This window comes from Acanthochromis polyacanthus, chromosome 3 (genome assembly GCF_021347895.1).
Source record: "Acanthochromis polyacanthus isolate Apoly-LR-REF ecotype Palm Island chromosome 3, KAUST_Apoly_ChrSc, whole genome shotgun sequence".
Lineage (NCBI taxonomy): Eukaryota > Metazoa > Chordata > Actinopteri > Pomacentridae > Acanthochromis > Acanthochromis polyacanthus.
Genome location: NC_067115.1, coordinates 34458394 through 34581327, shown reverse-complemented (window position 1 = coordinate 34581327; position 122934 = coordinate 34458394). Strand labels below are relative to the sequence as shown.

General features: G+C 39.5%; 7 protein-coding genes across 11 annotated transcripts; 5 read left to right on the top strand and 2 right to left on the bottom strand.

Moving 5' to 3' along the window:
- Positions 1 to 10392: 10392 nt before the first annotated feature.
- Positions 10393 to 15105, top strand: LOC127533243 (zinc finger BED domain-containing protein 4-like). The gene is made up of 2 exons (XM_051945827.1): positions 10393 to 11108; positions 12228 to 15105. Exon 2 carries the CDS (start codon positions 12762 to 12764, stop codon positions 13746 to 13748), a length of 987 nt encoding a protein of 328 aa, XP_051801787.1. The 5' UTR covers positions 10393 to 11108; positions 12228 to 12761; the 3' UTR covers positions 13749 to 15105.
- Positions 15106 to 16796: 1691 nt separating this feature from the next.
- On the top strand, positions 16797 to 18880 carry fgfbp1b (fibroblast growth factor binding protein 1b). Its single transcript, XM_022212681.2, has 2 exons — positions 16797 to 16878; positions 17158 to 18880. The coding sequence occupies exon 2, from the start codon at positions 17186 to 17188 to the stop codon at positions 17849 to 17851; it is 666 nt and encodes a 221-aa protein (XP_022068373.1). The 5' UTR covers positions 16797 to 16878; positions 17158 to 17185; the 3' UTR covers positions 17852 to 18880.
- Positions 18881 to 30229: 11349 nt separating this feature from the next.
- On the bottom strand, positions 30230 to 43104 carry anxa5b (annexin A5b). The gene is made up of 13 exons (XM_051946103.1): positions 42968 to 43104; positions 42675 to 42725; positions 37671 to 37755; positions 37219 to 37313; positions 35478 to 35591; positions 35266 to 35356; positions 33618 to 33697; positions 33482 to 33532; positions 33130 to 33223; positions 32514 to 32609; positions 32367 to 32425; positions 30731 to 30853; positions 30230 to 30643 (listed from the first exon to the last, which is right to left on the bottom strand). Exons 2-13 carry the CDS (start codon positions 42675 to 42677, stop codon positions 30581 to 30583), a joined length of 954 nt encoding a protein of 317 aa, XP_051802063.1. The 5' UTR covers positions 42678 to 42725; positions 42968 to 43104; the 3' UTR covers positions 30230 to 30580.
- A 10188-nt stretch (positions 43105 to 53292) lies between these two features.
- On the top strand, positions 53293 to 59274 carry uchl1 (ubiquitin carboxyl-terminal esterase L1 (ubiquitin thiolesterase)). Its single transcript, XM_051945867.1, has 8 exons — positions 53293 to 53420; positions 53503 to 54037; positions 55330 to 55471; positions 56064 to 56149; positions 56647 to 56694; positions 57097 to 57166; positions 57242 to 57300; positions 58241 to 59274. Exons 2-8 carry the CDS (start codon positions 53909 to 53911, stop codon positions 58322 to 58324), a joined length of 618 nt encoding a protein of 205 aa, XP_051801827.1. The 5' UTR covers positions 53293 to 53420; positions 53503 to 53908; the 3' UTR covers positions 58325 to 59274.
- A 3950-nt stretch (positions 59275 to 63224) lies between these two features.
- LOC110967017 (LIM and calponin homology domains-containing protein 1-like) lies at positions 63225 to 99912 on the top strand. 2 transcript variants are annotated; one of them, XM_051945535.1, is made up of 23 exons: positions 63225 to 63623; positions 75163 to 75233; positions 75328 to 75397; positions 75490 to 75596; positions 76710 to 76740; positions 76835 to 76945; positions 77277 to 77404; positions 77596 to 77666; positions 78888 to 79086; positions 87492 to 87530; positions 88303 to 88432; positions 88556 to 88707; positions 88837 to 89467; positions 90324 to 90653; positions 91662 to 91761; positions 92031 to 92056; positions 92509 to 92601; positions 92684 to 92885; positions 92980 to 93079; positions 94568 to 94642; positions 95121 to 95229; positions 95555 to 95657; positions 98539 to 99912. In XM_051945535.1, the coding sequence occupies exons 1-23, from the start codon at positions 63519 to 63521 to the stop codon at positions 98562 to 98564; spliced, it is 3009 nt and encodes a 1002-aa protein (XP_051801495.1). In that variant the 5' UTR covers positions 63225 to 63518; the 3' UTR covers positions 98565 to 99912. The 2 variants fall into 2 exon arrangements, with proteins under 2 accessions (XP_051801495.1, XP_051801496.1); XM_051945536.1 differs by lacking the exon at positions 87492 to 87530.
- A 1041-nt stretch (positions 99913 to 100953) lies between these two features.
- tmem192 (transmembrane protein 192) lies at positions 100954 to 118359 on the top strand. 4 transcript variants are annotated; one of them, XM_051945544.1, is made up of 6 exons: positions 100954 to 101062; positions 102303 to 102458; positions 103103 to 103364; positions 103947 to 104069; positions 112666 to 112771; positions 117685 to 118359. In XM_051945544.1, exons 2-6 carry the CDS (start codon positions 102324 to 102326, stop codon positions 117797 to 117799), a joined length of 741 nt encoding a protein of 246 aa, XP_051801504.1. In that variant the 5' UTR covers positions 100954 to 101062; positions 102303 to 102323; the 3' UTR covers positions 117800 to 118359. The 4 variants fall into 4 exon arrangements, with proteins under 4 accessions (XP_051801504.1, XP_022072224.2, XP_022072222.2 ...); XM_022216532.2 differs by having other exon boundaries at positions 100991 to 101147; positions 102306 to 102458; XM_022216530.2 differs by having other exon boundaries at positions 100991 to 101147.
- A 226-nt stretch (positions 118360 to 118585) lies between these two features.
- On the bottom strand, positions 118586 to 122638 carry apela (apelin receptor early endogenous ligand). Its single transcript, XM_051945991.1, has 2 exons — positions 122202 to 122638; positions 118586 to 119620 (listed from the first exon to the last, which is right to left on the bottom strand). The coding sequence occupies exons 1-2, from the start codon at positions 122321 to 122323 to the stop codon at positions 119521 to 119523; spliced, it is 222 nt and encodes a 73-aa protein (XP_051801951.1). The 5' UTR covers positions 122324 to 122638; the 3' UTR covers positions 118586 to 119520.
- Positions 122639 to 122934: the final 296 nt, after the last annotated feature.

Sequence of the window (122934 nt, the reverse complement as noted above, 5' to 3'; positions counted from 1 at the left end):
ATAAATGTCCTCAGAGCAGGCTGACATTCAGAAAAATCAGAAGCCCGAGCTTGGATGGGCTGATACATTTCTTCTTTCAGTGAATATCTGCTGTGTTTTTGAGAAGATTCTCTCAGATGGAAGAACTTTTCTCTCCTCCATCACCTTCACCAGGTGGGGCAGACTGAGGCCTTGTCCTGCTCCAGCTCAGTGGGTCGTCTGCTGGTTGGATGAGGGCTTCCTCTAGATATGATCCTCCATTACCACATCAGCTGTAGAATTTCTCCTGAATCATCTCCTGTAGCTCTTCCATCAAAGAGCCCCCACACAGCAGAAGTTTGAGGTTCCTCCTCCTCTTGGTCCTCTAATGGTGGAGGTGTCAGACTGCTGCTCTTATTCTCTGAAGTGTCTCATCAACAGCTCTGTTGTCACTGAAGGCAAGCTTCTTTCATCTAGGATCCAGTAACATGTTTTCTGCTAGGACAGTGTTAAACTCCATACTCCATTAAATACGAGTCGGCTCTTCAGATTCACTACAAAGCATCGGCTCTGAGAGTCGTATCTTTTGTGCCTTATACATCTCTAGAGGACAGACTGTGGTCACATGCTGACCATGTTTGGCTCAGCAAACCGCTGTAAGGCAGCTTTCTCAACTATGAACATAATCAAAACTAAATATTGTTCCAGACTCACCAATGAGCTCCTCTAAATATGTTTGAGAACAGCTCTGACACCATTCAGGCCATGATTCAAAATACTGGCAGGACAATCAGCAGCTCTGTTCTCCCATTAAGCTGCAGAGATATTAGGGGAGTGATATGAGACAGACAAAAATGTAAAAGTGTTCAAATGTTTACATTTATGAGATTTAGGTATTGTTAAAGATGTATAGAAGTAGGTTCAGGTTGTTCAGTCATGCTTTTTAAGTTCTACACTTTATTTTAAGATATACAGTTATATATAAGTTATTTATTAATAAATGTCAAAATGTTTTTGAACCGTACTGAATTTATTTGACGGTCAGTTTTTGATTACAGGCAGACTCTAATAAAACTACCAGGTTACATCAGCATATATCACACTAATTCAAGTTAGACATTATGACGTTTTGGATCTTTGCTTTAATCCATTTTCTTTGACTGGACCTCTCTGAATTTAAGCTGAATACCCCTGGCTTAGAAGAAGAAGAGGGGCATAAGTCAACAACTTCTAATAATCCAACACCAGGCAGTGGAGAAAAAATAACAAAAAGAAAGCAAAGCCAAATGAAACTATTTCAGTGTTTTAATAAGCCTGTTGCTTGTCCTGTGAATACTGCCGCTTTAGGAAAGACTTCAGCTGGAGATAAGGTTAACATTTAGGAAAGGGAGCCTGATGAAGAGGAAACATCAGCTCTACCTGATGAAGAGGAAACATCAGCTCTACCTGATGAAGAGGAAACATCAGCTCTACCTGATGAAGAGGAAACATCAGCTCTACCTGATGGCAGGAGGAGGAGCTGCTGATGCTACAATGTCTATAACTAGCTAGTTGGTTTGGTTGAAATAAAGAAGCTGCTGCTGCTGCCGTGTGCGCGTGCACACACACATACATATATGAGAACCTGACCCGGCTTTGGTTTTGAGGCCGGAGTATACCCACTAGAAAAAACTAGACTACACCACTGCTTTGAAATTAGATTTATGGGAACTTGCTTTAAGTCACTGAATGGGAGGCAGGTCCTTTCAATTCGATTGTGCAAACAGATTTATGTCCTCTCAACACACACACAGCTTTCCTGCTACTATTCACTTCCTCCTACTGCTATAAACTGACGTAAGTTGTAGGACAGGCGCCCACAGGATCCCTAGAAGGCTCCTTCCTCGTTCCCATGATGTGTGTGTTCCTACCTGCAGCAGCCGTGTCATTACGGGAATGAAATGTGACGACAGGGTGGGGCGGATTTATTGACTCACGCTCATGGATCAGTGGTCGGTTGTAAGTGATATGAAGGTTAACCCGATGGCAGCAAAACTACAAAATACACCACGATATGTTTCATGTTTTATGATGTTGAACTGGTAAAGGTTGTTAGTATGAACTGTGGATGAATTTTGGTGTTGTCTGATTTACTGGAAGTAAATAAGATTTAGATTGGCAAAAGAACAGACTCCTGTAAGTGATAAACACTCACAAAAAGACAATGACAGACTTAAATCTTTGACACAACAGAAATTTAGACATTTTCATTACAAAGCTCAGGTGTAATTTATAATGTAAATGATGGCTCAGTACCATGAAAGCATCTCAATAAGTGAACTATTTCCTTCACTTTGCTGTTCTATTTTCAGGTCAGAATGATTAACATGCAGAGTTTGAAACGTCTGAACTCAACATGAAACTATTGTTGATGTAAAAACTGTTTATGGCATCACGAATGTTTTGGAAATCAATCTATGCTTAATAAATTACTTAAAGAAGTATGAAATATTCACAACTTCCAACACACATGCAACGGTTTACTTTAAAAATATATATATAATTACACAGAATTTTACAAAAACAGGAAAAACTGTGACATTTTTGACGTTGATTTTAAGTTTTTGGTGGAGTCAGGACTTTTTTTTAGGTAGAGAAATTTTAAATATCTCATTGCGTCTGACATCTTTCATTAGATGAGTTACAACAGATTTTGAGAAGTTAAAAAAAAACCCAGAGGCTGGTAAAGTCAGGGCCATCAATTGAATGTATTTTGAAGAAAACTTTGACATGTAAAAAAAACTGTATTATAGCTTTATTTATTACATTTTTCTAGTCGATTTTTGTGTCTTAAAAGTAAAACAAGATGTTTTAAACTGTTCTAAAACAACTTCTTGAGAGATTACCACTAATGATTGGTGCAGTTTTGTAGGCTCTTCTGTCATTCTGGCCTCTGTGCTTTGTTAAACTGATAAAATGTGAAACTAGCACCCAAATTTTTGCTGGAAAAAAGGTTATCATGCATGTGAAGTGGGGACAGTTTTACAGTGATTGCATAGCAAATTGGTCGAAATTAACAAAAATGAACCTGCACCCTGGAAAGCTGTCAGAGTTTTAGGTTTCTTGGAGAAATCGTCCATGCAGTGAGTATGAAACCAATTCTACCAACACAGTCTGCAAAGCTGAGTCCATAACTGACAGCTCAGAGTTAATGTCAGGTGGAAATCACAGAAGGAAAGACGACCAGTGGAGAGTTTATGGGGAGAGAAGGTGGTGACATCAGGTAAATGTGTTACTGTTGGACAGATGATGGTGCTTAAGATGAAACACAGGTGGTTAGATCTGACAATGTGGTCAATGTCATCAAAAACAAAACCACGACTGTCCCACAGTAGAACCAAGGTGATGTTTTTATGTAGTGTAAATAATAAAATTAATATTTAATACTTATTAATTAATTATATAAAGCACTATATATATATATATATATATATATATATGTATATATATATATATATATATATATATACAGTAACACTTTAATGTAGCTGAGCTTTTCCTACAGTGGCAAGTCAAAATATCTGCAGTAGAGTTTATTTCTATTATTTATTTTGATTATTTATATTTACTATAGACCCATTTACTGTTGGTAAATAAAGAGGGCTGCGCGCACACCCTGGAGCCAGAAGTATGGTGGCTCGCAGTGGCTTGTCAAGCCATGCGGGTGCATTATCAGCAAAAGATCGCGAAAAATATTTTAAAAAACTCACTTTAACAAATGGCAAGAGGCTCCCACATCCCTGTACACCTACCAAATGGGACTATGACATTAGTAAGTGGCCCAATATTCAGTCGCCTGATATTTATTTATATTTAGTTGAAAAACCTAGCATGTACACTAGAGAGAAGCCGCGAGCATACAAATCTATAGAGGCCTATGATTATGCAATTTATACAAGGACACTGTCTAAGAGTTTTGTGTTTTGATGTCTGAAATCCTACCCAGCCAAAGGCAAGGGCAGAAGACTACGATGTATGAGGCATGGGTGATCATCAACAAAGTGAACTACATACACACAGTAAACTGTACCTGTATGGCGACGACTCCAGCCACATTATTGTTTATGTCCCCCTGTCACAACAGTCAACAGGGCTTTTATTAGTGGCTCTAATCGTGCGGGAACCGACAGCTCGTCAGTATATTTTGCACTGATTTCGCTTTATTTGCCACAACAGAGCGCACACGTGCATTGTTGATGTATCCTCCGTCCAATCCACTCGCTTGATAGCCTGGAGCCACAGCCGCCTTCAGTTGCTCTGAAACGGCCGAGAGTAGGGTTGCCAACTGTTCCGTATTAGCCGGGACATCCCGTAAATTGGGCTAAATTGATTTGTCTCATACGGGATCTCAACTGTCCCGTATTTGTGGGCGCCGCCATTACTGTGGTGTAACAGCACGTCCACTCCTAAATGCTGCCTGCTGAGACAGCCACAGATATGCTTGTAATCAAAACGTTACAGAACCACAAGAGTACTGTCAAATATATAGGTCTAGAGCTCACGCTACACTCTGGCAGCTGACCACACTCCAGAATTCAGTCAATAACAACTACCGGGCATAATCAACAGCAACAAAACAGAAACACGAACACTGATCCAGCATCATGTCTCACAAGAACAAGGCTGGAGCCACATATTTTAGTTTACCAGAGTTTAAGACGATAACAAACCAAACCTCAGCCTGAACTGACCGTCCTGTTTCTACAGCCCGTCTGTGAACACAGATCACACACAAACAACTCCAAAATGACTGGAAAAGTCATAATTCCATCTATTTGCTTGGATAGAATAGATCATTCAGCATGACAATCTGCTTCATATCTGTCTTTGGTTTCATTTCACACATGAAGTCACCAGTAGCCTGAGTAAACTCCCAGTTAGCCCATAGCCTTTAAACTCTGATTAGCAGCTCACAGCCACATATCCTCCAAACAAAACACCAACACAAACTCTGCATTTTAAACGAACTGTGTCCCTCACCCATTGACGATCTTATGATCTTCATAAGCCAATGAATTTAGCTGCAGCCGCTGTTCATGTTAAACTTAAACATCCAGCCGTGAAAAATGGCTCCTCCGGTCCAGTAACAGTTAGGTGTTGTCCTCTGGTCCAGTAATAGTTAGGTGTTGTCCTCTGGTCCAGTAATAGTTAGGTGTTGTCCTCCGTTTGTTGGTAGTTTTATGCTGTCCCTTTGTTTTTTATCCCTCCATCAGCTTTACGTCTTCACCTGCTAGCCTGGATAGCCTTTAGAATGCTAACCAGCTCCACCGTGCTTATCTCATGAATATTCAATTAGCCATGTGCTCCTTATGCAGATCAATAACTTTAGCACTGAACAGGAAGGAGTATCGCTACCTGATAGTTACGATAGAGAGTTGAGAGGATGTTTTTTAGTGGCACTGTGCACCTGTCCTTTATTTAGTTGTGAGAAAGTTGGCAACCCTAGCCGAGAGCCCCTTGGTATGCGGGAGAACTTAAGTCCTTCTTGAGTATTTCGGTTCATACAACCAAAAAACACAACAACCTAACATTATAATGCCGATAGTTCAGTGTTAGCTTTTAGTTTTGCTACTTCATGTGGTGCGTGTGAACAATGCCAGGTAAACGATATGAAGCAGTACTTCCGGCTCCATGATGCGCACGCAGCTTGTTGATGAGGTAGGCTCTGATGGGGTCTATATTAGGCACTATTCACCTTACTCAGCTCCGCCCATTTTTCAACGGGTGGGACTTCCTGTTTTGAGTAGCACTTCCGGTAACTCGGTCAGGGCGGTGTTTACAACTGAGAAAGTGATGTGGGAAGAAACGAAAACCTCTTTAAAAAACAGAAAGTCTGCCTCATCCGCGACTTATTACAGAGTGGAAGGATGACATGAAAAAGTGGCCACAAGTCATGTATGGCGATATTTTCAACTATTTCGTGTTGTCTCTTGGCGTTGATCGCTCGGCTATGAGGAATTTATAAGAGCACTGAAGCCTATCAATATTTGCACAGTGGTAAAGTCGGCGCTGTTCTGTTACATCAAGAACGGGAATATACATTTCTTAAAGCTAATGTCAGCCCGAGTCAGGCTAGTACCTCCTCACACATGGTGGGTGTGGGTGACAGCTGATGAAGCGGTGGAGACCACGGGATACTCCTGTATCGCTGGGTTGGGACGGTCCTGCAGTCATGCTGCTGCGATATTATGGAAGGTATGTTGATTTGAATAAAACTTTATTTGATTCATGTTTATACGATGTGGTTGTGCAAACGTAGGTTGTTATTGTCATTTGTGAAACAGCTCCTGCAGTTTACTGCGTTATGGGAGACGCCAGCGTGTCGTCATTTGCTATGGTCACGTGGTACAAGACTGCTACTGGTTGGCAAGAACAGGCAGTAACATAACGGCTTGCTACGAGAACGGTATCGGGTTTGAAACAAATACGTAAAGTTATCGCTTTTCATGAATGAAATTGCTCATGTATTTACCACAGTGGTAATAGCGTGTGTAGTTGTTGGTTGTACGAAGCGTTTTGAGAAGGGATCAGGCTTGAAATTTCACCGAATACCGATGTCAGGAGAGAGAAGATGGCGGTGGCTAAAGCCATCAACAGGAAACATTGTACCCCAGTAAGCAGCAGAGATCGTGTTTGTGGCTCCCACTTTTCTTCAGGTAAACTATTCAACAGTTTAGCATGTTTAGTATGTCTAACTTTGAGCGTATTTACCAAAAGATATTGATTTTGTGTCGCATCCTTCGCGTGAAGCGATCTCTACACTTTTGGTTTGGTTCAGTGTTGTCATGTGTTACCGATCGCTTTTTAGGCGATGAAAGTATACTAAAGTCGAATGAAGCATATTCAATAACATCTCCTTAAGCCAGTAGCCTCCTATTTGTAACCATATGTGTTTCTGTATGTGTCTAGCGATCGTTTTTTAGAATTGTCCTATTTTCGATCACCAATGCTGTGCGTCTGTTACTGTTACATAGAAGCCATACTGGAGACAAAAATACAGCAACTTCTTGACGTTTCTTTGACATCTTGTTGAAGATTAACAGAAGATATATTATTTTTAATTCATAATTATATATTTTTGGGTGGGTGAACTGCCCAGCGGTGTCAATCAATCAAAAATAAATGTCGGTGAAGGAAATGTCCGGCCAGAATGAAGGATCGTCAACCCGCCCAGTCTTCAAATTGTAGGGGTCTGGCAAGGTTTTACTGTTTCCCTGATGTCTCAGCTTACTCACGTATATTTGTCGGGCCTCAGGTGATAAGGATTGAGCATAATCGGACAATTTCACGAAAGGATAGTTCGCATTGCTATCATCAGCCATTGTTCCTCTGGTTCCTCTTGCCAACCAGCGCCGTAATCACGTGACTTCGTGACGTCACTATTTGTAAACACTGGCGTCTCCCATTAGCCCTGTCACAAGCTAATGCTAATTCCCTGGAGCAACAAAAAACTGATTCTGACCAAACCGCAGTCATAACAACATTTCAAAATGGCAGAGAGCATCTTTTTACCTCACTGATGGCACGGCTAGGTCTTTAGTGGAAACTGAACTTTGGTAGAATCGCTGTAGCTGCGCTGACAGTGACCGATGCAAGCTGTGTGTTTACATAGCCATGAGCTGGTCCGCAGCATTCAGATCTAACCTTTCCGTGCTCTAAACAATTCTGAGAGAGAGAAAGCTTCATCGTTCCTCAGTTGTTGTGGCACCCACGGACAGCGCAATTGATGCCAAACATGTTAAAATCACTTAAAAGAACAGTTAAAAGTAGCTACAGTAGCGAGAGGACTCGATGTTGTTGTAGTGCAAAGACGGTCAATCGGAAGTCGAGCTCAAAAATGGCGCCGCCCTGCCTCACTTCCTGAATAAGGTGAATATATACTACCATTCAAAAGTTTTGGGTCACTTAGAAATGTCCTTATTTTTGAAAGAAAAGCAGTTTTTTTTCAATAAAGATGACATTAAATTCATCAGAAATCCAGTCTAGACATTGTTAATGTGGTAAATGATTATTCTAGCTGTAAACAGCTGATTTTTAATGGAATATCTCCATAGAGGTACAGAGGAACATTTCCAGCAACCATCACTCCTGTATTCTAATGCTACATTGTGTTAGCTAATGGTGTAGTGGCTAAAAGGGAGCAGCTTATTGAACATTTGGTTGAATATAATTTGAGTTTCATTTTGGTATGATGACCTAAGATGTGCATACATGTTGATAAAAAGGTGCAGCTGCCCTTTAACGTCTCAAGCGCAGACGCAGATGTTTTGTTTACCCTGCATTTTACGGCAGTCTGTGCTCAATAGAGAGAGAAGCATACAGTTTTCTTACCTGCGTTCAGCAAAGGTACAATAAGTGTATTAGCCAGCCACATTTTCCTGCCTGTGGAATTATATTTTTGGGAACGAAATAAACCGGAGAGTTTATATTTTTTCTTTTATCACGAAGTGTCCGGAGTGGATTTGTTGGATTATGTAGCTGGGCTAACTGCGAACACTGCATGTGGAAGTAGTTTTTGCTAACCGGACTCAGTGTAAGTTATTGCAAATCCTCACAAGACATAAACCTCTACAAATGGTGTTGAAAAGATAATTGATGATTAGAAAACAATTGTGCAATTATATTAGCATATGAATGAAAGTGTGAATTTTCATGGAAAACATGAAATTGTCTGGGTGACCCCAAACTTTTGAATGGTAGTGTACCTACAATAACGGTTTTGCTCACTCAAACAAGATGTAAACACAACATTCACAAGTTATTTTAGCTTCAAAGCTAACATTTTAAACTTCTTAACTAAAAAAAGAGCCTTTTTACAGATCTATTTTTATTACACATTTGTTTTAACAGGTAAAAATGTTTGAGAACCAGTTCTCATTTGCAAACATGACCTGGGGCCTCATTTATAAAGCTTGCGTACGCACAAAACAGGGCTCGAAAGTGGCGTACGCAAAGGTTGTGATATATAAAAACAAACTTGGCGTGAGAATATGCGCACCGGTGCGCCAACCTTGATTCTTGATGCTTGCGTACGCCCGAAACAGGCCTAGAAAGTGGCGTAAATCACAACCTTTGCGTAGAAAGTGGCGTACGCTGTGTACGTTGTGATTTCTAAAAAGTTCTAAAAGATGACTTTTTGCGACTTTCCGAAGGGGAGGAAGACGCGTCCCAGGAGTAAGCGAGCAGTCTACTTCAACTTCAAGCGATGGCGAATTGCTACTCGTTTTAGTTTCAAAAAAGAAAAAGAAGCGCAGCACATGGGTGCACCCAATACTACAAAAAAGAAGAGAACTTGGTGAGTTCCACTGCCTGGTTCAGGAGCTTAAACTATACCACGGTCGCTTCAGAACTTATTTTCAGATGTATGTCGGCCAGTTTGAGGTTCTTCTGAAACAGCTAGCTCCAAGTTTGAAGAAGCAAAGGACTAATTTCAGGTAGCCGATTGATCCGGAGCAGCTACTGGCCGTGTGTCTGGGGTAAGCAACAGTTGTTTATAATGTGCGTATTTAATGAGTGGAAAGTTCTGTTTGATTGTTCACAGTTCTAGCTGCGTGTACAAAAAAACAAAACGAAACACCCCGCCATTCTGACAGTTTCTTTAAAAGCCTACACATGTCTGAATCTCAGAGATCACCGATTGTAAGCAGAAATCCAGTGTCACTGACCTGTCACAGCAGCAGCTGGAGCGGGACGTCGCAACAACACGCAATCTGATTGGTCAGAAGTGGTCACAAAGAATGCGAAACTTTAGAAAAATCGACCGTGATGCGAAAAAGTATATGCCACAAAATCGCTGAGCGAGAAAACGTTGCCGATGTGAACACGTGTATTGACAGGATACAGGTTTGAAAAAAATAATGACGTCCCAAAAAACGCACGTAAAAAACGTGTAAGGACCTTAAAGGTGGTGAGTGGAGGCAAAGTTACAAGTTTGAGGGTGTTTTGGAAGGAGTTCCAGTCATTAGCTGCTGCAAAGCTAAATGAGTTACGGCCAAAATAGTAGAAGTATTGGGAATGATGAGCTTGATGACAGGGCCACCTCCTCCCCCCGTCCAGCCTGACCCCCAACTCCCTTGTGTCCTGTCCCTCTCCCTCTCCCTCTCTCTATCGCTCCCTCTTCTCCTCTCTCTCTCTCTCCTCCGCTGCGCCAGGTGGAGTCAGCCTCACAGCTGGCTCCACTCTGGCAATCAGTCTCTCCACAGTGCCCGGGCAGCTGCGACTTATTCATCTGATTACACCACCAGCAATAAAAGACTGGCTCCCGCATCCAATCCTTGCCAGACTGTAAACTCGACTGCATTGTCAGTTTCTCTCTCGCCCCCCAAACCTTGTGTAGCGTTGGAAGTCGACACTAACGTTTATCTGTACTCTCTTATCCAGAGTAACCCCGCTGCCCAGACCCCTCTCCCTCCTCGCCTCCCCTCTCGTGTTCCCCTTCGGACTCCCTCCTGGTTTACTCTCTTGGACCCTCGGACCTTCGGACCCCCAGACCCTCCTGCCGTGTACCCGGACCTCTGGACCTCCCTGCCGCCTTCCCGGACCCCCGGACCTCTGGACCTTCCTGCCGCCTTGCCTGACCCCCAGACCCTCCTGCCACACTCCCGACCTCTAGACCTTCCTAGACCTTCCTGCCGCCTTCCTGGACCTGGACCCCCGGATCTCCCCAACCGGACTCCCGGACCTTCCTGCCTGGACCCCTGGACCTCCCCGACCGGACCCCCGGACCTTCCTGTCTCCTGACCTGGACTCCCGGACCTTCCTGCCTGGACCCCCGGACCTTCTGGCTGCCTTCTCGGACTCTGGATCTGCCTACTATATTCCCGGATCCCCGGACCCCCCCCCGTCGCCTCGCCGAGATCCCGCATCTGGCTGTCTCCTCTGACGCCCCGACCCGCAGACCGCTTCTCCTACCGCCTCGCCGCCTTGGACCTGCCGCGCCTGGCTCCCGTCTCTGGCGCCTTCGTCTTCACCCCCCTGGACACCTCCTTATTGATCCTGAAAAACCGGTCTGCAAAAAATGCCGTCAGTGAAGCACAGGGAAGGGGAGCAACACGTCCAACTTGGCGAAACATTTAAAAGACAAGCATCCAGACTTGTACACAGAATTCAAGGTGAGTGCATTTGAATTCACGTGTTATCATTGTTGCTCATATCTAATTACGTTACAATGATTAGATGAGCCCAGCCCATAGTAAATGAGCTGCATGGCAAAGTAACAAGCATGTCCAGCCTTGTTTGTCCCGCATAATAGTTTTGTGACGTTTAGGGCTGAAAAGATTCCTCGGATAATCCGAATAATTCGATTACAAAATATCCTCGGGGCAAATTGTGTGCCTTGAAGCCTCGTTTAATATATAAATATATCTAAAATATATATCTGAACTACTATACAGCTCACGGTGTTTGACACGGACGGTCATTTCTGTGGCACAACACGCCTGCTACCTCCGCTGCTGCGCGGCTTGTAAAATCACGAAGGAAGAGAAAAGAGAAGGACAGAACGGAGAGAGTCCACAGAAGAAATGGCAGAGAGAGTGTCCCAAGTGTGTGGTCACTACAAGAAGGGACGAAATGAAAACACAGTACAGTGTGTCTGATGTCAAGTTAGCTTAGCACATAGCGTAGCATGATAGCACGTCGTCAATGCTAAAAACATCCGGTCTGTACAGTGCAGAGACAACAGGATGACACTGACGATACATCAACAGAAGCAGCTAATGTGATCAATAACTGAGATATGAGCTAGTAAATAACCTACTTTGATTATGGCTCCGTGTAAAGGCTGGTTCAGAACGTAAATCAATGCGGAGGCTACTTGCCCAGAATCATGTGTATTTTGTTCACATACTTTTTACATCCAATAACTTTACATTTAATTTGATTGCAGAGAGTAGAACAGGAAACACTGACAGTGAGTAGAGGAAGCAGGTGTAGGGAATGCTTTCATATGTTATAGAAATGTACATTAGCTAGTTAAATTATCTTAGTATCCAAGTATGATATTATTTGGTCCTAGTAATAAAGTAAGCAAAATAAGATCGTCAATGTGGTACAGTAGTAAAGGCAATAGGCACTGTCATACAAAAAGGTTTTTAAAAAGTGTGTGTGTGTGTGTGTGTGTGTGTGTGTGTGTGTGTGTGTGTGTGTGTGTGTGTGTGTGTGTTAGTATTGCCTCTGCTGTTCTCATACAGTCATTAAGCTATACCTAAATCTCAATCTTCTTTTCACAGTATAAGCCAGAGGAGGACAGTGATATGGACAGGCCGGGGCAAAGCCAACATCAGTATACACAACCAACAATAATGGACGCTTTCCTGGCACACAAAAAATATGACCATGACTCACGTGAAGCAAGGACATTGGATAGGGCAGTTACTGAATTCATATGAATGGATCAAGTTCCTGTCTACACTGTAGAAAAGTGTGGATTCCAGAAAATGCTTGAAAAGTTCAACCCTAGATACGAGCTACCAAGTAGAAATTATTTCATGTACACAGAAATACCCAAACTCTACAGTGAAACTAGAGAACTTATCACCCAGCATTTTAGAGAGAAGCCATTTTATGCCTGCACAACCGACCTGTGGACAAGCAGGGCTGCGGACACCTTCATGTCTATCACTCTTCAGTACATAACTAAAACATGGGAGATGCATTCCTGGTGTTTAGGCTGCAGTGGCCTGAATTCAGACCACGATGCTGAGAGTTTGAGAGAGGCCTTTGAAGAGAAGGTTACGTCTGAATGGAGGATGGACCTTTAAAAAATGGCAGGCATCACAACAGACAGTGCCTCCAACAACAAGAGAGCCTTTAAAAATGATGAGTATACCTGGTTCCCATGTTTTGGCCACATTCTGCACAATGCAGTCAACCAAGCCATTGGTATTGATAGGGTATCAGGAGCACTGTCACGGCTTCGTAAAACTATATCTGCATTCACCAGATCACCAAAGCTTACACGTCAATTTGACAAAAAACAGTCAGAAATCAATGATCTCCCGGGCCATAAACTCATACATGATGCAGCTACGAAGTGGAGTTCTACATATGACATGGTGGAAAGGTTCTTGGAGCAGCAGCAAGCTGTGTGTGCAGTGCTGATAGAGGACAGAAAAAAATGGCATCTGATGCCCAAAGAGGCTGACATTACAACTTTAGAGATTGTGAAAAATTTCCTTGAACCGCTGAGCCCCTTTACTGATGCACTCAGTGGTGAGAAGAACACAACTCTCTCCTCTGTCTTACCAGTGATGTGGAAGATATCCACCTACCTCAGTGATGAACAGGATGACTCTGCACTTGCTGGTCAGATGAAGCGCGCAATCAGAGACTATCTAGATGAACATTATCAGGACAAAAAGTTACAACTGCTTTTAAACACTGCCACCTACCTTGACCCTCGGTTTAAAGACAGCTTTGTTTCACTTGAAGATGATGTCAAACAAAATCTTCTGGATCAAGTCAGGGAAGTCAGGGAATCTGCTGCAGCAGATGTGGCACTGCCAGGAGGCCCAGGACAAGCAGAGCCCTCAGCAAGCCAAGCCAGGCCATCAAAAAAGACCAAGACTGATTTGAAACATCTGCTTTCGAATATACAAGGGCAAAAGAATGGCAGTGATGCCAGTGCCACTCAGGAAGTGCTCTTCCTGACCCCGAGTGAAAAGTTAAATGGTGAGTTTCTGATATACAGCAGAATGCCAGAACTTGATGCGGACTCTGAGCAGGACCCACTACTGGTGGAAAACCCTTGAAAACACACTCCCTCAGCTCTCTGATTTTGCGAGGGAGTATTTGTGTATTGCAGCCACAAGCTGTGCTTCTGAGAGAGTATCAGCACCTCAGGGATTATTGTCACTCCAAAGCGATCAAGACTGACCCAAGAAAACATTGACATGTTGGTGTTCCTTGCCAAAAATCTTCAATTGGTAAAGACAAAGTTCAATAAGCCATGAGAAGTGATGCCATTCTTATAGGAATCAGGCATCTCCATAAATGGAAGTAGCAGCAGCACATAATCCTTTGGATTTTTTTGTAAGTAAGCAGTAAGCTGCAGTGTTTTTGAAATAGTTGAATACTACATGACACTTGATGCCTAAGTAAGCACAGTACACCACAGTATTTTTTATACTTGAAGGTTACATGCAGAGTATTTTGTTGTTTTTTATTACTTGAAGACTACATGCACAATATCTTGTTATTGTTAATTATTGAATGCTACATGCAGAGTATTTTATGTTATTGCTTATTACTTGAAAGCTACATGCACAGTATTTTGTTATTGTTTATTACTTGAGGGCTACATGCACATTTTATTTTACCCTTTAATACTTGAAGAGTACATGCCACTGGTAAAGCACAGAATTTTTTATTTTTACACTTGAAGGCAACATGGCATGTTATTATGTTTAATAGTTGAAGGATACATATACAGTTTTATTTTAACGACTAGATAACTGGGTCAGCATATCTCCAAAACATCAGGGGTTGTGGCCTAAGAGCTACTGTAGCACAACTTGCTGAAATTCTTAATGCCTGACATGATAGAAAGATGTCAGTGCATCACAACCGGCTGCATGTGGAGCTGTGGAGCCTCAGAGTGTCCATGTTGATCCCTGAACATAGCTGAAAGCACCTCAAAGGGGGTATGTGCACAGCACAACTGGACTGTGAATGGAAGAAGGTGGCCTGGTATAAAGTCAGGATGTGTTGTTTATCTGGGAAAGACATGACAGCAGTAGACATTATGGGAAGAAGGTATGCTGACAGAAGTAACGTGATGCTCTGCAATGTTCTGCTGGCAAACTCTGGGTTTTGACATTAATGTGGATGCCTAGAGGACATTGCTAGCTGTCGCTATCACAGGAGAGCTAGTAACAAAATCAAAGACTAATGCCATCCCGGACACCGCATGTTTGACCTATTGCCCTGTGGTAGGTGCTACAGGTCACTCAAGACACGCACAAACATGTGGTGTCCGGGCCTCTTTCTGAAAGCTGTCACCACACTGAACAATCACAGAACACATACCACGACTGATCCCCAAAATATATGTGCAACGAACCTCATTAATGTGAAATATCTGAAATATCGAACTTTTGTCAATGTGCAATATCCGTGGGGGGAAAACTTTTCATAAAGTGTGTATATATATATATATACACACACAATTTATGAAAAGTTTATATATATATATATATATTTACATTACCACTCAAAAGTAAAGTTTGAACACACCACCTCATTTAATAGCTTTTTGAAATTTTTTCATACATTGTAGATTAAAACTGTAGACATAAAAACATACATTTTTTTTTAGAAATGTGGCATTTGTTTATTGGTTACTGATGATCAGAAATCATGGCGCCATAAAATGTGGCACTTTAATATAGATGAATTCTACCCACAAACAAAATGACCTCGCGCTGAGCACAGGCGTGTGTTTTGCATGTGTAAGTTATGTACGGGTACTGAATAAATATGTAGCGGGCGGAGGGAATTGATGGGACTTGGAAACAGCCCCAAAATTTAATCAATTGTTCCTTGTATCATAAGTCCCCATAAGTCCGCAACAGTGGATTTGTATTAGGATCCCAATCATGTGATTGTCAGCAGGCAGCTGATGAAACATTCACTTGTCATAGCTACAGTGAAGCCATGCCGCTATCTTGCAATGATAGAGAAATCCACCAATGTTTAATGAGGTGGTCCTTGTGTCATTTCTGAACTTCCCTGAAAGTTTCATCCAAATCCATTTTTGAGTAATGTTGAACACAGACGGAACAACAGACGGAATGACAAACATACACTGATCATCACGTAACTCAGCAGCGTTTCTTGGCGGAGCAATAAAAGAATGTATAGTATACAATGTAGAAAATAATACAAATAAATTAAAATCAGTGAATGAGAAAGTGTATCCAAGATTTTGAATCTGGTCTTTGTTCTGTTTTTGTACTTAGTGTTTACATGCACCAAATGCAGAAACAATAAAGGCCTTCTCATTCTGTGAATCTGACCTTTAACACACACCTAAACATTAAGACCGTGTACACTACATACTGCCAACAGTACTGTGATGGCAGTAACCTCTTTTAGTAGAAGAATGTCTCGTGCCACACCACAAAAACTGATCAGAAGTTGTTTCAGGAAGATGATAAAGAGGTCAAAAGGTCAACTTGACCTCCAAATTCCTCAATCTGCCGTGGGATGTACCAGAAAAACAAGTAAAATCCACAGAAGTCCCACCTCACATCTTCGTGGACATAAAGGATCTGCTGCTGACATCTCGGTTCCCGATATCACATGACACCTTCAGAGGTCTGTGGAGTTCATGTCTCATTGGATCACATCATTTTTTGGCAACATTAAAAGAACCAAACAATATTAAACAGGTGGTTTTAATGTTTGTTTACTGCAGCCAACCAAACTTTCTAAGAACCCTAAAAAATATTGTAATCAAGCCTTCAATATGTTCTTGTGTGCATGGACATGTCAGTGAGGTGGGGTTATAATAATAATAACAACCAGGTTTGTTACAGTTCTTCAGAATAAACCCTCAATCTGTACAGACACGCAGCTCCATCACCAGTCTGAGTCTTCAGTCTCTTTGATCTTAGAATCAGTTCACTGCTGTTAAAGGCCGGAAATTTGGGCTTGTCGGGACATGCCGGAGCAAAACGCATTCCCATCAGCAACTGCTGCCGGATTTTATTTTCTCAATGAATTTACGTGGAGGTGCATGCGTAAGAGAGAGAGTATGTGTGAGAGTACTGTTGGGCGGGAATGGTGGGCGTGCCGCAGCATCTATGCATGAAAACCATGTGCCAGAGCGCAGAGAGTCACAAGAAGCAGTTTTACGCACAGCAACGCTTGTCATTGTTGGTAAGTTACACTGAGTGCGTGTGGCTGTTTAGCATCTACTGGATGTGTAGTATACTGTAGTATGATATCTGAATTAACATACTTTAAATTCCGCGTTATATTTATGTGCGTTATAGTGTTGCCAAAAAGGGACAAAAACCTTTCCAAATGTAACCAAACCCTTATTTGCAGTGAAGGACTAATGTAAACAAGTTTTTTTATTGTGGTGCTGTTTTTACAGAGTTACAGGTTTTCCATAGAACCAATATATTCTCTGTCACTCATCATCTGTCCCCTCAGGCGCATATTTGTCCTGCTGAAAGACGATATGTTGCTGCTGAGGACTCTCGCTCCCTGCCTGCTGCTGGCTTTCCTCGGGCAGCAGGTTTCTCTCTGCTCCGGTGCGCGATCAGCGGACAAGCAGACCGGCAGAGCGCAGCGGAGCGACAAGGGCGCAATATCCGGCCGAGGAAAGTTCTCCACCAAGGAAAAGATGCAGTGCACTTGGAGCACGAGAGTCGTCGGGGACGCGGTGAGGCTGCCGGTCAGTTGTGAGAACCCGGAGGCGCGCATCAAAGGCGGGACCACGGACCTGCAGTGTGAGTACCACGCCAAACCGGCGACGTGTCCCGGTTACCTGTCCGACCCCCGGGGCTTCTGGAAGCAGGTGGCTCGCGCGTTCAAGAAGCTCGAGAGTAAAGTGTGCAGGGACCAGCGCGCGCTGGTGAGGGCTGGTATGTGCAAGCGCGCTCCAAAGGACGCGCACTTCAAGCTGGACATATCAACCTCCGTGGAATCCGCTCAGTCCGGAGAACCGGAGCCGTCCCCGCCGCGGCCACCCCGTCCCACCCTCCTCACCATCACTGGCAACGACACCGGACCCACATCCTGCACGAAGCGCGCGGACCACCACAAAACGGCCGAAGAGTACTGCAGCAGCTGGGCCAGTGTGTGTTCCTTCTTCCTGTCTATGCTACAAAGCGAGGACTGCTAGTTTCAGTGGACATGTGGACACATCAGGCTGAAAGCAGAACTTGGTGTCTGTTAAACTGTTGTGACACAGCAAAGGTCAACACCTCATTTTTAATCAGTAATCAGATATTCTCTCCTCAGTGGGCATTTTCTAGCCGTGAATTGAATGATTTTTAGTTCTCACATTCACAAATATTAGGGTGAGTATTGTTAAAATGGGACACTTGGCAAACTGGGACATTCAACAGACACATAACTGTTTCAGTTAGGTTGTTGTATTTTCATTGTGTGGTCATTCAAAGACAATAAAATGTTGACATGGCTTATTTTCTTGAATTTGTTTTTAATTTTTATGTCGAAATATATGGTGTCCCATTTTGCCATCTGCATTAAAATGGTTTCAGGAAATTGTGTTTCAGATGGTGTCCTCAATTCTGTGTTTGATTTTCTTAACCTTGTCTTCTTGTATATTGTAGTAAGAGTGTTTTTGTTTAGAGAATTGTATTAAGTTGGGAGAAGAAGCTTTGGAATGATTCTGTAAATGTGTCCCATTTTACCAATACTCATGCTACATGTTCAATATTATTCAGGTGTGTTTATTTACCAGGGGTTTGTCTGAATGTGACTCAGCAAATCTGAACTGAAGCTATTGTTAATGTTCTTTTAAACATAGCAACTTATCAGCACTAGAGGGAAGTAACACTTTCTCAAGCACTGTGTTAACAGTTTTTGGCCTGCTTGTGCTTCACTTGAGTATATCGGTTCTATTTCATCTGTTCTTCAACAGTAAATAACAACTTTGAACTGTCTCAGCTAGTTTTTATTCTTGGATCTGGGAAGAGTACTCGCAATAACACTGTAAATAGTACACATGTTGATGCTTTTCCTTGTAAAGGAGTATTTCAATATTACACTACAAGTGTTCTTCCACCGATGTTTATTACACAGAGCTGTTTATCATGCAGAGTGGTATATCCTCTACCTCTAGTCATCTATCAGTCACTAAAAGCACCACTGTATTTATGCATCACAAATAAATGTTTTCTATTTATATTGTGTTCTATTGCCTTGAACAATATGAAATGTCACCGCTTCTACCGGAAGATCCATATGTTTCTGTATGTGAAGATATAGCTAAGCAAAAATCTCCATTTTATTAGATTTTTTCCCCTATTGAGTCTTAAGCTCTGATTTAATTCAAACAACCTGTTTCTAATACAAATCCGCTTGTTACTGGAGACTCCCCGTCTTCTTTCATGTGCAGAACACACATCTGTTGTTTTTGGCTGCTGAGTCCAAACAAACTTTAGGCTTAATTGTGATTTCTGCCTCTTAAAGACTGTTGAATGCTTCTGCTATGTTATTATCCAGACCAAAACACTTTAGACCCCACGTGAGGTTACTTCTTTTTGGGAGATTAAACTTTTTGTGAATTACACTGCAGCTCTCCCAAACACCACTGACGTGCCCTCAGGTTAAAGCACCACAAACTCATAAAAGGCCCGTTCTCAAACACACAAATCGGGCGATTATACATGGCATCCAAATACAAGGCTTGTTCCTCCGGTTTCCTGCAGCAGTCTCTAATTACTTTGTCAGTGACAGCAGTCAGCTGCATTGGCAGGAGCTGTTTCTACATAGGAAGATGGAAAGTAAAGACTGCCGTGATCCAGCTGTGTGTGCTCCTCAAGGGTGTGAGCAATGTGTGTGTTATACATGTAATCCATGAACAAGTGCAACCCCAGATGTGGATTTGCATGTTTTCCTGTCTGTGCTTGACCTCCATCACCTCTGACCTGCTCTTTGCTCCCCCAGACAGATGCTTAAAAAGTCAACTGGAGAGTGATTTTCACCTTTCAACTGAAGTCCGCTCATTTTAATGGCACAAATGGGATGTTTGTAGACATTTTGTTTTACCGACTCCTTCTCGGCAGCTCAAGGACATATTCCAGCAGCACGACACAGCCAGGCAGGAAGCAGTTGGAGGTTGGAGGTCAAGGGTGAAGAAGGAAATGAGGATACCATCTAAATGTCTGTGCTGTGCAGATGAGCCACCTCCTCCCTGCCACTACCTTTACTCATTGTGGCTTCATTGCTTTTTTCTCTGGGGATTAAAAGAAGATCCATCATCAGGAAGATCCACCCAAGGATCAGTTCAGACAAAGAGTAATAGAACTGCAGCACTATGAACTAAATCACATGCAGGATGTGCTTTCAAACAGCGTTCGTCACTAAAATAATATAACTTTTCATGGTTTTCCCTTCTCAAATGTGACAAATGTGGCTTCTGGGTGATGTTTTATATCATTGTAAATAAGATATCTCTAATTTAACAGAGATAATGATGGACATCATGGATTAATAGAAAAATGGTTAATCGATCAACTAAAATAAGATGCCTATCACAGATATTATCACTACCCTGACCATGATTCTTGCTTTTGCTATCAGTAGTAGTGGAAACATTATTGCTGTACATTCACTTTTGGTTTGATCTGTTTGCTTTTTTCACGTTTTTTGCAGTATTAGTGCAGCAGATAAAGTCATTTTTTCACCAAAATACTTCACTTCGGTATGCAAGCATAAAATTTGGTACAGATATTCTCTATAGTCTACTTTTTCATATTTCATTGGTAGCCACACAAAATTTTGAATGGACACCAATAATGTCAGCCATTTTTTAAAGATGGCCGCTGGAATAGATTTTTTTCTTGCACTGACAATGCCAAATGAGTGTAGCATACAATAAAATTAGATTTTAAACACAGAATTATATCTAAAGATCATAGGTAAGTTGTTTTGTTGATGGAAATGTGTAAAAATCAATTAATTTGTTCTGGTTGCCATTTTCCAAGATGGCCGCCAAGAACCTTCTTCACTGCAAAAATATGAGAAAATGTTTTCCTGTTCGATGTATTGTATTAGGGTTCACTACTGTGGATATCCATGAAAAAATGTTTATTGATATGCTCTGTTTTGTGCTAATTACTAAAGGTGGTTGTTTTGATAGTAGGTCAATAATAACAGAGTGAATGTCATAGCACAACCAGGGCACACTGGTGACTTCACTGCTGTGCAACTCAGCATGGGGTTCAGTGTCAGCTAATCTTGCTCTACTAACCATGTAGTACATTGCTTTACAAATTTCATTGCAGTAGACTAGTACTAGTTGTAGTATAGTATAGTATAGTTTAGTGTCCCAAATGCTGTTTAGCAGCCCCATATCAATTAGTTATAGAACATAGTTGGTAGAAGTAGCAAGACAGCCGCACCTGAATTGACAGGATGTGCCAGCGCGGGAGAGCCGAGCCAAGGGTAAGGGGGCTATACATGACATGTTCATGTACTTACCCGGATGGTGTACAGATCACACGGGACTTAAATGGCACTGGATGAATGATCGGGTTAGGTGTAGGGTGACCGAACCTAGTTGAATCCCATACATCAATGTGCGGATATTAAGGTGGTAAAAGGATAGCCCCTCGGCCTTAGTATTAGTGTTATGATGGCAGGTCCAAATCCACTCACTGGCAAAAGAAAGACTGATTGGAGTAAATGTTGTCTTTGCCAGGAGGTCAAGAAAAAGGAAGGTCTCACTTCACCTCACTTAGCCGACACTGAACCCCATGCTGAGTTGCACAGCAGTGAAGTCACCAGTGTGCCCTGGTTGTGCTGACATTCACTCTGTTATTATTGACCTACTATCAAAACAACCACCTATAGCAATTAGCACAAAACAGAGCATATCAATAAACATTTTTTCATGGATATCCACAGTAGTGAACCCTAATACAATACATCGAACAGGAAAACATTTTCTCATATTTTTGCAGTGAAGAAGGTTCTTGGTGGCCATCTTGGAAAATGGCAACCAGAACAAATTAATTCATTTTTACACATTTCCATCAACAAAACAACTTACCTATGATCTTTAGATATAATTCTGTGTTTAAAATCTAATTTTATTGTATGCTACACTCATTTGGCATTGTCAGTGCAAGAAAAAATCTATTCCAGCGGCCATCTTTAAAAAATGGCTGACATTATTGGTGTCCATTCAAAATTTTGTGTGGCTACCAATGAAATATGAAAAAGTAGACTATCTGTACCAAATTTTATGCTTGCATACCGAAGTGAAGTATTTTTCTCCTTATCTGCTGCACTATATGTCAGTCTCATATTTTGCCTGCTTTCAGATATTGTACCACAACTTATTATTGACATAGCTGTGAAACCTTGGTCTACAGTTTAGTCTTCCATGCACCAATAACTAAAACAAACTGTCAGAATAATGAATGCAGTAACTGAATAGTCCCAAAACTGATCTGAACAGATGCTAGTAAAGACTTCAAAATAGTATTTATGTGTGTCTGTGGTTGTTCCTGAGAGAAATACCAACATCAAATTAATGTGTAAAAGTTTTTTTTTCTCTATCTACATACACTTAACAGCTAATCCAGCTCTTGTTGTTGTTTTAAGTCATTAAATTCAGTTCTGTGTGGTTGTGGGGTGATTTCTAGTCTGAAATGCAACACTTTGTTTCATACATTGAAAGGTCAACAGGCCTGATAAAAAAAACGATAAAAAAAATCTTAAACACATATCTGCACTGATACTGGATGGTAGGATTAGAGCATATTTGCTCATAGCAGTTAGGGGTGTGTGCGTAGTTTCCTCCCTCTATCATTAAAAGGTGATTTCAGTGGAATTTGCTTGCAGGAACTGCCAGATGTACTGTATGTACACACATTTGTGCAGACAAACTGCATGCTGATACACAAACACAAGATTAAAAGCCATCTGCATCGATCACCCAGATTCTGCTTTTTGCATGACATAATGATTGTGATTTCTGTCACTGGCAGTTTTTAGAAACTGTTGGTGTTGCAGAAGAACGACTAAAGCCTACAGACCAGATCAACAGTGTATGACTTTTGTTTGTCAACTGTCAGAAATCACCCATATAGATTCAGAATTTTTAGTTTCCTGTTAAAGTACACATGTGGCAATGACATATAGAGTTCATTTGCAAAAACAGGTAACTCCGTTTTCAGAAAATAATTTTTATTGTTTACTTGAGATACTACTACGACTAATAATAATGATAATAATAATGTGTTTTTTTCTATATTTTGTAATGTATTTTTCTACTGAGTCAAATCCACTCAACTTCAGTTTGATTGATATGATCTCAAGTAAACAATAAAAAAAGTTTTCTGAAAATTTATCAAGAGTTATCTGTTTTTGCAAATGAACTCTTCATATATATTAAAATGTGTGTAGAGTAATATAGAATAAAACTACTAAACTTAGCAGTTAGTTACAATTGTCACTTTTTTTGTTTTGCTGTGACTATTACTTCTTAGCGTCTCATTGTAAGATCTCTCAACCATCAATAGTGATACACAAACAGTTAAAGTTTGGGCGCCTGCCAAAGCTCCTTTCAAGTCCATTAGGTACTAAACAAACAGAAGCTTTCTTTCCCAGACTGTGTGCTCTCCTGACAACTCATGAATAGATCTGAAATGTAAAATTGGTGAAGTTCCCCTCTAATGATATGTTGTACAGTTTTCAGTGTTAGATAAGCCTCTACTACACACCAGGAGCCCTGTCAAGACAAATACTCTCAAACTGTCACTATTATGTCTTAATGAGAAGGAGAAGCCCCTGAAGGAAACTGATTATTGTGAATAATCATCAGCTTCTCTGAGTCATATTGAGGTATGTGTGTCCTTTTCCTTTTCGTGGCTTCGTGTCGCGTCTTGTTTCTTTCTCTTACTGAGGCAGGTAGTGGCGATATTTAACAAACTAAACAAACACCTGTGAAAGCATCAACCTTTCACTCAATGACTCAAAGTATTGAATCGTTTTCAAAAAGCATGTTGAGGTTCAACATTACTCTTTCAGTTTCAGTCAAGTGTGCACCTAAAGACACAAAAGCATGAATACACAAGCGAGTCCATCATGAATGAAACAGGTGCAAATCTTTTTCTAAGCCCAAGTTTATCTTTTCAATACTTGCATAACACTCCTAAGCATTTATAGTTCAAGACTTCAGTGTCAAAGCTGGAACTCCTTGTTAGATTCAGGATGCAACAATAGGAAAAAAATCAGATCTGCGACATGTGAAATGAGTTGCTGCAACTAAGGGAGAGAAGAAAAAGTGGCAAAATAATGAAACACAATCTGATGTTTGGACATCATATGATGGCCAAACATATGGCTGTTCGAGCCTCAAGGACACTGAGTTAAAAACAGCTGATCAACTACTTCATGTTTCAATTCCATGTTTTCTCCATTCACTTCAGACCACGCTCTCTTAAACAGGCTTTTCCTACAAAGTAATGTGTTATTGATTTTTCACATTCTGGAAGCCAAAGGAGGTAAAATGGCCAAGTAATTCACAAGAATAACAGAAAACACAATTAACACAGTGTTCTGACTAGAAAACTAAAGTAGGTTAACTTTTGTCTTCCACTTTATTTATAATTTAGAGTAAATCAAAGGAGGATGCCCACACTGGGCCTATTTTCTCTTAAAAAAAAAGCTTTATTTTGCATATCATTTGGCTGTTTTCCTCTTCAGGAACTTACAGGTTGTTTTAGGCCCAAACGTTTGTATGTGTTCATGTATATGTAGGAACCGCCCTCTAGGAACATCTTCCAGGGTCACTTCTTAGAAAGAAAAAGTACCAATTCTTCCTTCTGAATGGTTTGAAAATTTGCTGTGCTGGTCTCTATGCTTATTGGTAAACTCGATTTCTTTCATCTCTAACATCAGCATCCGTAATAGTAACAAACCACTCACCGTTCTATTTCATATGTGCTCATCAAACCAAAGTTACATCCAGTCACTAGTATTTGTTGCTGCTAACTCACAGTTAAAGTTGCAGTTGAAGCTGATTGATCGTACACTGCAATGGAAACAGAAAGGGATAAAGGGCTGATCAGGGAGCTGTTCCTGTAAAATGTTTGCACCACCTCACGCCTCACTTGAGCTTCTGCTTTGGAAAGCCGCCTAATATGATATTCACCAAAAACAAAACAAGTATTTCAACAATGAAATACAAAAAACATGCATTAGTAAGCACGTTTAAAACAACATTGTTAATCATAACACTAAACCAAAGATGAATTTCTTCAAATTTTGCTGCAGATGTTAGTCTCACAGTTAGACTCATGAATTAACTGATTTGGTGATTAAAAGTCAAGGTCATTGTCACCTCACAAAACACATTTTTTGGCCTTAATATAAGAATTCAAAATTTCACAGAACTGTCTATTTAAAAGGTCAAAGGTCAGGTTTGCACGGACACAGATGTAAAATGTGATGGATTGAGTTGATAAAGGCTTTCAGTTGTAAATTGATAGTTCTAGTTTCACTCTTATTTTATGATTTGCTTTTTGTTGATTGTTAAGCATTTTGCAATATCTGTTCAAGAACAGCGGGAGCTACTGGAGTAATAAAAATCCAGTGGAAATATTAATTTATCTGAAGAACTTGAAGCCGATTCAAGGAATGCCAGAGAAAACCTCCAGAAATTCTCCAGCAGATTACTCTAAAATCTACGGATTTATGGTCACGATTTTATGTCAGGTCAGGAAAGCGGCTGAGAAAAATCTGCCTCCTGCTATTTCATAGAAAGCAACACGTGGCAGTGTTAAAAGAAAACTCTCCACTGGGTTACTCGAGATGGAGAGATGTTGCTGTAACTTTTGTAAACACAGATGTATAAATGTAGCGAAAGATTTGAATGGTGTTCTTTGTCATTTTGTGCATTACTAAATCAGGCTGTTACAGACTGAATTTGGGATATTTTTTGGATAAATCATGGATGTATCACCCTTTTCCATGTATAGCAGTCTGTGAGTTTGGCACCATGGAGCTCTCAATGTGCATCAGTGTTGTTTATTTTTGTCATTATGATACAATCTGCATTTTAACACATTTCATAGATCAAGACAGGAGTTTAAATGTTAAATAGCTGCAGGCATCACAATTTCATGGGATTAGGTTTGTTGTTTCTCCACTCTTTCATTCAATTTTTGGTTTTATTCAACCCCCCATAAGTTATAATTATAACAGAATTTCGGATTGTTTATAATAACTCATAGTTTCTGTAATAACTACTCAACAACCTTTAAAGATATCGGCTTTTATGGATTTTCACTGATAAATCATTCTCAATTTCTTCTCAACAGATTTCTACTAAGTAATGTCAGTTAATTCAAAACAGAAAGTAACTGCTTAAGTATTCACTGCGTGAATCAGCACTCCTAACTACGTTATGAAAAGAAAAGATTACTCCATGCAACTCTGTGAAAAACATAAGTCAGAGGGATGGATACAAAAACATTTCCAAGTCCCTGAATGTCCCTTGGAGTCCAGTTAAATTAATTATCAAGAAGTGGAAGGGAAATATATCACATCTGTAAATCTCTCTTAAGCAGAACACTGCACATAATCACAAACACACTATCTTCAGTATGAAGCATGGTGGTGGCAGCATCATGATGTGGGGAAGCTCCTTGTCAGCAGGAAACCTGGAAGGCTGGTAAAGGTGGAGCTTAAAATGAAGCAGCAAGCTATAGGGAAATACTGTAGGACAGCCTGATGTACACTGGAAAAAATGCTCCTCTCAAAACAAGAAAGAAACTTATTTCAAGGAACTTTTACCTTGAAATAAGTGAAAAAAAATCTGCCAATAGAACAAGTGAAAAATGGCTTGGAAAGATTTTTTGAAATAAGATATGATATTTAGAATATTCAGATCTTAAAATTAGCTGGGGAAACTTATTTTAAGCTCTATTTTACCAGGATTGTCAAGCTTAGGTGTCTTAAAATAAGTCAGGCATACTATAAAAAGAAGTAGTTTTTCACTCAAAAATAGATTGCTCCTAATTTAAGATGTATTAACCTTCCTGTTGTCTTCATTTACAGGCACCAAAAAATATTGTTTCCTTGTCTGAAAAAAATCCAAAAATTCAGCAAAAAATTCCCCAAATTTCTGAAAATTTCCAAAACCTTCAGAAAGAAAATTCCAGTAATTCCCTAAAAGTTTCCGTTAAAAGTTTTATTTCAAAAAATACCCAAAATTTGGCAAGAAAATTCTTGTAAATATTTTCAAAAATGAGTAAAAATCTTCCAGAAAATCCTAAAAATATCTGAAGTGATTCCATGTATATCAGTAAAACTTCTAGTATTTTCTTTAGAACATTCACAAAAAAATCAACCAAAATCCAGCAAAAATCGCTGGATTTTGGTTGATTTTTTTTGTGAATGTTCTTAAGAAACATTTTTAACATTTCTTTTTTTCAACCAAAAACTGTTCAAATATTTCCCAAAAATGTAGAAAATGTGGACATCAGAAGTTTTACTGTAAAAATATTTTTTCCACATTTTCAAACTTTAAAACAGGTCAATGTGACCCGCAGCATGACAGGAGGGTTAAACTTATTGAGTTGTCTTATAAAATTTAACTCAAAATGAGATAATTTCTAGATTGTTTGCCTTAACAAGATATTTAAGATGCATTGTCTTAAAACAAGTCCCTCCACCTTGCTGAAATGTCACTTGTTAAGTGAATTTATCTTAAATCAAGTGGGATGAGACATTTTGACTAAAAATAAGACGAACAGACTTGGTAAGATTTAGAGTTTTTTCAGTGTAGTTGGGAACTGATTTGTTTTCCATCAAGACAGTGACCTAAAGCATACAACCAAAGCTTCATAGAAATAGGCAAAAGACAGAACTTGGACCTTCATGCAACTGAGATTTTAAATAATGCTTATGCTGCACCTTATGTGACTGACTTTAATATAATCTTATAAATGTTGAGCTGCAATTTAGGCTTCTTTTCATTGTGGGTTGTGCTGGTGGTGATGATGCAGCTTGTTTTTTGATTATCAGTTATTCATGTAATCCATAAAATGCCAGTTGTTGAGCTTACTATCACATTTGACAATAAAGAAACAGATTGTATATGTGTTAAATTACGAAATTCAATATGAAAATTATTTGACTTTCAAATGTATTCTTTATTAATTATATTTTGACTCATTTTAGCTCCACATTACTGTAACAACACCAGGCGCTACATGCCAGAGGACTGAATCGGCATGAGCTGTATTTGCCTGGTTGCATGTTCAGACAACCACAGTTACTATCATGCATCATAAAGTTTTATTCACTGCTTTTCTTGTCTCACTGAGTCACCGTGAATGGGAACTGCTAGTCGTGGTTCACAGAGCCAATGTGGTGACGGAGAGGAGGGGCCGCATGTCAGGAGGAAAAATAACATCAAAACACAACACAACGCTCCACTAAGTACCCAACATCCGACCTACAAAGCTGACTGAACACATGCCCACCCACAGGCTCGCACACCCAAAAACACGCAAGGCAGCGAGGTGGGAGGAGTCGGACGTATTGTTCTTCCTGTGGCTCGAGGTGGTCTGACCCCACACCCTGCTGTTCGGACCTCGTTATTGGCTGCCGGTTTCTGTGGCAACAATCGACGGCAAACCCTTCCACCAAAAGAATAACAGAAAGTAATGTAACAAGACCTAAGATGACCCCTCCTTTAATCCGACACACACACACACACACACACACACACACACGCACTCATGTACGAAGAAAAACATCCTTTGAAATCATTTTACTGGCAACAGCTACTGGAAGCTGTTGATTTAGTTAAAGGTCATGACAGAGAGATACAATAAGCAACCGTCCAAATCCTTTGGAACAGCCAAAGCAAAGAACACAACAGTGAAGATCGTAACCTTTTCATGAAGCCTCGTCACCAATGAATAACCTGCAAAGCATGCAGTAGTGAAAGCTTCATATGTCAGATTACTAATGTTACAAATAAAAGTAGCCCATTTTATCCCTTTTAGTTTTTATCATTCACCTCTCAGTCTTTTTGTAGTTTGGATGTAAGGGCCCTTAAAACTCTTATAAACTTTAGACTTTTTTCCTACATAGGAAGAAGTAACCAGACTTCATTTTCATGAAAGTGGCAGAATATAATGAACTCTATTTTAGGGAAAAACCACACTGTGAGAATTAAAGCAAAAGTTTTTTTTAAGGCAAAATCTGAATCTGTTAAATAATAAGTAGCTAACTTTCAGATAAGTGCAATGGAGAAAAAGTGGATTTTCTACTGAAATAATAGTATCAAATATTGTTAAAATGAGAGCACCTTAGTAAAGTACAAGTAGCTTGATGTTGTGCTTATGTACATGCACTTTACTTGTTTTTGTTTTACCATTAGTAAAAATGTTTAAGGACATAATTTTAAAAGAGCATCATTTTAAATAGAAGCCCGTTTGCAGCTTTGAAAGAACTCTTCAAGTTTAGGTATTAACAATAAAAGTGCATTAAAAATTGTAATTAAATATCAAAAGTAAAAGGGTTCATGATACATAACTCCTCCTTCCACGTCTGATTTGACTCAGAATGAACCACCCAGACCACTCAGGTCATCTGGATCAGGTCTTCTAGTAATTCCTAGAGTAAAAACCAAACATGGAGAAGCTGCATTCAGCTTCTATGCCCCATATATATGGAACAAACTCCCAGAAAACTGTAGATCAGCTGAAACTCTTAACGCATTTAAATCCATTCTGAAGATGTACCTGTTCTCAGCTGCTTTTGATTAAAGTATTTTAAGTTATTTTAACTCTTATTTTATGACAGTTGTTTTAAACAGCCCTTGTTTTTGATCTTTTTACTGTTCTGACCTTTTTTTTAATGATTTCATAAATGTTTTCTTTTGTTGTCATCTTCTGTCTTAATGTCTTTGTAAAGCACTTTGAATCGCCTCGTTGTTGAAATGTGCTATATAATAAATTTGCCTTTGCCTTTGATTTATTTCTTAGATGCATAAATATTGCAACGTTGTATTAGCATATATGCATTTGCATGTAAGCAGTATTTTAGCGTGTAGCAGGTTGAATTTAAACTAATTCTAAGTAGTTTGTGCACTGTTAGGTTTACTTAAAACTTTTTAATTTACAATGTAAACATTTGCTAAAGCTTTAAAATAACTGGAACTTAAAGTACTAAAGAACAAAATAAACTAAAAAGTACATTATTTTTTCTGAAAAGAGGAGACGTTCTGGGTTAAAACCGAGTACCGGGTGATCTCCTTCATCTCTGTTGCAAAATGTTGCCATGAGGTTCACAACTCAACACTGAAGTTCTTGTTTCTGTTAAAGCTGCTCTATCTCCCTCTTGTGGCTGTAATATGTCAGTGACTGGATCCTTGCTTGTGTTGTATCTGCGCTCACTTTGGATAAAAGTGTCTGCTATATGAAATTGTTGTAGTGTCTGTATAATAGAAAGCAGCAGCTGCAGGACAAAGTTGGTTCTGAGACAGAAAAAGAAACATTCCCTATTGAACTTCATCAACTGAGACATTTATTATTGCATACAGTATATTGTATTTGCCATACAAAGTGCAAAGAATCTTATTCTGATACTTTAGCATTATAAACGATTGATAGTCATCATAGTGAAGATATTAGTCGACCAAAGTTGCATTAATGTGGACAAAATGTTAGCTACCTTTCAAAGACTTTATTTGGAATCATAGTTTAAAGGACCTGATGGATCGTCTCTCTCTCACACACAGGTTTCGTTGTAAAGAACCAAAACTTTGCGTTGGCTTGTTGTTTCAGTGAGCCGACAGCCCAAAAGGAGAGGAGGCACTTCAGGTGTGGTTCCTGTTCTCGATTTGTTGCCACGGTTACGCATCATCACCACCACAGAGCAACAGCAAAGCCTTACGGTAGTCTCCACCGGTATCCCCCTGTAACAGATGTACACAGGAATTATATAAGAAAATGAAAAAAAGGCTTCAGAAGAGTAGAGTTTGAGAGTGTGGAGTTCTGTGTACCCGGATCATTGAGTGCAGAGAGGAGGCAAACAGCCTCCTGAAGTGAGACCTGATGTCCAACAGGTCCACCTCGCTGCGAGAAACCATCACTCTGATCAGAGTGTCATCGTCAGTACCAGCACCCTGAAACAGAAACAACATCCGACACTGAAGACCGTCTGCTCATAGAGATCATCACAACAAGCTCTGATTCTTTAAAGGCCTCAGGACAGTCAGTGGCCACATTTACAGAGTAAATGTTAAATTAAAAGCACGTGGATAAAAGTATTTCAAATTAAAGTTACTTTAATGAGTAGAAATTCATCATCTTCAACACATTACCAGCTGCATCAACATACACTAAATGGTAAATAAGGTACCAGTTTATGTTAGTGACATAATTCATGACAAAATGTTCAAAAAAGATTTTTAAAATCCTAAATCTGCAAATGGATTCACATCATCACAAAAAACAATCACAATGATCATCGCCTAACTACTGCTTTTTAAAGGAATTCATCTATCATCTTTCATGACCATCTGTGCTGTGCTACATAATATTTTTTCAACATTGAATGCACAATTTTATATGAAGCTAATTTAAGATACTGCAATGATTAAAAAAAGGTCTCCTGAATATAAACCCCACTGTGAGGAGTAGGAGTCGTTCTAGCAGCAAGGCCAACATTTGAACGGGTTTTATTATGTCATTAAAAAGTTTGGAAGCAACTTCAAGTTTCACAACGTCTTTTTTAAATCCCTGTATGAATTCTATGGATTTTGGGATGTACTTACTGCATGATCAAACTTTACTTTCATTGATATGCACCATTTTCCTCATTTTATCTTCAGGTATACATAGATGCTACCAGACAATTGTTGAACAAATGTTAACTAAAGAAAAGACAGACTTAGTTTTAGAGTTGAGAAGATTTACAAGAGTCACAAAAGTAAAAAACAAATCACAGTTTGAATTATTCACTTCAGCCCTTTGGCTTTTGAGAGTCTGCAGACAAAAATCTCAATAAATCTCAGGTGTGTCCATATCTTTATCACTACCACAGAAATGACAATAAAGACACTGAGTAAAGACACAATAGTGCAGATACAAATACCTAGTTATAGTAAAATGTATTCTGCTGAGTGACTCTTTAGATAATCATGTTCATTTTGTTGCAAAGTACATGAATGAAACTGTGATATTTTATACACTATCGTTTAAAAGTTTTGGGGTCACTTAGAAATGTCCTTATTTTTTAAAGAAAGACAGTTTTTTTCAATAAAGATAACATTAAACTAATCAGAAATCCAGTCAAGACATTATTAATGTGGTAAATGACTATTCTATCTGGAAATGAGTGATTTTGAAAGGAATATCTACATAGAGGTACAGAGGATTATTTAAAGCAACCATCACTCCTGTGTTCTAATGCTACATTGTTGCTGTTGAAAGGCTCATTGATGATTAGAAAACCTTTGTGCAGTTATGTTAGCACATGAATTAAAGTGTGAGTTTTCAAGGAAAACATGAAATTGCCTGGGGGACACCAAACTTTTGCAGGGTAGTGTGTATATATATATATATATATATATATATATATATATATATATATATGTGTGTATATGTACTCCAGACTGTACATGTTTTTTGTCGTACCTTCATGGCGTAGTACAAGGTCTCTGCAAAATAGGCTGGAACGCTCTTGGCACACTTCACTTTAAAAGAAAAACAGAAAAGACGGGCAAAGGTTGGCTAAAGATTAAAAAAAAAACTGCTGACAACAGAACAAGCTGTTTTGCGTACCGACGGCGAGAAGCAGGTCTCTCAGGTTTCCAGATGTTTCCCTCTGGATGCTCTCCTCCATCTCGTATCCGCTCATCTTCATGTAGGCATCAAACACTGGAACACACAGATTCAGAATCACTCTGACTGTGAAGAGAAACTTCAAAATCTCAAACATTGCATTACATTTTTCTCCCTTCTCACTAAACAACTGATCAGTAATGTCTGGAAGTTGTAGCGCTAAACAGGGTCACTCATTCTCATAGCAATTAGCAGTTTGTACTGTTTATAATGCAGTGCAATTTCACCTGAAAATACTAAAAAAAAAAAAAAAGAAATAAAAAAGCTTAATGTTTGCATGAGAAGGCATGTGGGCCTGCAGAGCCCAAAGAGGAAACTATGCGTGCGTTAACGTTGTAAGTCAAAGATAAGTTGAGTATTTGTAAATATCTCCTGCAAGCAAAACACATTTTTCAGTAAAATCTTTATGACAAAATGATTAGCGTCTTTACATGTGACACACTATAAGACTTTATCAGCTGAGTGGAACAGACTGTGTCCTACTTGGTCTAAACAGTCGTCGTTATAAATCCTATTAATAATCTGATCAGGAGTCCATTTCCACACACCAACACACCTTTTCTAAGATGCTCAGCGCTCCGGTTGCCCAGGATGGTGACGAAGGATTGTTCATCAGTGCCGTACTTCTGCTCTCCGGCCTTGAAGAGGGCCTGCAACCACAAAAAACAAGTTCAATATACTAGGACGGCTAAATATAGAGTCTGAGAAAAAAAATAGCAGAGACACCTCCCAGTTGTCACAGTGTGGCCTACAAATTTTTAATGTATAGCATGGATAAGGCAGTTTTACTGTCCTCCTCCAGTAGAGGGAGCCACACCATCATTACTGACGAGCCCCACATGTGACAGTCACACCCTCAGACAGAAACAAAGACACCATTGATATGTTTGATATGTTTACTGACTCACCTGAGCATCACTCTCAATGTTTCCCTCCTGGATTCCTGTCTGCCTGTTGGCCTGAGAAGAGATAAAAACTGGTTAGGAGAAAACGGACCACCTTTGACCTTTAAATAACCAAAAGAGAGGAGAAAATCACATTTACCTGAAGCAGAATAACCAGGAGCCTCTTGAAGTGGCCTGAAGTGTCGCCGCATATGTCCTCCTCCAGGTCGTCATCATACTCTGAGGAAACACACAAACTTGTTACTGTGACATTTTAAACCCTTAGTTCATTCTAACGTCTGTCTGTTCACACAGCTGTCAGTGTGGTTTGTTTGTTCTGATGTTACAGCTGCTGGTGAAACCACAGTTATACTGAGTCTGAGTGAAACTGTGAGTCTGTTTGTGCTAATTTAACAGGCCAACCACAACAGTATTTATTTCTTGTGTTTTTAGCACAATTTAGATTTAAGCTACTAATCAATTCATCAGCTAATCGTGAACCTTTCAGGCAGTGCCTTACAATCGATTTGTATAAACCTGTCTATATTCATATAAAACATTCTGGTATGAATGTACTTTGTGAGTTAATTAACTGCATAAATGAGTGATACAGTGACAATAACAATGCAGGATAACAGTCGCCAAAATTCTCCAATCAGTGAGTCACTTATCAGTCTTCGTCTTGATTCCTCTTAGCTTTGCTTCTAAGATGTCTTTTTTTAACCACAGATATGGACCAAATAAACTTATCTAAAGGCATCAGAGCCCCATCAGATACAAACAAAAAGAACAAATATAACTTTACAGCAACTTTCAGTTGAGCCTCGTGGCAACCAAATACTGCTTCTGGGATATGAATCAGTTTTTCAGCTTTGATGATAAACAAACCCGTGACTGCTGCACGCTAACAAGATTTGCACTGATGGTGATGGTGCTAGAATCTTTAATTTAAAATCAGTTTCCTCAGCTCAGTATGAGTTAATCAAGACTGCTGACTCATGCTTTTGATCATTTATTTGACCTATTTCTTTGCTGATTTTAATATTCACCTAAAAATCACAAGATTCAACGACAATACAACATCACGATACTGGTTCTCTCTTTATAAGGCAAAGATAAATGTATATAATTTGGATTATTATCAAATGATTTGTTACACTAAATGTAGAATGAGAACAACGACAAATGCAGGAAAAAGATATCACAGACAGCAATGGATGCACAATTTCAGAAGTGACTGTGTTACTTTTAGAGTTTCAGTTTGATTTAATCACTTCTGTCTCTCTAAGCAATGTCCTCTTACTGCTAAAAATGAGGAGAGAACTCGATAAAATGCTAATACATTAAATTAACTACTTCTGAGAGGAAGACTGCAGCAATACTGAGGGCCATTAAGTACTGCAACTTCCTTTAAACAACATTTCTCCTGTTTTTATTAACTTCCTTTATTTTCTCCTAAAAAGAATCATATTGTAAAAATCATATCGCATCATATCTTATTATATTGTATCTCTATCGTATTGTATTCCTATTGTATCATGTTGTATCGTATCATATCCCTGTCCCCATCAAATCACATTGAAGCCTAAGCCTTATCTTATCGTTATCATATACTATCCTACCCTTATCGTATCATATCATATCGTACTGTATCCTTATTGTATCATATCGTGTCGTAACTTTATCTTAGCGTATTTTATCTTTTATCGTTATCATATCCTATCCTACCCTTCTAGCATCTTATTTTCAGTCCATGATAAAAGTTGCTAATATCTGACATTGCTCGTGGTGAACTGTGTCTCTGTTACCCTGTCTGTAGGCAGCGATGATGTCCTTCACTTGCTGAGGCGTCCTGGAGGCCAGAATCTCCACCAGCACCTTCTCATCGGTTCCTGCCCCCTACAGGTCATAGATGGAACTGTCTCATTCCCAGAACTTTCCAACAGCTCTGACTGCCTGTACATAGGAGTTATCCACCTACGGTATGTTAGAGTTTTTATTCATCTCACACAGCACCTACCTTGATGGCATTGCGGAGGCATGTCACATCATAAGCGATGGGTGGAGTCATCAGAGCCACGATGAGCGACTCAAACTTTCCTCCCAGCTCCCCCTTCAGGTCGTCGACCAGATCCTGACATGAGGACACAGCCGTTAGTTCTGGTGTGACTGCGCTGTAATCTTATAAGGTTAAGGACTTTATGGTTTTCATGTGTGGCCTGGTTATTTTGTGCAGCTGTGTGGAAACCTCGTGTCACATGTATGGATTCTCTGACCACATTAAGTCTGAGCTGTGATCTTATCTGTGGGTTCAAAAAGCCTCAGCGTGCTTTAAAGGAAGAGCCTCTAAGATCATCTGAGAACGGGCTTCTTGCTTTATTTGCAGGTTGTTGATTTAGTCATTAGAGGACGCTTTATTGGTCGAATGAACTGCTGTGTAAAAAAATCTATATAATTTCACATAGAAATTGATAGAAAAATGGTGATAAAGTTACTATAAATTGCTTATAAATTGCATTAGCTGATTTTTATTTATTTATTTGTTTTTTGGCTACTTGGCAGCAGCTTTAAACAGAACACAACATTTAATTATCTTGTAAGTTAATCTTAAGAGTCGCCAATGTACATCAGAGTTATACAGAGTAATATGAGCTGCCATATGATATCTGCCACAATAATCATAGCTGATTTATCATACTTATATTTAAATATTCAAAGCATTAATAAAGTGTATTGTATATTTTCTTTCAGAGGCAAAAACCACATGGGAAAATTTATTTAGGTATCAAAATGGACATTTGTTTTCCACAAAAAGATTGTATTCAACATTACAAAAGCAACTTTGTGCAAAAAATTCTATGTGAAAATACATCTTAAAAGAACATTTCCTATTGTAGTGACAGTTTAGGCTACAGCAATTCTATTGAGAAGTATTTCATGAAAAACTGTTTTCATTTTCATATATTCAGTATAATTTGCACTTTATAGCCACAGGATTAAACATATTTAAACTTTTATATAAAGACTGCAAAAAATATTGTTTTTTTGTAGATGCATTAATGGAGGTTGTGTCACAAGGAGAACATGATGGATTTCAGGCAGGAGTGTCAAACAAATGGCCTGGGGGCCAAAACCAGCCCGCCAGAGGGTCCAATCCGGCCCACGGAACGACTTTGCAAAGTGTGAAAAAGACACCAACTGTAAATTGCAAATTTATAAAACTGTGAATTTAAAATACTTTCCAAAACTCCACAAGTTGTTTTGATCATAAAATAAAATACTAAGTAGTTCAGTTCAAGACACCTGGGACTGAATGTTTTGTGTCTTTTTGTAGATAAACTGTGATCTGTAAGTTGTAACATCTAAATGATAAACTTCAGCATAATACTGTTGAAATTTCACTTATTTTTCTTAAGAAATCTCAGGTTGTTCATAATGTTTTGTGATTAGATAGTTCATTAAATGTGAACATTTTTACAATGTACTTTTTTGGAATAAAACAAAGGGGAACATTTGGAGATGTGGTTATTTAGAGGTTATTATGCTCTGATTTTACTGGTCCAGCCCATTTTAGATCACATTGTTCTGTATGTGGCCCCTGAACTAAAATGAGTTTGACACCCCTGAGTTAAGGTGGGAAGATTTTGCCTTTAAATGTGATTGTATAACTCTGTCTGTCTGAATTTTACTGACATATTTATGAAGTTTCTGACAGTACACGTGCTCATGCGGGTGAACAGCTGCTAAAGATGCAGTCAGACCTTTCCAAACAGAGTTTTGTAGGTGTCCTTGATCCCCTGCCTCTGGGTGTTGCTGCGAGCCGTCAGCAGCTGCAGGATGGCGTCCTCATCAGTCCCTACGGAAACAAGCTCCATGGTTACTCAACTTGCTTAAAACTACACTCACATGATGCTTACATTACATAACAATGAGCTGCATGTAGGAGGATTCTTTGATTACATCTATTTAGCCCACATAATTGCAGCCTTTGGTTGAGGTCAGCAGATGTGTTTGCTCACAGTGACGTGTCTCAAGTTTCTCTGCTCATGTGTTTATGACTCACTGCTGTCTGGGTGGAACACCGCTCAGACAGCAGGGATTACTACAGTTTCAAAGAGGAACTCCCTAAAACCACCCTCTGATTGGTCCGTTGCAGTTGTACTACTGACGGAGCGCATTCAGCAGATCAGATGACAGCAGATAAACGCCTTACCCAGCCCTTTCATGGCTTTGTGCAGCACCTCTGCATCCGCAGCGGCGTTGAAGTTTGCGCCGGCTTTGACGGTTCCTCTGCTGGCCTGCAACACGGAAGATACGGACAGAAGAGGATTATCTTTTTGCACATCTTTCAAAAGCTATATTTTGCTTGTTTTTTAAAAAATAATTCCTATTCCTATTGCATCTGCATAGAAACCTCTTTGAAATTCTGCAGCACTACATTACATTTAAATGTTCCCACCTGCAACTTATAGATAATACAGTACAAAATACTCACAGAACCCATAAAACCAGCCATCGGATGTGCAACTACCTGATAATTATATACACATCTCTGTAGAGTGTTCCTGTTTTGCTCACATATAAACGTCACCTTGGAGATCACTACTTGTGAAAATAGCTATTAACACACAGCAGAGCCCTCTGGAGGCTTCAGATTTTGCATTTCTGTGGTTCCTCATCCTGAATGTCTTTATGTTGTTGTTTGTTAACCCTGTAAACCCAAAAATACAGCATCAGTGGTCTTTTTTGTCATTGCTTTCTATTATTTAGATATATATTTATACATATTATTTTTGCTATATATTTATTTTTTTGCTCATTTTCAAGATTGATTAAGAATTTTAAAAAACAATTTTAGTGCTCATGTACTGTGATGTAAACTGTAAAGAAGTCTCTTAATAGAATAATAATTGTAAGCACAATCACATTTAAGCATCTTTAAGTGTCAGGAAAATAAATGCTATGTAAGAATTATTATTATTACTATTATATTAAATGTGTCCCACATCAAAAGAACTTCTCCTACAATGTATTTATAGCCCGGTGCATCTGTCTGCCGTCTGTAACTTCTTGTCAGATGTCAACTAAATGCTGTTTAATCAGTCTGTATCAGTCTGTTTCATGCTCACTGTACATTAGCATCAGATTCTTCCTGCCTTTACTGCCATCAGAGACTTTTCCACGATATAAAATTACACTATACAAATCAGTTGATACTCTTCATTTTTTCTTCATTAGTATAAAATCAATCATTAGATTTATGGTTACATGCTGTAAAAATGCAGCAAATCTAAAATTTGTTCTGCGCATAACTTTATCAGATGCTGTCTACATTCCCCTCTTGTAAAACATCTAGATGAAAGCATTTATTTAGATTGAGATAAATATAAAATGCTGTATATCACATTCGTCTGGTTTAAAATCTTTCTTGCTTTCCTTACAGAATTCTGTCTCTTAATCTTTAGATTCATGCTGACATGTGATTAAAACTCTGTATCTCAGACGTCTGTTTCTCTCGGCAAAGATTTTCCCCATTTATGAAGCACTATATCTACCTAATGAATTACACCCTTGCAGCACAGAATTAAATACAGATGTGTAAGTTCTCACATCACACCAAGTCTTTGAGATCTAAGATATGTTCAGAGATTCAAAAGTTGCAGGTGGAGTGAAATTACACTGTGATTCAGTCTGATCTGCAGGTTAATAATTCATCTGGATGCTCAGAACAGCAGACCGATCCATCCTGGAGACAATAAGACTGAGATAACACTGACAGAACATTAACTTTAAAATCGATTCTATTATAACTAGCTCTTTGGCCAACAATGATGCACTGATTCCAGACACACCCTAAAACCGAGGGACATTAAAAACATAAGAGAGCTGCTTCCAGAGAGAGAGAGAGACGTTTAGAGAGGAAAACCACTGGAATCTGTCTGGAATTCTGAGTTTGAAAACCTGACAAAAAAAAAAAAAAAAAAAAAAAGAACATCCAAAAACATGTGGCTGTTCACAATCAGGATTCTGTGTTTCTGCAGGAAGGAATGCAAAAATGTCCTCGAGTTTGCCTCCGTCATGAACACACTCAGCACCGTGAGCTAAATAAAATCGAATCAGGGTGCGGATGCCTTCTCAGACAAACAGCTGAACCAGGAGACAAGCAGAAAAACAACACGACATGCTGTGGATCATTTCCACTGGAATGTTCGATATGGATCTGGAGACTATAGCGAACGATAAGTTGAGTCCTGTGAGCGAGTTCAGACGTGATCAGGAGGCCAGGGGCTGCTGATGGAGTCATTCTGACCCTCCATACGCAAACACAGCCTCTGACAGTTGGTATCTCTGCTCTAAAGCACATCTTATCGTTGCACCTTTACTTTTATGAGCAGTGGTTGCCATGGAGACTGCACACAAATGCCTCTATGAAGGGAAGTTCCCCCATCAAATGGTCACAACCCCAGTTTTATTGTCAACAGCACAATTACTGTCAACACTGTTAACACTGGGATTGTCATTAAACACCATAAAACACCCAAACATGACTTTGAGGAACAATGAGGCGACACCTACTGAATTTTTTATTTGGAAATTCAATGTGTACTTTATATTTTATAACTTAAAATCACAAATAGGGTATTTCTGAGAGGTTGGATGCCACAATTATTACAGTCAGCTTCTTTAATTTTTCCAATTTTAAGGCCAATAGTCACATAATTACAATACCGCTCGAAAGTTTAGGGTCACTTAGAAATGTCCTTATTTTTGGAAGAAAAGCAGTTTTTATCAATGTAGATAACATTAAATTGATCATAATACAGTAGAGACATTTTTAATGTGGTAAATGACCATTCTTGCTGAAAACAGCTGATTTTTAATGGAATATCTCCATAGAGGTACAGAGGAACATTTCCAGCAACCATCACTCCTGTGTTCTAATGCTACATTGTGTTAGCTAATGGTGTTGAAAGGCTCACTAATGACTAGAAAACCCTTATGCAGTTATGTTTGCACATGAATAAAAGTGTGAGTTTTCATGGAAAACGCGAAATTGTCTGGATGACCCCAAACTTTTGAACGGTAGTGTATACATGCGGGTTTTTCTGTGAGTGACAAAGACGAGGTGAGATTTTAAAGTGTCTCTACAGCTGTTGATGAAACCACAAAAAGCTCATTGCTTGGATTTTTTTTTCAATGAAAACGATCTCTTTCTCGCTTAAAATGGCTTACATATAACTCTAAACCGTGGCCTCTTCTAGAATGTGCAGATCTATCTATCTATCTCCACCCAACCTCCACTACTTGCTGCAGCTCCAGCTCACCAAACACAGTAAAACCACTGAAGTATTAAAGTAACTGACCCATTTACCCACATAATAATGACAGTTGACAGGTTTAGGTTCTGAGGTTTTGTTACAGATGAAACTCTGAAAGTCTGGTTTATGTTTTGTCACTACAGTTTCAAGGTGAAAATACTCAGCCATGGTGCTTATTTTCCTCATCATCTGGCTTCTAGCACATAAAAACACTATATGGACTGTTAACAAGGTAAAAAAAAAACAACGTAACTTTCATCCGAGAGGATCTTTCATTACTGGGATGAATTAGGTTCATAGTTTAAATATGCATATTTCCTACATTCTGCTGGAAATTACAACTTATAGTTTTACATATTGGGACCCTAAATGCCACTAAAAATAACTATTTTCCACAAACTCAGAAGAGATATATGTTCACCAAAAGTTGGTTGAGGTCTAAATACATGAATGCAGATACAAATGTTTGATTAAATAAGCAAAACTTTGACAATTTTCAGGCCAACATTTATGTAATCACATATTCTGAGAGGTAAAAGACAGACTTTAATTGAACTTATTCTGTGGGAACAATCATATTAGATGTATTTCATTATTTAAAGCAGAGTATCTTAAGTTTAAAAGTCAAAGTTTTAGATTTTTCCAGAGAGTAAACCTCTAGGAAATCAGCTTAGACAACTCTGTGGAGATACTTGTGGGTATAAAACAGCTTCTAAATAGATTAAAGGATGGATTACAACAAATATTAGTCAGTGACCTAATGAATCAAATGTAGGCGAGGGAGTGGCTTCAGTCTGGATACAGACCGGTGCTTTCAGATCAGCTCATAAATACAGTTTCACCTTTTCTTTATAAAGCTCAGCAATTGACTAAAAAACCTCCAGATATTGCAGTTTTGTACAAATCAAAACAGGAACGGTGAGTTTGTTGTGGTCTATTTCCAGCCACAGTGTTTACAGCAGCAGAACTGTGCATGCGGGACTGAAAATATACTCTTCATTAGTAGAGGAGCTGTCAGAGGTTCACTGATGTGTTTTTAGTGGTCAAGGGGTCGAACAATAGTGGAGATCTATAGCTCAGAGGAATAATAGGCTCCTGCATGTGCCAGGCTTAGGGTTAGGGTTACACACACACAAAACTAAACGCTGCTGACATCCAGGGAAGACCTCATAAAACTTTGTGTGCAGTTCAAACCAAACAGATGTTGAGTTTTTCTGCCCCAGACAATCATCACGACTGATTCTCATCTGCACTTTTTATGAGTGTTAACTCTCCAGCTCCACCCTGATGAGCAAAAAGAGAACCGATTCCCCTTTAAGAGAAGGAGGACGGCTTTAGACTCCAGCCTGGAGTGGAAATGTTTGAGTTAAAGACCCACCCGAATGGATCAGAGCCCACATGAGTCATACTCCAAACTTCCCCAAATGCAGCCCCAAAAGCCTTCGTTCACACCCAAACACACAGACAAACCGATGAATCTCTATCCGTCGCATTAGTAAAAGTGTACATTTGACTATTTCTGCACTTCAAATACACATGATTACAGCAACAGAGTCATTTCCTGAACAGTACTGTACTTTTCTTTATCTTAAACGGACGCACTGATGTCTTCAGAAGATATTATGTTCAGGACAAAGTGAAAAACTATCAACAGCTCATCACTGCTGGAGTGTAAACAACCTGAATGCACAGTAAGATCAAATCAGAGGATTATATAATGTGGAATGAAGTGGGCGTAGTCTTGGAGTTCACAGGGTAAAAAGCCAACGAGTCATGCATTTGCATAAATAACGGAATTTTTTCTGGACCTTTGCACAGTTTATGTCATCATCCTTTTAAAAAATGTAAAAATTAAATTGGTTGACAGCTGAGAAACGTGTGAAATGAAAATGACTCACCATTTCGACAGTTGGCAGTGTTTTTTTCTTTCAAGAGAAGAAGAAGCAGATCTATTGGAAATAAGGAAATGTTAAACACAAAACTTTATCTGAGAACCAAATACACGATATTCCCTTAAAACATCTGCTTCTAAGCTATCAGCTGTGGTCCAGTTTCCTGCTCTGTTCCCTCTCCAGCTGCTGTCAAACCTCCCTGGTCCACATGTACGGATCTTTTGTCCACAGGTGGAGGTCTCACCTGGTGGACGCGCCTGATCCATAAAGTTTAAATAAATCAGTTTGTAGAGACTCACCGCTGAGCAGCAGCTGTCAGATGAAGCTCGGAGTGCAGAGAGATCCAGCGGAGAGAGAAGAGAGGAAGAGAAGGAGGACGGAGGGCAGAGACCCGCTCAGAAAAACTCTCCGGTGGACACGCCAGAGAGGGAGTGCGCGTATCGGCCACACCCCAGTGCACACACAGACTCCAGCGCTCCCGAAGCACTCTGGGAAATGTGGTTCTTGCATGTGCTATGAGCTGTCAGTGAAAAGAGGGCAAGTCCATTCTCATCTTTATGACATATTGCATATTTCATCAACAGGTTTTTCCTCCACAATCTGCACCCACATGTGCGCTAATAGATAGAAAACACAAGATTAGCAGCATTTAATAAAGTTGTCAAGATCAGTGTGTTTGCAAACAGTTGCTTAATCACACATCCTGCAAAAATGAAGCAAAACTAGCCCAATATTTAATCTATTTTTGTCTCGTTAAGCTGCAAAAACGCTCCATAATGTTCACCTGACGCCTGTTTAGCGAAATTTGCATATACTTGGATCACGAGTACGGTGTTTCTACTGACGAGCTGCTGAGAAACTGAATGATCTCATGTTGCAAGATGCAACTTGCATGCTGCAAAATTCATGAAAGAGCAGTATGGCTGCTGTTTGGTGCTGGGCGTAAAAATGGAAAGATGCTATAAGACTCCACAGAGCTGAAGGACACCACAATGTTAAACACTGATATCTGATCCATGGTTAATATTTAAATATTGATTAGTGCAGCTTTAAAGGTGACACTGGAAAACAGCCACGCCTTAAGGACTCCATGCAAAGATCATTGCTATGCTGTGAAAACACACAGAGCTACAGTGTGTTACAGATTGTACAGTGCATCCTTTTTTTAACAGCGTAGTTTCATAATATAAGTGATTCACCCCTTTTAAAGTGGCTCACCTAATTCAACACAGGTACTGCCAGTTGGTGTTAGAAGTCACACAGTTAGTGAAATGGAGATCATCTGAGTGCGGTGAATGCATCTTTATTTAAATGTGATTTTCAGTATAATGACACCTAAAGGTCCAGTCACTGGGGAATCAATACTTCTGGCTACAACTACACTGTGAAGACAAAAGAACGCTCTAAGAAACACCGTGAAAAGCTTGTTAAAAAGTGTAAGTCATGAGAATCCAAGCCACTTGAAGCACAATTTAATCCATTATTAAGATACCTATGACTTCTCTGAAGGAGGAACTTAAGTGGCTGAGATGGATAGAGATTGTGCATACAGTAACTGTTGTTCTTCCAAGGTTCTTCACTACTTAAAGAGAGGCAAGAGAAAGCAACTACTGACAAAAACTATTTTAATCTGACCAGAGTTCAGTGGTAGACATGTGGGAGACTGAAGTCAACTGGATGAAGGCTCTTTAGTATGATGAGACCAAAATTGAGATCATCAGATTGGTGGGCATCATCACAAATACAGTACACCACACCAACCCCACCATGATATGAAGCACGGTGGTGGCACCATCATGATATGAAGCACGGTGGTGGCACCATCATGATATAAAGCACGGTTGTGGCAGCATCATGATATAAAGCACGATGGTGGCACCACCATGATATGAAGCACAGTGGTGGCATCATCATGATGTAAAGCATTGTGGTGGCAGCATTAAAATGTGAAGCATGGTGGTGGCAGCATCATGGTGTTGGGATGATTCTCAGCAGCAGGCCCTAAAAGGCTTGTAAGATTACACTGGAAATAAATGTAGCAAAGTATTGAGAAAGACTGGAGGACAATCTGATGTAGTCTTTGAGAAAACTTTGACTTGGGGAGAAGATTTGTTTTCCAACAAGGCAATGACTCTAACTATCAGGCCAAAACTAAACAGATGTGGTTGACGGACAATAAGGTCAATGTTGTGGAATGATCGAGTCAGAGCCCAGACCTCAATCCATTTGAGAATTTGTGGCTGGATTTTAAAAGAGCTCTTCACTCAGGATCCCAGTGAGACCTAACAGAATTTGAGCAGTTTTGTAAACAGAATAGGATAAAATTGCAGCATCCAGATGTGCAAGGTCACACAATGCTGTAATTGTGCCATTACTATTCCACTAACTCCTTACTTGAAGTGGGTAAATACTTATGCAATCACTATTTTAGTTTTAGTTTTTTTTAGTTAATTGACAAGATCTTTTTTGTAAATACTTGTCCAAAAATCAATCATGATTTTTGGACAAATAAAATGTTGAAAATTAATAAAAGCAGAAAACTTCCAAGTGGAGTGAATACTTTTTCTAAGTACTGTACATTCATGCAGCAAAAAACAAAAGCAGCATAGTAAAAAGTGAAAATGAATTTACTCCTTTTAATTATGGTTGGAAGTTCAGTTCACATCAAGGAATAATTAAATTAATAGATAGTGTGCAACAAACCAAACATTCCGTGATACTATCACATTTAAAGCTTGATGTCTGACATTGACTTTACTCTGTTAACTGTCTACATAATTAGACCTCAACTAATATCAGGGGAGACGGACACCAAAGATGTTGTCAGAAGAACTGAATGTACTCGAGGAAGAATGTCACCACAGAAATATGGATTAGTTTAGTATCTAGCATGAAGGCTATTCATTCTGCTGCCCTCTGCTTCGGCATGTCAGGAATTTTCGTGTCACGTCGATAAATCACCAAGTAAACTGAGAGCAAGAAATCAATTTGAACAAAAAGACTAAACACACAGTGAGTGAGATAGGCAGCGAGGCATAATGTGTGTTCAGCTAAAGATGCAGATTTGAGGTACAGATAGTGTGTTTTGACATCACCTCACAGACAGACTCTCCTTTACCTTGACCTTGAAAACAACAGTTTACCAAAAAAAATGTGTTTTCAGGGAATGTGAATTGGAAAATTACTTTCTACACATCACAGTTGTATAAGCTACACATTGCACCAACACTTTCCAGAACAGCTGTGATGGTAGAAATCCTGCTAACATGTCCAGGTGGTATCGAGATTAAGTGCCATCACAGAGAAATGCTGAGCTACCTTCAAACTCTGCACATAAATTCACTGGAATACCTCAAGTTAAATAGCAATAAACAAAATTCAGTCTGAAATGTTCCTCGCTGAGCAGCTTCACTGGAGCAGTTTGGGAGTTTGCTGCTTTGCTGAAGAGCAGCTTCTCAAAACATCCTGCTGCTCTCAGAGACAAACACTGATCAGAGGCACGTTTTGGTAACCTTTAGACCCTTATTGTCCATTAATATTTGAATTTGTCTTATCCTGATAATATGCAGAACAGGATTACATGAGGTAGAGTGAGACATTCAATCAAGGTTATGAAAATAAGAAAAATAGAAGAGGACATAGCTTTCCTGTACTTGTTCTTTAGGAAAACTGATGATGCTAATTCCAGCGTTTCATGTGATTCACTGTTTTCTTCTTCTTCTACCAGCTATACAGTTTATGCTAACAGGATTGTTGTGGGACACACATTCTATGCATTAATAATTATTATTTCAAATATTATGTTGATTAAATTTTTTCCTCACAATTACAAGAGACATTAATGATAAAAATAACACCAAAAAAGGAGGTTCAAATTTCAATGTAACTGTTTTATTTAAGATTCATTTTGGTTATTAGAGGAGTCGGACAAGAGAAAAATGTAATGTTAGGGGGAACTCCAGACTTATTTGGGATTTTTAAAAAATACTTTCAAACATTCTTTTCTCCTAGTTTTTTTTTAAATTTTGTCTCAGAACAGGTACATTTACACAAAAACTGCATGTTTTAGTATTTTGTACATTGATTATTTGAAATTTGATGGGTGTAATGTAAAATTTTGGAATGACTCATATATATTTGGATCATTCCACCTCTATTTACCAATTTAAAAAAAAAAAATCAAACCTGAACATCTCACATTTGTCAGTTTCTTTCTGTGCGTACGAATCGTGTTAAGTAAAAATGTGTACAAATTTTGGTCACAGGTGTTGTAAATTTTTGAGTAAATATGTTCAGGAGTTGGGTCGTTTTGTTCGCATCAATCTGCGGAGTAATGTTTGAAGTGCGATAACTTCATAAATAATCTCGTTAAAGTCCTGAAACCTCATAGGTTCATTGATATGCACATGAGATCCTTCATGGTGCAACCCTGCTTTGATAGAATAATACAAACCTGTTATATGATGATACAAAACAAAATGTCAGAACATTAGTATATTTTTTTCTATTCCGGTATTCCACCAAACCCTAAGAGGCTGATATTTTTTCCCTGTGATTTGGTACCATAAGCAGTTCTTCAGTTATGTCACTTTAAACATTTCTCTGCAGATTGGTGCAAAGAAAACAAGGCATAAATCAACATGCAGTCACCCCTCTTTAAGAATTTTTAACTCAGACACTAATTCTAGTTTTTATCACAGAGTTTACACAATCAGTATTGTGTAAGGCCAGGCCAGGCAATCTCTCAATTATCCTTCGACCTTCAAAAAAATCCTGGATCCAGACGGTGATCCGGATCACCTCCAAAATCTAATCGATTGTTACTTTTGCTCTTCCGGACATCCTGTAAAAATTTGGTGAAAATCCGTCCGTGACTTTTTGAGTTATGCTGCTAACAGACAAACAGACACACACACAGACAAACAAACTCCGGTGATTACATAACCATAACCTCCTGGCGGAGGTAATGATTTTGCAATTGGACACGGCACGGTAGACATTTGCTATGACTGAAACTGTAATCAAGTTAAGATCACATTAACCATGCATGTACTTACATAAAAGTACATTTTATGAATAAAATCACCAGGTATGGGGCTGCACAGTGGCTTGGTGGTTAGTACTTTTGCCTTGCAGCTAGAAGATCCCCAGTTCGTGTCCCGGCCTGTTATACTCCACTCATGTTTTGCATGTTCTCCCTGTGCATGTGTGGGTTTTCTCCAGGTACTCCAACTTCCTCCCACAGTTCAAAAAAATGCTGAGGTTATTTAGTAACTCTAAATTGTCCATAGGTGTGAATGTTAGTGTGACTGTTTGTCTCCATGTGTAGCCCTGCAACAGACTGGTGACTTGTCCATGGTGTGCACTGTCTTCACCATAAGTCATCTGGGATAGACTCCAGCCCCCCTGGGACCCTAATGAAGATTAAACAGTGTATAGATAATGGATGGATGGATGACCAGCTATGAATAAATACAGCATCTCTAATCTAAACTGTTCTTTTTTATTTGTTATCTTTTTACACAGGTCTAATGCATTCAAACATGGTGCTACAATATAGATTCAATATTCAAATCATTACAGAGTTGATAAAAACAAATAAATCAAAAATAACAACAAAAAACAGGCAAACACAAGCTGTCTTTTTGTGGGCAAGTGTAGGTCACATGGTGCATCGTCACTTTCTGCTTCTGTAGCACCGTGATTCCTGGAGAAAGAAGCAGAGCAGCAGAACCAACAGCATGCTGACAGAGTCAGACAGACAGAAATACATCACAGTGCTTCATCCTCAACATGCTGGTAAAGGCATCACACCTTTCATCTCCTCAGACGGTGCTGGGATGAACATGCTGCAGGGGCGTACAGGTCAGAAACTGTTGAATTGTTGATGATAAATGAAGTCCAAGATTAAATTGGATGGTGATGTACAATAACTGGGCCTCTGTTTTCCAGCTCTGTTGTCTACAGGGAGTTATTTGGGGTTTCCTTATCTTCTGAAAACTACAGTCATCCCTTAAAGTCCACGTTGCATGCATTGGATGTTGAAGAATACAAACTGCAATCAAGTTTTGTCTTGATAAAACAGCAAAACAATTCCAAAAGGAACAACCTCAATCACATCCACTTTTTCTTCCACAGTGTGACTGAATGATCGTCCAGTGACATGAGGAGCATCCTTCTTCATCTCTGTTGTCTGATTTTTCTCTCTGTTCTCTTCTTCTGCTGGATTTCCTACAGATCACTGCCTCACTGTTACTTCCCCTCTTTTAAATCCATCTATTATTGTACTATTCCTACAGACAGACAGACAGACAAATGGACAAACATATGTATAGAATCACCACCTACCAATTTCAGTCTGACTTGTGAACTGATCAGCCGACATCTAATCTCTAAATCCTTCTTTTTCTTCATCACCCTGTCACTGACCTCTGCACACATCCTACAGCCACTGATAACTCTGGAGGCGTCCATCTTCACTTCTGATTAAAACACATTTTTAAAGTCCATCCTACATGAATAAAACATGCTATAGCCACAGTGCAACAAGTACGCATTTTTAAGAAGTGTCATGATTAAAATATGACCTATAGAACACTGCTTTGCACTGTTTTGCAGTTAAATTACTGAATTGTTTTGCTAAAAATAACATGAACAAGTGTAGCAAAGCAGTGTCTAATCAGAAAGCTCTTTAAGTTGACACATCCCATCCCAAAGGCCTTTAAAATAACAGATGTGTAAAATGAAAACCTTGTGGACACAACATCCTCATTCTACAAATGTGATGCTCAGTGTAAGAAAAGAATAACAAAGAATAGAAAAATTGAACATGAAATGTATAAAAGATTAATTTAAAATGAGTGTTGTGTAATTTTATCACAGCCACTTCATGGCTGCTCACATTACATTTATTGCAGGTTATAGTGCCACCAAGTGGTTGGGAGAGTGTAACACTAAATGCTGCAAGCCACAAAACTTGTACACAAGATTTGATTCATTCCAACCGACACAGACATGTACTGACCAGAAATATCAGGTGTTAGCACAGACAGGTGCTCATTCTTACAAAAACACGACAAGATGAACAATCGGGCGCAGATAAAACTGGAGAGAAAAGACACATTACTATAAAATCCCACTGGCAGCCTGCCTGAAATCCAGTTTGGCAACTACAGTCTGTTGCACTTCAGTTTCTTGTTTATTAGTTTCAACAAACAAGCAGGTGCTGCCCAGATTTAGGACTGACAAACGCTTACTGTGGAGCACAACTCTGCTCCATTAATCTGCTGCTGAGAACACAACCAAACTGCACCAAGACATTTGTGAGTAAAAACTACATCCATTACTTGGTTTGTATCACAAAAAGCACAACTATCACGAACATGAATTAATATGAATGAACTTCAGCTTTCTAAGTGCAAAAAGGAGATAACTCTGTTCTGGAGAAAAAAACACAAACTACCTATCATAACTGGATAAGACAAAAGATTTCAAGCATCCCACTGGAAATAAGAGCATAGAAAAAGAATACGGGGAAGTTTGGGGACACTTTCTAAATGTGCAGAAAGCCACATATAGCTTTAAAGACAGTTGGAAACACTGGCATAGTGGCAGTGACAGAGAAAACTGGATAAAAGATTCTGTTTACAGTTTAACTGTGTCGTAACCACAAGTGCTATCGTGCACTGATATGCAATCAAAGCAATATCCTCCAACTGTGACGGCCCCAGGGCCTTTGCAGCTGCTCCTCTCCCATCTCCCTCTGTGCAGGTGGGCTGTGCCGGTTGGTTGTAGCTATGGCCCCTCTTCCTAATCTGGGCTATTTATAGCCGAGCCGCGCTAGACAACCCACGGCAACAAATTTAATTCTCTGCCAGGGTGGGTCTAGTTACCCTCCATAAGGCTCACGGCTAGATGCTCCTAAAATTGGCCGGACGAATCACCATGAAGTGTAGAGTCAGAAGGCGGGTGTAACAAAGTGACGACAGAGGTGCGACGATTCTGACAGAAACAACCAGCGCACAATAAACAGTTATCTTTCGACTCGGCTTTGGCCACAGCCCTTAAAGATTTGAAGCTAAAATTCAACTTGAAAGATAAACAAAGGACGGCACTGAAGTGTTTCATTGAGAAGAAAGACGTATTTGGACTTATGCCGACGGGATATGGCAAATCCTTAATATACCAGTTGGCTCCACGGCTCCGCTGGTTGGGAAGCTAATGGGACTTAGCCACAATCCGGCGCTCTAGGAACTACGTCAGGCTATTCGTTGCGTTGATTGGTTGTATACCTACCCAATTGCTGCAGAGGGATTTGATAGACAACCTTTTAGCCCGCCTCCCTCCCTGTCAAGCGTGCATAGACCCTTGTGCCTTCAGAACATGGGTCTACCGCGGCTAGGCTAGGCTATTTAGGCAGATCTGGCACACCTGTTCTGGCTCTGCTCCTGCTCCCTGGCCACCATGCTGTCTCCTTCTTGTTTAGTTTGATTTATCTACACATCCACACACCACATGCACTACACCTTACACTTACACGTTTTATTGTTTAAATAAATCTTTTGTTAAACCTTTGACTTTTGTGTGGTCTCCCCGTCTTTGTTGCCACTCGTTGAGCCAGAGTGGTAACACAACAAACAAACGACACAAGCGAGACAAAAAAAGACACAAAACAACAAAAATGGGACAAAGTGAATAAAGCAAAATACAAGATGACAAAAATAAGACAAACAAGAAAAGCACTCAGATAGTGCAGTACTCTGCCAAGGCTGCAGACTACAAGCCCCATTGTGCCAAAATCTAATCAGTTCGTCCTCGTGTCATTTCTGACCTTTCCTGACAATTTCATCCAAATCAGTTGATCTGTTTTTGAGAAATGTTGAGCGCAGACGTAATAACAGACAAACGTACATCAATCGTCACATAAATCCGCCGCGTTCCTTGGTGGAGAAATTATGTCAAATTATTTCAAAGAAGGTTCTGGAATATTCATGTTGACTTATGTGTCAATAAATATTGAACGTTACAAGCAAATTACAGAAGACAAAAGGTAATTTCACCTGTTGTCCTGCCTTCTGTTTGTTTTTAAAGTTATCAGTGGCATGCATTCAGCCATACTAAAAGCTACACTCTAAATATTTTTAAATTCATTTATCTTAGAAACTTAATCTGATGAATTAAAAATGAGAATTAACTGCACTTTGGTTGATTACTTAGTTCAAAATAAGTAGTCTGAAAGCTTAAAAATGGAATAAAAATCTGAATTTAGGAATATGAGTTCAATAAACCCAACATGTTAAGCTGAATCAACAAGTCACATAGACAATGGCAGCAGACAGACTTGCTTTGTTTAAAGAGTTTCTTATTCATTTAACTTTGAGAACTGAAGTCATTTTTGACCAGCGTCAGTGCAAACACAACCTGTGAGGTTTCTCCCAGCCACAGGGAAATAAATTATTAGTCTGTGGATGTAAGGACTGAATTCAGTGTGAGGGATGTTTTGTGTTTCATCATTTACTCATCGAACCTGTTTAGCTGTCATTTAACGCTGTGGTGAGACATTTTTAATGGAGCTCTGGCACTTATTCAGCCACAAACACTGCTTGGTGACTGAATTCACATGTGAATCCAATAAAACAAAGAACTCTCTTCTGATTGACAATATTTATTCAACATCATAAATTTCACAAACATTCAATTCTATCTTGGTTGGTATTGTTTTGCTGTATATGAAAAGAAACAAGCACAACCTGATGTAACATGTATTAAAGAAACAAAGCCAGTTTCCACCATGTCTATTTCCTCAGACTACCAAGTGTCGCTGGGGAATTTCAAGTCTAACAATGCCTCCTGGGAAGTTTGCCTATATGCTGGTTTTGTTTCTTCCAAAAAAACACCATAGATATTTAAAGTTGAATCATCTAGAAACTAACAACACACATTTATTTACACTAAGGAAACTATAAAAGCTGACTCAACCGCATTATTTTATGATGTTTTACAGTGTGCAGGACGCAAATGAATGCCATCCATGCATTATGTGTAATTCATTTTTCATGGGTAACATTGAAATTGCAATGCATTCAAAAGCCTTCCCATTCTTGCTGAGTTAAAGCCTCCCCACAACAAATCTCATACACTGCAGCAGCAGCATAACTACTTTCGATGAAGACCTGCCAGCAACAACAAAAAACACAAAATTCAAGACCAATACTTCAATATTGTCATATTGCCCTGACAGATTAGCTTGCTATGTGTGCAGTGCATAAGACTGTAGTTAGCAAGAAGGTGAAAAGCAGCTGCTTTAATCCTATACTCCCACTCAGTCTGATATTGATCTTTAACCAGAAGGAGTGTTGATAAAGAGTGATACATACGTCACACCCTCTTTTCTAGAAGGAACGTGATATATCCACCGTGATCTCATATTTGGCGGTGTCATGTCACTTAAATTTATTTTTTTATGGTTCTGTTTCTTTCTGGGATGTCATTTCGTATTTGAGCGTGAAGAAATTTAAATTTAGAGCTTACTTTGAATCTGATTTTTCTCAGGAAGCCGATCAAATCTGAGCACCGATGATCATTTGATCTGAGTCCACCCCGGCGTCTACCGGTAAATGGTACGACCGGCGGTATAAAAACCGGGGACACTCTGTAACTGATTCAAACGTTGAACAGTCGGAAGGCGAAGTAACGGAGTCACTGCTAAACACCGCAAACATGGAATGGACCGCGATGGAAATCAACCCTGAGGTGAAGAATAACTACTTGAACGATGCTACAACGTATTAACGGGCGGAAAACTCACCTCTTGTCTGTGTTTGTGTCGTTTCAGATGCTGAACAAGGTGGGTATGAAACGTTTGCCGCCGAATATGGCGTCATGTTGGTAACCGTTTGATCCAACTGTCAGGTAAGTTTGGGCTGGCAGTTAAACTGAGACCAGCGTTGTCATAACACCAGGTAACTACGCACCACCGTGTTAATGCAGTTATTGTAACCCGTGCTAGTGAAAAAGTGGTTCATAACGTTAAAAGGAGAAGCTGAAGACACGTTCATGTCAATTTAATGAGCGGCAGCATCCTTCCAGGAGCGGCCCCTGGTGTCTGGGTTTAAGGGTGTGGTCTTAGCGGAGCAGCACAACGCAGCATCTCTGAACGGCCTCGCCAGGCATCATTCATCGATGTCCATTGTTGTGCTGTTCGGTCATCCATTCATCCGACTCTGTTTGGTGTGTTTCAGATGATGAACAAGCTAGGCGTGGGTGAGAGCTGGCGCTTTGTTGACGTGCTGGGGCTGGAGGGCGATCAGCTCTCCGCCGTCCCCAAACCGTGCTGTGCCTTGATGCTGCTCTTCCCCCTGACGCCACAGGTAATGAAAGCAATAATAATGATGATCATAATAATGGGGGTGGTGGCGTGGACTACTTCCTGGAAGGGTAGGACCAGAGGGTGGGGTGAGCCAGTGGTACAGGCTGTCTGGGGTGGGGTGACACTGAGACGCAGAGCTCTAATGTTACTTGAATGGACAGGCTAGTGTGAGGAAATGAATCAGCAGATGCTTACCTCGTTTTTTGTTTTTTCAATTTGCACTGTGATTTTATGTCGTTAAGTCATTTAACTTAAATCTTGTCATTGTGAACCACACCTTATCCCCAGGGCCAACAGCCAGAATGTAGTTCAATTAAAACACAATTTTATCTTATCCCTTTCCCTTCTAAAAGGGAGAAGGCTCCACATACTCTTGTGATGAAATTGTAATGTTCAATGTGAGGGTTTCCTGGATTTCAATTTTCAAATATGCTGATATGTGTTGATTACCACTTAAGTTGAGGATTCTAATGATTTCATGAGGTAAAACTTCAACATTAAATAAGTTATTGATAATTTTGATCAAATACTGCAATAACAAAATATAATACAATATTTTGGGAACTGCTTTTGATGCTGTTGTACATGCAAAAGATAAAGATATACATTCATAAGGGGTTCATTTTACTAAGAGGGAACTGTAAGAAAATGACTTTGAAATGTATTTACCTCCAAAATTCAAACTACCGTTTTAAGCTGTGCTGTAATCAACAAATTTAATGGCATCAAGTTATATTGTATTATTGTACTGGTAATCTAGACTGCATAAAAAAGGTGAACATAGGCTTGGAGTGTGAAAAGTGAAGTCGTAAGTGACTTAAACCTGCAGCCTTTGTAATGACCAACAGTGGGGATCCACTGGCTTGAAAAAGAAAGTGATAGCATAGGAAATTCGCCTCACTTCTCACTTGATGTATTTGCTCAGGGGACATTTTTGTCATTTCTCAGTCTTTTTTTTTATTTTTTTTATTTATCAGTTTTCCTACAAAATCAGAAAACTGAAAAATGCTCTTCTGTTTTGGAGAGTTCAAGATGTTGTCTTCAGAGGCCTTTTGCCTGATCAGTGAGTCAGCGATATTCAATTTGTGAAGATATAAAATAGAGATAAATGGCACTTCTTTACACCACAGAAGATGTAGTTAAGCAAGTAATTGTCATTTTTATGTTGATTGTTTATTTCTAATATTGCTCTTAAATTCTGCGCACATGAATTTGCTGCATGTTGTGTTCTCATGGGCAGATGACCGTGACCATGCTCTGTCTGTCTGTGTGTGTTATCTTTGTGCATGGCAGCATGAGTCTTTCAGAGTGCAGCAGGCAGACAAGGTTTCAGAAGGCTCTGAGGTTTATTTCCTGAAGCAGACAGTAGTCAATTCTTGTGGCACCATCGCCCTGCTGCATGCTGTGGCCAACAATAAAAGCGAACTCAGTTTTGGTGAGTGAAACAAACATGATCGTTATTACAATAGCTACTGTTGATTTCACTGTAATTCATTTGCACACAGCTGTATTTAGATTGCACATACTAATATTTAGCATTTTAATTCTGTATCAGTGACTCAGCAGTTAGAGAATTCAAATTATAACCAATGCATAGCTTTCAGTGTATGAAAAATCACCAAACCTGGACTCCTCATTAAAGCTGAAAATGCATGCCATTTCGAAGATGTAGAATACATCTGGTCTGGTCTTTTTAGTTTCAGCTTTGTCACTGAAATATGTTTATCAAGTGTGTTGTTAACAGGTTTGAAACTAAATCTAAACCAAGGTGCAAGAAGTGATGCACAAATGGCCTGAATAAACTGTAGACTGAGCTGCACATAGTTTTATATTTGGGTGTTAGAGCTCCACGTGTGTCATCCTGGACAGGAGAAATTCAATTGTTAAAAACAAACAATGCTATGTTTTAGCTCCTTCTTAAATACTTGTGAGATTAAATTAGAGTTCTTTGGTGTGGCAGGTTGTGGTAAGAAATGGCAAAATATCAACATATTTATTGCTGATTGAGCTAATTCTGGTGATTTCAGATAATGACTCTGCACTGAAGAAATTTCTAGATGACACAGCAAACATGTCTCCTGATGACCGTGCCAAACACCTGGAGAAGAACCAGGTAAGATGCATTTAAAATGAATACACTTCATCTTTTGGTATACTGCAGATCTGAGCAGTAGATGGTGACGTATTGTTTGTAATATTAAGGGGAGTTCTTTACCCAGCTTGAACAACCACAGTTCTGTGTCTTTTTGCTTGTGTGTATATCTGGACAGTATTTTCAGTTAAAATATGAGGTATAAATCAAATGTGGATTAGCACAGCCACAATGTAGAAGATTGTACTTATTTTAAAATATCTTAATTTCTCAGACATTGAGGTAAATCTTGAATTTTCAGAATCAGTTTGTGCTGCTTGACTGACATGTTTTGTTGTAGCCACTTGGGGGCGCCACACACTGCTAAATTCTTGTCATGAGATATGACAGTTTGCATGTATACGCTATTACTGTGCTTTTGTTAGTCCTGTTAGCATCTATTTTTAAAGAAGTAGTATGATGTTTTAGCATTGACATGTTTTGGGTGTTTTGTGTTTTTGTTTTTTTAAATCTTCCAGGCAATCCGTGAGGCTCACAATGAGGTTGCAGTGCAGGGACAGTGTCGGGTAAGACACAGTATCAGCACCTACTGATGGCTAACATCTCATACCACTTTCACACTACAGACATGCATACGCAGGTTTACTGAATGCTTGCTTTGCTGGTGTTACCACATCCTATGTGACAGCTATTACCCTGTTTGTCATTGTTGCATCCAGTTTAGTGTAGTCGGTGTACTGGAATATACCTGAGAATTGCACTAATTTGTAATAAATTATTGTCCGATAGCTTTCCATTTCACCTCTGTTTTTATAGCCCATCTGTGATTTATGAGGCATTAAGGACATGAGAACATTTGTATTCAAAACCATATGTAGTGTTGATGACAACAGTTTGCAGTGTTTTTTTTTCTGTTTGTTTCACAGAATTTATGCTTGTATTAATTATTTATATCTGAACTTTCACAGCCAGAAGCTGACAAAGTCAACTTTCACTTTATTGCCTTTGTCAATGTAGATGGACAACTTTATGAGCTTGGTAAGAACGTGTCCTCATGTACATTCCTGTATATTTTCACATTCTGCATTCCTAACCATCTTATTTGTTTTTAAGATGGGAAAATGAATGGAGTAGTGAAGCATGGAGTGACCAAAGAGGACTCCTTCATAACGGTATGTCAAAATATGCTGAGTTTTTAACAATTTATGGGCATTTTAACGTTGGCTGTGAGCAACGTTATTCAGTGTGTATCATCTCTGAGTCATGGTGTTAAACTGAGAGAAGTAGTCGAGTTTATAGATGTCTGGATTCAATCAGTAAATTCTGCTAAGTCATGCTCTGAAGCATCTGTAGTAAAGGTCATTTAAAATTGTTGAATACAAATTAAACATCAATGTAGGATAGATGAAATTTCAGGAATGTTGTTTGCTACTAGTTATGTTACAAAAACTGCCACTACTCAAGCAATCAAGGGATGTCTGTTTGCTAAATATTACAATGAATTTGATAAAAAGTGGCTGTCTTAGTCATATTCATAATGAGTATGATGGATACAACTAAAAAAAGCACACACTTTTACTGACATTAGCTTATAGTCTGGTTGAGTCCATTGAGGGTTGTGTGTTACTGAACTTAATGCCTTTTAAGTTGTGATGTCAAACTACCACAAGAGGGCTCTACGTGCATTTGTTACTGGAATTCATTTTAAAGAGCTGCTTATGTCTTTAGATGTATAGGAGAAGATACACCTGTGTAGAGGGATGCTTTAGTTGAACATCCGTTTTCACTCTTTTGAAAATATAAACATTTAGAATACAAAAGGGTATTTTCATCAAATAGCAAAAAATAAAATGTTTTTGTTAGCACAGTCAGCATTGTCCAACTGAGTTTATGGTTTCAGTCACAAATTTTAAGTCTTCTTATATACAGTATAGTTTTAATGTATTAAATTGTGGTCTTGTTTTATGGTCTCTATACCCACTTTTTTAATACACTTTATGGTTGAAGTTTAGTTATTAGTTGAGACATTATAAATCATTACATAAAACTTTGGTGTGCATGAAAATTCAGCATAAGAGGTGACTTTTTTTCTTTCCTCTTGACCATGTCTAGGATGCTGCTGAAGTGTGTCGTGGATTTATGGAAAGGGAGCGCGGCGAAGTCCGTTTCTCTGCGGTTGCCCTTTGTCGCAGATAGATATTCCACAGGACACCCAATCAAGCCAATTGTAAACCAAAATGTCTTGGAGCATCCACATGACAAACACAATCAGCAGGCACCCAGAGCAGCCTGTTAGCACACACATCTGCAGACACTATGCACTATAAAGCACATATTGTTTCCACATATTGCTCTCTCCTCATGAACAAAGCATTCTTTAGCTTTAGCAAACGCGCGCGCACACACACACACACACAAACACAATCGAAACCTTTTGTTCTGCCGACGTTAACCGATGCAAGCTTGTCCAAACTCTGTGATATCGTCTAGCCGTGGAAATTGTAAAACATGAGGTCAGGTTTCACCACTGCTTGGGTGCATATATGTATCTGTCTTTTTGCTACTTATTTTCTTGTGTGTACTCACTGGTGCATCTGTGTAAATACCTTTGGTGCCAATAAGAGTGAGACGGAAAAGGCGAACACTTGTTTGGGGAAACTTTTTTTCCCTGTTCCTCTGAATGCCTTTGGTCACTGTGTGGTTGAGTTTATAACGATCTGACATTCCTCAGAATAGCCCAAATGTGTCCGTAGGAATAATTTGACCATTGTTCGGAGCATACTCGCAACCTTTTGAGCGACGTTCTGACGTTTTTATGAAAAACTGAGGTTTACTTTAAGAAGTTTGAGAATCCGAGTCGTTCCCTGTATTTAGTTCTCTGCTGTTTTGACAAATGCACTTTATTTGAGTTGAGTTTACAAACCACAAATAGTTAAATACACCTTAAGTGTGCTAGTTTGCCACAGGTAGAACGAAACACCCAGTCAAGAAGGAGACCATCCAAATAAAGTGCTACTGTATGTTGGGTTGTAGTGTGTCTAGGCTGTGTTCAACTGTTTACCTTTCTGCACTTTCCAGATCCTATGTTGCTGTAGTTCTGCTAGTAATGCAGCTGTGGGAGTTCAATAAAGCAACCATTTAACTTCCATGTGGCTCCTGGTGGGTTTGTATTAGAAAGTCCAAATAGGTCTGCGGCCTTTTAATCTGCAGCAGGTATCTTAGGAATGAGATGTCAAAGGTCCTATTGTAGGCGATTCATTTTAATTTTTTTTGCACACACTCGTGAAAAGATCCTGGTATGCCATCCTAGTCATTGCATGGCCTGTAAACCTTTACAATTAGATTTGTTAATGAACTGCCATTTAAAAAGGTTTACATCCTCAACTTATTTAGACAAATCAATCACACTGCAAAAACTCAAAATCTTACCACTTACTTATTTTTAGTCAAAATGTCTCATCCCACTTGGTTTAAGAGAAATTCACTTAACGAGACATTTCAGCAAGATGGAGGGACTTGTTTTAAGACGATGCATTTTAAGTCAAACAATCTTGAAATTATCTAGTTTTAAGTTGAAGTTTACAAGAAACCCTCCTGTCCTCCGGGTCAAATGAACCAGTTTAAAAATGTGAGGGATAACAAATATTTTCAGTGACACTTGTGATTTCCACATTTTCAAGATTTTTGGGAAACTATGAACATTTTTTTTTTGGTGGGGAAAAAAATGTTTAGAACATTCACACAGAAAAATCCAGCAAAATTCACTGGATTTTGGTTGGGTTTCTTTTTGTGAATGTTCTTGAAGAAAATATTAGACGTTTTACTGATATACATGTAATCACTTTAAATATTTTCAGGATTTTTTTGGAAGATTTATACTCATTCTATGAAAATATTCACAAGAGTTTTCTTGCCAAATTTGGGGGATTATTTTAAATGAAACTTTTAAGGAATTACTGGATTTTTCTTCCTGAAGGTTTTGCAAAATGTTCAGAAATTTTGGGCATTTTTTTTCAGATTTTTTTTTTTTCAGACAAGGAAACAATATTTTTTTAGTGCTGTAAATGAAGACAACAGGAGGGGTATGACACCTAAGCTTGACAATCCTGGTAAATATTGCTTAAAATCAGTTTTCCCAGCTAATTTTCAGATGTTAATATTCTGAATATCAATCTTATGTCAAGAAATCGTACCAAGCCATTTTTCACTTGTTCTACTGGCAGATTTTTTTTTTTACTTATTTCAAGGTATAAGTTCCTTGTAATGAGTTTTTTTTTTCTTATTTTGGGAGAGGCATATTTTCCAGTGCAAAGAATGATCAAGAAACTGCTGACTAGATAAATTGTGTCTGTAATCATTAGGTGCCGCTCTAAGCCTTTCTAACTGTGGCTTTAAATCCTGTAACATCTGCACCTCCATTTCAGCCGACACCCAAGTTGGACTCTATTCACATGAGGTGGTGAAGTGTTTGACGTCCTGAGGCTTCTCACAGCTTGACGCCGGTCCTGACTGAGCAACAGGAAGAGAATAGAAGAGCTGTCGATAGCTTGTGTCATCGCTGTTGGTACTGACACAAGACCCTTCTCTGTACTACAAAAAAAAAGCAGGCAACATGCAAAATACAGTCGACTGACCAGAATAATGGGACCCCTGTCTGGATAATAAAGTCCAAATAGACAAAATGCTCTGTGAGGCTAATTGTGGCTAACAGTGGCTTTCACAGATCCTTTCAGAGAGATGAATGCTGAAGTCCTTATCCTAACAGATATCTACACGGTGGAGGAAGGGTCTGGGTGGAAGAATGGGGCTTGTATTGTGTGGCTGTTTCTTTCATTGCTGGGAAAGTTGCTACTATAAGCTACCACCTGAAAAAGTCATATTTGCATTCAATAATCCAACAGGCAAGTTGTTCCAACAGTAGTGGTGACCTGTAAGTTAAAATATTCGTTTTATAGGCTGTTGGTTTGTGTTGATTTTAACCCTCCTGTTGTCCTCATTTACGGACCCCAAAAAATATTGTTTCCTTGTCTGAAAAAAATCCCCAAATTTGGCAGGAAAATTCTTGTAAATGTTTTCAAAAAATTTGTAAAAATATTCCCCAAAAATCCTAAAAATATCTAAAATGATAACATATAAATCAGCAAAACTTCTAATATTTTCTTTAAGAACATTCACAAAAAATCAACCAAAATCCAGTGAATTTCGCTGGATTTTGGTTGATTTTTTTGTGAATGTTCTTAAAGAAACATTTTTAACATTTTTTTCCACCAAAAAATGTTCAAAGATTTCCCAAAAATGTTGAAATGTGGACATCAAAAGTTTCACTATGAAAATATATTTTTTTTACCTACATTTTCAAACTTTAACACTGGTCAGTTTGACCCACAGGACGACAGGAGGGTTAAACAAACACAAAGATAATTGAAGGGTTTAGAAGCAGAGTGGTCTAACCCACAAAAAAATCTGAGTTTTGTAACATTTCTGTAACATTTTATGGTCTAGATTTTACTCCAAAGTGGTCTTACCCACAATCCAAATACAGTCACAGTGGTGCTTTGAATGTTAGACCATTCTTGACAACACAAAGCTTTGAACCCATTTTTCTCAAAAACTACAGGTAGTGGGTTAGACCATTCTTCCAAATCCTTCAAGTGTAACTTGAAAGTTGGCCTGTAGCTGTTCTTTAACACCGAGGTTCTTTTGAGACCTCCTGGGGGACTAGATTAGACTTATTAGACTCTGTGTTTAAATGTAATTACTTTAGTCTAAGATAATTAAGAGAAGCACGACAAGATGAACCAGCTGAGGGGCACGGCACAAAGTTTTGAATGAACATCTCTATTATTTGCATTTTCTAAGTATATATCGTGTTGTCATTAAGTCATTATCTCTGTTTATGGCAATTTGATTTGATAAAGATCAATAATAATAAAGGTATTCAAACTGGATTTTTGCACCAACTGTTGTGGTTCATCAAATTAACGGACCAAAAAATAAAATTTACCGACAATAAAGCTTAAAAAATAAAGTGTTGAGGGAGCATTATGGTTGGATTCTGCTCAAACGTTTCTCTGTAGAAGATACTTGAACATAAATGGTAGGATTGATTCTAACAGGATTTTATGTGATTGTTGTGTCTTTTCTGTCCCTAAACTGTGTCTTAGGTATGAAGCACATTTTCTGACCAGACTGCAGGAAATTAAATGTTTTTTGCCTCAAAATTTCCTGCAAGATGGATCCACATTGTCTTCAAACGAAAGCTACTCCCGTTTACAGATGAAGTACTAAGATGTCTTTGTAGTCTTATCGCTCTCCTCTTTCTCCTGTCCCTGTCTCTCTCTATGTGTCTGTTTTCTCTCTCCTGCATCTTTTTATCTCTAATCTCTCTCTCTACTGTCTCTTACGCCTGCTCTCTCTGTCATGTCTTTCTCTGTCTCCGCTCTGTCTCCTGTCTCTCTTCCCGCTGTCTCTATGTCCCCCTCTATCTCTTTAGTGTCTCTCACTATCTCGTCTCTCCCCCTCTTTCCTTCTTTCCTATCTATCCTTTCTGTCTCTCTCACTCCTTTCTCTTCTGTCTCTCTCTCTCTTCCTGCTGTCTCTCTCTCCCGTCTCTCTTTCTCTTCTGTCTTTCTCTCTCTCTGTGTCCTGTCTGTCTCTCTCCACGTCTCTCTCTCTTGTCTCTCTCTCTCTTCTGCTTCTCTCCTGTATCTCTCTCTCTTCTGTCTCTTGTCTCCCCATCGCTCTCTCTCTCTTCTCTCTCTCTCTCTCTCTCTCTCTCTCTCTCTTCTGTCTCTCTCTCTGTCTCCCCCATTTCTCTTTCCCGTCTCTCTGTCTCTCTCTCTCTCTTTCCTGTCTCTCTTCTGTCTCTCTCTCTCTCTTCTGTCTCTCTTCTGTCTCTCTCTCTCTCTTCTGTCTCTCTCTCTGTCTCTCTCTCTCTCTCTTCTGTCTCTCTCTTGTCTCTCTCTCTGTCTCTCTCTCCTGTCTCTCTCTCTCTCTCCTGTCTCTCTCCTGTCTCTCTCTCTCGCTGTCTCCTGTCTCCCCCCATCTCTCTCTCTTCTTGTGTCTCTCGACCTCCCCCGCAGAGATTCCTGCCTGCGCGTTCACGCCTCCTGAATCGCGCGGCCGCGGCGGTGTCTGAGGACAGCAGCAGCTCTCGCGCACTTCGACCGAACAAGAACTCGGTATTTTTAGCGCGCGGTTCGTGTTGCAGCGTCGCGAGGAGCCGCTCGTCTCTGCGCCACAGAGGGTCCACGCACCGCACTGACTGCGCGTGGAGTTTGCGGGTCCGGTCGGAAGATAGCGGGAGCACCGACACCGGGCATCCGGACGGAGCTCTTATCACGCATCACAGTATCATCACTTCGCTGTCGGTGGAACGGCCTGCCCGGTGATGGCGAGCCCCGCAGCCTGTCTAGAGTCCCCACCGCGGGAGCAGGCGCCACCGGAGCCAAACCATCCCGAACCAGCCTGCCTGGAAGCGCAGAAATGGATCGAGGTAAGTGTGGGGGAACCGGGCCTGCTGCCACGGCACGAACCGAGTCATATTCAGTGACCGGGGATATAAATACACAGCACCGGTGCACCGTCACCTGTTGGGGAGACTATGCAGTGTCGGGTTACCGCGTGGAACAGCCGTGTGTGTGAAAAGTTTTCACGTTCGCCTGGCTCCCAATGAAAGTGAACACTCACGCTGAGCGCCGTGGGGACTTTTAACGCCGCGGAAGGCCCAGAAAACGCACCGTAAACAGCCTCCGAAAGTGTCAGTGTTTTCTGTTAACCGGGAACGGGAACGCCCCCTTGTTCGGGCGCGAGGGGATTCCGGTTGCCATGGTTATGAAACCGGGGCAGTGTTCACGCACGAGATGCTCCACTGTACCGAGAGTCATCGGATGAGATTATCATCGGTGGTTTTTGCTGCATCGCTCCCAACCATCATCATCATCATCCTCCCTCCATAAGCCCGAGCGGTGAATCATGATGTGACCTATTTTCTGCTTCAGCTTAGCTACCTGCCAACGTAGAGGCTCACACCAGAGGACGCGAAGGTTTGATGGGACAACAAGATGGTTTTTGATGTAGAAAGTTTTGGCTTTATCCTTACAGGACTCCCGCAGACTGTACTGGCTGCAGGGGAGCTTCTAGAAATTGTTCACAGGGCTGGAAATATGGAGGCCACTGAAAATCTTGGAGTGGTGAACAAAAAAACAAAAGACATAACTTCATTTCAGGAGGTTTAGATCCAGACTGATCACATCCACCACCAGGAGAAACCCCATGGAGATTAAAAGCCTCTTTTTCAAGGGAATCCAGGCCAAGATAGGCAGCAGCAAAGAAAAAAAACAGTTACAAAATTATGCAGTTAAAACATGATTAAAACACTAGCAAATAACTAGTAAAACAATTACAATTATGGGTTATAAAAAACAAGCACTTGTTGTGGATTCGGTTAATTTCAATCTCATATTCCATGCTAAAGGTGCAGAGGAAACAAAAGCCTTTTTACCCAATTCAGTATCCATCCATCCATTCTCTATACACCACTTTATCCTCATTAGGGTCGCGGCTGGTGCTGGAGTCTATCCAGATGACTTGGGCGAAGGCAGGAGACACCCTGGACAGGTCACCAGTCTGTCGCAGGGCTACACACGTGGACAAAATTGTTGGTACCCCTCAGTTAAAGAAGGAAAAACCCACAATTCTCACTGAAATCACTTGAAACTCACAAAAGTAACAATAAATAAAAATTTATTGAAAATTAAATAATCAAAATCAGCCATCACTTTTGAATTGTTGATTAACATAATTATTTTAAAAAACAAACTAATGAAATAGGGCTGGACAAAAATGATGGTACCCATAACTTAATATTTTGTTGCACAACCTTTTGAGGCAATCACTGCAATTAAACGATTTCTGTATTTGTCAATGAGCGTTCTGCAGCTGTCAACAGGTATTTTGGCCCACTCCTCATGAGCAAACAGCTCCAGTTGTCTCAGGTTTGATGGGTGTCTTCTCCAAATGGCATGTTTCAGCTCCTTCCACATATGTTCAATGGGATTCAGATCTGGGCTCATAGAAGGCCACTTTAGAATAGTCCAACGCTTTTCTCTCAGCCATTCTTGGGTGTTTTTGGCTGTGTGTTTTGGATCCTTGTCCTGTTGGAAGACCCATGACCTGCGACTGAGACCAAGCTTTCTGACACTAGGCAGCACATTTCTCTCCAGAATGCCTTGATAGTCTTCAGATTTCATCGTACCTTGCACATTTTCAAGACACCCTGTGCCAGATGCAGCAAAGCAGCCCCAAAACATTACTGAGCCTCCTCCATGTTTCACCGTAGGGACAGTGTTCTTTTCTTCGTATGCTTGGTTTTTGAGTCTATGAACATAGAGTTGATGTGCCTTACCAAAAAGCTCCAGTTTGGTCTCATCTGTCCAAAGGACATTCTCCCAGAAGCTTTGTGGCTTGTCAACATGCATTTCTGCAAATTCCAGTCTGGCTTTTTTATGAGTTTTTTTCAGCAGTGGTGTCCTCCTTGGTCGTCTCCCATGAAGTCCACTTTGGCTCAAACAACGACGAATGGTGCGATCTGACACTGATGTACCTTGGCCTTGGAGTTCACCTTTAATTTCTTTGGAGGTTGCTCTGGGCTCTTTGGATACAATTCCAACGATCCGTCTCTTCAATTTGTCATCAATTTTCCTCTTGCGGCCACGTCCAGGGAGGTTGGCTACTGTCCCGTGGGTCTTGAACTTCTGAATAATATGAGCCACTGTTGTCACAGGAACTTCAAGCTGTTTAGAGATGGTCTTATAGCCTTTACCTTTAAGATGTTTGTCTATAATTTTTTTTCGGATGTCCTGGGACAATTCTCTCCTTCGCTTTCTGTTGTCCATGTTCAGTGTGGTACACACCTTTTCACCAAACAGCAGGGTGACTACTTGTCTCCCTTTAAATAGGCAGACTGACTGATTATGAGTTTGGAAACACCTGTGATGTCAATTAAATGACACACCTGAGTTAATCATGTCACTCTGGTCAAATAGTTTTCAATCTTTTATAGAGGTACCATCATTTTTGTCCAGGCCTGTTTCATTAGTTTGTTTTTTTAAATAATTATGTTAATCAACAATTCAAAAGTAATGGCTGTTTTTGATTATTTAATTTTCAATAAATTTTTATTTATTGTTACTTTTGTGAGTTTCAAGTGATTTCAGTGAGAATTGTGGGTTTTTCTTTCTTTAACTGAGGGGTACCAACAATTTTGTCCACGTGTGTACGTATACAGACAAACAATCATACACATATTCACACCTACGGGCAATTTAGAGTCATCAATTAACCTCAGCATATGTTTTAGGACTGTGGGAGGAAGCCGGAGTGCCCGGCAAAAACCCACGCATGCACAGGGAGAACATGCAAACTCCATGCAGGAAGATCCCAGGCCCACCCCAGGATTCGAACCAGGATCTTCTTGCTGCGAGGCGAAAGTGCTAACCACTAAATCACTGTGCAGCCCCCAGTTCAGTTTGTAATTCAGTATGTAAACCCTATATTTTAAATTTTATTTTACTTTGGACTAATACAGGTACACTTAACATTTTATTTTTTATGTTAGCCACCATTCAAAACAACACAAAAGAGGAGATGCAGGTGTATTTGTGGGGTGAAATTTCACCCAAAGGCAAAACATCCCTAGTTAATTCGTCATTAGAATATTTAAAAATTATGTCCATAAATTCTATTAATTTACCTCTATGGCTGCAGTCTATCCCGTCTGACTTAGGGCCAAAGGCAGACACCCTGACCAGGCCTCCAGGACAATAATTACCCCCAGCTATGGTACATATAATATGTTAAGAACTTGATATGACTAATGGATCTGACTTTTACATGAAGTATTACCCAACTGTGGTGCAGCTCTAGATTCACGATGTTAACGAATGCTGATAAACTGCAACTGTCTGAAAGAAAAGTACATCCTGCTGTTTACTGTTGTAGGGTTTGGAAGCAGAGTGGTCGAACCCATTTTCTGTACTTTTTGACAAAAATTGGTTCAAAGTTTTGTGTTTTCAAGAATGGTCTAACATTCGAAGCACCACTACAACGCTACATTATGGTTGTGGGTCAGACCGCTTTGCCACTAAAGTCCAGACCATAAAATGTTACAAAAATTGCATGAAACTCAGTTCTGATTTTTTTTTTTGAGTTTGACCACTCTGCTTCTAACCCAGTCTCTTAGATGCTGATCGGTTCTGTGTCCATATCGGGGACAAATACTAATTAGTCACCGTGGTGTTGTATGCTTGACCCATCAGGTAGGAGGCAGCCATACTTGTACACCGTTAGTCACTTCTGGCTGGGCGTTCCATACATGAGCCAGTTCACCACAAGCTGTGGTGATTTAGGTTTATTTGCTAAATCTGAAGGTAAATGCAAGATTTACAATCACATAGTCCAAAAAAAGTTAATACCCACTGAGGTCTTTGTTAGAAAATGATTAAGATGACAAACAGGTTAACCTCTTGACCCTTAGGCTATTTCTTTGAAACTTCCACCTTAAAAAAAATCCACAATATTAGTCAGCACCCCTAAAGCCAAAATTAACAACCTTGGGCTCTATGGATAAGAGACGTTTGGGCAAATTTTGAAATACAGTCTTTCAGATGAGATTAAGTGGTATTCCTACCTTGACAACCTTCTAAAAATGGTGTTTTAATGACAGATGCAACACACAGCAAACCAAACATTTACCAATATGATAGTGATTGTTTTAAACTCGTGATATTTCAGTGATGTTTCTCAGCTCACTAAAGCCAATAAGTCTTCAATCTGTGCACACAGATAAGACTGAAATCCAAACTGAGAATAGACATGCATCCAGGCGGTTTTTAAAATGGTCTGTTTAACTTAGGGTTTCCTAATCTGGGGGTCGGGACCTCCACCGGGGTCGAAGTCAGATAAGTCTCACAATGATTAATGAGACAGGAAAGTAAAATGTGCTGTGAATGCGGACAATTTTACTACTTCAAGTCTGTAAAAGTTCATTCAGATCACTTTCTGTTTGAGCTGGTACCAGTAGACACAAGTACAGAAGTGTTAAGGACTAACAAGTTAAAAAAAAGCTGATATACACACCTTTATCCTAAACTTAGAAAGTTACATTACACAAATTCTGACATAAGACAGACAGAAATGGTAAAATGTACAGGTAATATGATAACTGAATTTGGTGGCAACATGCGATTAAAACCTTTTCAATACTATGATCTGATTGCTACGAGCCACTTTTAGGAAATACGGAAAAACTCAGTTTTGTTTTTTTACACAGCAAACATTCCCCTGAAGTTTTGTGGCTTAATTGCCTCATGACTGTGGTCATGTTATCTGAGCGAGTGTTTGCTTTAATTACATGCAATTCATCTAACACGACTTACAGTATTATTACAAACGCCACATGAATAGCATTACATAAATCTTAATTAATGAATGGCTTCACATGATGCAATCTTTCCTCCCAACTAAGGATCGTCCAATATGGGTTTACTGATTATTGTTGATCAAGAAAAGCGATGACTGATATTTGGAGCATTAAATGTAATGTTTTAACAGCCTGTGATAGCAGAGAACCGCTCATTCATGACTAGGCTTCTTTATTAATAGGGGTGACTACAACTGAATATGTAAAATAGAAATAGAGCTGATTAAATTAGGATGGTCTCCACTGAGATTTATCAGTTTGTCTACTGCTGTTCTTTTCTATTTTCTTGATCTTTCACTGTTTTGTCAGATTTTTGCCAGTAAGGTTAATATCTTGAAGCATTATTAATTTTTATTTTCCAGATTCATTTTCAGGGTAATCTGTGGTTGCCTTCTAACTTAGCAGCTATCCATTAGCATAGCCTTAGCTGCTGAAAGAAACTAATTTCCTGGTTTGTGGCAAGAGCTTGTGTTTCTTGTTCTGTTGTTGCTTGAGAGACATTTCTGAGACCACAGAGTGACGACAGACAGAGAGAGGAGGCTGAAGTAACACACTTAATTTATCAGTAATGGAATAATCAGTCAACAAAAATACTGATAATCAGGAAAATGCCAAATATCGGCCACTATAGTCAGCTAGACCGATAACCTGTCTATCCCGACTCCAAAACTAGTAAAAGTAGCAGTAAATACAAGATATTAGGATAAGATTCAAACTACAGTGTAAATGTAATATGTCCCATCAATACAGAGCTCAGTTTGGTCAGTGTTAATGTGGGTCTCTAAGTCCTAATCTCTCCTGCTGCGTCTTTGCTTCCTCTTGCTTTGTCGTCTTCCTGCCTCCTAATTCTCCAGTTATTTTCAGGCTGGTCAGGCCGACTCTATTTCTAGTGGTGTATTTATGTGCTCTCACAGGTGGGGATGATTCAGGGTTAACCATGCCGCCGTGCACTCCACGAAGCATTTCCAGTCTGCGCGTTTGCGTATGCAAAGTGTATGTACACTCACAGACGCCAATCAGCTATGCATGATACGGCTCGCGGCCTCGGACCCGCCCTGGTTGGGTGACACCGGTCACTATGGGAACATAACACCGCCAAGCTCTCAGGTGTCACTGTTTCCAGGGGTGCAGTAGAGCAGTAGGCTATATATCACCAAATGACCCGGGCAGGAAATTAGACTGGCACAGACAAAACCTTTCTATCTGTTTATAGACGAGACAAGGGTGGATTAGGCTGTCTCAAAGCCGGTACACTCGGTCAGAGGTGCTTTAAAAACTGTTGGATGTGACATTGAGCAGGTTAAAGTTATACAGGCTTTGGGAAACGCTAAGCTAACTTTAGTGACAGCAGTTAACCTCTGCTGTCACTGACATACAGCGTCGTAAGAGTCAGACACACAAGGAGTAAATGAAAGAATGCGCGTGACTGAATAAGTGTGTGTATGCGCCAGATGTCACAGCTGTCCTCGGCAGATTAACTCCAATGGTCTCAGACAGCCAGCTGTGTCTGCACAAGAGAGAGTGTGAGAGCAGGGATTCATGGATTTACCGTGCATGAAATGCCGAGTGAAAGAATGTGAAGCAATGATGACGCAGACTTGTTGTTGGCAAAGATGTCTGTCACGCCTCAGTGATTTGTGATGTTTCTGGAAATTCATAGAGCTGGTGTGAGATCGCCACATGTTGACGTGTTTTAGTGAAGCTTCATCAATGGTTGCAGACAACATGTGACAAGATAGCGATGTTTGTAGACTGACTGACTGATTTTTCAAGCAGCATTAGTCTTTGCTGTATAGATTTTGATGCTAAGCCATGTGTAAAATGTAATGCACTTGGTTCTAGTGTATTTTAAGATGCAAAGTGCACTGAGATATACAACCAGACTAATACTGATTATATCTAAAAGGTGGTGTAATAGTTGGGCAAATGTTCCATTTTTTGTGCTTAAATGTACTTAAATGTGCAATCTTATAGGCTAAATCTAAGAGAATTTACTCCTAAAATGTAGTAGATAGCATCTTAAAGTCTACTGAGTAAGTAAAATGTGAATAGATTTTAAAAATATCTTGTCATAAAATCGTATTTTTTTCATCACATACATTGTTTGAATTGGAAATCCCAAAATGTTGTGCAATGAAAATGCTATGACACTTCCTTGTAGTCTACAGTGCAGTAAAAAAGTATTTGCCCTCTTCCTATTGTTGCATATTTACCACACAGATACGTAAATATTCCAAAAATCTTATATCAAAAAACACATTTTTATCATCACATGTTTTTTTAAATGTAAAATACCAAAATATTATGCAGTGAAAATGCTATGACACTGCCTGATCGTATATTATGTTAAAAAATAACTTTTATGCACCCCCTTGAAATATTTTGTACAGTACATTTACTGGAAAAATATTAGGGAAATGTTTCCTCGGAATTGAATATTGGCTTTCAGTAACTTAGAAGTCTGGTTCTGTCTAGTGTTGACTCATTGTGGTTAATTACTCTGATCCAGATTATCCACAATGCATCTGGATTATGTCTTTATCTCTCTGTCTTTCTCTATTTCAGTTTTTTCCCTCTTTGTTGTCCGCTGCTTACTTTGCATCTTGACTTTTATTTAGTGCACAAAAGGCCTGCAGAACATCATAATAAGGCTTATGCAACCGCCACTAATTAAACTTTTGTGTCTCTTGCATCCCAGTGGTGCTCCAATATTCTGCATGGCCATCGCTTACTGCGAGATAATTCCCGGGTGTTGCTGTGTAGAGGAATTTTTGGCGCATCCCAAAGACATTTTAGCAGGCGCCAAAGGGAAATCACCGGACAAAAATAAACATAAAATAGCTTTTTCATCAGTTGGGTTTAATTTACTCAAGCATAATTGACATTTTTGTTCATTATATGGTCAGAAACAAGAGGAAAATGTTTAGATTTCTGTCAAATATAGTGACACCAGCACATTATAAGCCAAGGAAACCATGAATCCATTCGCTGTAATTTCAGGACTGGTCTTACTGTAGGCGCACCGACAGCTTAGCAATCCTCAGTTTATGCCTGTCATGTATAATCCTTGGACTACAACTAGAGATTATTTTCATTTTTGATGCATCTGAAGATTATTTTTGTTTAATGTTTTTTTAAACAAGATGTAAAAAAACAGACAACTGCTCATTACTTATCTAGTTGTAAGAGAACATCTTAAAATGTCTTGTTTTTATTTTCTGTGCAACTGATCGTGTCAGCTCCGCATTACTGTAAAGTCAAATTTGAATCATACAGCTAAGCAGTGGAATTTCCATGGAAAAAAAACACAGCATCCTCTGAAACCATGAAGATTTTAAGCCCTGTCTTCAGATTTAGACCGCTTTCATGTAACCTCCTAATTTGAGATGTATTAACCCTCCTGCTTTCTTCATTTACGGGCACCAAAAAATATTGTTTCCTTGTCTGAAAAAAATCAGCAAAAAAAATTCCCCAAATGTTTTAGAATTCGCAAAACCTTCAGGAAGAAAATTCCAGTAGTTTCTTAAAAGTTTCCCTTAAAAGTTTTATTTAAAAAAATGACCCAAATTTGGCAAGAAAATTCTTGTATTTTCAAAAAAATGAGTAAAAATCTTCCAAAAATAACCTAAAAATACTGATTACATATAGATCAGTAAAACTTGTAATATTTTCTTAAGAACATTCACATACAAATCAACCAAAATCCAGCGAATTCGCTGGATTTTGGTTGATTTGTATGTGAATGTTCTTAAGAAACATTTTTAATATTTCTTTTTTCCACTAAAAAATGTTCAAATATTTCCCAAAAATGTTGAAAATATGGACATCAGAAGTTTCACTGTGAAAATATTTTTTCTCCCACGTTTTCAAACTTTAAAGCGGGTCAATTTGACCCACAGGACGACGAGGGTTAAACTTATTTTGAGTTTTCTTGTAAAATTCAACTCAAAACAAGATAAATTCAAGATTGTTTGACTTAACAAGATATTTAAGATGCGTTGTCTTAAAACAAGTCCCTCCATGTTGCTGAAATGTCTCTTGTTAAGTGAATTTATTTTAAATCAAGTGAGGTGAGACATTTTGACTAAAAATAAGACAAATAGACTTGGTAGGATTTTGAGTTTTTTACAGTGTAACTACCAGAAAAATGAATTGGCTAGCATAAATGCTAATGTAATAAGTGAAAGGCATAAGCCTATATGAGTCCCATGATAAACATAAACGACGACGTCAGTCAGCTGCAGCAACTTGGCTGCAAATTAGTATCACTGTTTGTCTGAACCTGCAAAATTCCAGGTTTTTCCATTTTAATATATTACAGTACACAGTGTTCTTTTTGAAATTGTGGCACTAACTTGACGTGCTTCACGTTCTCCTCGTCCTCTGCTTTCTGTTTTTCCCGCCTCTCGTTCCTTCCATCTTTATTCAGTTTTTAAAAAAGGGGTTCTTTGGCCTACTTCTGCTTCCCCACTGCCCTTCCACGCACACACTCCCACCTCGGGGTTTAAATAGTAGCTGCTGCTGCCATTCACCAGAATAAGCGGAGCAGTCCGCCATGAGGGCTCAGAAGGAGCAGAGGAGGGTCGAATTACTGTCACTGGCGCTGAAATGCCCCCGAGGATTTGGCTTGGCTTTTGTAGCAGCCATGAATACCCACTTAAACGCATACAGTCCGTCCCTCATTTTAGCACACACATGACCATCTTTTTGTCTTCTGCTTTAAATGCTCATGATCAAAAACGTGTCCGAGTACACTCTGTCTGTGCGTTTAATTGCTGTATTTCAGTTTCAGCTCGCATAACTGATCATTAACCACCTACACCCCTCACCCACTGTCTGTGTCCGGCCTCCTCCACACTCACTACCTACACAAACTCAAACAGTAGTCCTGTTCTCGCCTCAATACAGTACTCTACTCTGTGATTAAATTATGCATGACCGTGCTGTAAATGTTTCAAAGACTTGAAGTCTTTGAAACGCTGAAGGAGAACCAATTTGAGTTCAAGTAGACCTTGAGAGTGAGGAAGTTTCGGACAACGCTCACCTTTAGACCCATCCTCAAAGTTCTGTTTAAGAGTTAAGATTTGGCTTTAGGGGTCTGGTTAGAATGAAGTTTTCGGTTAGGCATGGGTTCAGGCATTTAGTCATGATGGTTAAGGTTACAATAACTAAATAAAGAATGCATGGTCAGTGAGAATGCTCACAAAGATAGTCATATGAACTTTGTGTGTGTGCAAAAGAACCACACACAACCACAGGATGATGAAAGACAAGACAAGGGGTTTGCCAATGGGAAACATCTGGTCATCACTTATATAACAAAAAAACAATAGGCAGTTTTTATAGTTGCAGATGCACTGCGTTTTGGTGTGTGAGTGTGTGGGTGTGTGTTTTCCTCTCATACATATGGTGCATGTGCAGCAGATATGCATTTAAGAAATAGAACTAAATCACAAGTATCACCAGGGAGACGCAGCAGAGAAAGAAAAGCAAGGGCTCCAATTTTTTGCGTCACAAATTAAAGTATTTAGACTCGCAGATTCTTAAATCAGATCAGTGTAAGTGCATTTGTTTGGCTGTGAAAGCATGTAAAGGAGCGTATGTCTGAGCAGCAGAATCAGAGAGAGTGTGGGCCTGCAGTTAACAGTTTGGGCGCTAACTGTAATCTCTGCTAATCTGGATTAGACGTCCAAACGGCATCAGCCAACCCTCGCTTCTTTTCTATTCATCTTTGGCCGCTGGTTGCGCAACAGCTCAGAAAGGCGGCGTGTGGGTTGGTGTCATGAACGTATATCAGTGTTAGCATCCTGATTCTCTTCGCCTCTCCTGCCTGCACAGGATTGACTCCAGGTTAGAGGATTGAGGTTATCGTTGTGACACGTGGGTGTATTTTGGAAAAAATGGAATGAGGACGCAGAGCAGTGTGTCACCGACCTGCCATCACTCTAATTTGGTTTGTCCTGAAGCGAAATGCTGGGGGAAGGGTGAACTGGGAAGCAGCAGGTTCCCATCAAGAGGCATATTTCCAGTGATTCTGGCAGATAGAAGATCCAAATTTGCCAAAATCCGGCCTCATCACAGGCATTTTTGTTTGATAAATATCTTAAGCATTGATCTGATTGTCAGTAATGGTCTGTGCTTTTTAAAAAATGTCATCCCAAATATTTTTAATTAATATCTGCCCGGTACATTGTTCTAATTGTTTTTATGGCACAGGGAAGAACAGCATGATGAAAAAGTTGAACTAAAACCATTTTAAAAATTACTTTTAAGTCCTTTTATCGCACAAAATGCTTGGTAGTGTGCCTGACATTACCTGGTTCCAGAAAAGCTTCTCAAAGGCAAAAACCCACTGCTATTCTTTGTTTTATACTGCTGTAAACTAAACAAATATCCATGAGCGCTGGCCTCTTGGGAAATTGTAATGTTCATCATCATTATTCTCTTGTGTTTTATGGATAAAAACATATTGCATTTATTTTGCAAATTGCATATATTTATCAGCTGCAGCCCACACTAGTCTTGACATCTGTCTCTTCCTGTGCTTCTGCAGGCGGTAACAGGGAAGAGCTTTGGAGACAAGGACTTCCGCAGCGCTCTGGAGAACGGCATCCTGTTATGCGAGTAAGTGTGTGACATCACCTCAGTTTTCGATGCCTGCGGGAGCAACAACACACATAAACTCAATAAATCTCTGCTCCTCCCCTCCTCCACACAGGCTGCTGAGTGCAATCAAACCAGGGCTGGTCAAGAAGATCAACAGACTGCCCACCCCCATCGCCGGCCTGGTAAGAAGACACTCTCCACTGTGACATCCGGCTCGGTAAACCACCCTATTCGTCAAAGTGCTAAACTCACTGTCCCCCGCTGTTTCCTGTAGGACAACCTGTCAGTCTTCCTGAGAGGCTGTGAGGAGTTGGGCCTCAGGGGCTCCCAGCTGTTTGACCCCGGCGACTTGCAAGATACTTCCATACGAGCTAACCTCAAGTAAATACACTTCTGCACTGGAAAAAATGCCCCTCTCAAAACAAGAAGAAATATATATATTTCAAGAAACTTCTAATTTGAAATAAGTTAAAAAAAATCCGTCAATAGAACAAATGAAAAATGGCTTGATAAGATTTTTTTAAATAAGATATTATATTTAGAATCTTGAGCTCTCAAAATTAGCTGGGAATACTTATTTTAAGCTGTATTTTACCAATATGGCCAAGCTTGGGTGTCTTAAAATAAGCCAGATGTGCTAAAAAATAATTAGCAGTTTTTCACTCAAAAATAGATTTTCGCTTTCATGTAATCTCCTAATTTGAGATGTATTAACCCTCCTGCTGTCCTCATTTACTGGCACCAAAAAATATTGTTTCTTTGTCTGAAAAAAATCCAAAATAAATCAGCAAAAAATTCCCCAAACTTTTTAAACTTTGCAAAACCTTCAAGAAGAAAATTCCAATAATTCCTTAAAGGTTTCCCTTAAAAGTTTTTTTTTTTTTTTAAAAAGTCCCCCAAATTTGGCAAGAAAATTCTTGGAAGTATTTTCAAAAAATGAGTAAAATTCTTCCAAAAAAAATCCTAAAAATATCTAAAGTATATATATATATCTATCAGTAAAACTTCTAATATTTTCTTTAAGAACATAATTCGCTGGATTTTGGTTGATTTTTATGTGAATGTTCTTAAGAAACAGTTTTAACATTTTTCCACCAAAAATAGTTCAAAGATTTCCCAAAAATGTTGAAAATGTGGACATCAGAAGTTTCACTGTGAAAATAGATTTTTTTAAATGGGTCAATTTGACCCACAGGACGACAGGAGGGTTAAACTTATTTTGAGTTTTCTTGTAAAATTCAGCTCAAAACAAGACAATTTCCAGATTGTTTGACTTAACAAGATATTTAAGATGCGTTGTCTTAAAACAAGTCCCTCCATCCACAAAATTTCTCTTAAATCCAGGGGGATGAGACATTTTGACTAAAAATAAGACAAATAGACTTGGCAAGATTTAGAGTTTTTGCAGTGTAGAATACTGTCTGCCTTTGTGTGTCTATGGCGGTCTATTTTATTGCCGTACCACATAATAATAACGCACTTCTCTCTCGTTAGGGACTCCGACTGCAACCGCAAACTAAAAAATGTGAGTTCTGTGGCCCTCTCTTCTTTCGTTTTTAATCTCGCGTTAAGCTAAATGTGTATAAAATTACACCAAACGCTTCATCTTCGCCTCACAGGTGCTGAACACAGTTTTCTGGCTGGGAAAGGCTGCCAGTGGCTGCGCCTCCTACAGCGGCCCGACGCTCAACCTCAAGGAGTTTGAAGGGCTTCTAGCTCAAATGAAGGTGGTGAGTAAACTCATTGAGTGGGAAAGAGCAGCAAGGAGGAGGAGAGGGAGGCAGATAGTGGAGGCATTGAGGAGTGCGGGGGATGAATTTGTTAGTTTCCTGTCTTTGTTGGGATGTCGGAGAGTCATGAGACAAGAGGCAAACACACCACAACTTGTGCTGATGTGAGTTTGGACAGACTGGCTCACTTCAAATACATTTTTAGTAGGTTTCGTCTGCAGAACAGTGAGACAAACCATGTATTGAATTTCATGTGAGCTTCTTCATGCATTTTCCTCCTGTATGAAGCTTTTCTTAAAACATCGTGTTGTCTAATTGTCTTTGTGTGTAGGAGAGTGAAGAAGGAGGGGACAGTCCTCAGAAACGTAGCGTCAGAGACAGCGGCTACGACTGCTGGGACTCTGAGAGAAGCGAGTCTCTCTCTCCACCGCGACACACCCGAGACAACTCCCTAGACAGGTGGGAGACATCTGTCAACACACATGCATGCTGATATGTGGTTGCACACACAAGGGCATTTAGGATCACCCCTGATCAAGTTCAGCACAGCACAAAACTTGCACTCAAACAAATGTTCCAAGTTCGAATTTAGTTGCTATTTGTCAAACTTTATTATGTGTGTTCTGGTGTATTTTCCTTTTATTTCACAGCCTGGATTCCTTTGGCTCCCGCTCGCAGCACAGTCCTTCTCCTGACGTGGTGAATCGAGGAAACAGTGATGGTCAGTTGCGATAAATGCGTCTTTTCTTTAATTTTTTTAGAAACTGGAGTGGCATTAGTCTTCTCTACTTGCTCTAGGAAAGAAGGTGCACCTAAAAAAAACTGTTGAACTACTCCTTTAAATACAAAACCACTCATCCAGAAATAGACTGACTGCTGTTCTTCAGCATGTTGGGGTTTTAACCTTCATATAGTATGACCGCTCCGGCTGGGTGGACAACAGCTGAGCGTCTCAGATTGTGTGTGGTACCCCAGATGCAGCAGCTGTTGGTCTAAGTAGCAATCACCAGAGATTTGGACCTGGGAAACGGACGCTGAGGTCAACATCCTGCTTGTCATATGTCTGTGGGCTATCACAAGCATCCTGTTTATGTCTTTCATGTTGACAGTACAATATGTGTGCAGCAGGGTGACAAGAAAAACACAGTCCCAAAGCCAGGAATAGCCTCATTCCCTACGTTCCGTGCAGGTCACAGAGAAAGTGGGTTAGTGCTGCTTACCAAACAATATCCTACTATCCTAATTATTCTGCCAGCATTTCATAATATGTGGAATCTAAAATGGACGTGCACCATTTTAGTCAGAGGCTTGACAATACTGACATGAAACACGGAGATAAGTTCTATTGATAAAACATTAAGCTAGTAGGTCACAACAACTGGAAACAGCATTTAGACGCTGCATAAAGATAGGATTTGTATCTGAAGACCTTGTCTGGATAATAGCATTTGATGCGTGGGTGTTTGCTTTTACACCTTTTATTAATAATTGATATTTATGTTAATTCTACCTTTATTATGAACGGTCAGTGTCAGTAAAAAAATAGGTGATTTATTAACAAACATGGGTGATTGTGAGAGGAAAAGTAGGGCTTTTTGTGAAGCACTTGTTAGCTTCAGCGGTTGAGCAGACAGGAGCAGGTTGAGTTAATATGATTGTGGTTATACTGCACGGATTTAACGCCTAACCGAGGTCTGAATGCACTGCAAGCCAGTTCAGTTACATTTCTGATGACAAACGTATGCTGTGTGCGTTTACACCTTGTATCAACATGTTTTTTCCCAACCAGATAGATTGAGAACCATGTTAATGTAAGATGTAAATTGGATCCTGTGTGCTTGCAGTGTTTTGCAGAAGTTATTATACAAGGGCTAATTAAAAATAACCTTCTCACCTTCATCACTCTCTTCCCTGTTATGCTCCGTTGCTCTTTGTTGCCCAGGGCGAAGCAGCGACTCGGAGGCTGAAGCCAACAGGAAGCCAGATGTGCGTAAGGACGACATGTTGGCCAGACGGACTGCCAGCGGTGAATCGAGAAGCTCCATCCCCTTCAACCAGTTCCTTCCTAACCGAACCAACGCCAGCTCCTACATCCCAGCTCCGCGACGAAAACCGCATCCAGAAGACGGAGAACAGCGGAGGTAATGGGCAACACATTAAACGTCATCGGTCACTCTAATTCAAATGATTTGTGTTTGTGATGCAAAACCAATTCTGAAGTGCTTCAGTGGAAACAAGGAAAGAGGTAAAAACACAAACATGGATGCACAGACGCACACATCCCTAATCTTTCCCTGCCATTTCACACCATCCCTCAGTCACCCTCAAGCCCATCCAGAGCAGAGCAAGAGAACTGGGCTGCACCATAAAACTCCCAAGACTGTCACTTGGGCACCTGACAGCAATGGGGAAAAAGCAAAACAGGAAGAGGAGATGGATACCCAGCAGGCGTTGGAGCAGAGGAAGCTGCAGAAGTTAGAGAAGGCAGGAATTAAAGTTCTTCCTGCAGCCGTTCGCTACGGCAGGTCAGAGAGGACAAGCATGGGAGCTGCTGCTCGTTTGCTCTCACTGACTAAAGTTGTGATGGGAAATTGGTTTGTGGTTTGTGCTCTATTCACACTGGTGCTGTGGACTAACCTTTGGTTTGTGTGGTTGCAGAAGTCGTGCTACTTCATGCTGAGGTTTACGTCAGAGTATACTGATTTGTCACTGATTGCTGGTGTTGAGAGAGAGAGCCATATAGGAGAGGTTGATTTAAACCTTGTCAGTTGTGTCAGGATTAATTGGATGAGAATGCTGCCTGATTGAGTCTGTCTGCTTTTGAATTTTGGATCAGAAGTCCTTATTTTCAAAAGCACGTCTGTCTGCAATCTTGGACCAACCAACAGGATTTGCGAAAAAGGTTTTTACGCGCATGTCAATCCCAATATGCACATTGCTGCTTCTGCTCAAAATGTGGATTTTTTTGATCCACTCTGTAATGACCTTGTTGTGCGTCCCGTCTCCAACCCCAGCCCTCCCATAGTGGAGGAGAAAGAAGTGCGGTCACCCTCCCCGAACATCATCCTTCGTCGTGACAATGAGTTTTTGAGCTCTCAGAAATCTGTGTGGGATTCCGCCTCCGATGGCGAAGAGGAGGCCGAAGCACAAAAGGTTCCAGATGTTCGTAGAGATGACCTGGCGTCCAGACGAGCCCATCGTGGCCCCGTTGCTTCTAAGGTGCATCAGTTCATTCCTTCTCCTTTGTGTACCAACAAAGACCGAGAGCGTTGGGAGGGCATCAGACGAGCCTCGCAGCAAACACTGCAGGAGAAGGAGATCAGGTCAGCCATGTATTTTGGTATTTTTGTTCCATTTCCTCTAACTCACGTCTAAATTTCCTTTCTCATTTTCCTGCTTTGTCTTTCTTTGGTTGTTATGGTCACGTGTGGTTTGATGCGCTCCACTTTTGATGGGTAATGTGTGCCGTGCAATGCCGACGTGCTGGCTCTGTGATTGGACAGTGAGAAGGAAGCAGTCCCTGACATCATTACACGCAGAGACAACCCCTTCCTAAACTCTGCCCCTCGCCACGAGGAAGAGGAGGATGATGAGGATGAGGGAGAAGAGGGAAAGCTTGAGGTGATGCCTAATAAGCAGAAGGACGACCTGGCTCGTAGGCGGGCTCATAGCAGGCCCCTCCCTCACAGGGACGGACCAATGAGCTTTGTTTCTTCCTCCATGAGCCAGGCCGATATGCAGAAGTGGGAGAGACTGAAGATGACTGAACCAAGGTGCCCCATCACACACTCTCTGCTTCAGCACACATGCAGTACACCTGCTGTATGTAAAGTGTGTGGTCTGTCATGACTTTGTGTTTAAAAGCTGATGAAAGAATGTGCAGTGTGTGTATTTGGGCGTGCATTTGCTTCTGGTTTCTAGCCGAGCAGATCACTGAAGACGTAGCAGAGTCACTAGACCTTTCTGAAAAATGTTGCCAATAGTGACTTAAAAATCAGGGAGTTTATTTTCTTATTTTTGACTTGTTGAATCCTCATTAACCCCTTGACGTGTTTTGGCACGAATTCGCATCATACCACTTTCATTCAGACTGCAGCCGAGACAGCGTATCCATTCCCCCAATGCCGGTTTGTGCGTATTCAATGCGTACCGCGGAACCTTTTGCAAACACTGGTTTCTCGTAGGACCGATCAGAGTGGGACCTAATTATTTTAGCATCAACTGGAAAGCAAAAACACACAATTTTTTAAAATTTAATTGTAAATAAATTCAGGCGTCAAGAGGTTGAACTACTACAAAATACACTTTATTTGAATAAAATTTGTCTCACTGTCATCGACTTTACTACATTCTGCAAACATTTTGTAAAACAAATGCAAGCTAGAACAGGGAATTTACTGCAATATCACTTAAAATACATAATTTCTGACAGCGTGCACAAAGTCAAAGCCAAAATTATTGTGAATTCTGCCATATGAGCAAGACATAGACGGTATTGAAATGGCATTTCTCTCGCGATCACACAAGGATGACATGAAAAAGAAGATTAAGAATACTAATCATTTTACGCTACATGTGCCATTTTTGAGGGTGTATGCATAGTAGCTTGCTTGTTATATAATTAAAAGCAAGTATTCAATTTTCTAGAGCCCAAGTTGTGCTGAAATTATATCTGTAGAGAAAATGATTAGTGTAAAAACGACAATTTAACGATAACTTGTGTGTAACATAGGTTTTGTCAAGGAACAGTTTCCAGGAAAACTATGAAGCTACTGGTTAAGACACAGTGCAGCATATAGTACCTTTAATTAGGTGGGATTTTGTTTTGCGCCTCATTTTTTGTGCAGAATTTTAGTTACACAGATTTCATTTCTCTTGGAGTAACTTAAGTATGCTGTTTGTTGGCCAACTGGATGTCACTAAATATTTTCCAGAGTGGTAGCAATCTTCTCACTTATTTCTTGGCAAGAAAGCAAATAAGCATATTTCTCAAAATTTCAAACTGTTTGAATCATTTATTATATGATATTTTTTGACAGTTGGTCAGACAGCTTAAAGATGTCTTTTTGGCTCTTTTTTGGCCAGCTGCTCTTTATCTAATAAATGATTTAGTCATCTAAAACAGCTGAACTCACAGTATGAATAAAATTTACATGAAGTAGATTTAACATCACATCCTTTGAGTATCCTCCTTTCAGAATCTTTTAGTGCTAGATATTCAGTATTTCTTTCTAAGCAGCTTTATATCTCCCTCGACTTAGTTTGCCTTCTTTCCCGTTCTCTGTGGCTCCCCATGTTCTCATCTGCTTGTTTGTTCTCCTCATTATTGTGCACTTCAGTCCTCTTCAGTCTTCTTTGACAGGCATTGGAACAGAGCAGGGAATTGGCCGGTGTGTATGAGACTCTGTGTGTGTGACCAAAAAAAGAGGCGACTGTTGGCCGTGAGCACTGCTTCGGCTTTGTTTTCCCCTCTCTGTGCTGATGTCATTAGATAGGATAAAGAGTTTTTTGTGTTCCCAGAGGAGCAGCAGTGAGTAGGAAAATGTGGCTACCTAGAGTAGATGAAATGCTCGGTGTGTACGCGTGAACATGCGTGTGTTCAAGTGATTCAAATACCAAATCCCATGCTTTGTCCTCTTCTGTCCATCCACACTTCCTGTCTGATTCAACATTTCCACCTCATCCATCTTTTGTCTTCACAGTCTGATCCTCTGTCTGTAGTTGCTCATGATTTATTTCCACCCTGTTTCTTTTCCCCCTGCTGTTTTCCTGGCTGTCGTTGGTGTGGATGTTCGTGACCGTGTTTTGTCGGCGGGCCTGTCTTCATTTGTGAGACTGTATCTACAGTGAGGCTAGCCCGGCCCCAGTGTGTCAGGCTTGTCTGGAGAAAAATTATGGAAGTCCTTTCAGCAGATCAGCAAAGGCTGGACGAGGTCACAGCAAAGTTGTGACCTTTGGGGGCGTGACTGAGATCGAGCAGCCTATAGACACAGTCATGTCAAGTAAAGGGGAGGAGACGGAGTTGCTAAGACGACTCTGTTCCAAGGCAACCGTAGCCATGCCTACCATTGGCCTGGACTCCCAGCTTTCAGAGCGGGAACGCAGGTATGGACGAGGCCAAATACAAGACAACTTAGGCTGCACTGGCTCAAATCCAAGGTCGCCTGCATTAGTATGGACTGCACTGAGGAGCACTCTGTTGCATTGCTTATTAAATTACTCGGTTAAATTGCTTGTCAGTGTCATTCGGGACATGCTTTACATTTTAAACCTATTTGAATTAGTGCATTAGGTAGTTTGAATGCACTTCTCTGCATTGTACTGATTTGCTTGTAGTTTCAATAGGAAACAAAAATACGCACTCACACACTTGCATGAACAAACTGCGACAAGCAAAGCTACGTAAATCTGCTTGGAATCTGATATTAGCTTATTACAGATATATCAGTATGGGCATATATGTATGAGTGAATAAGATTTCACATGTCTGTTTTACATATTTGAAACCATTTTCCAAATACATGCTCAATCAGAGACAAAAAAACGCCCTGCTTAAAAAATGTGATGATCAAAATATGTGTTTATGTTAAAAAAAAAGAACATCAACTAATATATTGTTTGCAGATTTTATGAACTTTAAAATATCAGCTTCATCATGGTTTTCAGTTCGCCAACAATAGACACGTAGCATCCCTGGTTCTCTGCTAATTTCCTGCCCTTTCCATACTGACAGCTATCAAATAAGGCATAAAATACCCCCTAAATATGATTTAAAACCCCATCTTAGCTATAGGCCTCCAAATTTGGATTGGGCTCTGGTGTTACGCTATAATAAAGGAATCATTCTTAGATTTTAGTAATGATTCAGTCATCCAGTGATCCAGTTTGTGTACATTATGTCTATACATTACAGTTGTGTGTTTTTCTAACCCATGAATGGTTTTTATTTTGGAGTTTATTCCTCTTTACAGTCTGTAGTCTGTACCCCTCTGCTTGTTTGCATGTTCATGCCTGGAGTTTACAGCTATAGTTGCAGTCATGAGTACAGATTGTCCATATTTGTTGCTGTGATTTGAGCATTTTACGATACTCTAACAGCCAGATAGATGAATCTGACTCCAGTCAAGCTACCCCTATCTCTGCTGACCTCCCACCCTGGACCCCTGAGCCCACTCCCGCTGAACTAGATGCTCGTCTGGCTCAATATGAACGGAGGACAGAGGAAGAGGACGAGGAGGAAGAGGAGAGAATCCCAGATCTTCAGAAAGACGACATGATGGCACGGAGGACAGGAGTTTTCCATAAACAAAGCACCTCTGCGGCGACTTTCAACCGTTTCCTGCCTATGCCTGCCTCCAGGCGCTGCACACAAGCGGAGGACGCCACAGACGCAGCTCCGCGAAACAAAAAGCAAGTCCAGGCCGACAGGAGCAAGAAACTGAACGTCAGGTGGGCTGAGGTTTGATTTGGACTGTGTCTAACAGCGTGCAGAGGCCACTAACAAGCTCGGTGTTGTTTGCATCTTCAAAGAAATTTTCCAACTTGATGTTTAGCTATTTCAATCACAGGACTTTCTGTCACAGAGTGGAACAACAGCAGCCCAGGGTTCCCATGGAAACGCCTCAGCAGCAGCCGGAGACGACAGAGATCCGAGCAGCGTCTCACGGCGAACATGAATATGACAATAACGAGGACGAGTATGATGAAAATGAACCTGTGCCTGACTTGGAGAAGGACGACATGATGGCACGAAGAACCGGATCATTCCAAAAAGCAAGTGCAGCCAAAGCAAATCAGTTCCTGCCTGTGCCTGGATCAGTCAAATTCACCATCAGCCCAGTGTCTGCAATGAAGCAGCTCCACAGCAGACCTAAATTCTCAGTGAAGATGGACAGCGAAAGGTATTTACTGTGTTTGAATGAAGAGCAGGTTGTGGTGTTGGTGAACTATTGGAATATTACACTACGCAAAGCTGGAGGTTTAACCTTGTTTGCTTTAGTTGACTTGAAATACTAACATCAGCGGGTTTCTGTGGTGATTTGGAGGTGATCTTGACTTGACTGTGCTGGGGTTGTGGTTCTGTCTTAGCATGTGTGAGGACCTGCAGCTGGATGCCTGATGTGGATTCATTTGTTTGAAAGGGCTCAGATTTGCTGTTGCGGTGGATTTCTTGCAGCTCTGTTTCTCACATGGCTTGGCTCGGTTTATGATTCTTTTTCACTAATCTGGTATTTTGTTTTGTTGGTGACGTCTAACTTTAGCTTTGTTTGATTTGACTTTGGCTGGTTTGGCTCTAGTTGTGTGTGTCTGTTTAAAACACAGCAAGGCTTAAAGTGCTGCCGTTCCACTGTTTGAAATCCGCTGAAAGGGCCGGGTCACCCAGATTACATAAAAGACAATCCCTGAACAGGTCTGTAAGTTTATAATCACCTTATACATTTCATGGAAATAACTATGTAATACAGTACTAATTTTAGGGACAAGAAAACATCTTTTTGAACTCTGTTTACAGCGCCCTCCATAATTATTGTCACCCCTGGTTTAGATGTGTTGAAAACCTTAAAATAAATTCAATTTTTATTGTAGAATCATACTCTCACACTGAAAATTGTTGGAAAATGTATTATAGGAGAAGATTGGGTGCTGTTTTGTTGGCAAAAGAGGGTTGTACAAAGTATTAACATCAGTTGTGCTAACATGATTTGATGTAAAAGAATTATTTCTTAATGTGTGATTTTTTTTCCCCCCACTGAATAAATGCACTTGAATTAAAGGTTGGATTTTCCTCTTTTTTCATTGTGCCAAAGAAGCCAAAGAACACATCTTAACCCGGGGGGCCAACAATTATGGAGGGCGATGTAAATACCCTCCACTATGAATTAAATAGCCTGAAGATAAATTTCAAATTTTTGCACATCGAATTAATGTCTTGAGTAAAAGAATCTAGGTCATGCAGTCTACAAACTGAGCTCTGTCTCTGCTTTTCTTATAAGTAATATCAAATTAACTAGCTATTTCCAAGAAAACCCCAAGGAAATTACTGGAAAAGGATTTTACATCCATCTTTTAATGTTTGGTAGAGCCTAAATATCTATGAGCTGGACAAAGAAGATAAAAATAATTTGGCAGCAAGTCATGATAATTGGTTAAAGCAGATGTAGTGCATCGTTTTATCATAACAGTGTATGAAATGACAATGTGAAATAGTGTGACCATGTGAATGAGGCTGAATTTAGTGATGAAAATACACAGAATGATCCTCTGAATCTGCAGCTTTACTCAGCTCAGGACTTCATAGTGAGTTTTAGCTCTTTCTTCAGTTGTCAAACCTGCAACTTTGAATAATTTTATACTGTCTGCTCTGCACTAAACAGCAGAAAGCCACAGTTTAGTAACTTGCTCTTGAACATAATGAAGCATTGAGCAGCTTAAGAGACATATGCTTCCCTCAGGAGACCAAAATAGAGCTGGAAGTGGCTGAATCCTCGACTTAGCTGGAGGAGAAACTCAACTCCGCCGAATGATTATGTTGTTCAGATTCTCTAATAGTTTGTTTTGCACTTATCCTGTAAGAGCCAGACTTTGTCATAGTTTTCCATCAGTAGGGACTAATTCCAGTTCAAGGACACTGTGGCAGTGATGCTTCTTCTGGACGAAGCTTTCGAAATTTTCTTCACTGCAGTGGAGCGGAGGCAGAAATCTCAGAGTCACTGCTGATATCTCAGAACCCCGGCTGTTAAAAACCCAATCAATCTGCATAACTACATACCATGAGATAGACTTCAGCAAATATATGTTTAAAAACTGGGTGAACCGACTCTTTTAGCCCCTCAGAGCAGCTTAGAAGCTTCAGAGTTGGCCTTGTGCGATTGATTGACCCTCTGAGTGTGTTTTCCTGTTAATCTTGGATCGTTGTTGCAGCGGCATTGTTGCTGTGGCGGCAGAACCTCAGACCTCAGACCTGCCATCCAAACCCCCAACCAGCCCCACATGTGCAGGGCTGAGGGGGAGGCAGGAGGAGGAAGAGCAAGAAAAGGGTGACATGAAGATCCCTAACACCCCTGACACACCTGTGGCTGAACCCGTTTCCTCTCCGTCACTCGTGCCTGCGCCCAGTCCTCCTCCTCCTCCTCCTCCTGCTGCTGCTGCTGCTCAGATCTGTAGCGTCAAGGCAGAGCTGGAGAAGCAGGAAGTGGAGGAGAAAGTCGAGGTGGAAGAGAAGAAGATGGATGTGAATGAGGAACCGCGAAAGAAACCCTTCTGGCTGGAGGATGATGAGCTTCCTCCAATAATGTGAGATGCCTCCCCTCTCAGATTTGATGAATAAGACGGCAGCTTTTTCATGCAACCAGTCTGCATTTATTCCCCTCATTTTTTTGCTCATATCTCTGAATGGAAATGAAACACATTTATCTCTTTTAGCGTCTTTGGTTGCAGTGATGACTCATGTTAAATCGATGCCTTTAGGAAGTCCTGCAGAGCATCCTGTCACGCAAACCTTCACCTGCTCTTTCCTCTCATTCACTTAATTCTGTTGTTGTTTTAGGATGAGCCGACGAGTTGCTTTTATGTCTGAGGACACTGAGTAAGTGTTTGAGCCTGAATCCGGACAGACTTATGCATGATAGTAACCCACACTCGCTGTGCATGTCACATTTCAAGCTGTAAAATCCAAAATTATGCTAATTCCGTATAATCACACATGCAGAATAACTTTGTTCTCATTGCTGTGCTTTATAATATCATCACTAACGTCAAGCTTTTTATTGTCATCTTTTGTTTTTGAGTTTTACTTTCACTGTAATTCTGATTAGTTTTGTTTGTTTACAAGTAGGTGGTCATTAAAATACACACTGATACAGACTTCTCCACTAAAACCGCCTTATTAAGTTGAGTTAATTTGTTAAGCTTGCCAAATAATTGAGCTATTTTTACTCAGTTGCTTGTTTAAATGCTTTGTGATTAGTTTATGTAAACAGCAACATGATTTATTACTGTGTGGAGATGTGGGGCAACACGTACACAACTAATATAAATCCACCACATATGGAAAAGAAAAACAGAAGTGATTAATACGAGTTTTGGTGGACTGTTACTGGTTGTGTATGTCTTGCTGTTTAAGTATATCTCATTGCAATTGCTGTTATTTTCAGAAAAAATTGCTTCCTTTATGATCATGAATTGTGTATTATTTTGAATTCTTATAATGTATTTGAAATTCTGTGATGAACACTGTTGTGATTGATGCAAATAATATGTTAAACGTGCTGTTTTCCAGAGCCAGAGATCTGAAAAAAGCGACTGCTCGTAATTTTTCGGTGATTTGCACGAGGTTATACTATCTTTTTCCTCTTCAGGAGCGTCAGCATGAGTGACATACTGAACGAGGAAGAGGTGGGACATTTACCGCCACTGAGCCAATCGCGATATGAACGAATGCACGAGCAATACAACAACTTTCAGGAGGACGAGGACCACTGGCAAGACGTAAGGGACCTGTAGTGTCAAGATAGATTAGCACCGCTTTTAGGGTTCATTTAATGAAATGTGGGTAAATTCTGCATTCAAATAATATCCATGTCCTGAATTAATGCTGTAAATGTGTGGCAGGACTTGGCTCGCTGGAAGAATCGACGCCGCAGCGCATCGCAGGAGCTCATCAAAAAAGAGGAGGAGAGGAAGAGGCTGGAGAAAAGGCTGAAGGAGGAGGGAGGTGATAAGAGAAAAAGCATCAAGACGTACAAAGAGATCGTTGAGGAGAAGTAAGAATGATGCTGATTCCATAACATGAAGCTTATTTGAAACTTATTTGAATTAGTCCAGAGACAATATCAGAATGGCTGCTTACACATCAGATGATTTATGTCTCTCTTCTTATTCCTCCTTTCCAGGGAGCGCAGAGAAGCAGAATTGTGTGAAGCCTACAGAAGTGCAGCGACACCAGAGGAGGCGGCTTTGGTTTTACAGCGTTACGCTCTCCGCTTCACCATCAGCGACGCAACACTGGACAGCCTAAAACTGCCCAGATCAAAACCCAAACAGGACTTAATTCAAGTGGACAAGGAGCACAAACCAACATCCCCTGTTAATAACTCTGAGACGTCAGAGCCTCTGCACAAACCAGAATCAACCATTACAGCAAACCAGAAGCACACAGAACCTGAGGAGATGGAGACAGCTGATAAAGAAGAGAAAACAGCTGCCACCATCATCTCCACCAGCTCTCCAGCGCCTAGCAGTCCCGTCTCCACGGTCACAAACTCACAAAATGTGCCACCTCAGTCACTACAGCTTTGCAAACCACAGACACAAATGACAGAGTCTCCGTCTACACATCAGAACCAGATTACAGGAGATGCTCAGCCTCAGACCAAACAAACTTCACCTCAGGCTGCAGCTCAAGTGCAGCCTGCACACACTGTCCCCTCCCCTCCATCTGTCTCCTCCAGACCCGTCCCCCTGCTGGCTGCCAAACCCTACTGCCAGCCCAGGAGCACACAGTCTGGACACAAACCGGTCAAGGTAGGGGTTCAATATCTGCCAGTCAGACCAGTCAGCATCATCTGATAGCTCACTGGTCCACCTCATTGCCTGAACTCATGTTTCACCATTTTTATTTACTTCTTTACATCACACAAAGTCATTGAAACAGTGCTAGACAGACAGATAGATAGATAGATAGATAGATAGATAGATAGATGACATGCAAGTCCTTAGTTTACTCTCTCAGTATATGTTTAATTAATACAAGTATCTATACTCCAGTCACTGCTAATTTTATTTATCTATATTCTATAATTTGTGTATCGGGTATAATCTTGTGAATAAATAAACTGAATCTTAAACTTTGAACCAAAAACAGGAAGTTCAAAACAATGATGAAGCAGTTTTTAAAGATATTTGTTTTAGAATAATTTAACACTGACCAAAAAAGTACAACAGAAAGTGAATAACTAGTGCTGGAGAAGATGTGTTTTTGCAGGAGCTACGACTAATCTTTTAAATATCTCTTAATCCTGGAATGACTATGTTTTTATAACATCTTCAAATCATGTGTAAACATATGTAATCTAATCTGGCTCCACCTCCTTGTAATCTTGATTTTTTTCGTATGAGTAACACTTTAGCTATTTGTCATTTATTTATTATCTATGCATAGACAGTTAATTAATGGTTTTTACTACTCAGCAATGTTGCTGTATTTGTCATTAACTGTAATTACTGCCGTGGACACAAATCAACAAAAACAGGAGAAATTATACAACTACTTTTTGTGTTATCATTAAAATCCTTACATTTGCTTGTTCCAGCATTGTAGTCTGTTGTACACCATTTATTAAATGTGAGTATGCTTCTGTACTGTCTGTGTCCCACTCAGATGGACGGGCTGGTGCGAGTTAATGGAGACGCAACGGAGGATTTAACTGCTTCCATCCCACCTACCTCCCCTCCGCAGTCACCACAGGAGATCAAAGATATTCCCCCCAAACAGACGGAGAAGGATCTTCCGCCGGAGGAGGCTGGAAAAAGTCCAGAGCCGACAGAGCAGCCGCGACCTCCAAAGGCAGAGAAACCGACCTCGTCTTCAGCCTCGGCCATCAGCTCCCTGATTGGAGGCCGAAACTGCATCATCACAACGACCATTGTGACAGAACTCACACAGACTGTTGTGGAGCCACTTCAGCCAGAACCCCAAAGCAACGGACAGGTAATACTGCAAGTGTCGCGTGTCTATCCTATTAAACCAAACTAAGCTTAGAATCACTTCATCCTGACCATGAACCATACACAAACATGAGCGACATCTGATTGATAAGGAGTTACAAGTCAATCGAAGACAATAGTTAGTATGTGCATTCAGTACTTGTGCCACTGTTAAACGGCTTTAGACAAACCCTTGGTCATCTGCATGTTTAACCCTCCTTGTTTTTTAACCCTGGTGTTGTCCTTACCAAAAAATGTTGTTGCCTTGTCTGAAAAAAGTCCAAAAATTCAGAAAAAAATGCCCCAAATTTATAAAAATTTTCAAAGTCTTTAGGAAGAAAATTCCTGAAAAGTTTCCCTCAAAAGTTTTATTTTTTTTAAAAATAAAAAGTCCCCAAATTTGACAGCAAAATTCACTGGATTTTGGTTGATTTTTTTCTGAATGTTCGTAAACTTTTTTTTTATATATTTTTTCTACCAAAAAATGTTCAAAATTTCCTAAAAAATTTTTGAAAATGTGGACGTTTTCAAAGTGAAAATATATATATTTTTTCCACATTTTTAGAATTCTAAAACGGGTCAATTTGACCTGAAGGACGACAGGAGGGTTAAAAATACTGACTCATCTTTAAACAAGACAGTCTTGGTCCCGCTGCGTATTCTGCCACAGTGAAGGACATGAGCCTGACCTGAAACTATCTCCAGTGTCTTCCGTGTGGATCACTTATGTAAAACAAGTTTCTGGTTTCTTCTGGCTCATTTTAATAAAGATTTGCATGAACTAAACCCATTGGCTGCCTGGAGTGTAAAGAAAAACACATTAAAAACATTTAAAAAGTCAGCTGAATGAACAAGAAGTGTTACATTTTCACTAAACAGACATTTTAAAACACCTGTATGAGCTATTCAGTATTTTAGGGAATTTATAAACAGGACAAATAGAAGTCCAATTTTCTAACCAGCTGGTTTGCAGTTATTCCTTTATTAACACAGTTGAATGTTTAACCTTCAGGTTGCGACTAGCGACTTGTTGGAGAGTCCACTGGAAGAAAAAAATGCTCATCCAGCAGCTTCACCCAACAGCATGCAGGACTATTCTCCCACTGTCACGGGTAAAACTGCTCTTTTTTCAGTCACTCATACAAAGAAATGTCATTTACAGCTTTATTTATCCCTATTTCCTGTCTTTTCTTTGAGCAGTTGTAATTACCTCCGCCAGGAGGTTATGTAATCATCGGAGCTTGTCTGTTAACAGCATAACTCAAAAAGTGACTTTTTGAGTTATGCTGTTAACAGACAAACCGACAGACAGACAAACAGATGGCCTGGGCTCTCCGAGTGCTTTTCTAGTTATTTTCTGTGTCTCTGTCCTGTTCAACAGAAAGACTTGAGGAAAGCAGTGTGAGCGTGAGTATCTCTAAACAGCTGCCGCTCGTTCTTTCTGTTTCTCCTTCATTCTTAAATTTGACCCTGTCCTGACCCTTCGTCCCCAGTGGTCGCTGTAGTGCCTGTAGTCAGACTTGTCCTCTCACCTTTCCTCTCTTTCTGTCCTTTTGGCCCGTATACATGTGTGTGTGTGCGATTGTTGTCCGGGTCTGGGTAGATTGAGACCCCATGTTGAACTTGGCTAAACGTGTTAATCACTGGGTCTGGGACCCCAATGAGGAGCGTAAACGCTTGGAAAGGTGGCAACAGGAGCAGGAGCGTGTCCTCCAGGTACTGTGGTGTGATGGTGTGTACGTGCATGGAGAACAGACGGCACACGCTGCGCCGGATGTGCTTATTTATGTGTTTTATGTGTGTGTCATACATGCGTTTTTGTGCGTACAGCATTTAACACCGACAGCGTTTCTCTCCAGGAGCAATATGAGAAAGAGCAGGAGAAGCTGAAGAAGGAATGGGAGAAAGCTCAGCTGGAGGTGCAGGAGGAGGAGAGGAAACACAATGAAGAGGTACAAACACCACTCAGACTCAGAACAAAACACGTCATGTTCTGGTTTTATTTTTCTGGATTGGTTTGTTTTCTTCGTTCAGGAGAGGCGGATTCTGGAGGAGACCGTCACGCCACTGAATCCCACCGGCTTGTTGAACCAGCAGTCAGGACAGACAGCGACGCCTTCGTCAGCCCCACAAAACAACGACACCGGGGGAAGAAATGTTGCCCCGCAGCACAACGGCCAAAGAATCTCCACAGGGAACGAGGATCAGCACGCATCCAAGCTGCATTTTTTCCAGGGTGAGCATGAAGCAGACAAACTCACTCATTTTTTATTCCATGTATTCCTCAAAGTTTATGAGACAAAGTTTTATTTTGTTCTGTGTTTTTGTAGATTCTGCCTGTGATGGTGAACCGTCAAAGAAACAGGAACTTTGGAAAACGGCCTCTCTGGACCGCAACCCTCAGCTGAACCAGGCACAGATTGTTAAAAGGTGACCAGGATGCTTTGTGCGTGCATTTGTCTCTGTGTTAAAGGCCACATTAATATGGAGAACAAATGACTGGAAGAACTGCATGAGTATGTTTTATGTCTGGTATAAAGATTACAAACAAGGTCATAATTTCTGAACTGCTCATTCTGAAGCAGAGTAGAGAGAACTTTACCTGATGCCACGATGCTCCGAGAAGAAAAAATCTGAACACATGAAACACCAACACCACAGCTTTGTACAGTTTACCTTGTGAAGTTTTAATCTGAGCATCATAAAATACATGACAAGATGTCTTTAACCCTCATGTCGTCCTATGGGTCAAAATTGACCCGGTTTAAATGTGGAAAAATATATATTCACAGTGAAACTTCTGATGTCCACATTGTCAACATTTTTGGGAAATCTTTGAACATTTTTTGGTGGAAAAAGAAATGCTAAAAATGTTTTTTAACCCTCGTACTGTCCTTACCAAAAAATGTTTTTGCCTTGTCTGAAAAAAGTCCAAAAATTCAGAAACAATTTCCCCAAATTAATAAAAATTTGCAAAATCTTCAGGAAGAAAATTCCTGAAAAGTTTCCCTCAAAAGTTTTATTTTTCGAATAAAAAATCCCCAAATTTGACAGCGAAATTCACTGGATTTTGGTTGATTTTTTTTCTGAATGTTCTTAAACATTTTTCTTTAATTAGTTTTTTTCCACCAAAAAATATTCAAAAGTTTCCTAAAAAAATTTTTAAAATGTGGAAGTTTTCAATGTGAAAATATATTATTTTTTTCCACATTTTTAAAACTTTAAAACGGGTCAATTTGACCTGAAGGACGACAGGAGTGTTAAGAACATAAAAATTCACATAAAAATCAACCAAAATCCTGTGAATTTTTTATGTGAATGCTCTTCAAGAAAATGTTAGACGTTTCACTGATATATATATGTAATCAATTTAGATATTTTTATGATTTTTTGGGAAGATTTTTCCCCATTTTTTTAAATATTTACTAGAATTTCCTTGTCAAATTTGGAGGATTTTTTAAAAATAAAACTTTTAAGGGAAACTTTTAAGGAATTATTGGAATTTTTTCCTGAAGGTTTTGCAAATTTTCAATAATTTGGGGATTTTTTTTCGTGCATTTTTGGATTTTTTTAGACAAGGAAACAATATTTTTTGGTGCCCGTAAATGAGGACAACAGGAGGGTCAATAGGAAGATTCAAGACCTTTATTGTCATTGTTCAGCTGCAGACAACAATACAACAAAGTTATGGTGTTACTCCCTGAGTTAAAATAGAAGAAAAGGCAAGATTGACTAGAATGAAACAAATAATATAATACACGGCGTAAGAAAATGAGAGGGAAGCAAAGCTAAAAGAATTACACCTGATATGCACGTACATATCAGGTAAAAATGTCACTTTTTATGATGCTATTTCATTTTTACTGTATCTTTGCTAAATGATAGACCTCACTTATATTCTATTTTCTTTTTCTTCAGATCTGGATCCCATGATGCTGTAATAAGTAAACAGCAGTCCTCTCCTTCAACACCTCAACCTCCCTCCCCCACCAGGTAATGTTTTCAGCACACACACTGCATACACAAATAAATAAAACCGGCTCTGTTTTTTTGAAGATTGCTGATCCTGGCACAGTCGCTGAAGAGGCCACCTGGTGCTGCTATGACTAAAATAAATGCAGCATTTGTTGTGCTTCATTTCTGTCGCATTAAGTTTGGCAAAGAGAACTTTTGGAAAAGATTCAGAGCATCAGTGTTTACTGCCTTATTGTTATACGGTTGTTTTTTACTGTCGAGTCGATGAAAGTAAAAATGTCAGTTGGCCTGGTAATACAGATAGGAGACTATTTTAAAATCCCTCCACATGTTTCTTATTTATACAGCTCAAGGCTGTTCAAACCTCACAGATTTTGCAGCTGCTCTGGTGTCATTTTGTTATAAAATAGCCCGGGCCTGCAGGAGTTAATCTGACAAAGTAGAGCTTGTGTGTGAATAACTGTCGGTTTCCCTCCTACTGTCTCTGTCTGTGTAGGTGTGTTAGTGGAAAGAGACTCTGTTCTGGTTGTTCTCAGCCTCTGGGAAAAGGAGCTGCTATGATCATCGATACGCTGGGACTGTTTTTCCACATACAGTGCTTCAAGGTATTGTTTTATTCTAGTCCACATCCACACATTGATTAAGATGCTTCATACAGAAGCAGCTTTTGTATTCTGAAGTGTAAAAGACCTTTTATGCTGCAATTTGTGTTGACATTGCAGAGAAGGCACAGGAATAAAATAAGACCCTAAACAATGGTGGTGGTCCATTAAATGACAGCATGCACTGAAATGGGTTCAGATCTATGAAATAAAATAATAGATCTTTGATAATTGTCATATTCAGTGTTGATTAGATTTATCTATTCCAGAAGTCATCTAAAACAACCCGTGGTATGTGTGATGTGCTTTACTGCATTTCTGTCCTCAGTGTGGGGTGTGTAAGGGGCAGCTGGGTGACGCCACTGCAGGGACTGATGTAAGGATTCGCAATGGACTGCTGAGCTGCCATGAGTGCTACATTGCATCTCGGGGTGAGAACACACGCACAAAGAAACACACAAACTGAGACACAAACCTGATCTTACACAAACTGTAAGAACCAGTCATATAATTTGACACGTATGTACTTTTTATATAAGCCTAAATCATTCTATTAAAATTTTGTTCATTAAAATCAAGAGCTGTGAGTCGTTTAGGAGGAATAAAAGACAAATACAAAACAACTATTACTATCTAATAAGAACAGCGATGACCAGCTCTTCTTTGTGTGGGAGGACTGTAAAGTAGGAGGCATGTATGATACAAAGAAAATGCTTGTAGGTAAACACAAGAAGCAGCATTTTCTGGGGCTTGTTGTTTTCATCATTTTAAAAAAGAGTAACTTCTCATATTTACAAACACTAACGGTTTTTGAGAATCTAAACCCGATTTTGGTTACAGTTTTTTTCCCATCTCTTGTTTAAATGGATTCTGATTAGATTTTATAGGAATAATGTGGTTCAGCAATACACACAGATAGTGGTGGAGAGAAAGATATGAACTGTTAGTAAAACAGAACTGAAGAAAGATTGGAACGGTGACTTTTTTTGTACTCCAACACAAACATTAGCAGCAATAATTGCTGCAGAAAATAATTAAAAGACGTTCCTGTTTGACACAGTCAGCCTTGTCTGAACGACAAGAGGAAACTTCTTCCTTCTTTCAGGTTCTGCTAAAACTCTTCGTTTGAATATTATACTGACAGTAATCTACACTGCAAAAACTCAAAATCTTACCAAGTGTATTTGTCCTATTTTTAGTCAAAATGTCTCATCTCACTTGATTTAAGATAAATTCACTTAACAAATGACATTTCAGCAAGATGGAGGGACTTGTTTTAAGACAATGCATCTTAAATATCTTGTTAAGTCAAACAATCTTGAAATTATCTTGTTTTGAGTTGAATTTTACAAGAAAACTCAAAATAAGTTTAACCCTCGTGTCGTCCTGTGAGTCAAATTGACTCGTTTTAAAGTTTGAAAATGTGGGGAAAAAAATCTATTTTCACAATGAACCTTCTGATGTCCACATTTTCAACATTTTTGGGAAATCTTTGAACATTTTATGGTGGAAAAAAAGAAATGTTAAAAAAGTTTTACTGATATATAGGTATGTAATCACTTTAGATATTTTTAGGATATTTTTGGAAAATTTTTAATCATTTTTTGAGAATATTTACAAGATTTTCTTGCCAAATTTGGAAGACTTTTTTTTTTAAAATAAAACTTTTAAGGGAAGCTTTTAATGAATTACTGGAATTTTCTTCCTGAAGGTTTTGCACAATTTCAGAAATTTGGGGGATTTTTTTTTTTGCTGATTTTTTTTTTTTTTTTTCAGACAATATGTTTTGGTCCCCGTAAATGAAGAAAGCAGGAGGGTTAATACATCTCAAATTAGGAGGTTACATGAAAGCAAAAATCTATTTTTGAGTGGAAAAACTGCTATTTTTTTTAGCATGTCTGGCTTATTATAAGACACCTGAGCTTGACAATCCTGGTAAAATCTAGCTTAAAATAAGTTTTCCCAGCTAATTTTCAGATCTCAATATTCTAAATATCATATCTTATTTCAGGGCTGCACAGTGATTTAGTGGTTAGCACTTTGACCTTGCAGCAAGAAGATCCCCGGTTCAAATCCCTGCCTGAGCCTGGGATCTTTCTGCATGGAGTTTGCATGTTCTCCCTGTGCATGTGTGGGTTTTCTCCGGGTACTCCGGCTTCCTCCCACAGTCCAAAAATATGCTGAGGTTAATTGGTTACTCTAAATTGCCCGTAGATGTGAATGTGAGTGTGATTGTTTGTCTGTATATGTAGCCCTGTGACAGACTGGTGACCTGTCCTGGGTGTTCCCTGCCTTCACCCGAGTCAGCTGGGATAGGCTCCAGCACCCCCCGCGACCCTAGTGAGGATAAAGCGGTGTATAGAGGATGGATGGATGGATGTCTTATTTCAAGAAATCTTACCAAGCCATTTTTCACTTGTTCTACTGACAGATTTTTCACTTACCGTAAATCCTCTAATAATGACCTGTGTTCCATTAAAAACCCGTCTCCTTTAATGACCGGGTGCGTCTTTGAAGAAAGCTCATAAAAGCCGCCTCACAATATAAGCTTTTTTTTTTTTTCTTTTCTTTTTTTCTGTGAAGCGCTACAGCGTTGTACTGACAGCGTGCGTGCCCCGCCCCTCTGCGTTCTTTCGCGCCGTATACGGAACAAGACAGACAAGACAACAACAGAAAAAGTGTGGCTACCGGTTTGATACTTGTTTTCAATAAATGAGCTCAGTACATTTTACTGGGTTCAAACTGACACAAAAGATCTTTCTGCTCTTTTTGAAAATTTTAAAATATAAGCCTCTCTCTTATACATGCCTCCTTTCATTAAAAGCCTGGTGCCAGCTACAGTTGAGACAAATAAAAGCCCCGGCTACTATAAGAGGATTTACGGTATTTCAAGGTAAAAGTACTTTGAAATAAGTTTTTTCTTTTCTTGTTTTGAGAGGAGCATTTTTTCCAGTGTACATCTGGATCTGACTCTGCTCTAGTTCACAGAAGCCCCTTAGTCCATTATTCTGCACCCAAATCAGAAAACCAATTGATGTTTTATTAACACTTCACAGTTTAAGCTTAAAACAAAGGGAGATCAAAAAAGCTTTTGAAAACTCAACTGCGCAGACGGAGATGTGTGTCTTTAGTTGTCCAGTACTAGTAGTAGTTGTTGTAGTCCTCACACCTTTTTCTAATCTAAACCTGTTTCCTTCATTGACATAAACTCGCTGCTGTCTTTACTTCAAGGGTCAAACAAACTGGCTCCAACAACACTAACAGATATATCTTGTTGGAATATTTTAGACATTGTGGTGTGTTTGTTTGCAGGCAGGGGTCAGCCCACTACTCTATGATGACCTCCTTTTGGAACTGGAACCTCTCCTTCACAGTCAGTGATTGGATGAAGAACAATTATAAAACCCTGAATCCCATCGTGGAACAGTCCTGGAATCCTCAAAGCTTTGGAAACTTCTTTTTTTTCTTTCTTCCTGAAATGCACAAACAGCCAGGACGGGTGTTCATGACAGAGGAACTGAGAGACGTGGACTAAATGGCACCACGACATGCACATACAGCTCTATAGATGTACTTCTTAAAGGTACACATGTATACACTTCTTTTTAATATGTGTAGCATGGCTGTAATCAAGAAATCAGTATGTTTAGGCCTTTGCACATCCATGCAAGACACTTAAATAAGGGTCTCTCCTGTATCAAGCTGAACATGTTGTGCTAAAAGTTGAACACTGCTGTTTTGAACACATTGGTCCTCATTAGCTCCTGCTTCTGCGCTGATCATGAGACTCCACTCCCAGAGTGTGATGCAAAGTGGTTCGGGTTGGACGACCTGAAGTAGCTTGACCATTATAATGCCTTACTCATACTTTCTCGTTCTTTTTGGATTTTGTGTTTACAGTTTTGCATGAAAAAAGAGCATATATAAGTTATTGTGAGTACTGCTCAGACGGATAGTGAGTTTTTGTTTTCTCAGCGGTGGAACTTTTAACTGTTCTCTTCTGTGTTGTACATCATCATGACAATTTTGCATTTTTTTGGAAATCTGGCTGACTTACACGAGCTTTTTCTTTATGAATCATTTTGCAGGAATGAGAACGCATGTTAAGTGATAATACTTGTTCTTTGGATTTTAATATTTTCCCTTTAGGATGTTTTAGCCATCGTTTCTTCTCATAGACTGACTTCATCTGAATCGGTGCCTTATGTAACGAATGCGAGGGCGAGTGTACAGGATGTGCAGGAGTATTTCACACTCACACTGACCTCTGGGTCTCGGCACATGGTGTGTGTGTGTGTGTGTGTGTGTGTCATGAGTGTGTGCATGTATAGGTATGAATGCAGCGTGTGATTTGACTTGAAGCACAGTTCCATACCAGCAAAAAATAATAATGTTAAATGGATCAGCATCTCCTAATCACCTGCTGTCCTCTTCCACTCCCTTCAATGAACAAAACCAATGACACAGAGTTATTTGCTGCTTCCCTGTTAGTCGTTCCCCAATCTTACGACAGTCTGCAGTGTCCTAAAGTCTCTCCTCGTCTGCCTCCATCACAAGTGTTGCCTCCCCAGAGTCTGAGCTTCTGTCTGTACACCTGACAGCATCTTCATCTCTCAGAGGAACAGAGCTCAGTTTGTTGTCTTTTATAGCAACTGTATGTTTATCAATAAAATATTTTAAATGGGATTCTGTCTGTGTTTCCATTGAAGATTACTATAATTAAACCAGTAAAGCTGAAGATTGCTGATAAGTGGATGAATATATTCTCATTTTACAGTAGAATGTCTGTGGAAACAGTGGTGAAAGATGTTCTATTCATAGTAATTTTACCAAAATTTAAAAATGTACCTGTAAAAATAATAATCACACAGTTAAAGCTTTTTTCCGTTGACGTCTACAGCATTAAAAAGTGATAATGTGCAAATACACGTAGCTTTATGTCTATGGTGATGACAAATATTTGTCTTTATGAAACGTAAAGTTATAACTGAATAATTGTGACCAAAGAAATGTTCACAGTCCATAATGTGATCAAGCTTAACAATGAATGTTTTATTAGATCTGCAATGACAAATTGTCAGCTATTAAATAAAGGCCAAATTATTCTGATAAGCCATAAATCTGTTTGAATAATTTTATGTAAAAAGTCAAAACTCTCTGATCTTACCTTGTGATTATTATTTTTTTATATTTTCTGAATTCTTTCCTTCTCTATGACAATAAAGTGAAGATTTTTGAGCTGAAAACAAGAAATTTGTCATCTTGAGCTTTGGGAAACACTAGCCAACATTTTCTGACAAACAACTAAACAATTATTGCAGAAAATAATCACCAGATTATTCAACTGTGAAAATAATTCATAGTTGCAGGCATATATTACTGATAATATTATATTATTGTTTCTGTATGTGCTTGGTGTGTCTAATTACCTTGGTAAGACTTGAATTTACATGATTTACAGATGGCTTTTATGTATATTATAAAGAAATCATCTATTTTGCAATTAACCTATAGGCTGTAATCTAAAAAATATAATCCTCATGACTAAATTCAAGTCATTAACAACATTTTAGTTGCAGTTTAGGGACTGTGATCACTTTTTGAAAGGGGAAATAACTGCATGAGTTGAATTGGACCTTTAAAAAAATCAACAGGTCAAAACAACTGGACTGGTTGTAAATTAGCTCACAAAGCAGGTGATAAGAATGAGTCATAACGATAATCGCTCCGTGGATCAGTCTTTTAGAAGTAGGAACCAAAGTTCTGCAGAGGACGGCGTCAGAAAGAGGCTGGAACCGGAAGTTTACATGCGCGCTAGCCCAGTTACGGAGATAATGTAAGCTAATGTTTGATTTTTTATCTGTTCTTTTAAACGTCATACATCGAAACAAATGGATGCAAAAGGACCGTCGCTTTATACAGTATGTACCCGTCGTTTAACGCTAACTGACTGCCCTGTCAGTAGCTTATTCCTTCCATAAATGGTGTGTAGCTGTTAGCCTGGGAGCTAGCTGGAGTTGTCGGCTAAAAACATCAAGATGTGACACTGATTAGGACTCTGCTTCAGCCGTGGAGAAACGATTACGTGTTACAAATGATCAGATTAGGAACATCCTAGCTTTACACACACGGAACCTGCACCTCCCGTCACTTATCTCGTGGTTTTTCAGCTGTTTTATGTGGTCATATTTAACTGATATTGCCTGAACATTAAATGTTTCTGGGTGTTTTTTTCGGTCATTAGCACATTAGCATGCATAGCTATCTGACATGAACTGATCAGCTGACAAGCTTTTTTGTTCCACTTTTCCCTAAATCTATTTAAGTCATTTCTTTGTTTTTATTTAAGGCGTTTTCCATCACGCTTTTACACGATTTTAAGATGCATAGCTTTGCAAATAATTATTAGAGCACCTGTTGTTTTATTTACAAATAAAGCAACAGATTGTTTTGTTGTTTTCTTTACAAAGACATCCAAAAAAATATCATAATTCAAAATTTACCTGTTTGCTGGTATAATGTAAATATACAGTAAACTAAGATTTAAAATATGATGCATTAAAACCTTTTTTTTAAAATCCTCACTTAACTGTAGATGGCCATAAGCATTTTTCAGTCAAAATTAGGTTGTTTATAGATTTAAGACCTCTATACACAGTTTAACATGCAGTGAAATGTATTGAGCTTATAATATAGTTTATATACAATATAAGCTGCATATGTAAAGTTATCAGATAATCCAAATTAAATTATCACTCAACAATGCCTAAAAGAAGAGAACTGTGATGTGATGACGAGAACACCGCTGTCTTGGTGCTTAATAAAGATAAAGTGAAGGAGTCTGCTCTATGAAACTTTGTTTGCCTTAAGAAAATGAATCATTTCAAAAGCTGTATTAAAAAGAGACTAGAAAAGTAAATGTAAACAGGATACGATTAAGGAGAAAAAAAATCTAGAAATCCCAATGAATGAGGTGGAAATTTAGCAAATTGTACTATGCCTTATCCTAAACTAAACTGCATATATGAAATTATTACCAGTCTTGTAGTTAATCTGTAATTCTGTGCTCGTTTTAGCAGGCAGGCCCCTCAATAGATATGACACACAGCATGGACGAAGACTCTTTGGTGGATGGACCGCTGATCTCTGCTGACGCTCTCCACTCTGCCATCAGGAGAGAGTTTCAGCCTGTACCAACACAGTACCATGCCGGCGCGCTGTCCGTGCTTCATGTATGACACACACACACACACACGCACACACACACACACACACACACACACGCTCATACACTGTATTCATAGAAAGATCGGCTGAATTAAAAAATAAACCTCTGAAAACACAATCTAGTTTTTAAACTGACTCTAAACAAATGGCTTTATGGGGATTATTCTTGTTTTAGTTTGATATCCTGATACCAAGTTGTTGTTTTTTTATTCTATGTTTGTTCAACTCATTGAATTTGCCAATCACTAGAGAATTACACTACACTGACTTTAGCCTGCTCCTGCTTCTCCACTGTGAGGAATTGCAGCTCTTGTCTGGTTTATGTTACTGTTAATGTTATACTTTGGGGTTCTGGATTGCTGGTTGGACAAAACAAAATATCTAAAGACCTCACCTTAGCCGAAACTGTTGTTTTTAAAAATCTGACAAAAAACAGACAAAAACAATGAAGTAAGTGTCATAACAATAACTTTTTATGAATAATCTGAGTTATGCCTCACATGTAGATACATTTGTCCTGTCAGTGCTGTCACCCTGCTAATACACAACAACATTTGTATTTTCTGACTCTTGTGATAGTCAAATGCTGATCTGTAGTAAAGTCATGGATACATAGGTCTCACTTCCTCTGTTTTCTTCCTCTTTTAAGGTTCTGTTTGTCGTGTTGTCGATATGCGTGGGAGTGCTGTGTGTGTTGAAATTTGGCCAAGAGGAGGTGTGCATGAACATTTTGCGCAACGTGGAAGGCGACAGTGCCATTGTGTTCGGGAAGGTGGGTTTATGGGTGCTGGTGCTGTTGTTCACCCGCTGTGTGCAGCATCACCACGATCGAGTTCGGAGTCGAGGATACCTGCGATTCTACAGAGAGACACAGGGACTGAAACGCCTGCCGCTCAACATACACTCTGCAGGTATGACTGCAGCTGTCGAGCTGCTGCACTGGAAACACATAAAAATCAACCAAAATCCAGAGAAATTCACTGGATGTTGGTTGATTTTTACGTGAATGTTCTTAAGCAACATTTTTAACATTTGTTTTTTTTCCACTAAAAAATGTTCCAAGATTTCTCAAAAATGTAGAAAATGTGAACATCAGAAGTTTCACTGTGAAAATATTTTTTTTCCACATCTTAAACTTTAAAACGGGACAATTTTGACCTGCAGGATGACAGGAGAGTGAAACTTATTTTGAGTTTTCTTGTAAAATTCAACTTAAAACAAGATCATTTCAAGATTGTTTGACTTAACAATGTATTTAAGATGCGTTGCTTTAAAACAAGTCCCTCCATCTTGCTGAAATGTCTCTAGTTAAGTGAGTTTCTCTTAAATCAAGTGGGATGAGACATTTTGACTAAAAATAAGACAAATAGACTTGGTGAGATTTTGAGTTTTTGCAGTGTATAAATCCAGTCTCATGTACAGGTCGGTGTTGTCCACAAGGTGGCAGCAATGCTAAAGCATAAATGTGTGTCTGTTTTTCTGTGTTTCAATAGGAAATGTTCTGCTGCTGATTCTTCTGGCTGCCCGATTGTCTCAGAATATCCGTACCTACTTGATGCTCGTTGTTCTGGGGTTGGAGCTCCTGGTGACAGTGCCATGCCTCATCTATTACCAAGGTACACTGATCTCAGTCATCACTTTGTATACTGATTAAGGCTCTCTCACTCCGGAATGGAAGATGGGTTCTTTTGTAAGACTGCAGACCTAGAGGAGGTTTAAAAGCATTAGTATATAACATCATAGTTTGGACTTTTCTTATGATTGGCTGTCTGAAAAGGAGCTACAGTGGTGACAACAGCGGCTTTCTGAAAAGTTCAGAGATTGCCAACTGGAGTGGCCACACAAAACAGACAAAGTACTCTGAAAAAGGACACTGTTTTTCACTGGGTGGCTACATGCTCTCTGAATCAAAAGAAAAAAGCTTTAACTTGGCTTAACTGAGCAGCATTATAAATAGAAATCAGCCTCAAAAATGTATCAGTAAATGCATCTTTTTTTCGCCATTTAAAAAAATCACTTAATTCTCCAACACTCAGTTCCTAAGTGTGAACTTTTTTGCTAAAAGATAACAAATATACACCAGTAAAGTCTGTGTTGACACTAATCACGTCACGCCTTCTACAGATGGCAGTAGGCCCAATCTTTACAGGTATCTTGTGGATGTTTGTTTCGATCACATTCCCAGGCCACCAGGTCATTTGTGACTTATGATGTAATGAAACTTTTCCAGTCCTCTTATGTTTTTTTCTGAGTATGCTTTTTACTGATCCTCACTCAGGTTTCTTGTGGTCTGTAGCTGTAATATCAGCTGTTTTTTTTTATGGAGAGACACACCCTGTAGATTACATTACACACAAACACACACTCTACCCCCCACTCTCTATCTGAGCAACATTTCCATCACAAAACCTGCCCTGCCCTTTTCAGATTCGACAGCATGACAATCGACCATTCAGCCCTCTGTCCTCCCCCCCTCCGTCTCCCCCTCTCTGCTGATCTGCTGATTGACTTCTGATACAAACTGTGGTGGATGACGCTCATCTGTGTGTTCAGAGTCTGTTCTCTGTTAAATTCAGCTTTACTTCACACCCTGTGGACCAGTCATTGAGCTGCCTCGACTCTTGTTTTGTCATTCTTTTGTTGTATAAAACTCATATTGTAGCATTTTGTTTATTTTAAAGTTAAAGCCATAGCGTTAGGAAAACTGTGGATACAGCTTTAATTCATTTACCAGAAGTAACAGGAGTCTGTTTGTATTAGTAGTTCTTTTTTCCTCAAATATTTGCGCCAAAAAGTAATCAAAAAGTAGATTGCTAAGTTAAAATGCCAGTTAATTTGATGAAATCTTTCTTTTTTTGTCAGGTAATATTCCTGGATTCCGTTTTACAGTAAAATACTGGAAACACACATTAACATTTTTACACACAGTATGAATTAGTTGTTAAAAAAAGGTGTGTAAAATGAAGCCCATCACAATGACTCATGTAATATATACACTATATCAGCCAGTGAAGACATTTTAATTGATGTCAGCATGCTGTCCACACATAAAACCTCCCATACTGAGCAGCCAGGCAGACCCGTGTGTTTTCATTCGTTGGGTTCTACTAAATTCAGAGTCACTGCTGTGTTTGGAGGGATTTTGCAGAACAGACCCTTGTTTGGCTCTGATTTATTTATATTAACAATCTTTTCCCTCTACATTTGAAATGTTAATTAGGCTTATCATTTTGATGAGTGATTTTACTTGTACGACCAGTCAAAAGTTTGGACACACCTTCTCATCCAGTGGTTTTTTATTGAATTGTTTTAAACGTTGTAGATTAATACTGAAAACATCAAACTATAAAAGAATGCATATGGAAGTATAATATCAATATCAATCTACAATGTAGAAAATGATGCAAATAAATAAAAAGCACTGAATGAGAAGGTGTGTTCAAACTTTTGAGTGGTACTGTATTAATTTTACAAAATCTTTTTTGACAACATGTTTAGCATTTGATGTGCCCACAGGTGATACAGACACTGGGGAAAAAATAAATGGTGGCTCTACATACTATAGATATTTGCTGCCTAGTTTTTAATCTGCTTCCATCATCGTCTCCTGCCTGCTTCATGTAAACACTGCCTGAAATTCAGCCAGAAAATCCCTGAATTTTATCACGTGACTGTTGCTCACTAATGAGTTCACAGCTGCACTGAGGAGCAGAACTTTTAGAAGTATTTTATAGCAAATCTGGTTTGAGCAAACATTTTATTTTTGGTATTTTTTTCAACGAGACATGTAGGATAAAAAGAATTTAATAAAATAGTTTAGAGTTTGACAAATTACCCGCACAATGTTCCCACATAGATGAGACTGTGGAAAAGCAAAAAATCTGACCATTCTTTCAGGATATTTTCCTGTTGTTTTTCTGTTTCTTTCATAAACAGTGTAATTTTCAGTCTATTTCAGAAGATAACCTGCCTTTTAAAACCACCAGCAGGTTTTGGAGTCTAGACTTTAACCTCAGTTAACGTGTTTTGGGGCAATCTACAAAATGAAGTGTTTCATTGTTGGCATTTAATGTGGCAAACCTGACTTGCTTTTATTACTCCGCCAAGGAACGTGGCAGTTATGTGATGATCGGCATTGGTCGGTCTGTCTGTTGACAACATCACTCAAAAACGGACATCACTGATTTGGATGAAGTTTTTGTGGAAGGTCAGAAATGACACAAGGACCGAGTGATTAGATTTTGGCAGTGATGTGGCTTATAGTCTGGATCCACGGATTCGTTTGAAGATTTCTGTATCATTGCAAGATAGCAGCACGGTGTTACTGTAACTGTGCACTGGAAAAAATGCTCCTCTCAAAACAAAAAAAAAAGAACTTCTTTCAAAGAACTTTTACCTTGAAATAAGTGCAAAATCTGCCGATAGAACAAGTGAAAAATGTCTCGGTAAGAGTTCTTGAAATAAGATATTAAATAAATAAAGTATTTAGAATCTTGAGATCTTAAAATTAGCTGAGAAAACTTATTTTAAGCTCTATTTTACCAGGACTGTCAACCTTAGGTGTCTTAAAATAAGCCAGAAATGCTAAAAAAAAAAGCAGTTTTTCACTTAATAATAGATTTTCGCTTTCATGTAACCTCCTAATTTGAGATGTATTAACCCTCCTGCTTTCTTCATTTACGGGCACCAAAAATATTGTTTCCTTGTCTGAAAAAAATCCAGAAAAATCAGCAAAAAAAATTCTCCAAATTTCTGAAAATTTGCAAGACCTTCAGGAAGAAAATTCCAATAATTCTTTAAAAGTTTCCCTCAAAAAAATTTGGCAAGAGAAGTCTTATGAATATTTTTTTTAAAAATGAGTAAAAATCTTCCCAAAAAAATCCTACAAATATGTGAAGTGATTAGATTACACAAGAGCATTTACAAAAAATCAAGTAAATTTTTATGTGAATGTTCTTAAGAAACATTTTTAACATTTCTTTTTTTTCCTCCAAAAAATGTTCAAAAATTTCCCTAAAATGTTGAAAATGTGGACATCAGAAGTTTCACTGTGATAATGTTTTTTTCCCCACGTTTTCAAACTTTAAAACGGGTCAATTTGACCCACAGAACAACATGAGATTTAAACTTATTTTGAGTTTTCTTGTAAAATTCAACTGAAAACAAGATAATTTCCAGATTGTTTGACTTAACAAGATATTTAAGAAGCATTGTCTTAAAACAAGTCCCTCCATGTTGCTGAAATGTCTCTTGTTAAGTGAATTTCTCTTAAATCAAGTGGGATGAGACATTTAGACTAAAAATAAGACAAATAGACTTGGTAAGATTCAGAGTTTTTGCAGTGTGACAACAAGTGATGCTGCTTAACCTGCCTGCTGATGAACACGTGATTGTGATCTCACTACAAATCCACCGCTGCGGACCACAAATTTCATCTGTCAGAAATCATGCAACAACTAAGCATCCTTGACAAACTAGTGCTTTTCTTGTTTGTTTTTGTGTTAAAATTTGAACAACACCGTTATTTACAGCACTTCAACATTCAAAAATGTCCAGTGTTACCCCAAACGTTTGGTCGAGGCAAACAGACGAACCTTCCTCCCAGTGTGTAAAGGAAAACCGCTGTTAAAGATGCCCGATCAGAGGATGTTGATATTGAAGAATCTTTATTGAAGGGAAATTCATATTAAAGGTGTGTTTGGCAGCCGCAGGGCACAGATATAAGATGGAGATACTAGAGTAGAGAAGATAAGACACGTTAGGATTTAGCCTAGCCAAAGGGTCGCCCTCGGCCTCCTCCGGCAGTAAACACATTGTCTTTGTGTTTACAGTGGCAGTGATGCAGCGTGTGGGGGGGTGTATCGCCGTTCGCCCGTCGCATTCCTGCTCAGATCAGTGCAGTCAGGCACGACTCAAACCGAGCGACGCCTCAGCTCAGGCACACACACTTAGACTGATGCAGAGCAAAGGTGACATATCAGGGAGAGAAAATGAGAAGTCTCTTCTTAGAGGAGATGTGGAGGCAGAGATATAATGCCTGCAGCTATGAAGTCCATGCAGGAAGGCCTTGTTCAGCTCCTCTTTGAAGTGCATGCCAATTGTAGCTGTGTGTGTGTGTCTTTGAGGTTTTTCCTGTATGTTTCTGCCTTTCTCATTTTAACATGAATGCACTCTCCCCTATAGACCTCCATGCACATCAAAGCCACACTGCAGCCTTCAAAGGCTTAACTTTGAATACATCTCTCTCTTTTCTGGCTGATCAGAACTTAGTGTAAGCACTGCAGGGCACAGAGTTAACACACACATCAACTGTGGGTGAAGTTAAGTAAAAATGCAGAATCGTACCGTATCGCTGATCAGAAATACGTCGCTGTTGTCGTTTACGCTTGTTTCATGCCTGTTGTTAAGTGAAAGGTGAATATCGGACGCTTCACCGCAGCATCTCTAGTAGTTTGAAGAATTACTCGCTCCATTTTGTAATGTTTGCCAAACGCATAACCTGTAATTCAATCATACTTAGACATGACAACCGTAATATCAGTATGACAGTTTTGTAGCTGCATAGAACCAGGTGGGCGATAAGAAAAAATATAAATGTATTTATTGAATCTAAAGTTCATAAATGTGAACATTGTGGGTGGTTTGTTGCATTAAGATTGCTGCTGTGATGTTTTCACACTGAAGAGTGAAAAAAATTGTTAGCAACAGTCTGGTTTACTGTTGTCACATTTGTTTTCTTTATTTACTCCCTTTCTACTCTGTTTTCATTTGGAATCACATACCTGTTAGTGCGACATTTACAGTTAGTTTCCACGCGATTCCGACTTTTTAAGACCCATAAAACAAACTTTTATTTTACACAAAGACTTTTGGAAACGATGACTGACACTCATGCTCACTGTCTGATTAGGTCTGAACTGTCGCTGTTTATCTCCAGAAGACTCTAAAGAGACCTCAGCTCTGACTATCAGTGGCTAACTCAACGACGATAACTTATCACTTATTGTAAATGTCAGCAGATTTTGTGCAGTTGAAGAAATCTCTGATCAGTAGTCACTCTGTAGTGTTCTCTGCAACCAACCAACCCACTGTGCGATGTTTATGCTGCTACCTGTGAGCTCAGCGTACATGAATGGTGACAGATTATTTCTGAATTTTCTGAAGCTCTTGTCTGAACAGGGATTATCCTATTAGCGTGGATGTAGAAAACCTGCCCCTAAAGGACAAAACTACTGACTTACTTACTAAAGCTTAGCAGTAACTGTAGGTTTACTGACTGAACCTGCAACACAGCTATTATAGAAAAATGTAAATGCAATCAAAAAATGCCAAATTAGGCAGATATAGATCACAGTTGTGGTTTCTAATATGAAACGAAGCCAAAACTAGGTTATTTCTGCAGCCTGAAAGCTGCACTGTAGTTTGCAACCTTTTTTCCTTACAGCATCCAAAGAGAATTTTCCGGTGCAGACTGAGTCATAATATTTTATATTCAGTTAATTTAACAATAAAGACCTTTTAGAGTCTATACCCTTTAGAATTTCACCATGTTTTGATTATTGTTAAACGTTGCCTGTGTGTCTGAGCTCCATCTTCTCCTTCACACCAGCCCTCCATCCACACAGTTTGATGAGCAGGGTTTATTTCCCACTAGACAGTCGACTTACATTCTACTTTACAATCCTTTCATGGCGTAAATTTCACCTAAGAGGTCACTCAGCTAGCTCTTCTCCTTCGTCTTTTGGCTCCCTATTCAGTCCTCAGTATCGGTCTGTGTGCTCGCTGGGTCAATTTCCTTCCAGTTCTTTGATTTCAGCACCGGCAGTAGAATGTTGTTGAGCGTTGTATGTGATCCCATTAACTTTTAGCACCTCTGCAGCTCCACAGCTATCACCTGGAAATGTGCACTTCTGGATGAGTGATTGAAGCAACTCAGATGTGAGCAGAACAAGTCTGAGCTCAGTCTGTGCAGCCGTGAGAGAGTCTCTAACGGCAACGTGTGAAATATGTTGCTTCCTTTACACTCTCCATCCATCCATCCATCCATCCATCCATCCATCCATCCATCCATCCATCCATCATCCATCCATCCATCCATCCATCCATCCATCCATCCATCCATCCATCCATCCATCCATCCATCCATCCATCCATCCATCCATCCATCCATCCATCCATCCATCCATCCATTACAGTAACTTTTGTTTACAAGTTAATCTATTGGAATATCAATTGATGTCTACGCATTTTAAGACCATAAAAAACAAACAAAAAAGCATCTACCAAGAACAAACAGTGGCAGAAACAAACAAATCCAGTCAAACATACAGTGGTGGGAAAAAATTTTTTGGACACTTAAAATTGTATACAAATGATATTTTTTTTGTTTATTGTTCACAAGAAAAACTAACAAAACTGAGTTCTACCAAAATTACCCAATACTCAAAATGTCTTATTTTTATGGAACCAATCAATTTGAAGTTTTTAATGTCTTTTTTAGGATTTGTTTAGTATTTTGGCTGTGACTGTACTAAAAGAAATTGGACTGGAAGACCAGAGAGTGATTCTTAATGCAATATTTCACAAATATATGGAGTGTCCGAAAGGTTTTTTCCACCACTGTATGGAGACTTTAATTAAAATGAGCATCTGTTGTAATGTTATCAACATGAAGCAGGAAATATTAAAAAGAAACACCAAGTTCTTATCATCACATAATAGAGCTAAATGACTTAATAGTTGCTGCTATTAAGATGGATAGTTGCTGCTGAATATCTATAAAATACATAAATAAACATAAATTAAACAAGCTTCTGCTGTATTTAAATTCATTCAACTACAATAAAATCTGCCAACTCTCAAAACTTTTTTAAATTTCAGTGTACCTGTTAGAAAAATGTCAGTTTTTATAAATGTATTGTCATTCAATGATGTAATAACACCTTTATAGCTTCCAAATCCATTCAGTCACTGGTGCATAAAATGCTGCTTGATGGAGCTTCGTTTATTAATTCATTGCGAAATATTTTTGCAGTTTTGATTTTCACTGTACAATTTTTCCTGAGAAAAATCCCTTCAAAGCAGCGCACAGTACGGCAACAGTGTCAGCGATTTAGAATAGAAAGCTTTTATTGACAATATACGAAGTGCAACAGAAATTTTAAGAGCCGCTCTTTAAGTGTGCCAACAATATACACTATCAAACTCTGTAAAAACACAGTTGTAGTAGCAACAGAAACATGTTTTGTAAGTGTGAATTCAGAATACTTATTAAATCAAATTACAGGGAAAATGGATATGAAAATAAACGTCTAAAATATTTGATACAGGAAAATCACAGACATTTTCAGTGGAAATGGTTTTGTCATACCATGCTGGGAATAATTGTAAATATCTGACAGTAATTTGCGGATCTGCTTCATTATTTTCTGCAACAAAGAGCCTTCACACAAAGACTCCTCATGCCTTTTTGTCTTTTTACCTTCTGTTCTTCTGTTCACCACTTAATTTCTCTGTCTTTCAGGAATGTCACTGTCTCTCTCTCACACATGCTTGCTTTCTGTTGCTTTATTTACACTCACACACTCACACACACAGAGCTTTAATGCCTCATTATGCAGGAATGTGCAGTATTTCTATGGACTGTGTGTGAGTGGATGCTGAGATGCTGCTCTGTAGCAGAGTAAAGATAGCGCTCTTTAGAACCTCCCTGACAATTTCCTCTCCCTAATGATACTCCAGTCTTATCAATACTCAGCCTGCTCCTCCCTCTGCCCTTCCTCACACACTCGGCCAGCATCCACACACACTCACACACATCGTGGCCTTATCTCAGTTCCAACAGCTGCATCGTGCTTTCTCCTTCTGGCTCCTCTTACTGCCACTGTGCCCGTCGCAGCCACACCTCGCTGCTAGCCCCGCCCCCTGTGTAAAGGTGTATGTTTAGGGTGTTAGAATTAGAGGGTAGAGTGCAGGATATGGCAGCCCATAAGGCCTAAGTGCAGGATACAGCAGCCTGTGTGTGTTTAGGAGAGGGATGGAAAACAATAAAAAAAAAAATAAAAAAAAAGGTGTGCAGTTTCTCACCTGAGTGATTAACATCTGTGGAACGCTCTCACTGCTCAATAATGTCTGTGGGTCTCTGTGTGCTACAGAAAACCTGAAACGTTTGATGATTGCAACGCAAAATGAACTTTCTGTTTGTGTTTGCAGTCAAGGTGGTGCAGTTCAACCGAGCGCGAGCTGCACCAGATGTGAGCCAAGAAGAGATTTCACACAACTACAGCGTCACGAGCACCCCGACCGAGACCGGCTTCAGGTACGCAAAGGCACTTACAACCCGTCTTTAGAGCATATATCTACACTGGAAAAAATGTCCCTCTTAAAACAAGAAAAAAAATTATTTCAAGGAACTTTTATATTGAAATAAGTGAAAAAAATCTGCCAATAGAACAAGTGAAAAATGGCTTGGTAAGATTTCTTGAAATAAGACATCCATCCATCCATCCTCTATACACTGCTTTATCCTCACTAGGGTCGCGGGGGGTGCTGCAGCCTATCCCAGCTGACTCGGGCGAAGGCAGGGAACACCCTGGACAGGTCACCAGTCTGTCACAGGGCTACATATACAGACAGACAATCATACTCACATTCACACCTACGGGCAATTTAGAGTAACCAATTAACCTCAGCATATTTTTGGACTGTGGGAGGAAGCCGGAGAACCCGGAGAAAACCCACGCATGCACAGGAAGAACATGCAAACTCCATGCAGAAAGATCCCAGGCTCAGGCAGGGATTTGAACCGGGGATCTTCTTGCTGCGAGGCGAAAGTGCTAACCACTAAATCACTGTGCAGCCCTGAAATAAGATATGATATTTAGAATATTGAGATCTGAAAATTAGCTGGGAAAACTTATTTTAAGCTAGATTTTACCAGGATTGTCAAGCTCGGGTGTCTTACACACGTGGACAAAATTGTTGGTACCCCTCAGTTAAAGAAGGAAAAACCCACAATTCTCACTGAAATCACTTGAAACTCACAAAAGTAACAATAAATAAAAATTTATTGAAAATTAAATAATCAAAAACAGCCATTACTTTTGAATTGTTGATTAACATAATTATTAAAAAAAACAAACTAATGAAACAGGCCTGGACAAAAATGATGGTACCTCTATAAAAGATTGAAAACTATTTGACCAGAGTGACATGATTAACTCAGGTGTGTCATTTAATTGACATCACAGGTGTTTCCAAACTCATAATCAGTCAGTCTGCCTATTTAAAGGGAGACAAGTAGTCACCCTGCTGTTTGGTGAAAAGGTGTGTACCACACTGAACATGGACAACAGAAAGCGAAGGAGAGAATTGTCCCAGGACATCCGAAAAAAAATGATAGACAAACATCTTAAAGGTAAAGGCTATAAGACCATCTCTAAACAGCTTGAAGTTCCTGTGACAACAGTGGCTCATATTATTCAGAAGTTCAAGACCCACGGGACAGTAGCCAACCTCCCTGGACGTGGCCGCAAGAGGAAAATTGATGACAAATTGAAGAGACGGATCGTTGGAATTGTATCCAAAGAGCCCAGAGCAACCTCCAAAGAAATTAAAGGTGAACTCCAAGGCCAAGGTACATCAGTGTCAGATCGCACCATTCGTCGTTGTTTGAGCCAAAGTGGACTTCATGGGAGACGACCAAGGAGCACACCACTGCTGAAAAAAACTCATAAAAAAGCCAGACTGGAATTTGCAAAAATGCATGTTGACAAGCCACAAAGCTTCTGGGAGAATGTCCTTTGGACAGATGAGACCAAACTGGAGCTTTTTGGTAAGGCACATCAACTCTATGTTCATAGACTCAAAAACCAAGCATACGAAGAAAAGAACACTGTCCCTACGGTGAAACATGGAGGAGGCTCAGTAATGTTTTGGGGCTGCTTTGCTGCATCTGGCACAGGGTGTCTTGAAAGTGTGCAAGGTATGATGAAATCTGAAGACTATCAAGGCATTCTGGAGAGAAATGTGCTGCCTAGTGTCAGAAAGCTTGGTCTCAGTCGCAGGTCATGGGTCTTCCAACAGGACAACGATCCAAAACACACAGCCAAAAACACCCAAGAATGGCTGAGAGAAAAGCGTTGGACTATTCTAAAGTGGCCTTCTATGAGCCCAGATCTGAATCCCATTGAACATATGTGGAAGGAGCTGAAACATGCCATTTGGAGAAGACACCCATCAAACCTGAGACAACTGGAGCTGTTTGCTCATGAGGAGTGGGCCAAAATACCTGTTGACAGCTGCAGAACGCTCATTGACAAATACAGAAATCGTTTAATTGCAGTGATTGCCTCAAAAGGTTGTGCAACAAAATATTAAGTTATGGGTACCATCATTTTTGTCCAGCCCTATTTCATTAGTTTTTTTTTTTTAAATAATTATGTTAATCAACAATTCAAAAGTGATGGCTGATTTTGATTATTTAATTTTCAATAAATTTTTATTTATTGTTACTTTTGTGAGTTTCAAGTGATTTCAGTGAGAATTGTGGGTTTTTCCTTCTTTAACTGAGGGGTACCAACAATTTTGTCCACGTGTGTATAATAAGCCAGACATGCTAAAAAAAAAAAAAATAGCAGTTTTTCACTCAAAAATAGATTTTTGCTTTCATGTAACCTCCTAATTTGAGATATTAACCCTCCTGCTTTCTTCATTTACGGGGACCAAAACATATTGTTTCCTTGTCTGAAAAAAATCCAAAAAAGCAGCCAAAAAAATCCCCAAATTTCTGAAAATTTACAAAACCTTCAGGAAGAAAATTCCAATAATTCCTTAAGTTTCCCTTAAAAGTTTTATTCAAAAAAAAGCCAAAGTTGGCAAGAAAATTCTTGTAAATATTTTCAAAAAATTAGTAAAAATCTTCTCAAAAAATCCTAAAAACTTCTGAAGTGATTAGATGTATATTAGTAAAACTTCTGATATTTTCTTAAGAACATTCACAAAAAAATCAACCAAAATCCAGAGAAGTTCACTGAATTTTGGTTGATTTTTATGTGAATGTTCTTAAGAAACATTTTTAACATTTCGTTTTTTTCCACCAAAAAATGTTCAAAGATTTCCCAAAAATGTTGAAAATGAACATCAGAAGTTTTACTGTGATAATGTGTATATATATATTTTTTCCACATTTTCAAACTTTAAAACGGGTCAGTTTGACTCGCAGGACGACACGAGGGTTAAACTTATTTTGAGTTTTCTTGTAAAATTCAACTCAAAATGAGATCATTTCAAGATTGTTTGACTTAAGATATTTAAGATACATTGTCTTAAAATAAGTCCCTCCATCTTTCTGAAATGTCACTTGTTAAGTGAATTTATCTTAAATCAAGTGGGATGAGACATTTAGACTAAAAATAAGACGAATAGACTTGGTAAGATTTAGAGTTTTTGGAGTTTATATTTCCTCACTGCAAACATCTGAATTGAATGACTAACAAAGGCTTCAGCAGCATGACATGAAACAACTACAGAGATAATAAATGTAGATTATGATCAGAGTTTTGGAGAAAGATTATTTTATTATTAGTTCTGATTTCACATTGTACCTTTTGTACTTTATAATACTCTATTTTTTGTTTCCTGTGCTCTTATAACACTATTTTGCTGCATCTTATTGTAAATATGGACTTTTTTTTTTTAGCACATTTCTATAAACAGCAACATTGCTAGGCACCCTATTGCTTTTTCTTTGACCAGCACAATGCACGCTGTTGTGCATTGTTCCTTTTTTGAGCTACTGGACACGTTAAATTCCCCAAGGAGATGAATAAGGTATCAGTCTGTCTGGTATTTAGCTGATTAGCCTTTTTAAATAACTCAACACACACAGCTAGCAAACATGATGATATATTCACTGACTTTGGCAAGAATTAACTTGGATTATAACACTGACTCTGCCATTAATTATTCTCTGTCTGCACACAGATTAAAATCCGTTCAGTAACATTGAGCATTTAGCGGTGTGGGACTGATTGTGGAAAACACGTTAAAACACATCAGAATCACTGTGTTGATATCCAGTAAAAGTTTAATACATGCAGCATCAACCCAGCATTATTGAGCTGTAGAAAAAGGCAGCAAAATTCCAAATATCTACTTTCAGTTAAAGGTGTGACTGACGGCAGTCTGTCAGGGGATTCAGTGGTGAGAAGTGGGTCAGCAACCTTCATACGCTGTGAAAATACTATTTAAGAATCCATCACTGGCAGCCTGTGAAACAGAAATGAGACCTCTTTCTGATGCATCACGGCTCCCTTTTTGTTTAGCAGCAACCCAGAATTGTGCAAATATTGTAGTTCTCATCAGAACGGTGCTGTCCTGTTTGAACAGAGTCATTATGGAACCCTGATGTAATGGACAGCTGTGTTTAGAGGCTTAGTTAAAGGACAACTAAAGGCTGGCTATATTAAATATTTAAAAACAAAATAAACAATGCACTTATCTGGTTTTCTTCTCCAGCCAACGTTTGGCTCTCCGAACACATTCACAGCTGTTGAGGATGTAAATGTTTTAAAAGAAACAGTTTGTTTTTGGAAACAACACTCAAGCAGGAGTTAACTGTATATATTGGAGCTTATTTTAAAGACAACTTCTAGTGATAACCCTCGTGTTGTCCTGCGGGTCAAATTCACAGGTTTTAAAGTTTGAAAATGTGGAAGAAAAAAAAATTTCACAGTGAAACTTTCGATGTCCACATTTTCAACATTTTTGGGAAATCTTTGAACATTTTTTGGTGGAAAAAAAATGTTTCTTAAGAACATTCACAAAAAAAAATCAACCAAAATCCAGCAAATTTCGCTGGATTTTGGTAGATTTTTTTTTTTGTAAATATTCTTAAGAAAACATTAGAAGTTTTACTGATCTATATGTAATCACTTTAGATATTTTTTAGGATTTTTTGGAAAATTTTTACTCACTTTTTGAAAATATTTACAATAATTTTCTTGACAAATTTGGTGGATTTTTTTTTTTTTAATAAAACTTTTCAGGGAAACTTTTAAGGAATTACTGGAATTTTCTTCCTGAAGGTTTTGCAAATTTTCAGAAATTTGGGGAATTTTTTTGCAGATTTTTTTGGACTTTTCAAGTGGGGTTTTTAAACAGTCATACGAAGCCAGCGGTGTTACAAATTCCACGTGTCAAAATGCTCATGTGCTGTTTTTTACGTCACAGAGGCGGCTCCAGTCTGGAGGAGGTGGTGGAGAAGCAGGCCGACCTGATCGAGTACCTGAAACAGCACAACACGTCGCTGAGCAAGAGGCTGCTCAACCTCACCGCTCAGCACTGACCACAGACGAGCCAAGAACCAGCCGCAGCGCCGTGGGCGAAGTTTAACGCTGCGAGTAAAAATCTGAGGCTTTAGAGGAGAAGCTGTAGGAAACACTGGATAAAAGACTCAAGTAAGCGAACGCACCTGTACATACAGACTGATGGGAGGCTGTGAGGCTTCCTCCTGGACGGATAAGGTGGGAGGAGGTGAACTGGGAGCAGAGGACAGTTCAAAAGGCAAAGTGGGAGGCGGAGAGGAGGAGTCGCGGGTCACGGATCAGAGGTTAGGGGTTTTATCACCGGGTTACGACCCACGGCGACCCATCTACGTTGCCGCTTTTGTTACTGCTAGAGGGACGGAACAGTAAAATTGTTTTAGAGATCATGTGCACTGAGGAGGGAGAGCTTTACCACTTATCAGGGTCAAACGTGACAGAGAGACACTGGAAAAAGAGGCAGTAAAATGTTTGTTCAATGCTATTTTATCTGTGAGAGTGTGTGTGTCAGTGATTTACCAAATTTTCACTCAGTGGGTTTGTGTAATTGTGATCAGATGCCAATAAATCTTTACTATTCTTATGTTTTGTTTATTTCATTTATGTCTTCAGGATGGGTTTTAATGGACTGGAAGAGCTAAAGGACAGAGCTCAGACAATCCAACATCAACGTTAGCTGGTGAAAATGTCTTTTTCCCGCCTCGCCTTCTCTGTGTTAAATTTCAACGGGAGTCTACGTTAACGAAACATCGTCATTTGAGCCCCTGGTGTTTGCTCCCCATTGTGTTTCCTTTATGCTCCGGCGTCCGTAACTCCACAGGGAGCTCAGATTTTACGACTCCTTTCTCATGTGGTTCAGCTGAGAGGCCAGAGTGAACCGGAGGCCTGCAGGTATCCGTTTAATCTCGGCCTTTAAACCTTCACATAGCCAAGATTGGAATGAAGTCTGGCTCAAAACTGCCACATTGTACCACAAACAGTCTCACAAAGCTGCACATTTACACGTGTTTTATTAAAAAGTTTAAAATAAACGTTTGAAGTGCAAACAAACATTATAAACACTTTATAGGAATACTATGAAAACGTTTCCAGCTCTTTGGTTGGTAGCTATTAGGTGGCTTATTACACATATTTAAAGATAAATGTCATATCAGCTCCTCACTAGCCTTTTTTCTTGGCATTAGTAGAACATGAGGAGCTGCTTGCAAACCATGATCTGTAACATTTATGGTTTATATTTGGTCATCCACAACCTTAATGTGCATCTGACTGGACAGATTGTTGTGTGTCAGAGCAGCGACATAAACACAGGAGTCTTTGGTTGGCATTTTCAGTGCCCTGTCTTCTTTTTTTCATCTTGTTTCTTGCTGCCGTCCATGATGCCACGCTCTGCAGTTCATTTTTCTCTCCTTAGGTCGCCCTCATAGCCGCGCTGCGCTGACCTGGAACAGAAAAACAGCATTTAACGTCCTGCTCAGAAACAACCAAACCGCTTCAAGGACCACAGGAGTCCCCTGCAGCCCCCCGCCTCCCCGTCCAAACACTCCTCGTGGCATTAAAGCCCACAGTTAGTGAGATTTATGTCCCAGCGTTCCCCCCGTGTGCGCCCTCGTTGGCCGGCCTCGTCTCTGCCACTAATCACAGCCACCATCTTAACTGCCACCTGCCTGCTCCGTGACCCGGTTTGGCACGGCTCGCCTCATGACTCCCCGTTACCCAGAAACACATGCTGAAGTGTCTTACCTCAGGGGAAGGGTACTCTGGAGTGCAGGGGCATGCAGCGTCTGTATAGGCAGTGGTGTCGGTGGTATTTTCTCCTCAGGTGCAAGAAATCTGAAACAAAAACACGTTTTGGTTGTTAAATGCAACTGGAAAAAAATGCTCCTCTCAAAACAAGACAAAAAAAAACTTATTTCAAGGAACTTTTACCTTGAAATGAGTAAAAAAAATCTGTCAATAGAACAAGTGAAACATGGGTTGGTAAGATTTCTTGAAATAAAATATATTTAGAATATTGAGATCTTTAAATTAGATGTGAAACCTTATTTTCAGCTCTATTTTACCAGGATTGTCAAGCTCAGGTGTCTTAACCCTCATGTTGTCCTCATTTATGACACCAAAAAATATTGTTGCCTTGTCTGGGGAAAAAAAAATCTGCAAAAAAATCCCTAAATTCATAAAAAATTGCAAAACCTTTTCTCCTAAAAGTTTTATTTAAAAAAAATCACAAATTTGGCAAGAAATAAAATTTAAAAAATCTAAAACTTGTAAATATTTTCAAAATAATGAGTAAAAATCTTCCAAAAAAATCTAAAAAATATCTAAAGTGATTCCATATATTTTCAGTAAAAGTTCTATTTTCTTTAAGAGCATTCAGAAAAAAATCACACACAAATGTTCTTAAAGAAACCTTTAAAAAAAATAATAAATCGGTTTTTCCATCAAAAAATGGACAAAATTTCACCAAAACATTTGAAAATGTGGAAGTTTTCACTGTGAAAATATATATATATTTCCACATTTTTAAACTTTAAAACAGGTCAATTTGACCCGCAGAATGACAGGAGGGTTCAACTTATTTTGAGTTCTCTTGTAAAATTCAACTCAAAACAAGATCATTTCAAGATTGTTTGACTTAGCAAGATATTAAAGAAGCATTGTCTTAAAACAAGTCCCTCCATCTTGCTGAAATGTCACTTGTTAAGTGAATTTCTCTTAAATCAAGTGGGATGAGACATTTAGACATAAAATAAGACAAACAAACTTGGTAAGATTTTTAGTTTTTGCAGCGTGAGCCACTGGATCAACAGAGTGCACATATTAGAAGACAGGGAAATGGGCTGCCTGTTAGTGTAGAGGTCCTTTAAGGCCGGATTTATGTGTGCAGGTGCTCATGCAGATCACCTGACACTAACGGATCCCAAATGCAGGAGAAAAAAAATCCTTCCAGATCTTTTTCCAAGTTCATTTTGAAACTGACAAACCTAGTCTTGACCTAGCTTAACCTCCTCTGACCACTATATCTGTTTTTATTATTGTGAGCCGTTTCCACACAGCTGGGACAGAGCAGGACGCACAGAAGAACACATGATTACTTTTAAACGTCCCTAATAAATCTACTTTGGTTCACAGGCCGCAAGCCGAACCCAGGAAGGGATAAAGTGCCAGATGACTTTATGACCCCCCCCCCCCCCCCCCCCCCCCCCCCCCAGAGGAGCTGCTCCCCTCGCCTGAAGGTAAGCCTCTTTACACTTGGCACCGCTACTCATGTTAATAAAGCGGGCTATTTGCATGGCGTTTTAACATCGCGATTAACAAAAGCGCGCCGGAGCGCCTTCCAGCCGCGGACAAAGGCGGAGCGATCCCCGGCGGCGCTGCGCTGCCGTCCCCTCCTCTCTCCCCTCCTCCTCCCCTCTTCCTCCCTCTCCTCTCCATCACCGCATCAACCCCACCACGTCCTCAAGGCCCAAAGCCTCCCCCGTTAACAACAGCTGTTTGTCCTGCAGAAAACTGCAAACCAGGCTGGATGTGCGCAAAAAAGCGCATCTGTTGTAAAAAAAACAAAAAACAAAAAAACGGTTAAAAACCGGACAGCAAAAAGTGCCAGAAAAATATAAAGAGTGGAATACTGTCAAGTTAAGGAACTGTACTAAAGAAAAATCTAAAAAGTAACGGAAAAAATCTATAAAATAATGATTTTTTTTGCTGATTTAAATACAGTAAAACTCGATTTTTCTGGTCACAAAAATTAATAAAAAATACAGATTTTTGATGTACATTATGTTTCATTTTTGTACTGGATTTATTATAGTATAAATATTTGCTCAGTTTTACACACGGCATGTAAATTAACATTTTTTCTGTGATTTCACTTAATATTATAAAACATGGAAAAACTTTAAAATAACTTTTATTCTTCTTATTAATGATATATTACTTTTTTCTTTTACAAATATTGGCAAATATTTGCAAAAGATACCAGAAAGTATAAAAACAGAGTGGAATACTGTAAATTTCAAAAGCTGTGAAAACAAAGGCTAACTTCTATAAAATAATAATTTTATTGTTTTGGTGACTTAGATACAGTACAATTTTTTGTGTGATTTAACTTGACAGTAACAAAACGTATAGTAAACCTGTAAAATAACAGCAAATAGTTTTAAAACAAAGTTAGATTCTGATCAATTTTCGAAGGGCAGAAACAACTAAAACTGTATTTGGTTTATAGGGAGATGGGATGGAGGATTACTTATTTATAGTGAGACTTTAGTTTTACAAGAAAATGCACATTTTTTTTCTCCATGATGCTGCACCAAATAGAAATGAACGCTCAATTAGCAGCTTTATGCAGCAGCAGTGCACTTTTTCTACCTCTTTTAGTCTTCATCATTTAATTTCATCTTTGTTTCATTAGGAGGCCCTGGCTGAGTTGTGGGACTTGCCGTACGGTGTAGTTGGAGGAGCTCACCTGGCCTGACGGAGGAGATGGGTGCTGCGATGGCGGCCAGCAGCAGCAGCAGCAGGTAGAGCAGGTTGAAGATCCTCATGGCTGCACAGCTGGGAGCTTCTGAGAAGCTTGGATCACTTTCCACAAGTCTGCAGAGCCGCTCACGTCCAGGCTGGACTGATGATGATGATGGTGATGATGATGCTCGGTGAGCTTCAGGTCTCTTCTTCTTTCTTCGTCTTTTCTATTTTCAGTGCAAAAGGCCCAGAATCCTTCCTGCGGTCTTTTCTGAGGATGTTCCTGAGTGGATGTCCACAGTGGATCCAGTGTGATCGTCTCTGTTTCTGAGAGCAAAGTGACAAAGGTGCTTCTCCCCCCACCTCCTTTATACAGGCCTTTGGAGGGAGGGAGGGAGGGAGGGAGGGAGGGGAGGTGTAGCTCCCACTGCCGCCCCCACCTCCACCCCCTGACACACACACACACACACACACACACACACACACACACACACACACACACACACACACACACACACACACACACACTCTTCAGCATTGCACATATTGACCCCACATGTAGAGGGTAATTCAAATGACAGGAAACCCCACCAACCCTGCACCCCAACTGCCCCTTGAACGCACACTCTCATCTGTGTGTGTGTGTGTGTGTGTGCGTGCATGTGTGCAGGGATCTCTGCATCTGCAGAGAGCG

Excerpts from the sequence above, each read along its gene's own strand:
- tmem192 (XM_022216530.2), top strand. The coding sequence starts at position 101,118 with ATGGATGCAAAAGGACCGTCGCTTTATACA. Across the intron at positions 101,148-102,302 it reads AAGGACCGTCGCTTTATACA|CAGGCAGGCCCCTCAATAGA; the intron begins GTATGTACCCGT and ends TGCTCGTTTTAG. Across the intron at positions 102,459-103,102 it reads GCGCGCTGTCCGTGCTTCAT|GTTCTGTTTGTCGTGTTGTC; the intron begins GTATGACACACA and ends TCCTCTTTTAAG.
- LOC127533243 (XM_051945827.1), top strand. The coding sequence starts at position 12,762 with ATGGCAGGCATCACAACAGACAGTGCCTCCAACAACAAGAGAGCCTTT.
- anxa5b (XM_051946103.1), bottom strand. Across the intron at positions 33,698-35,265 it reads CATCGCTGCCTACAGACAGG|AGTATGATGACGACCTGGAG; the intron begins GTAACAGAGACA and ends GTGTTTCCTCAG. Across the intron at positions 33,533-33,617 it reads TCCTGGTTATTCTGCTTCAG|GCCAACAGGCAGACAGGAAT; the intron begins GTAAATGTGATT and ends ATCTCTTCTCAG.
- LOC110967017 (XM_051945535.1), top strand. The coding sequence starts at position 63,519 with ATGGCGAGCCCCGCAGCCTGTCTAGAGTCCCCACCGCGGGAGCAGGCG. Across the intron at positions 88,433-88,555 it reads ACGAGGACCACTGGCAAGAC|GACTTGGCTCGCTGGAAGAA; the intron begins GTAAGGGACCTG and ends AATGTGTGGCAG. Across the intron at positions 88,708-88,836 it reads AAAGAGATCGTTGAGGAGAA|GGAGCGCAGAGAAGCAGAAT; the intron begins GTAAGAATGATG and ends CCTCCTTTCCAG.
- fgfbp1b (XM_022212681.2), top strand. The coding sequence starts at position 17,186 with ATGTTGCTGCTGAGGACTCTCGCTCCCTGCCTGCTGCTGGCTTTCCTC.
- uchl1 (XM_051945867.1), top strand. The coding sequence starts at position 53,909 with ATGATGAACAAGCTAGGCGTGGGTGAGAGCTGGCGCTTTGTTGACGTG. Across the intron at positions 55,472-56,063 it reads TAAAAGCGAACTCAGTTTTG|ATAATGACTCTGCACTGAAG; the intron begins GTGAGTGAAACA and ends TGGTGATTTCAG. Across the intron at positions 57,167-57,241 it reads TGGACAACTTTATGAGCTTG|ATGGGAAAATGAATGGAGTA; the intron begins GTAAGAACGTGT and ends TTTGTTTTTAAG.
- apela (XM_051945991.1), bottom strand. The coding sequence starts at position 122,323 with ATGAGGATCTTCAACCTGCTCTACCTGCTGCTGCTGCTGCTGGCCGCC. Across the intron at positions 119,621-122,201 it reads ACGGCAAGTCCCACAACTCA|TTTTGTTTCAGATTTCTTGC; the intron begins GCCAGGGCCTCC and ends ACCAAAACGTGT.